The sequence below is a fragment of the Salvelinus namaycush genome, chromosome 6 (assembly GCF_016432855.1).
Source record: "Salvelinus namaycush isolate Seneca chromosome 6, SaNama_1.0, whole genome shotgun sequence".
NCBI classification, from domain to species: Eukaryota; Metazoa; Chordata; class Actinopteri; order Salmoniformes; family Salmonidae; genus Salvelinus; species Salvelinus namaycush.
The window spans coordinates 38,717,074-38,861,252 of NC_052312.1; the positions used below are offsets into that span (position 1 = coordinate 38,717,074).

Consider the following 144,179-nt stretch of genomic DNA (forward strand, 5'->3'; position numbering starts at 1 on the left):
AAGTGGTATTTTGAGTGTATGAATATACTGGATTTACGCTACGGACAAACGTTGCGTGACTAAGGTCACTTGAGTCACTGAACTTATTTACCGGGCTGGACTCTTTTTATGCCCGAGGTACAGGACATTTCTAAATGAACATAAGTGCATTGATTTGTTATATTGTTGTGTGTGGGTGTGTGATCATTTATGTTGTTAATACAACCACGCAAAAGAATACACTTGTTTGAAGTTCTTTCCAATGTTTTAAGGGGTTTATGAAAAGTATATTTCCATCTTGACTTTTACATAAGTCCTTTGTATTGGTGTGACTTGACGGACCAGATGGGACTCATTCCCTCCCAAACTAAAAGGAGAAACCCATGCTTTCTCTGGTAGGCACAACCTACCTGGCACCCCTATAAATAACCTCAAGTCAAAACCGTTACACCATACTATATAATCTAACGACAACACAGTCTACCCATACTGTATGATCTAATGACATTGCTGTCTACCCATACTGTATGATCTAATGACATTGCTGTCTACCCATACTGTATGACCTTATGACATCACTGTTTACCCATACTGTATGATCTAATGACAACACTGTCTACCCATACTGTATGACCTTATGACATCACTGTCTACCCATACTGTATGACCTTATGACATCACTGTCTACCCATACTGTATGACCTTATGACAACACTGTCTACCCATACTGTATGATCTAATGACATCACTGTCTACCCATACTGTATGATCTAATGACATCACTGTCTACCCATACTGTATGATCTAACGACATCACTGTTTACCCATACTGTATGATCTAATGACAACACTGTCTACCCATACTGTATGATCTAATGACAACACAGTCTACCCATACTATATAATCTAACGACAACACAGTCTACCCATACTGTATGATCTAATGACATTGCTGTCTACCCATACTGTATGATCTAATAACAACACTGTCTACCCATACTGTATGATCTAATGACAACACTGTCTACCCATACTGTATGAACTAATGACATCACTATCTACCCATGCTGTATGATCTAATGACAACACAGTCTACCCATACTATATAATCTAACGACAACACAGTCTACCCATACTGTATGATCTAATGACATTGCTGTCTACCCATACTGTATGATCTAATGACAACACTGTCTACCCATACTGTATGAACTAATGACATCACTATCTACCCATACTGTATGAACTAATGACATCACAGTCTACCCATACTGTATGATCTAATGATTACACGGTCTACCCATACTGTATGATCTAATGACATTGCTGTCTACCCATACTGTATGATCTAATGACAACACTGTCTACCCATACTGTATGATCTAATGACATCACTGTCTACCCATACTGTATGATCTAATGACATTACTGTCTACCCATACTGTATGATCTAATGACATCACTGTCTACCCATACTGTATGATCTAATGACAACACTGTCTACCCATACTGTATGATCTAATGACATCACTATCTACCCATACTGTATGATCTAATGACAACACTATCTACCCATACTGTATGATCTAATGACAACACCGTCTACCCATACCGTATGATCTAATGACAACACTGTTTACCCATACTGTATGATCTAACGACAACACTGTCTACCCATACTGTATGATCTAATGACAACACCGTCTACCCATACTGTATGATCTAATGACAACACTGTTTACCCATACTGTATGATCTAATGACAACACTGTTTACCCATACTGTATGATCTAATGACAAAACAGTCTACCCATTGTGACGGCCCTGAATATTTCTGAACCGTCTCAGTGCTTCTCCTTCTAATAGGGCGCTTCCCCTTTAATTCCCCATTAAATAGCCAGCATCAGCTGCGCAAAAGTGAAGTTGTGATTGAGACATGAATGAGGATGTGTACTACCTTCAGTTCATGAAGCTTCGCCATTACGTTTGTTTTGTTGCCTTGCAGTGTGTTTTGTAGCCTTAAAACGAGTTTACCCAGGATTGGATCCACTCTGTGCGTCTGTGGACTACAACTCTCCGTTGGTTTTCGTGGCCTTTTCTCCGCTGGAGATCTGTTGGCGGATTGTCTGACTGACCGACTGACTACAACTTTTTGTACACGGTATTTCATTTGTTTGGGGTGATGTATACTGTGATTTATCTAGTTGTTCAGACATTATTCTTTGATTAATCTTTTGATACGCTTTCTAGTTGTGTTGCAAAATAAGTGGTATTTTGAGTGTATGAATATACTGGATTTACGCTACGGACAAACGTTGCGTGACTAAGGTCACTTGAGTCACTGAACTTATTTACCGGGCTGGACTCTTTTTATGCCCGAGGTACAGGACATTTCTAAATGAACATAAGTGCATTGATTTGTTATATTGTTGTGTGTGGGTGTGTGATCATTTATGTTGTTAATACAACCACGCAAAAGAATACACTTGTTTGAAGTTCTTTCCAATGTTTTAAGGGGTTTATGAAAAGTATATTTCCATCTTGACTTTTACATAAGTCCTTTGTATTGGTGTGACTTGACGGACCAGATGGGACTCATTCCCTCCCAAACTAAAAGGAGAAACCCATGCTTTCTCTGGTAGGCACAACCTACCTGGCACCCCTATAAATAACCTCAAGTCAAAACCGTTATAAAAAAAATGGCACCCCAGATGGGACCTCAACATTGAGAACTAACCAAAGCAAATCTTTTGTGTGGAATTAAAACAATGGATTCACCCCAAGAAAATGTGCTCATCCATATCCTACCTGTCAATGGGAATACACAGGGCCATTCTGACTACCGAGCCAACAATACAAATCATAATGTGAATGGAAATAATGGAGTTGATTTGGGCCAGAGCCCTGGGAATCTGAATGCTCGGTCTGGACCACAGGCCACAGGTCTAACTAGTAACTCACTTATTGACATGGATCTGTGTGGAAGTACTGAGCTAGCCCTCCCTCTGACGCCAAACCTTCCTCCATTGTCTGGTTTATCTCCAGAGGTTGTAGTCTTACAACTTCAAGGTGACATCCTTGATATTCGTCAGACTCAACAACATCTCCAAACTCTAATCCACCATAAATTCAAATGTCTGAGTGAAGAGCAACAACAGAGTGCCATGGAATTCAGAAACTCACTGAGCACTCTAACCCACACTCTGACAGAGCTCAGTGAGAGTGGAAGACAGGAAATTACTGGTGCCATGGACAGGCAGTTTGACTACCAACAAAGCCAACTCACTGCCACTCTCCAGTGGCGCCTGCAACATCATCACACCGAGGTCCTCAAGGACGTCAATTCTGTTTTTTCTCCCCTGGTTAACACTGTAGACCACTTGCAGACAGCGCTCTCTAATTGTGTTAAAATGTTGGATGATGTGTCTGTTGACATGGCCTCCATTAGGCACAACTCCTTGCACAGAGCTTCTCGTGTCCACTTCTGTTCAGACCACTGAGGGCCAAGCGGGCACCTCAGAACAGCCAAGACAAGGCCATGCTGCAGCCACCCCTTGCAGGATGCAATCCACCATGCATCCTGGTTTTCATTTTCATGGTCCGATAACTCCCTCACCCTCTGCTTCCTCAATCCCTCCTAGCTCTTTTGTTCATGGTGATTTGAGTAGACGTCATGTGGGAGCGATGCCCATTAAATTGCAATTTCCCACCTTTGGGAAAAAGGATGACAGTCCTGATCCGCTAATGGATCTGGAAAGATGTGTGGCAGTCTTCTCTGCCATTGCTCCTGTACCACTAACCCTGGGTAATCCTTCTGATGATCTCCTTTTACAGGCTGTAAGAAGAGCTCAGCTGGAACAGCCAGAGGAGTTAAGGCTGGTGGAACAGCTGCAGAATAATGCTGATGTGTGTACTTCAAAGCTAGGACGCACCGGACTCCTGAAGCACAAAATATTCCTTACACAGGAAATGCCGATCAAGCAAAAGCCATATCGTTTGTCCCCAGCGAAGCTTATAATCCAAAAGGGACTCATTAATGATATGTTGACACAAGATATAATAGAACGTTCCTCCTCTCCCTGGGCTGCTCCTGTTGTCCTCATTCCAAAAAAGACCGGTGGTCTTAGATTTTGTGTGGACTATAGGAAGACCAACAATGTTTCCCAGACTGATGCCTATCCTCTTCCCACCATCCACGAGATCCTGGAGTCATTGTCTGGTGCTGTTGTGTTCACTACCCTTGACCTCAATAGTGGCTATTGGCAGGTTGAGATGGACCAGGAAAGCAAGGACAAGACTGCTTTTGTCTGTGCTGAGGGCTTGTTTTCCTTTAAGGTGATGCCTTTTGGATTAAAGAATGCACCTGCCACTTTCCAAAGACTCATGGCGATTGCGTTAGGTGAGCTCAAAGGGAAGATCTGTTTCGTCTACCTGGACGATATAATTATCTACTCCCAGAACAGAGAACAACACTTTCAAGATCTTCAAGCAGTGTTGGACAAGCTAAGAGAAGCTGGTCTGACATTGAATATGAAGAAGAGCAACTTCTGCCAAACCTCCCTGAAGTTCCTTGGCCATATTGTGTCTTTTGACGGCATTCATGTGGATCCTGAAAAGACCAAGGCTGTACAAGACTTCCCTGTGCCAACCACACTCAAGGCCCTTCAACGGTTCCTTGGGATGGCTGGATGGTACCATCGGTTTGTGTGGAACTTCTCCCAGGTGGCAGAACCCCTCAACGCGGTGAAGCGAAAAGGAGCGAAATTCCGATGGACGGCAGAGTGCCAGAACTCCTTTGAAACCCTGAAACGACACCTCGTCACACCTCCCATTTTGGGTCATCCCAACTTTGATTGCCCTTTTGTTGTTTACACTGATGCAAGTGATGTTGGACTTGGTGCTGTCCTAGTCCAACAGACTGGACTTGGTACTGAAGAAGTGCTAGCGTTCGCCAGTCGGACATTGAATGGAGCAGAACGGAACTACTCCACAACCGAGCAAGAGTGCCTTGCAGTTGTCTGGGCTTTGGAAAAGTGGAGGTACTACCTGGAGGGAAGACACTTCACTGTGGTCACTGACCATTCCTCCCTTGTGTGGGTGTTCAAGACCAACAAACCAAGCACCAGGCTCATCAGATGGGCTCTACGGTTGCAAGAGTTCACCTTTGCAGTAGAATACAGGAAAGGAAAATACAACACTGTTCCAGATGCCTTATCCAGAGCTCCTGCTTGTGATAATGGTGGCCCTCATCTTACATGTGCTACTGTCCTGTCTAGCAGTCGAGACTCACCCAAAACTGACTTTCCCATCTCTGATGAGGTAATTTGGAAAGCCCAACAGGATGATCCAGAAGTACAGGCTTTGTACCAGACTATCCTGGAAGATGGAGAAAAGATGGTCAACCCTACCACAAAGCTGACCATCATTGAAGACAAAGTCTACCGAGTTGTACAACTACCTCACAGAACACTCTACCAAATGTACATACCTGAAACTCTACGCCTTCAACTGCTTCAACATTTCCATGAAGTCCCATTAGCTGGTCATTTGGGCAGGTTCAAAACCTACAAACGGTTGCAAGCATTACTGTACTGGCCACATCTGAGCATGGATGTGAAGTCACACATCCGAAACTGCCAGGTTTGTCAAATGTACAAACCAGAAGGTAGAAAACCTGCTGGCAAGTTGCAGCAAACGGTGGTTACCCGACCTTGGGAAATGTTAGGAGTGGATTTGATGGGTCCATTTCCTAGAAGCTCCAATCAGAATGTGTACATGCTTGTTTTTGTTGATTACTATTCCAAGTGGGTGGAGCTCTTTGCCCTGCGTCAGGCCACAGCAAGGACAGTCTCTAACATCCTTACGAAAGAGATCCTGACTCGCTGGGGAGTGCCTGATTACATCCTGTCTGATCGAGGTTCCCAATTTGTCTCTGATCTCTTTGAGGAGACCTGCCAAAGATGGAACCTGAGACAGGCCGTGGTCAACTTCTATCACCCACAGACCAACCTCACTGAGAGAGTAAATCGAACCTGGAAGACAATGGTTGCTTCCTATGTAGGGACCCAGCACAAACACTGGGACAAGCACCTTCACGAGTTTCGATTTGCCCTGAATTCTGCTGTGCAAGAGTCCACTGGAGTCACACCTGCCGAGCTGAACCTAAGTCGTCCCCTCCGAGGACCCTTGGATATGGTGCTACAGCCCCAGCAGCTTACTCCAGACGCTGCTTGCTATGACCAGGTAGTCCATCTCCACGACTTGAGAGCTCTTGTCTCAAGGAACATGATCCAGGCTCGACTCAAGCAGAAGAGAAATTATGATAAGAACAGACGAGACATGCAGTTCCAGCTTCGTGATCGGGTGTGGCTTCGCTCTCATCCTTACTCGAAAGCTGAACACTTCTTCTCGGCCAAGCTCGCTCCTAAATGGCAAGGACCATATAGGATTGTGGAGCAGATGGGCCCTTTGAACTACCGAGTGGTGAAAGAGGACACAGGTGAAGATATGCGCGTTGTCCATGTCTCACGCCTTAAGGCCTGTTACCCCTCGGCTGAGGAATTGGAGGAGATTGAGCGCCGCAAGGTCCTGGAGATCTTTGAAGAGGAAAGTAAGGAGACTTTTCTCGGATTCCCAGACCCAGAAGTCTCACGGCTTAATGCCTGTGACCCCTCAGCTGAGGAGCGTGAGCGCCAAAAAGTAATGAATATTTTTGTAGAGGAAAGTGATGAGGAGACCTTTCTCGGTTTCCCCGACCAAGATCTGCCTTCCCGGGCAATGGTCGGCTTTTTCCAGGGGAGGGGGTGTGTGACGGCCCTGAATATTTCTGAACCGTCTCAGTGCTTCTCCTTCTAATAGGGCGCTTCCCCTTTAATTCCCCATTAAATAGCCAGCATCAGCTGCGCAAAGGAGAAGTTGTGATTGAGACATGAATGAGGATGTGTACTACCTTCAGTTCATGAAGCTTCGCTATTACGTTTGTTTGTTGCCTTACAGTGTGTTTTGTAGCCTTAAAACGAGTTTACCCAGGATTGGATCCACTCTGTGCGTCTGTGGACTACAACTCTCCGTTGGTTTTCGTGGCCTTTTCTCCGCTGGAGATCTGTTGGCGGATTGTCTGACTGACCGACTGACTACAACTTTTTGTACACGGTATTTCATTTGTTTGGGGTGATGTATACTGTGATTTATCTAGTTGTTCAGACATTATTCTTTGATTAATCTTTTGATACGCTTTCTAGTTGTGTTGCAAAATAAGTGGTATTTTGAGTGTATGAATATACTGGATTTACGCTACGGACAAACGTTGCGTGACTAAGGTCACTAGAGTCACTGAACTTATTTACCGGGCTGGACTCTTTTTATGCCCGAGGTACAGGACATTTCTAAATGAACATAAGTGCATTGATTTGTTATATTGTTGTGTGTGGGTGTGTGATCATTTATGTTGTTAATACAACCACGCAAAAGAATACACTTGTTTGAAGTTCTTTCCAATGTTTTAAGGGGTTTATGAAAAGTATATTTCCATCTTGACTTTTACATAAGTCCTTTGTATTGGTGTGACTTGACGGACCAGATGGGACTCATTCCCTCCCAAACTAAAAGGAGAAACCCATGCTTTCTCTGGTAGGCACAACCTACCTGGCACCCCTATAAATAACCTCAAGTCAAAACCGTTACACCATACTATATAATCTAACGACAACACAGTCTACCCATACTGTATGATCTAATGACATTGCTGTCTACCCATACTGTATGATCTAATGACATTGCTGTCTACCCATACTGTATGACCTTATGACATCACTGTTTACCCATACTGTATGATCTAATGACAACACTGTCTACCCATACTGTATGACCTTATGACATCACTGTCTACCCATACTGTATGACCTTATGACATCACTGTTTACCCATTCTGTATGATCTAATGACAACACTGTCTACCCATACTGTATGATCTAATGACATCACTGTCTACCCATACTGTATGATCTAATGACATCACTGTTTACCCATACTGTATGATCTAACGACATCACTGTTTACCCATACTGTATGATCTAATGACAACACTGTCTACCCATACTGTATGATCTAATGACAACACAGTCTACCCATACTATATAATCTAACGACAACACAGTCTACCCATACTATATAATCTAACGACAACACAGTCTACCCATACTGTATGATCTAATGACATTGCTGTCTACCCATACTGTATGATCTAATGACAACACTGTCTACCCATACTGTATGAACTAATGACATCACTATCTACCCATACTGTATGAACTAATGACATCACAGTCTACCCATACTGTATGATCTAATGACAACACAGTCTACCCATACTGTATGATCTAATGATTACACGGTCTACCCATACTGTATGATCTAATGACATTGCTGTCTACCCATACTGTATGATCTAATGACAACACTGTCTACCCATACTGTATGACCTTATGACAACACTGTTTACCCATACTGTATGATCTAATGACAACACTGTTTACCCATACTGTATGATCTAATGACAACACTGTTTACCCATACTGTATGATCTAATGACAACACTGTTTACCCATACTGTATGATCTAATGACAACACTGTTTACCCATACTGTATGATCTAATGACAACACTGTTTACCCATACTGTATGATCTAATGACAACACTGTTTACCCATACTGTATGATCTAATGACAACACCGTCTACCCATACTGTATGATCTAATGACAACACAGTCTACCCATACTGTATGATCTAATGACAACAGTCTACCCATACCGTATGATCTAATGACAACACAGTCTACCCATACCGTATGATCTAATGACATCACTATCTACCCATACTGTATGATCTAATGACATCACTATCTACCCATACTGTATGATCTAATGACAACACAGTCTACCCATACTATATAATCTAACGACAACAGTCTACCCATACTGTATGATCTAATGACATTGCTGTCTACCCATACTGTATGATCTAATGACATTGCTGTCTACCCATACTGTATGATCTAATGACAACACTGTTTACCCATACTGTATGACCTTAAGACATCACTGTTTACCCATACTGTATGATCTAATGACAACACTGTTTACCCATACTGTATGATCTAATGACAACACTGTTTACCCATACTGTATGATCTAATGACAACACTGTTTACCCATACTGTATGATCTAATGACAACACTGTTTACCCATACTGTATGATCTAATGACAACACCGTCTACCCATACTGTATGATCTAATGACAACACCGTCTACCCATACTGTATGATCTAATGACAACACCGTCTACCCATACTGTATGATCTAATGACAACACCGTCTACCCATACTGTATGATCTAATGACAACACAGTCTACCCATACCGTATGATCTAATGACAACACAGTCTACCCATACCGTATGATCTAATGACAACACCGTCTACCCATACCGTATGATCTAATGACAACACCGTCTACCCATACCGTATGATCTAATGACAACACTGTCTACCCATACTGTATGATCTAATGACAACACTGTTTACCCATACCGTATGATCTAATGACAACACTGTTTACCCATACTGTATGATCTAATGACAACACTGTTTACCCATACTGTATGATCTAATGACAACACATTCTACCCATACCGTATGATCTAATGACAACACTGTCTACCCATACTGTATGATCTAATGACAACACCGTCTACCCATACCGTATGATCTAATGACAACACTGTCTACCCATACTGTATGATCTAATGACAACACTGTTTACCCATACTGTATGATCTAATGACAACACTGTTTACCCATACTGTATGATCTAATGACCTCACTGTCTACCCATACTGTATGATCTACTGACAACAATGTCTACCCATACTGTATGATCTAATAACAACACTGTGTACCCATACTGTATGATCTAATGACATTACTGTCTACCCATACTGTATGATCTAATAACAACACTGTTTACCCATACTGTATGATCTAATGACAACACTGTCTACCCATACTGTATGATCTAATGACAACACTGTTTACCCATACTGTATGATCTAATGACATTGCTGTCTACCCATACTGTATGACCTTATGACATCACTGTTTACCCATACTGTATGATCTAACGACAACACTGTCTACCCATACTGTATGATCTAATGACATCACTGTCTACCCATACTGTATGATCTAATGACAACACTGTCTGGCCACACTGTATGATCTAATGATATTACTGTCTACCCATACTGTATGATCTAATGACAACACTGTCTACTCATACTGTATGATCTAATGACATCACTGTCTACCCATACTGTATGATCTAATGACAACACTGTCTGGCCACACTGTATGATCTAATGACATCACTATCTACCCATACCGTATGATCTAATGACATTACTGTCTACCCACACAGTATGATCTAATGACATCACTATCAACCCATACCGTATGATCTAATGACATTACTGTCTACCCATACTGTATGATCTAATGACAACACTGTCTACCCATAATGTATGATCTAATGACAACTGTCTACCCATACTGTATGATCTAATGACAACACTGTTTACCCATACTGTATGATCTAATGACATTGCTGTCTACCCATACTGTATGACCTTATGACATCACTGTTTACCCATACTGTATGATCTAATGACAACACTGTCTACCCATACTGTATGATCTAATGACAACACAGTCTACCCATACGGTATGATCTAATGACAACACAGTCTACCCATACGGTATGATCTAATGACAACACAGTCTACCCATACGGTATGATCTAATGACAACACAGTCTACCCATACGGTATGATCTAATGACAACACTGTTTACCCATACCGTATGATCTAATGACAACACAGTCTACCCATACCGTATGATCTAATGACAACACTGTCTACCCATACCGTATGATCTAATGACATCACTATCTACCCATACCGTATGATCTAATGACATTACTGTTTACCCATACTGTATGATCTAATGACAACACTGTCTACCCATACTGTATGATCTACTGACAACAATGTCTACACATACTGTATGATCTAATGACAACACTGTCTACCCATACTGTATGATCTAATGACAACACTGTTTACCCATACTGTATGATCTAATGACAACACCGTCTACCCATACTGTATGATCTAATGACAACACCGTCTACCCATACTGTATGATCTAATGACAACACTGTTTACCCATACTGTATGATCTAATGACAACACTGTCTACCCATACTGTATGATCTAATGACCTCACTGTCTACCCATACTGTATGATCTAATGACAACACTGTCTATCCATACTGTATGATCTAATGACATTACTGTCTACCCATATTGTATGATCTAATGACATTACTGTCTACCCATACTGTATGATCTAACAACAACACTGTCTACCCATACTGTATGATCTAATGACAACACTGTCTACCCATACTGTATGATCTAATGACAACACTGTCTATCCATACTGTATGATCTAATGACATTACTGTCTACCCATATTGTATGATCTAATGACATTACTGTCTACCCATACTGTATGATCTAACAACAACACTGTCTACCCATACTGTATGATCTAATGACATCACTGTCTACCCATACTGTATGACCTTATGACATCACTGTTTACCCATACTGTATGATCTAATGACAACACTGTTTACCCATACTGTATGATCTAATGACAACACTGTTTACCCATACTGTATGATCTAATGACAACACTGTTTACCCATACTGTATGATCTAATGACAACACTGTTTACCCATACTGTATGATCTAATGACAACACTGTCTACCCATACTGTATGATCTAATGACATCACTATCTACCCATACCGTATGATCTAATGACATTACTGTTTACCCATACTGTATGATCTAATGACAACACTGTCTACCCATACTGTATGATCTAATGACATTACTGTTTACCCATACTGTATGATCTAATGACAACAATGTCTACCTGTACTGTATGATCTAATGACATCACTATCTACCCGTACTGTATGATCTAATGACATCACTATCTACCCGTACTGTATGATCTAATGACAACACAGTCTACCCATACTGTATGATCTAATGACAACACTGTCTACCCATACTGTATGATCTAATGACAACACTGTCTACCCATACTGTATGATCTAATGACAACACTGTCTACCCATACTGTATGATCTAATGACATCACTGTCTACCCATACTGTATGATCTAATGACATCACTGTCTACCCATACTGTATGATCTAATGACAATACTATCTACCCATACTGTATGATCTAATGACAACAGTCTACCCATACTGTATGATCTAATGACAACACAGTCTACCCATACCGTATGATCTAATGACAACACAGTCTACCCATACCGTATGATCTAATGACAACACCGTCTACCCATACCGTATGATCTAATGACAACACAGTCTACCCATACTGTATGATCTAATGACAACACCGTCTACCCATACTGTATGATCTAATGACAACACTGTTTACCCATACTGTATGATCTAATGACAACACTGTTTACCCATACCGTATGATCTAATGACAACACCGTCTACCCATACCGTATGATCTAATGACAACACTGTCTACCCATACTGTATGATCTAATGACAACACTGTTTACCCATACTGTATGATCTAATGACAACACTGTTTACCCATACTGTATGATCTAATGACAACTGTCTACCCATACTGTATGATCTAATGACAACACCGTCTACCCATACTGTATGATCTAATGACAACACTGTTTACCCATACTGTATGATCTAATGACAACACTGTCTACCCATACTGTATGATCTAATGACAACACTGTCTACCCATACTGTATGATCTAATGACAACACAGTCTACCCATACTGTATGATCTAATGACAACAGTCTACCCATACTGTATGATCTAATGACAACAGTCTACCCATACTATATAATCTAACGACAACACAGTCTACCCATACTGTATGATCTAATGACATTGCTGTCTACCCATACTGTATGATCTAATGACATTGCTGTCTACCCATACTGTATGATCTAATAACAACACTGTCTACCCATACTGTATGATCTAATAACAACACTGTTTACCCATACTGTATGATCTAATGACAACACTGTTTACCCATACTGTATGATCTAATGACAACACCGTCTACCCATACTGTATGATCTAATGACAACAGTCTACCCATACCGTATGATCTAATGACAACACATTCTACCCATACCGTATGATCTAATGACAACACTGTCTACCCATACTGTATGATCTAATGACAACACTGTTTACCCACACTGTATTACCTAATAACATCACTGTTTACCCATACTGTATGATCTAATGACAACACTGTTTACCCATACTGTATGATCTAATGACAACACTGTTTACCCATACTGTATGATCTAATGACAACACATTCTACCCATACCGTATGATCTAATGACAACACTGTCTACCCATACTGTATGATCTAATGACAACACTGTTTACCCATACTGTATGATCTAATGACATTGCTGTCTACCCATACTGTATGACCTTATGACATCACTGTTTACCCATACTGTATGATCTAATGACAACACTGTCTACCCATACTGTATGACCTTATGACAACAGTCTACCCATACTGTATTATCTAATAACATTACTGTCTACCCATACTGTATGATCTAATGACATTGCTGTTTACCCATACTGTATGATCTAATGACAACACTGTCTACCCATACTGTATTATCTAATAACATTACTGTCTACCCATACTGTATGATCTAATGACAACACTGTCTACCTATACTGTATGATCTAATGACAACACTGTCTACCCATACTGTATGATCTAATGACAACACTGTTTACCCATACTGTATGATCTAATGACATTGCTGTCTACCCATACTGTATGATCTAATGACAACACTGTTTACCCATACTGTATTACCTAATAACATCACTGTTTACCCATACTGTATGATCTAATGACAACACTGTTTACCCATACTGTATGATCTAATGACAACACTGTTTACCCATACTGTATTATCTAATAACAACACTGTCTACCCATACTGTATGATCTAATAACAACACTGTTTACCCATACTGTATGATCTAATGACAACACTGTTTACCCATACTGTATGATCTAATGACAACACCGTCTACCCATACTGTATGATCTAATGACAACACAGTCTACCCATACCGTATGATCTAATGACAACACATTCTACCCATACCGTATGATCTAATGACAACACTGTCTACCCATACTGTATGATCTAATGACAACACTGTTTACCCATACCGTATGATCTAATGACAACACTGTTTACCCATACTGTATGATCTAATGACAACACTGTTTACCCATACTGTATGATCTAATGACAACACTGTTTACCCATACTGTATGATCTAATGACAACACTGTGTACCCATACTGTATGATCTAATGACAACACAGTCTACCCATACTGTATTATCTAATAACATTACTGTCTACCCATACTGTATGATCTAATGACATTGCTGTTTACCCATACTGTATGATCTAATGACAACACTGTCTACCCATACTGTATGATCTAATGACAACACTGTCTACCCATACTGTATTATCTAATAACATTACTGTCTACCCATACTGTATGATCTAATGACAACACTGTCTACCTATACTGTATGATCTAATGACAACACTGTCTACCCATACTGTATGATCTAATGACAACACTGTTTACCCATACTGTATGATCTAATGACAACACTGTTTACCCATACTGTATGATCTAATGACAACACTGTTTACCCACACTGTATTACCTAATAACATCACTGTTTACCCATACTGTATGATCTAATGACAACACTGTTTACCCATACTGTATGATCTAATGACAACACTGTTTACCCATACTGTATTATCTAATAACAACACAGTCTACCCATACTGTATGATCTAACGACTGTCTCCTTGCTACTCTCACAAGTGCTGTAACAGTACCACTGATGGTGAGGGAGTAATATCATGTTATAGAAAGTTAGTCTTTGTGTGTGTGTGTGTGTGTGTGTGTGTGTCTTCAGAGGTACAGTATCCTAGTCATGTCACCCAAAGAACACAAGCAGAGCCCTGTGCCGTCGAGAGCGGTGAAAGACAAAACAAACTGGATAGGAGAAAAAAAATAAAACAGAGAAGTAATTGTCTTCTCTCTCTCCAGAACAAAACTTAAACCAATATTATACAGAGCGGCCGAACAGAGAGAGGAAAATAAAACATAAAACATTTCTGTGGTTTACAGATTTTGCAGAGCGCACAAAAAAATCCCCCCACCACAACATTTCTCCTGTGTGTGCAGGAACTTGCAGTGCTGGCGTGTGTATAATAAAATTGGACAATTACCTGAAAAAATGAATAAAGCCTGTATTTATTCTTCTTACACTATAGAGTGAAACAAACCCAAGAGAAAAGGAATGAGAAAAGCAGAGAGCGGATAGGCAACTTAATATACTGTATATACTTAATATACTCCTTGACTCTCATTCAAATCTATTCAACTCTAATTCAACTTAGAAATGATCGCTGCAACCCAAGTTATTAACCTTCCTAATAACACCATTCACCATGTTGCTGAACCTGTATCGACACAGAAGTAGCTACTTTAGGGTCTCTCTAGCCCATTGACTAATTCTATTTATTTGGTCTAGCCTACAGGTAATGATAGCAGGAAGCTATCAGCCCAAGACATAATGGAATTGTGCCTTCAGTGAGTCAGACACAGTTTGAAACAGCAGAGCTGTCGCCCCGCAGTTCAATCTCATGTCTCCGTGAACGGGGGAAAGATTGAATCTTTCATTAGAGACGGGCGGTAAACAAAATCCGAGCAGAAGTATAACTGTGTGAGCATGCGGCTAAACAGAGCCCTAGTTCCCCAACCCCCTCCGATGCACTGTGTGTGGGGGAGATGGAATGTCTGATGACGGCACCAGATTATTGCTTCCATATTACAGGGAAATCAGGAAAGCTCAGGTCTTATACAAAGCTCACTACAGCTTCATCAGCAGTTTGTCTGACTCAGTTTTCATTTGGCCAGTATGGATAGAAGGGATAAAGTAGTAGAAACCAACTCAGATTATGCTATGCCTTGGGTGGAATATTGGATGTCAGGAAAGTATTACAAGTCCAGGATTTTTTTCCAGTAGCTACAGTACCTTTTCTTCCAACTGTATATCTCAGTAAGGTGGTTTTCAATAGGAGTCAGTGGCAGCAAGGCAAAGCCTTGGACTGACCAAGTGAGTGCTCACAGAGAGATCCAAAGACAAACTTCTCATTGTGGCTCACCTGTGATCTTTCCGCATTAAAAGGAAGTTCACATGGCGCAACAAGGCAGCCTTTCCATATGTAGTCCGGTTTGGTGACACAGTGACTGTGTCCCTCTCCTCCGCCCCGTCCCTGTCCCCTGCAGTCCCCAGGGAGTGGTGGTGTGGTCTGCATAAACCCATTACTTAACATGTCATCGTAATTAAGGAGAGGGAAAAGCTAGCACTGTCCAGCCTGGCCTACTTTACCCATGAGCTTCCCCTGACACTGATACTCTTTCTATTTAGAATAAAGACAAAGACCCACAAGCTGAACTCTCCCACCTCTCTGGCTGAATTGACCTGTACTGTGCTGTGGCCTTGGCTCTGTCCTACAGCTCTGTAATGTACTGTGGCCGTGGCTCTGTCCTACAGCTCTGTACTGTGCTGTGGCCTTGGCTCTGTCCTACAGCTCTGTACTGTACTGTGGCCGTGGCTCTGTCCTACAGCTCTGTACTGTGCTGTGGCCTTGGCTCTGTCCTACAGCTCTGTACTGTACTGTGGCCTTGGCTCTGTCCTACAGCTCTGTAATGTACTGTGGCCTTGGCTCTGTCCTACAGCTCTGTAATGTACTGTGGCCTTGGCTCTGTCCTACAGCTCTGTACTGTGCAGTATATGTGTAGGGGAGTATATGTGTAGGGGAGTATATGTGTAGGGGAGTATATGTGTAGGGGAGTATATGTGTAGGGGAGTATGTGTGTAGGGGAGTATGTGTGTAGGGGAGTGTGTGTGTGTAGGGGAGTGTGTGTGTGTGTAGGGGAGTGTGTGTGTGTAGGGGAGTGTGTGTGTGTAGGGGAGCGTGTGTGTGTAGGGGAGCGTGTGTGTGTGTGTGTGTGTGTGGGAGCGTGTGTGTGTGTGTGGGAGAGAATGTGTAGGGGAGTATATGTGTGGGAGCATGTGTGTGTGGGAGTAATTGTGGGGGAGTATGTGTGTGTGTGGGAGTATGTGTGTGTGGGAGCATGTTTGTGGGAGTGTGTGTGGGGGTATGGATGTGGGAGTATGGGTGGGAGTATGTGTGGGAGTATGTGGGTGGGAGTATGTGTGGGTGGGAGTATGTGTGTGGGTGGGAGTATGTGTGTGGGTGGGAATATGTGTGTGGGTGGGAATATGTGTGTGGGTGGGAATATGTGTGTGGGGGTATGTGTATGGGAGTATGTGTATGGGAGTATGTGTGTGGGAGTGATTACATGTAGAAGTTGTCTCCATGTCAATGTAAGTGTGACTTCATCTATTCATTTAATCAAAGGAGGTTGAGGGAAAAAATGTAAGTGATAGGCAAGTGAGGGCCTATGAAAGTAGTGTGTGTGTGTGTGTGTGTTTCGTGTGTGCGTGTGCACACGTGTGTGTGTGTGTGATTGTGAATATAGTGTGTGTGATTATAAATATCAGTGTGTGCATTACAGGGTCCAGTGGAGTTAAATAATGGATGTCATGCGTGTTTCTTCCTGAGTGATCGGCTCCTCTCCTCTCTGCGCCTCTGAGGAGTGTGTGTCCGTCCCGCCATCCTCCATCTGTCTGCACTGAAACGCCCCATTCTGACATAATTGCCTGGAACTATGAATATTGACGCTGTAGACCCATGGCTGTGGAGCCATATCTGAACCCAGCCTAACTAGCATCCTCTGGCTATCCTACCTGTGGGGACCAGCGGCTGGGCTGGGGTTCTCATGGGCCTTTTACACGGCAGGGATTTACACCGGTGCTTGAACTAAACCCTAAGACTCAGAGAGACACACAGTGGGACAGGTAGGGAGACCCTGAGGAGAGGTATAAAGAGCTCCACTCACAGGCCTGGTCCTACCAGTGGACTACTATAGCTGCTGTAGCCCCATTAGGTCTCCTTCAGGAGTCAGATCTGAGCAGGGTGACTGCAGTCCACAACCAACTACTCACCTCTGAATCACAGACAGGCCAAGCCCAAAATAACCCCGGCAGTCACACACATAACTAAGAGAGAGAGGAGGGGAATTCTCACACACGTACATGGGAGAATGAAAGCGTACGGACACACACCCCGCAAGGCAAAACTGGTTGAAACGACGTCACACAAACACACAAAAAAACCTTGAAGTCATATCAGATAAAAATCAAACATTCCCTGAAAAACAAGATATGAAATGGGGAACGTACTGTTTTTGCTTTCTACACAGTGAGTGACTTCACAGGGCTGTAATTCGGTAGGGCTCTCCACAGTCGTCCTCTATCTCTGTTGGCAAAACACGTGTTTGTTGATTTTCTCTTTTCTTGTGATGCATCGCCACGTCGTGCCAGGAGGCGAGTCGCGAGTTGATTCGCTGAAAAGCACCCTCGATTCCAATCTGCCTTACGTCAGGGGCGCAAAGGAGGGAGAAAACCACTCTTTAGAGCTTTTGGATAGATAAGCCGTCCTTTTAAAAATGGCCGTGGTACCTTTTGGAGATACGGCTCGTGGGTCGGCTGTCGGAGGCAGTTTCCCATATTGCTGCTCTGTCACCTTGCCAGCTGTGCCAAAATGGATGCCAAACATTTAGGAAGAAGACAGTATTTTAAGTAACACAGGTAGAAGGTTCATTCCTTGGGATTAGCATGTGATTCAAATACACTTTCTGGGAACATCTCGTCTTGATGATGGGGCTGGAACTATAGCTCATCAACTGCCACAAATAAATTGACTGTTACATAAAAGGAGAGTTACATGATGCCAGTCACTGTCCTCACACAGAGAAAGGTAAAGGGGCTCTGTGACATCAGAAATCAGGTGTGTGTATGTGTACATGTGTGTGTTTCTGTATGTGTGTGTGTGTGTGTGTGTGTGTGTGTGTCAGCCTGCCACAGTAGATGATGTGAACGGCAATAGAACATGACTGTCTGAGGGGGCCTCACTGTGAGCACTGTAGGAGGGCTGAGGAGGAGTCAGTCAGCACTGCCTTGTGTCTTAGTCATACAGGTTATCACTGAGGAGGAGCCAGTCAGCACTGCCTTGTGTCTCAGTCATACAGGTTATCACTGAGGAGGAGCCAGTCAGCACTGCCTTGTGTCTTAGTCATACAGGTTATCACTGAGGAGGAGCCAGTCAGCACTGCCTTGTGTCTCAGTCATACAGGTTATCACTGAGGAGGAGCCAGTCAGCACTGCCTTGTGTCTTAGTCATACAGGTTATCACTGAGGAGGAGCCAGTCAGCACTGCCTTGTGTCTTAGTCATACAGGTTATCACTGAGGAGGAGCCAGTCAGCACTGCCTTGTGTCTTAGTCATACAGGTTATCACTGAGGAGGAGTCAGTCAGCACTGCCTTGTGTTTTAGTCATACAGGTTATCACTGAGGAGGAGTCAGTCAGCACTGCCTTGTGTCTTAGTCATACAGGTTATCACTGAGGAGGAGTCAGTCAGCACTGCCTTGTGTCTTAGTCATACAGGTTATCACTGAGGAGGAGGTTGGAATCAATGGAACAGAAATGGAACAGACATTTCCTCCACAAGTAACATTTCAGATATAGAATTCATCATCATAACGATACAGTAAGTCTGGAAAAAGCAACACTTCAGACTCAATATGTCAGGGGTTGAAATCACTGGGGAAAGAGAAGTACTTAGCATGACTCAACCCCACTCTCTTCCCACAACGCCAGAGCATCAGCTCAATATTATCAACCAGTGGGTTGTAGGAACCAGATGGCTCACTGGGAGCTTCATGTCAAGGTGGCCCTAGGCTGAACACATCCAGTATCTGAGAAAGGGAAACATGTGGCAGGGTCTCAGACACACAGATCATGACCATGTTGCGTGTTCTAGGTGTGGGGAGAAATGCACTCTTCTCTCTGGCTCTCTCTGGAGCCACATCTGCAGAAGAGCAATGCTTCACAGCTCATTCTCACTATGGCCTATCAACATCTGTGTCCCGCCCTGTCACTCAAAACCACCGGGCACAGAGCCCAATCCCTTTTCACTTTCACCATGATTGACAGCCCATGTGGCCAATCACATCAGTTTTATGACCTCATACCTGTTATTGTTTGTCCCTGTTTCTGGAGGGCCGTGCCTGTTTTTTCTCCGTTTTGAGAGAGAGAGAGAAAGAGAAAGCGAAGGAGGGAGAGGGAGAGAGAAAAGAAAGAGAGCGCGACATTGAGAAGCGTCACGCCTTCGAAGGAGGCAGGGAGTGGAGACAGTCGTTGCCATGGAAACCGCGGCCGGGCTCTAGTGAGTAAGCTGCTAAAGTGAGCGTGCTGCGCTGTGGCGTATGCGAGGGAGGGCGCCTGCGCCTGGCTTCGACCGATCTAACCTGAGGCTGAGTGAAGGATGAAGGGAGAAGGAGAGGGAGAGAGTCCAGACGGAGAGAAGGAGAACCAGAGAAGAGCCTGAGGCACAATTATAGTGTGAGACAGGGCTGATTGCACAAGCCTTAGATCTATAGAGCAGAGAAACAGGTCTCCTCAGGTCTCTGCTGTGGGTAACACACACACACACACACAAACAAACAAACAAACAAACAAACAAACAAACAAACAAACAAACACACAAACAAACATGCCTGACTAATGGAGACACCTTTATTACGGAGCACACAACTCTTTCGTCTCCACACACAGCCTCAGCTCAGAGCTCCACAATGGGGCCCTTTGTTCCAGCCCCGGAGTGAGGCTCAGTGTCAACCCGACTTTCATTAGGCAGCCTCTGTGCTAATAGAGACAGTGTGAATAATGCATGAAGGAAGGAAGGAGCGCTGAGGAGCCATTATTATTATTATTATTATTCTATTGCTGCCATCAATCATAAACACAAGGATAACAGGAAAGGGACGTGAAAAAGACAGTAAAGGAGGGAGGGATACCTGACAGATACCTGGCAACCCGCCTAACAAACACATGCTCATCAGAGTGTGAGATAGGTAAAGCCCTTTGAATTGAATTGAGAGAGGTAGAGGATGACCTCCTACTGTGGCACACAGCTCTCACCGGTACCAAACAACCATATCATCACACAGCTCTCACCAGTACCAAACAATCAGATCATCACACAGCTCTCACCGGTACCAAACAATCATATCATCACACAGCTCTCACCAGTACCAAACAATCATATCATCACACAGCTCTCACCGGTACCAAACAATCAGATCATCACACAGCTCTCACCGGTACCAAACAATCATATCATCACACAGCTCTCACCGGTACCAAACAATCAGATCATCACACAGCTCTCACTGGTACCAAACAATCATATCATCACACAGCTTTCACCGGTACCAAACAATCATATCATCACACAGCTTTCACCAGTACCAAACAATCAGATCATCACACAGCTCTCACCGGTACCAAACAATCAGATCATCACACAGCTCTCACCGGTACCAAACAATCAGATCATCACACAGCTCTCACCGGTACCAAACAATCATATAATCACACAGCTCTCACCAGTACCAAACAAACATATCATCACACAGCTCTCACCGGTACCAAACAATCATATCATCACACAGCTCTCACCGGTACCAAACAATCAGATCATCACACAGCTCTCACCGGTACCAAACAATCAGATCATCACACAGCTCTCACCGGTACCAAACAATCAGATCATCACACAGCTCTCACCGGTACCAAACAATCATATAATCACACAGCTCTCACCAGTACCAAACAAACATATCATCACACAGCTCTCACCGGTACCAAACAATCATATCATCACACAGCTCTCACCGGTACCAAACAATCATATCATCACACAGCTCTCACCGGTACCAAACAATCATATCATCACACAGCTCTCACCGGTACCAAACAAACATATCATCACACAGCTCTCACCGGTACCAAACAATCAGATCACCACACAGCTCTCACCAGTACAAAACAATCATATCATCACACAGCTCTCACCAGTACCAAAAAATCAGAGCATCACACAGCTCTCACCAGTACCAAACAATCATATCATCACACAGCTCTCACCGGTACCAAACAATCAGAGCATCACACAGCTCTCACCAGTACCAAACAATCAGAGCATCACACAGCTCTCACCAGTACCAAACAATCAGATCATCACACAGCTCTCACCGGTACCAAACAACCATATCATCACACAGCTCTCACCGGTACCAAACAATCATATCATCACACAGCTCTCACCGGTACCAAACAATCATATCATCACACAGCTCTTACCAGTACCAAACAATCAGATCATCACAGACTCACAGCTCTGACAGAAAACAGGTAGTTTGTGGCACATTCCTCTCTCTCTCCCTCTCTCTCCCTCTCTTCGAGCATTACTCTTTAGTAAACACCCCCAGTGGTCTTTCCTCCCTAACCATTAGCATACACTCAATGTCCCTCTGGACAGCAGCCTCACCATTAATCACACAGTCTGGTACACAAACTCTGCCCATTCTAACACAATGCTCCCATTCCACATAGCAGCACATGCATGCACACACACACACACACACACGGCATATATATTCAATCACACCCTCCATAAAACCTAAGTTCCCATTTACTGATGCTCACTGGGTGTTTTGTCCATCAAGGACACATTGGCTGGACGCCCTGCTAGGCGTCCCACCATTAACAACACAAGGTCCTAACTTCACCTGTTGGGGCGCCACCCACCATTAAAACGAACTAACAGGCTGATCATGGGCATTTACATGGACAGAGCACGACGCTGCAATGCCAATCAATGGAATGTCAAAGAGGGGGAAGAGAGGGAGAGACAAAGAGAGAGAAAGAGAGAACTTAATCTCTCTGTCTCTCTCTCACTCTCTCAATTCAAAGGGCTTTATTGGCATGGGAAACATATGTTTACAACAAGTGAAATAAACAATCAAAAATTAACAGTAAACATTACACTCACAAGCTTGAAAGGAATAGACACATCATATTATGGCTATGTACAGTGTTATAATGATGTCTCTCTCTCTCCCCCAACTCCAGACTCAATGATAAGTCCCACTTAACAACTATGTGCTCTTTTCATCCTTTGAATCAGCTGCATTATTCAGAGTTACAGGTAAGCCCATTTCCCACAGAGAGCTTTAATGTGTCCACACATGTAGACTGCCATCACAGGCAGCCAAGAATAGCTACAGTAGATTGCTAGTAGTGCCGGGACGATACCAGCATCGCGATTCTCGTTAGTATCGTGGCAAGAAAACAAAACACGAAGCAGATTTGACTACTTTAGGAAAACAGCCCTGACGAATATCATTATGTTGTCATCCAGAGTCACATTTATTCATTTTCCAAGCTGTAGCACATTTTACATACAGCAGAGAGAGAGAGAAGAGAGAAATAGAGAAAGGGAGAGAAGATCAGAAAAAGAGAGAAAGAGCAATAGAAAGAAACAGTGAGAAAAAGGGAGCAAGCAAGAGTGAGAGAGAAAGGGAGAGAGAGAGAGCGAGAGAGAAAGACCCCATACATTCAGACTGCATACAGTATAGCAAAGGAACGTCCTAGAATCCAGGTGGGGCGGAGCCTATGGGTCATTGTCATCAGAGTGGCACATACTAATGTCACTCAACTGTTGACCCCCCTATCAAATCAGAACTAGGTGGATTACCAGGTGATGGGGCTGAATTCTCACTGTCACATTGGAGTCAGAAGAGGCAATTTGTATAAGAGCTGGAAGCACTGTATTAGCTGGCCACATCTCATCGCTACGCTATCAGGGTAACTTACATGGAATACTATTGGCATGAGCTGCAGTATCTCTGTCCTCAACCCTGAGTCCCCTGTCCCTGGCTCAAGTATCTATCCCCTGTCCCCTGATCCTGGCTCAAGTATCTATCCCCAGTCCCCTGATCCTGGTTCATGTATCTATCCCCTGCCCCCGGATCCTGGCTCAAGTATCTATCTCCTGTCCCTGGCTCAAGTATCTATCCCCAGTCCCCGGATCCTGGCTCAAGTATCTATCCCCAGTCTCTGGTTCATGTATCTATCCCCTGTCCCCTGATCCTGGCTCAAGTATCTATCCCCAGTCCCCTGATCCTCGTTCATGTATCTATCCCCAGTCCCCTGATCCTGGTTCATGTATCTATCCCCAGTCCCCTGATCCTGGTTCAAGTATCTATCCCCAGTCCCCTGATCCTGGTTCAAGTATCTATCCCCAGTCCCCTGTTCCTGGTTCATGTATCTATCCCCTGTTCCTGGTTCATGTATCTATCCCCAGTCCCCTGATCCTGGTTCATGTATCTATCCCCAGTCCCCTGATCCTGGTTCATGTATCTATCCCCAGTCCCCTGATCCTGGTTCATGTATCTATCCCCAGTCCCCTGATCCTGGTTCATGTATCTATCCCCAGTCCCCTGATCCTGGTTCATGTATCTATCCCCAGTCCCCTGATCCTGGTTCATGTATCTATCCCCAGTCCCCTGATCCTGGTTCATGTATCTATCCCCTGCCCCCTGATCCTGGCTCATGTATCTATCCCCAGTCCCCTGATCCTGGCTCATGTATCTATCCCCAGTCCCCTGATCCTGGTTCAAGTATCTATCCCCAGTCCCCTGATCCTGGTTCATGTATCTATCCCCAGTCCCCTGATCCTGGTTCATGTATCTATCCCCAGTCCCCTGATCCTGGTTCAAGTATCTATCCCCAGTCCCCTGATCCTGGTTCAAGTATCTATCCCCAGTCCCCTGATCCTGGTTCAAGTATCTATCCCCAGTCCCCTGATCCTGGTTCAAGTATCTATCCCCAGTCCCCTGTTCCTGGTTCATGTATCTATCCCCAGTCCCCTGTTCCTGGTTCATGTATCTATCCCCAGTCCCCTGATCCTGGTTCATGTATCTATCCCCAGTCCCCTGATCCTGGTTCATGTATCTATCCCCAGTCCCCTGATCCTGGTTCATGTATCTATCCCCAGTCCCCTGATCCTGGTTCATGTATCTATCCCCAGTCCCCTGATCCTGGTTCATGTATCTATCCCCAGTCCCCTGATCCTGGTTCATGTATCTATCCCCTGCCCCCTGATCCTGGCTCATGTATCTATCCCCAGTCCCCTGATCCTGGTTCATGTATCTATCCCCAGTCCCCTGATCCTGGTTCAAGTATCTATCCCCAGTCCCCTGATCCTGGTTCAAGTATCTATCCCCAGTCCCCTGTTCCTGGTTCATGTATCTATCCCCAGTCCCCTGTTCCTGGTTCATGTATCTATCCCCAGTCCCCTGTTCCTGGTTCATGTATCTATCCCCAGTCCCCTGTTCCTGGTTCATGTATCTATCCCCAGTCCCCTGATCCTGGTTCATGTATCTATCCCCAGTCCCCTGATCCTGGTTCATGTATCTATCCCCAGTCCCCTGATCCTGGTTCATGTATCTATCCCCTGCCCCCTGATCCTGGCTCAAGAATATATCCTCTGTCCCCTGATCCTGGCTCAAGTATCTATTCCTACCTTTGCCTCCCTCTCTCATTCCTCTCCCTCTCGCTCTCTCTCTCTGCAGTCTTCTACAGTGGCTTGCGAACGTATTCAACCCCTTGGCATTTTTCCGATTTTGTTGCTTTACAACCTGGAATTAAAATAGATTTTTGGGGGGTTTGTATCATTTGATTTAGACAACATGCCTAACACTTTGAAGATGCAAAATAGGTTTTATTGTGAAACAAACAAGAAATAAGACAACAAAACAGAAAACTTGAGCATGCATAACTATTCACCCTGCAAAGTCAATACTTTGTAGAGCCACCTTTTGCAGCAATTACAGCTGCAAGTCTTTTGGGGTATGTCTCTATAAGTTTGGCATATCTAGCCACTGGGATTTTTGCCCATTCTTCAAGGTAGAACTGCTCCAGCTCCTTCAAGTTGGATTGTTTCTGCTGGTGTAGAGCAATCTTTAAGTCATACCACAGATTCTCAATTGGATTGAGGTCTGGGCTTTGACTAGGCCATTCCAAGTCATTTAAATGTTTCCCCTTAAACCACTCGGGTGTTGCTTTAGTAGTATGCTTAGGGTCATTGTCCTGCTGGAAGGTGAACCTTTGTCCCAGTCTCAAATCTCTGGAAGACTGAAACAGATTTCCTTCAAGAATTTCCCTGTATTTAACCTTTAACGAGTCACCAACCCGGATCCGGGATCACCCCCCACTCCCCCCCCACTGAGTAGCATAGCTAGCATAGCGTCACAAGTAAATTGTAGCATCTAAATATCATTAAATCACAAGTCCAAGACACCAGATGAAAGATACAGATCTTGTGAATAAAGCCACCATTTCAGATTTTTAAAATGTTTTACAGGGAAGACACAATATGTAAATCTATTAGCTAACCACGTTAGCAAAAGACACAATTTTTTTACTCCAACAGTTTTTTCCTGCGTCAGTAGCTATCACTAATTCGACTAAATAAAAATATATATAGCCACTAACCAAGAAACAACTTCATAAGATGACAGTCTGATAACATATTTATGGTATAGCATAGTTTTTTTTGTTGAAAAATGTGCATTTTTCAGGTATAAATCACAGTTCTACATTGCAGCTGCAATCTGAAATAGTGCCGACGCAGCCAGAACAATTACAGAGACCAACGTCATATAACTAATTACTTATCTTAAAACATTTCAGAAAAATACACAGCGTACAGATATTGAAAGCCCAACATCTGGTGAATCCAAACAATATTTCAGATTTATTAAATGTTTTATAGCGAAAACAAAATGTAGCGCTAAATTAGCATAGCCACGCCAGCCAGAACCAGCTGGGCGCCCACGACCAGTTCACATGCACGACAGATATATGAAATAACATCGTAAATTGGGTCTTACTATTGCTGATCTTTCATCAGAATGTTGATCAAGGTGTCCTTAGTCCTGATGAGTCGTTCAATCCATTCATAATGGCAACTTTCCCTCTTCATTTAGCATATGTACTGGTCGACTGGCCAAAGTAAAAAAAGTCACAGAACGGAACACGGCAAAACTCCCGAAAAAATTCAAATAATCTGATTAAACTATATTGAAAAAACATACATTACGATGATATGGTCACATGTATCAAACAAACTTCGAGACGGAGATAGTTTTCATCCGTAACGGCAGCAAAACAGTAGACAATCGCACCTCCAAATCGCGCGATTCAGAGAACCGGAAGTTGTCGGTCACGCCAAAGAAATAGGTCTTATTTCACGTCAGTACAAGATAAACAAAAAATTTCTCCTCTGACGTCCTCTTGACACCCAGAGGAAGACGAATGAAGTGTGTTTCGGGTCATAGGTGGCGTGACCATATATAGGCAGAGCGTTGAAGCGAGCATACACATCTTGCATTCTTCTTCTTGGTCAGGGAAAGTGCTGTCAAATGACTTCTGTTTCACTCAGAGACAAAATTGAAACGGTTTTAGAAACTAGAGATTGTTTTCTATCCAATGGTATTAATTATATGCATATAGTAAGAGCAATAATTGAATAAGAGGCAGTTTAATCTGTAGAGCAAATTATGCTAATGCGAAAACAGCACCCCCTGTATTCTCAAGAAGTTTTAATGCTATCCATCATTCCTTAAATTCTTACCAGTTTCCCAGTCCCTGCCAATGAAAAACATCCCCACAGCATGATGCTGCCACCACCATGCTTCACTGTGGGGATGGTGTTCTCGGGGGGATGAAAGGTGTTGGATTTGCGCCAGATATAATGTTTTCCTTGATGGCCAAAAAGCTCAAATTTAGTCTCATCTGACCAGAGTACATTTTTCCATATGTTTGGGGAGTCTCCCACATGCCTTTTGGCGAACACCAAACGTGTTTGCTTATTTTTTTCTTTAAGGAATGGCTTTTTTCTGGCCGCTCTTCAGTAAAGCCCAGCTCTGTGGAGTGTACGACTTAAAGTGGTCCTATGGATAGATACTCCAATCTCCGCTATAGAGATTGCAGCTCCTTCAGGGTTATCTTTGGTCTCTTTGTTGCCTCTCTGATTAATGCCCTCCTTGCCTGGTCCGTGAGTTTTGGTGGGCGGCCTTCTCGGCAGGTTTGTTATGGTGCCATATTCTTTCCATTTTTTTATTATGGATTTAATGGTGCTCTGTGGGATGTTCAAAGTTTCGGATATTTTTTTAGAACCCAACCATGATCTGTACTTCTCCACAACTTTGTCCGTGACCTGTTTGGAGAGTTCCTTGGTCTTCATGGCTTACTTGGTGGTGCCCATTACTTAGTGGTGTTGCAGACACTGGGGCCTTTCAGAATAGGTGTATATATACTGAGATTATGTGACAGATCATGTGACACTTAAATAAAGTCCACCTGTGTGCAATCTAACTAATTATGTGACTTCTGAAGGTAATTGGTTGCACCAGATCTTATTTAGGGGCTTCATAGCAAAGGGGGTGAATACATATGCACGCATCACTTAATAAAATAAAAAGTCTTTATTTTATTTCACTTCAGCAATTTAGACTATTTTGTGTATATCCATTACATGAATTCCAAATAAAAATCAATTTAAATTCCAGGTTGTAATGCAACAAAATAGGAAAACGCCAAGGGGGATGAATACTTTTGCAAGGCACTGTACGCGTATGGGTGAGGTTGTTTTTTAAAAATATAATTATTTATTACAAAAAAGACAAGGAAGGGGTCAAATGAAAGTATATGAAGGACAAACAATACAGCATCAAGACACTATCAAACATGTATCAGTCTTTCCGCAACAGAGCCATCCTTGTGTGAGGGTGCGTGTGCATGATAGTGATATAAAATATATGTCATAGTTTCCTTTTTCATGATCACAATCTTGTGAAACCCGAACCCTCCAAGATCCCCCCCACAGTTCCCCAATAGCTGTCCCTCAACCATTCGAGACCCCTCCCACAGTCCCTCCCAAGAACCCCCCAATGCACCAACAACCAAGAGAATGAACTAAAGAGAAAAAAGGAAAAGACAGAAGAAAACAACAATTAAAAAATATAATACATTTAAAACAAAGGACATCAAGGACAACTGAAATCATAACAGCAATGCCAACTGTATATGTGTGTGTTCTTGTATGTGTATATTTGAATGAGAGTGTGTGTGTATATGCATGTGTACAAACACCTGCACGGCATCAGCCTCAGGCAAACCGGCATTAGTTGTAAAAACACTGCCACTGTGTCATTCAAATGTACTTTTATTATGTTTTATTTTGACTTTTTTCCCCCTTTATCTTTTGACCATCATTCTCTCTCTCACACAGCAACTCCACTCCCACTTGTCTCCAATTCCACATACCAACCCTCAGCTTCCCTCAGCCCATCCCATCTATCTCTGTTGGCCACCCACTTTGTGTTTCTACGCAACACATATCTTTCAACTATGCTATGATGTTTAACGTACAATTTCAATCTATCTAATCGAATAGAATCTACAGATTGCGTGTTGAAGATAAATTATTTTACTAAGAGTATTAGTAATTGACTGACCCGGTCTCTCCAGATCTCCTAACAGTACTATTTCTAGGGTCAATTTTAGATCAATGCTATGCATTTTCAGCCATTCCTGAACCTGAGACCAGAACCTGAGACCAGAAACAGGCTACCTGAGGGCAATACCAAAATAAATAGTCTATTGATTCTGTATCCTCACAACAAAATCTGCAGAGCTTCGATCATTTTATGCCCTAAATATTCAACATTTTGTTGGTGGCAAGAATTCTATATACTAATTTTAGTCTTGAATCTTGCGTTGTTTTATATATCAACTCATACACCCTGTACCATGGAATCGGTACATCAAAAATCTCTTCAACTATTTTGCAATCTGTATGGCACAGTTGTCAACATCCTGGTCCTCAAATGAAACTGGTATACTTTCCTATTTATGCTATTTTTATTCCTCCGCCAGTTTTGATCCTTTATATTGGGCAGACAGACCAGTTCCCTACCTCCCCCCGCTGCCACCCGCCTCCTCCATTTTTGGGGCAATGCTGTAATCAATTGGTTGTACTATTGGATTGAGCAGACCTTCCTGAACAATTCTGATAACTCCATGAAGGACATAACTCTACCATTACAATTTACAATATCATTTAAGAACAAAATACCCTTTTCAAACATCTTTCCCATAAATACAGGTATTTTATCAACCACCACATTTGAGGTCAGCCATAATATTTGTTGTAATATTTGTTCTATTGTTTCAGGGGGATGAAATTGAAATTGTAGCCAGCTCTGCAATGCTTGTTTGAAAAAGACAGATACTTTGGAAAAAGTATCATTTTCAATTAATCGAAAATGAGACATGGAAATCTGCACAAAGGCAAAAAGGCCATTTTTAAACAATGGATGAGCTTTTCTTAGTAATCTACTTGAGAACCATTTAGGGTTCAAATAACACTTTTGAATGAGTGAAGCTTTTAGAGAGAGGTTTAGGGCTTTTATATTTAATGATCTCAACCCACCCAATTCATATTCATTATATAGATAGGCTCGTTTTATTTTGTCTGGTTTAGCGTCCCAGATAAAGCAAAATATTTTTTGCTCATATGATTTGAAAAACGAATCATCAGGAGTAGGCAGCACCATAAGTAAGTGAGTAAACTGAGATATGACTAAGGAGGTAATTAGAGCAATTTTTCCATAAATAGACAGGTATTTACCTCTCCATGGTTGCAGGATCTTGTCTATTTTTACAAGTTTGGGTGAGGTTGTTAGTAACAGGTCTCTTGGTCTCTCACTCTCATCCCATGAGGTGCGTCATCGCTCTTTTCTCTCCTTTCCCACCCACTTCCACTGGGCCTGTCCCTCCTCTGTCTCTCATATGTCCATCTCTCTCTCCTAGCACCACACGCTTCAGTCAATGGAAGTCCAAGGCCATGCAGCTCCTGTGCTGCGGGAATAATGACTCACACTTCCTCTGATCATCCACTGCCAGCGCTCTCTCTTTCATTCCCCCTCCCTCCCTCCACAAACCCACCTCATGGAGTTATGGGAGAATAACACTGGTGCCCGCCTCTAACAAATAGGCCTTCTTGTACCTCTCATTTCCCTGTCCACAGAGGAGAGTCAAAATGGGCCTAATGAAATCTCCCTGACGTGCCTTGAAGAATGTCTCTCCATTATGGATACAGACAGATGGGCTGGAACGGCATGGCTAGGGTAATACATTATGAACGCACACACGCACAGATGCACCCACACACACAAGCAGACCCACACACACGCAGACCCCCACACACACGCAGACCCCCACACACACGCAGACTCCCACACACACGCAGACTCCCACACACACGCAGACTCCCACACACACGCAGACTCCCACACACACGCAGACTCCCACACACACGCAGACTCCCACACACACGCAGACTCCCACACACACGCAGACTCCCACACACACGCAGACTCCCACACACACGCAGACTCCCACACACACGCAGACTCCCACACACACGCAGACTCCCACACACACGCAGACTCCCACACACACGCAGACTCCCACACACACGCAGACTCCCACACACACGCAGACTCCCACACACACGCAGACTCCCACACACACGCAGACTCCCACACACACGCAGACTCCCACACACACGCAGACTCCCACACACACGCAGACTCCCACACACACGCAGACTCCCACACACACGCAGACTCCCACACACACGCAGACTCCCACACACACGCAGACCCACACACACAAGCAGACCCACACACACAAGCAGACTCCCACACACACGCAGACTCCCACACACACGCAGACTCCCACACACACGCAGACTCCCACACACACGCAGACCCACACACACAAGCAGACCCACACACACAAAAATGCATGAGGATGCACGCACGCACACACAAACACACTTCCAGCTAATATCACCTAAGATGACATTTGAGAGCAAATGTTGTACAGACAAATATCATGAGGACCATTAAACGAGTGAACACACATCACTGACAAACTGAAATGGTCCACCCAACAGTGCCACTTCAACCTCAGGCGACTGAAGAAATTTGGCTTGGCACTTAAAACACTCACAAACTTTTACAGATGCACAATTGAGAGCATCCTGTCGGGCTGTATCACCGCCTGGTACGGTAACTGCAGTGCCCGCAACCGCAGGGCTCTCCAGAGGGTGGTGCGGTTTGCCCAACGCATCACCGGGGGTGCACTACCTGCCCCCCAGGACACCTGCAGCACCCGATGTCACAGGAAGGCCAAAAAGATCATCAAGGACAACAACCACCCGAGCCACTGCCTGTTCACCCCGCTATCATCCAGAAGGCGAGGTCAGTACAGGTGCATCAAAGCTGGTACCGAGAGACTGAAAAACAGCTTCTATTCCAATGCCATCAGACTGTTAAATAGCCATCACTAGCACATTAGAGACTGCTGCCCTATTTACATATACTTGAAATCACTGGCCACTTTAATAATTGGAACACTAGTCACTTTAATAATGTTTACATATTTTGCACTTCTCATCTCATTCAGTATGTATATACAGTATTCTATTCTATTCTACTGTATTTTAGTCTATGGTGCTCCGACATTGCTCGTCAGCTATTTTACTTTAAATGTGTGTGTAGTGTGTGTATTGTTGTGCAATTGTTAGACATTACTTGTTAGATATAACTGCACTGTTGGAACTAGAAACACAAGCATTTCGATACACCCGCAATAACATCTGCTGAACATGTGTATGTGACAAATCAAATTTGATGTTATGGATTAAACATAATCTCCTCCATAACATCATGAGAGACAAGAACCTTGATGAGAAACCTTATGCAGTGTCTACAGAATACTCATCTACAGTTGAAGTCAGAAGTTTACATACTGTCACGCCCTGACCGTAGAGAGCGTTTTATGTCTCTATTTTGGTTTGGTCAGGGTGTGATTTGGGTGGGCAGTCTATGATCTATGTCCTATGATTTTCTATTTCTATGTGTTTGGCCGGGTGTGGTTCTCAATCAGAGGCAGCTGTCTATCGTTGTCTCTGATTGAGAACCATACTTAGGTAGCCTTTTCCCACCTGTGTTTTGTGGGTAATTATTTTCCGTGTCTGTTTGTGTGCACCTCGGTTGCGTCACATTCTTTGCTGTTTACCTGTTTGTTTTTTGATTGTTTCAATTTCACTTTAATTAAAAGATGTGGAACTTGGTCGATTTATGACAGGGAGTTTGAGGATAACGAGCGTGACACATACACCTTAGCCAAATACATCTAAACTCAGTTTTTCACAATTCCTGACATTTAATCCTAGTAAAAATACCCTGTCTTAGGTCAGTTAGAATCACCACTTTATTTTAAGAATGTGAAATGTCAGAATAATAGCAGAGATAAGGATTTATTTCAGCTTTTATTTCTTTCATCACATTCCCAGTGGGTCAGAAGTTTACATACACTCAATTAGTATTTGGTAGCATTGCCTTTAAATTGTTTAACTTGGGTCAAACGTTTTGGGTAGCCTTCCACAAGCTTCCCACAATAAGTTGGGTGAATTTTAGCCCATTCCTCCTGACAGAGCTGGTGTAACTGAGTCAGATTTGTAGGCCTCCTTGCTTGCACACGCTTTTCAGTTCTGCCCATACATTTTCTATAGGATTGAGGTCAGGGCTTTGTGATGGCCACTCCAATACCTTGACTTTGTTGTCCTTAAGCCATTTTGCCACAATTTTGGAAGTATGCTTGGGGTCATTGTCCATTTGGAAGACCCATTTGCGACCAAGCTTTAACTTCCTGACTGATGTCTTGAGATGTTGCTTCAATATATCCACATAATTTCCCTACCTCATGATGCCATCTATTTTGTGAAGTGCACCATTCCCTCCTGCAGCAAAGCACCCCCACAACATGATGCTGTCACCCCCGTGCTTCACGGTTGGGATGGTGTTCTTCGGCTTGCAAGCCTCCCAGTTCTGTTTTTGTTTCATCAGACCAGAGGACATTTCTCCAAAAAGTACAATCTTTGTCCTCATGTCCAGTTGCAAACCGTAGTCTGGCATTTTTTATAGCGGTTTGGGAGCAGTGGCTTCTTCCTTGCTGAGTGCTCTTTCAGATTATGTTGATATAGGGCTCGTTTAACTGTGGATATATATACTTTTGTACCTGTTTTCTCCAGCATCTTCACAAGGTCCTTTGCTGTTGTTCTGGGACTGATTTGCACGTTTCGCACCAAAGTATCTCTAGGAGACAGAACGCGTCTCTTTCCTGAGCGGTATGACGGCTGCGTGGTCCCATGGTGTTTATACTTGCGTACTATTGTTTGTACAGACATTTGGAAATTGCTCCCAAGGATGAACCAGACTTGTGGGGGTCTACAATTTTTTCCTGAGGTCTTGGCTGATTTCTTTTGATTTTCCCATGATGTCAATCAAAGAGGCACTGAGTTTGAAGGTAGGCCTTGAAATACATCCACAGGTACACCTCCAATTGACTCAAATTATGTCAATTAGCCTATCAGAAGCTTCTAAAGCCATGAAATAATTTTCTGGAATTGTCCAAGCTGTTTAAAGGCACAGTCAACTTAGTGTATGTAAACTTCTGACCCACTGGAATTGTGATACAGTGAATTATAAGTGAAATAATCTGTCTGTAAACAATTGTTGGAAAAATTACTTGTGTCATGCACAAAGTAGATGTCCTAACCGACTTGCCAAAACTATAGTTTGTTAACAAGAAATGTATGGAGTGGTTGAAAAACAAGTTTTAATGATTCCAACCGAAGTGTATGTAAACTTCCGACTTCAACTGTATATGCATTGTTGCCAATGAAACATAACAAACATGACTAAGTATTGAATCTCTTTTGACTGTTTCAGTCTAAATGCTATGTAGGAGCACTGCTACACACATACACACATTCCATTAGTAGACCAAAGCTCTCCAAATGCCGTGCTGGAGGGCTAGCTAGATAGTCAACTGAGCTGGGAGACTAAAACTGGCATGGTTTTACAATAAATAGGCCTTAACCATGGTGCCCGCCTGCCTGCTGAAATTCAGGTGCTGATTACAGAACTGCGCTGCCAAGGTTCAATCTGAGTCCACCTTCCGCTGAGACAGGCGGCTGCAGGAGGCCAGGTTCATCCCTCCAGCTAAATCATGAAGCTAGATCATCCATTACTGAACCCAGCCAGACCAACAGAGAGTCAGTAGCTGCTGGAGAAGAAGCAGATTCACATACCAATGTATTTCAACGATTGGAGGGAATCTACATGTTGTGTATCTATTTTACTTATTCCCAAGTTTGGAAAGTGAGATTTGAACCAGATCTGTGGATATCTCACAGCTAGTTTTTACAGGTGGCATGGCCAGGAAACATGGAAGATTCCGTGTGTTATTGGACAGGTAGGCTGGGGTGGATGAAGAATATCTCCCTGTGAGAGGGCGAGAGGGACACCAGGTAAGAGATTGGGGACTGGGTCAGGGGGGGTTACTCACAGGGTATGGTGCGGAGGTAGAGGTTGTCTCTAATGATCTGCTGGAGCTCGTGGTCCACTGAAGCCTTCTGGAAGCGCAGGTTGAGGTAGTGACGCAGGTCCTTGTCTATGACGCCCCCTGGAGGAAAAGACCAATAACAACTCGGTAAGGCCTAAGAGCAGGTGTCATGGTCAGGGCCAGGAGTTTGTCCTGATCACGTGACCAGCCATACATTTTTCCTGTGGTCTGGAAAAACTCAACAGTCAAACCCATGATGTCACAATAGACAATATTTGCATATTATGCAAACAAACACCAAAGCATGGACCAGTGTGAGCTCTATCAATCAATCAATCACATTTATTTATAAAGCCCTTTTTACATCAGCAGTTGTCACAAAATACTTCTACAGAAACCCAGCCTAAACCCCCAGAGAGCAAGCAATACAGATACAGAAGCATGGTTCTATCGGTTCAACATCTGTCAACATAGCCGTTGGATTGGGAGTGAGGGTGTTAATTGGTGAATGAGGCAAACATGTGTTGAGAGAAATGTCTACACATCTAGACATAAATACATAATGAGGTCTCTGGGGGGTCTTTCTCTCCCCCTCCCTCCTTTTCCACACCCCCCCCCATCGCAATTATGAATGGGCTAAAGCTTGCCCACTCTAAATTTGCCTCCTCAGCAGGATGGAGGGAGGCATCGAAGGGGACGAGGGAGGGGTCGAAGGGGAAGGAGAGAGGGAGGCAACGGCAAAGCTCCAGGGAGAGAGAGAGCGAGAGAGAGGGCTGGAATGGACACAAGCCTCACCGATACACCACATTTGTACTACTACCACTCACTGTGTCTGTCTGCCTGTCTCGCTCTGCCTGTCTGTCTGACCCCATATATTCCACTATGGTACCATCACACAATCCCACGTACACCATATACAGTGTTGACATCCACACACTCCACACACATAGCCTGCAACCACAGGAGGTTTAATGGCACCTTAATTGGGGAGGACAGGCTTGTGGTAATGGCTGGAGCGGTATATTTCCATGTGTTTGATGCCATTCCATTCGCTCCGTTCCAGATGTTATTATGAGCCGTCCTACCCTCAACAGCCTCCTGTGCTACAATATCCTCTTGAAATATCCTCCATCTCAAGCCAACCAAGAGGGCACACGTCCTCAAACCAATGGAATTCCCACTGAAACAGGATGACTGAATGGACTCGTCATTTCCCTTGATAACGCTAAGAGGGAACCAGAGAAGAAATGTGCCCCTAACCTTCAGCAGACACTAAAAGACAGGAATTTGGCCCAATGCCTGGCAATGCTTAGGTCCTCTATCTCATCTTTCAGACCCCAAGGCAACGACATTCAAGCGTTCCGTCTGTTGGAGAGCATGCGCACTGACAGACACAACGCAATCTCAATGTGTCAGCCAGAGAGCGTTTTATAATGAGCGTCGAGAAGTCACATGAATTCATGAATAACCTACTTTTGAAGAACAAGTTTATCTGCCGACAACGTCGGAGGAATGTTTTATCTACTGCATTCTCCTTTCTCCCTCTCTCTCGCACCGCACCAACATTGTACAAATGAATAGCCTAAACATGAATTTATAATCAAAGACTACGCCTGAATGGGGTCAGAAATAAAATCCTGTTCTGCCAAGGAAACAAAACAACCCAACCAGCCAATTGACATCAGCATGAGAAAGAGGCTATGCCATGTTAACCCACACAGTAAAAAACAGACTGATACATACATCATTCAATGCAAAAAAAAACACACACACACACACACACACACACACACACACACACACACACACACACACACGATACCTCTTCCCCCCCACACACATACCTAAATTCACCAACGACACACAGTAAAATGCACCTCTTGCACGGCGGCTCTCACAGTTGAGTGTTATTGGCAGCCAGCTGTGTCAGTGTCCGTTCTCCACAGGTACGTATATCTCCACAAAGAGCCCAGCCAGCAGCAGCCTCTTCCAGGCTCACAGTCAGTACAGCAGTGAAGAAACCCCTCTCCTCCAGTCCCACTCACTGTGTCTATCTGTCTGATCCACACCACCTCTCCTGGTCCTACTCATTTCATCCACGGATGGGAGAGGAAGGGGAGATGAGGCAGGAGAAAGAACGAGAGAGCGAAAGAGAGAGTGTGTGTGTGAGTGAGAGAGAGGAGGAGAGAGGGAAGGGGGGGTGCGACAGTTGGGAGGCAACAAAGGAAGCAGGCTCCGGCGGTGTGGACCTATCACAATAAGATCCCTCTTTCCAATAGATTGTGGGATTCTAAAGTCCACCGGCTCCCCCTGTCTGTGGCTGCCGGTAGCGCAGGGCAGAATATTTTTTTCCTCCATGCCATCCTGTGTGCTCTGTACTTTGACAGCCCAGTGAATAATAATCTGCCCTCCTCCCAGAGCAGATGCCCCTCACTGGCACCACGTGACCCGTCTGTGACCCTGCGTCATTGCTCGTGACACATGAAGAAAAAAGAAGCTGTCTGGCCCACAACATGGGCTAAATGTGATGGTGCCAACAGCTGTCATCTGATTGAATTAAAACAATATGAGCTGTGGCCAGTAATTACTGTGTATTTACACTGCGCTGTTGCATGATGGGACAAACAAACAGAATGCAAGCAGAACACTGGTGTCAGCACTTTCTCTGAACTCATTTGTCCAATCTCCCTCTTTCTATTTCTCTCCCTCGCTCTATCCGGCACTTTTTCACTCTCTTTCTCACTCTCTCACACACAAACGCACACTCACACACACACCAGATAAGGAGAATAATCTGCCACGTACTTCAGTAGATAGACATGGAGGGCAGGTGGATTCACTTACAATGTCACTGAACATTCACCTAACATTAAAACAGCATTCCTTACTACGAGCAGCACACAGATATGATCTTCGTTCAGTGTGATTCCTGATGGAAACTTGAACGGGGACAAGATACCAGGGCTGACCCTTGGGGACTGGAGGACTGTGTAAGGACACTTAAAGACTGAAGAGTCTGCATCCTATAAACTTCACCTCTACATGTTGGGCTGTTCAGTGTGTGACCTTCATATAACCCACTTCCAGGAGGAGGATGGTAAAGTAGGTCTTCAGTTAGGTGCACTACAATAGCAGGTGAGTGTCCTCTCTATGGCCCAGGGCTGGTGAAGGATGACACAGCCGTGTGTGTGTGTATGTGTGTGTGTGTGTGTGTGTGTGTTTGTGTGTGAGTGTGTGTGAATCAATGCGGTGTATGAGGAGGTCACTACAGCGTTCAGTCCTCTAGTGATGAGATCAGTGTGGAGTATCTCTCTCTAGTGGGATGAGGCCATTTCTCATCCCACTCACTCTGCGCTATCATGACACGCCTGACAAGTGAGGAGGACGGGGGGGATGGGCGGAAGAGAGGAGAAGGAGAAAGGGAGGACAGGAGATATGGACAGAGAGTGACAGTCAGTGCTGCAGTAGTAGTGAGGTAACACAGCAGCAGTAGTAGTGAGGTAACACAGCAGCAGTAGTACTGAGGTAACACAGCAGCAGTAGTACTGAGGTAACACAGCAGTAGTAGTACTGAGGTAACACAGCAGTAGTAGTACTGAGGTAACACAGCAGCAGTAGTACTGAGGTAACACAGCAGCAGTAGTACTGAGGTAACACAGCAGCAGTAGTACTGAGGTAACACAGCAGCGGTAGTACTGAGGTAACACAGCAGTGGTAGTACTGAGGTAACACAGCAGTAGTAGTACTGAGGTAACACAGCAGTAGTAGTACTGAGGTAACACAGCAGTAGTAGTACTGAGGTAACAGCAGCAGTAGTAGTACTGAGGTAACAGCAGCAGCAGTAGTACTGAGATAACAGCAGCAGCAGTAGTACTGAGGTAACAAAGTAGCAGTACTGAGGTAACAGCAGCAGTAGTACTGAGGTAACAAAGTAGCAGTAGTACTGAGGTAACAAAGAGCAGTACTGAGGTAACAGCAGCAGTAGTACTGAGGTAACACAGAAGCAGTAGTACTGAGGTAACACAGTAGCAGTAGTACTGAGGTAACACAGCAGCAGTAGTACTGAGGTAACACAGTAGCAGTAGTACTGAGATAACAGCAGCAGTAATAGTACTGAGGTAACAGCAGCAGTAGTAGTACTGAGGTAACAAAGTAGCAGAAGTACTGATGTAGCAGTAGTACTGAGGTAACACAGCAGCAGTGGTACTGAGGTAACAGCAGCAGCAGTAGTACTGAGGTAACAGCAGCAGCAGTGCTGAGGTAACACAGCAGCAGTAGTGCTGAGGTAACAGCAGCAGTAGTGCTGAGGTAACAGCAGCAGTAGTACTGAGGTAACAGCAGCAGTAGTACTGAGGTAACAGCAGCAGCAGTAGTACTGAGGTAACAGCAGCAGCGGTACTGAGGTAACAGCAGCAGCGGTACTGAGGTAACAGCAGCAGTAGTACTGAGGTAACAGCAGCAGCAGTAGTACTGAGGTAACAGCAGCAGCAGTAGTACTGAGGTAACAGCAGCAGCAGTAGTACTGAGGTAACAGCAGCAGCAGTAGTACTGAGGTAACAGCAGCAGCAGTAGTACTGAGGTAACAGCAGCAGCAGTAGTACTGAGGTAACAGCAGCAGCAGTAGTACTGAGGTAACAGCAGCAGCAGTAGTACTGAGGTAACAGCAGCAGCAGTGGTACTGAGGTAACAGCAGCAGCAGTAGTACTGAGGTAACAGCACCAGCAGTAGTACTGAGGTAACAGCAGCAGCAGTAGTAGTACTGAGGTAACAGTAGCAGTAGTACTGAGGTAACAGCAGCAGTAGTAGTACTGAGGTCACACCAGCAGTAGTAGTACTGAGGTCACACCAGCAGCAGTGGTACTGAGGTAACAGCAGCAGCAGTAGTACTGAGGTAACAGCAGCAGGAGTAGTAGTACTGAGGTCACACCAGCAGCAGTGGTACTGAGGTAACAGCAGTAGCAGTAGTAGTACTGAGGTAACAGCAGCAGCAGTAGCAGCAGTAGTAGTACTGAGGTAACAGAAGCAGTAGTAGTACTGAGGTAACAGCAGCAGCAGTAGTACTGAGGTAACAGCAGCAGCAGTAGTACTGAGGTAACACAGAAGCAGTAGTACTGAGGTAACAGCAGCAGCAGTAGTACTGAGGTAACAGCAGCAGCAGTAGTACTGAGGTAACAGCAGTAGCAGTAGTAGTACTGAGGTAACAGCAGCAGCAGTAGCAGCAGTAGTAGTACTGAGGTAACAGAAGCAGTAGTAGTACTGAGGTAACAGCAGCAGCAGTAGTACTGAGGTAACAGCAGCAGCAGTAGTACTGAGGTAACCGCAGCAGTAGTAGTACTGAGGTAACAGCAGCAGTAGTAGTACTGAGGTAACAGCAGCAGTAGTAGTACTGAGGTAACAGCAGCAGCAGTAGTACTGAGGTAACAGCAGCAGCAGTAGTACTGAGGTAACAAAGTAGTAGTACTGAGGTAACAAAGTAGCAGTAGTACTGAGGTAACAAAGTAGCAGTAGTACTGAGGTAACAGCAGCAGTAGTGATACTGAGGTAACAGCAGCAGTAGTACTGAGGTAACACAGAAGCAGTAGTACTGAGGTAACACAGTAGCAGTAGTACTGAGGTAACAGCAGCAGCAGTGGTACTGAGGTAACACAGCAGCAGTAGTACTGAGGTAACACAGTAGCAGTAGTACTGAGATAACAGCAGCAGCAGTAGTAGTACTGAGGTAACATCAGCAGCAGTAGTACTGAGATAACAGCAGCAGTATTACTGAGGTAACAGCAGCAGTAGTAGTACTGAGGTAACAAAGTAGCAGAAGTACTGATGTAGCAGTAGTACTGAGGTAACAGCAGCAGCAGTAGTACTGACGTAAAAGCAGCAGCAGGTATACTGAGGTAACAGCAGCAGCAGTACTGAGGTAACACAGCAGCAGTGGTACTGAGGTAACAGCAGCAGTGGTACTGAGGTAACAGCAGCAGCAGCGCTACTGAGGTAACAGCAGCAGTGGTACAGAGGTAACACAGCAGCAGCAGGAGTACTGAGGTAACAGCAGCAGCAGTACTGAGGTAACAGCAGCAGCAGTACTGAGGTAACAGCAGCAGCAGTAGTGCTGAGGTAACAGCAGCAGCAGTACTGAGGTAACACAGCAGCAGCAGTACTGAGGTAACACAGCAGCAGTAGTGCTGAGGTAACAGCAGCAGCAGTAGTACTGAGGTAACAGCAGCAGCGGTACTGAGGTAACACAGCAGCAGCGGTACTGAGGTAACACAGCAGCAGTAGTACTGAGGTAACACAGCAGCAGTAGTACTGAGGTAACAGCAGCAGTAGTAGTACTGAGGTAACAAAGTAGCAGAAGTACTGATGTAGCAGTAGTACTGAGGTAACAGCAGCAGTAGTACTGAGGTAACACAGTAGCACTCAGGTAACACAGCAGCAGCAGTACTGAGGGAACACAGAAGCAGCAGATATACTGAGGTAACAGCAGCAGCAGATATACTGAGGTAACAGCAGCAGCAGATATACTGAGGTAACACAGCAGCAGCAGTACTGAGGTAACACAGCAGCAGAGGTACTGAGGTAACACAGCAGCAGCGGTACTGAGGTAATACAGCAGCAGCGGTAGTACAGAGGTAATACAGCAGCAGCGGTAGTACAGAGGTAACAGAAGCAGCAGATATACTGAGGTAACACAGCAGCAGCGGTACTGAGGTAGGTAACACAGCAGCAGAGGTACTGAGGTAACACAGCAGCAGCGGTACTGAGGTAACACAGCAGCAGAGGTACTGAGGTAACACAGCAGCAGCGGTACTGAGGTAACACAGCAGCAGCGGTACTGAGGTAATACAGCAGCAGAAGTACTGCGGTAACACAGCAGCAGTAGTGCTGAGGCAACAGCAGCAGCAGAAATACTGAGGTAACAGCAGTAGTAGTAGTACTGAGGTAACACAGCAGCAGTGGCACTGAGATAACAGCAGCAGTAGTACTGAGATAACAGCAGCAGCAGTGGTACTGAGGGAACACAGTAGCAGTAGTACTGAGGTAACAGCAGCAGCAGTGGTACTGAGGTAACACAGCAGCAGTAGTACTGAGGTAACACAGCAGCAGTAGTACTGAGGTAACACAGTAGCAGTAGTACTGAGATAACAGCAGCAGCAGTAGTAGTACTGAGGTAACAGCAGCAGTATTACTGAGGTAACAGCAGCAGCAGTAGTAGTACTGAGGTAACAGTAGCAGTAGTACTGAGGTAACAGCAGCAGTAGTAGTACTGAGGTCACACCAGCAGTAGTAGTACTGAGGTCACACCAGCAGCAGTGGTACTGAGGTAACAGCAGCAGCAGTAGTACTGAGGTAACAGCAGCAGGAGTAGTAGTACTGAGGTCACACCAGCAGCAGTGGTACTGAGGTAACAGCAGCAGCAGTAGTACTGAGGTAACAGCAGTAGCAGTAGTAGTACTGAGGTAACAGCAGCAGCAGTAGCAGCAGTAGTAGTACTGAGGTAACAGAAGCAGTAGTAGTACTGAGGTAACAGCAGCAGCAGTGGTACTGAGGTAACAGCAGCAGCAGTAGTACTGAGGTAACAGCAGCAGCAGTAGTACTGAGGTAACCGCAGCAGTAGTAGTACTGAGGTAACAGCAGCAGTAGTAGTACTGAGGTAACAGCAGCAGCAGTAGTACTGAGGTAACAGCAGCAGCAGTAGTACTGAGGTAACAAAGTAGTAGTACTGAGGTAACAAAGTAGCAGTAGTACTGAGGTAACAAAGTAGCAGTAGTACTGAGGTAACAGCAGCAGTAGTGATACTGAGGTAACAGCAGCAGTAGTACTGAGGTAACACAGAAGCAGTAGTACTGAGGTAACACAGCAGCAGTGGTACTGAGGTAACAGCAGCAGCAGTGGTACTGAGGTAACACAGCAGCAGTAGTACTGAGGTAACACAGTAGCAGTAGTACTGAGATAACAGCAGCAGCAGTAGTAGTACTGAGGTAACATCAGCAGCAGTAGTACTGAGATAACAGCAGCAGTATTACTACTGAGGTAACAGCAGCAGCAGTAGTACTGAGGTAACAGCAGCAGCAGTAGTACTGAGGTAACCGCAGCAGTAGTAGTACTGAGGTAACAGCAGCAGTAGTAGTACTGAGGTAACAGCAGCAGCAGTAGTACTGAGGTAACAGCAGCAGCAGTAGTACTGAGGTAACAGCAGCAGCAGTAGTACTGAGGTAACAAAGTAGTAGTACTGAGGTAACAAAGTAGCAGTAGTACTGAGGTAACAAAGTAGCAGTAGTACTGAGGTAACAGCAGCAGTAGTGATACTGAGGTAACAGCAGCAGTAGTACTGAGGTAACACAGAAGCAGTAGTACTGAGGTAACACAGCAGCAGTGGTACTGAGGTAACAGCAGCAGCAGTGGTACTGAGGTAACACAGCAGCAGTAGTACTGAGGTAACACAGTAGCAGTAGTACTGAGATAACAGCAGCAGCAGTAGTAGTACTGAGGTAACATCAGCAGCAGTAGTACTGAGATAACAGCAGCAGTATTACTGAGGTAACAGCAGCAGTATTACTGAGGTAACAGCAGCAGTAGTAGTACTGAGGTAACAAAGTAGCAGAAGTACTGATGTAGCAGTAGTACTGAGGTAACAGCAGCAGCAGTAGTACTGACGTAAAAGCAGCAGCAGGTATACTGAGGTAACAGCAGCAGCAGTACTGAGGTAACACAGCAGCAGTGGTACTGAGGTAACAGCAGCAGCAGTGCTACTGAGGTAACAGCAGCAGTGGTACTGAGGTAACACAGCAGCAGCAGTAGTACTGAGGTAACACAGCAGCAGTAGTGCTGAGGTAACAGCAGCAGCAGTACTGAGGTAACACAGCAGCAGTAGTGCTGAGGTAACAGCAGCAGTAGTGCTGAGGTAACAGCAGCAGTAGTACTGAGGTAACAGCAGCAGCAGTAGTACTGAGGTAACAGCAGCAGCGGTACTGAGGTAACACAGCAGCAGCGGTACTGAGGTAACACAGCAGCAGAGGTACTGAGGTAACACAGCAGCAGTAGTACTGAGGTAACACAGCAGCAGTAGTAGTACTGAGGTAACAGCAGCAGTAGTAGTACTGAGGTAACAAAGTAGCAGAAGTACTGATGTAGCAGTAGTACTGAGGTAACAGCAGCAGTAGTACTGAGGTAACACAGTAGCACTCAGGTAACACAGCAGCAGCAGTACTGAGGGAACACAGAAGCAGCAGATATACTGAGGTAACAGCAGCAGCAGATATACTGAGGTAACAGCAGCAGCAGATATACTGAGGTAACACAGCAGCAGCAGTACTGAGGTAACACAGCAGCAGAGGTACTGAGGTAACACAGCAGCAGCGGTACTGAGGTAATACAGCAGCAGCGGTAGTACAGAGGTAATACAGCAGCAGCGGTAGTACAGAGGTAACAGAAGCAGCAGATATACTGAGGTAACAGAAGCAGCAGATATACTGAGGTAACAGAAGCAGCAGATATACTGAGGTAACACAGCAGCAGCGGTACTGAGGTAATACAGCAGCAGAAGTACTGCGGTAACACAGCAGCAGTAGTGCTGAGGCAACAGCAGCAGCAGAAATACTGAGGTAACAGCAGTAGTAGTAGTACTGAGGTAACACAGCAGCAGTGGCACTGAGATAACAGCAGCAGTAGTACTGAGATAACAGCAGCAGCAGTGGTACTGAGGGAACACAGTAGCAGTAGTACTGAGGTAACAGCAGCAGCAGTGGTACTGAGGTAACACAGCAGCAGTAGTACTGAGGTAACACAGTAGCAGTAGTACTGAGATAACAGCAGCAGCAGTAGTAGTACTGAGGTAACAGCAGCAGTATTACTGAGGTAACAGCAGCAGTAGTAGTACTGAGGTAACAAAGTAGCAGAAGTACTGATGTAGCAGTAGTACTGAGGTAACAGCAGCAGCAGTACTGAGGTAACACAGCAGCAGTGGTACTGAGGTAACAGCAGCAGTGGTACTGAGGTAACACAGCAGCAGCAGTAGTACTGAGGTAACAGCAGCAGCAGTACTGAGGTAACACAGCAGCAGTAGTGCTGAGGTAACACAGCAGCAGTAGTGCTGAGGTAACAGCAGCAGCAGTATGAGGTAACACAGCAGCAGTAGTGCTGAGGTAACAGCAGCAGTAGTACTGAGGTAACAGAGCAGCAGTAGTACTGAGGTAACACAGCAGCAGCAGTATGAGGTAACACAGCAGCAGTAGTACTGAGGTAACACAGCAGCAGTATGAGGTAACACAGCAGCAGTAGTGCTGAGGTAACACAGCAGCAGTAGTACTGAGGTAACACAGCAGCAGCAGTATGAGGTAACACAGCAGCAGTAGTACTGAGGTAACACAGCAGCAGTAGTGCTGAGGTAACAGCAGCAGTAGTACTGAGGTAACAGCAGCAGTAGTGCTGAGGTAACACAGCAGCAGTAGTGCTGAGGTAACAGCAGCAGCAGTATGAGGTAACACAGCAGCAGTAGTGCTGAGGTAACAGCAGCAGTAGTACTGAGGTAACAGCAGCAGTAGTACTGAGGTAACAGCAGCAGCAGTAGTACTGAGGTAACAGCAGCAGCAGTAGTACTGAGGTAACAGCAGCAGTAGTACTGAGGTAACAGCAGCAGCAGTAGTACTGAGGTAACAGCAGCAGCGGTACTGAGGTAACACAGCAGCAGCGGTACTGAGGTAACACAGCAGCAGCGGTACTGAGGTAACACAGCAGCAGCGGTACTGAGGTAACACAGCAGCAGAGGTACTGAGGTAACACAGCAGCAGTAGTGCTGAGGTAACACAGTAGCAGTAGTACTGAGGTAACAGCAGCAGTAGTAGTACTGAGGTAACAAAGTAGCAGAAGTACTGATGTAGCAGTAGTACTGAGGTAACAGCAGCAGTAGTACTGAGGTAACACAGCAGCAGCAGTACTGAGGTAACACAGAAGCAGCAGATATACTGAGGTAACAGCAGCAGCAGATATACTGAGGTAACAGCAGCAGCAGATATACTGAGGTAACACAGCAGCAGCAGTACTGAGGTAACACAGCAGCAGAGGTACTGAGGTAACACAGCAGCAGCGGTACTGAGGTAATACAGCAGCAGCGGTAGTACAGAGGTAACAGAAGCAGCAGATATACTGAGGTAACACAGCAGCAGCGGTACTGAGGTAACACAGCAGCAGAGGTACTGAGGTAACACAGCAGCAGCGGTACTGAGGTAACACAGCAGCAGCGGTACTGAGGTAATACAGCAGCAGAAGTACTGCGGTAACAGCAGTAGTAGTAGTACTGAGGTAACACAGCAGCAGTGGCACTGAGATAACAGCAGCAGTAGTACTGAGATAACAGCAGCAGCAGTGGTACTGTGGTAACACAGCAGTAGTGATACTGTGGTAACACAGCAGTAGTGATACTGAGGTAACACAGAAGCAGTAGTACTGAGGTAACACAGCAGCAGTAGTACTGAGGTAACACAGTAGCAGTAGTACTGAGGTAACAGCAGCAGTATTACTGAGGTAACAGCAGCAGTAGTAGTACTGAGGTAACAAAGTAGCAGAAGTACTGATGTAGCAGTAGTACTGAGGTAACAGCAGCAGCAGTACTGAGGTAACACAGCAGCAGTGGTACTGAGGTAACAGCAGCAGCAGCGCTACTGAGGTAACAGCAGCAGTGGTACTGAGGTAACACAGCAGCAGCAGTAGTACTGAGGTAACAGCAGCAGCAGTACTGAGGTAACACAGCAGCAGTAGTGCTGAGGTAACAGCAGCAGCAGTACTGAGGTAACACAGCAGCAGTAGTGCTGAGGTAACAGCAGCAGTAGTGCTGAGGTAACAGCAGCAGTAGTGCTGAGGTAACAGCAGCAGTAGTACTGAGGTAACAGCAGCAGCAGTAGTACTGAGGTAACAGCAGCAGTGGCACTGAGATAACAGCAGCAGCAGTGGTACTGTGGTAACACAGCAGCAGCGGTACTGAGGTAACACAGCAGCAGTGGCACTGAGCTAACAGCAGTAGTAGTACTGAGGTCACACAGCAGCAGTAGTACTGAGGTAACAGCAGCAGCAGCAGTACTGAGGTACCAGCAGCAGCAGCAGTACTGAGGTACCAGCAGCAGCAGCAGTACTGAGGTACCAGCAGCAGCAGTAGTACTGAGGTAACAGCAGCAGCAGCAGTACTGAGGTACCAGCAGCAGCAGTAGTACTGAGGTAACAGCAGCAGTAGTACTGAGGTAACAGAAGCAGTAGTAGTACTGAGGTCACAGCAGCAGCAGTAGTACTGAGGTAACAGAAGCAGTAGTAGTACTGAGGCCACAGCAGCAGTAGTAGTACTGAGGTAACAGAAGCAGTAGTAGTACTGAGGTAACAGCAGCAGCAGTAGTACTGAGGTAACAGCAGCAGCAGTAGTACTGAGGTAACAGCAGCAGCAGCAGTAGTACTGTAGCAGAGAGACAACCTGGACTTAGACAAATGCATGCAAATAAACATGCTGAAGCAAAGGCAGACACACACTGTCCATAGTATCAGAGAAATACAGAACATGCATGAACATTACAATATGTGCAAGTGAACCTGTAGGCATATCTACATACATCACAAAATGTCTCTTAAGTGTGACCTTGACAGAAAACACTCGCTATTCATTTCTCTGTAGGCTATCTAGAGGCAGTAGTGTTTTAGACACAGACAGAAAAGGTCACCAGTCGCCTTCAGTGGACCAAACACCTCTAGAAACCAATATATGTGGGAAATGACTGTTCTCCTTCCACAGCAGAGTAAAGTATGGAGTCTGAGCCTGCGGTAAGCAGGTGTCATGGAAGCCCCAGGAGAAGGAACAGGCTGTGGAGTCTAAAAGTGAGGAGGGAGACAGCTGTTCCCCTCTGGGAGTTGTGAGCTCAGAGAGGTGCCTCGTATGCTACATCATTTAGACTAGCCTAGCGTTACCAGCCTGAGAGGTGCCTTTTTACCACGGCTAGCGTAGCCTATCCTAGCGCTGACTATTTACCAGCCTGTTGTGTTCAGCTCAGGTGAAACCACTCAATAGTCCTCCAAAGTAGCTCTGACTGAATCCTGCAGCGATCACTGCGGGCACCCTTTCATCCTGGCATCTATTAAATGCAATGCTGAACACGGTGAATAACAGATACAGGCTTCTATAAAGAGCCTTGATGAGACAGTACTTCTCTTAAAATCACTGGGAAATGAACAAGGCCCTCTACGGTGTGCATACTAAAGCGCAATCATACAAAATACAATCTCTCTCTCATTCACACACGTGCGCACAAACACATGCATTCATACACACACAGCAGAAGAAAGGTGGATCTACACATTGGTGCATAGATCATTTGCATGGCTTGTCAGTGAGACGTGAGAAGACTACCATAAAGATGTCAGTGCCATGTGCCAAGCACCCTGCTCCTCACGCAGCCTGAACAGCTTCTGTTCTTAACAACACCATTCAGTCTCATGTCAATGTGTATGATGCACTGGAAATTACCTCAGTGTGTGTGTTTCTTTGTGTAATAAAGAGAGGGGTGTTAGCAGACAGCTGTTTATATAATTAGCCTGTAATTAGAGGGCTGCGGTCATCTGAAACCACAGCAGTTCCACCAGGCACACTCATTTAGCTGTCTAAAGAGCACACTGTCAACAACATGACATCAACACTTTATGTGGGTTGATACCAGTGGCGATTTTAACATGTACATCTTGGTTGGGCAAACCCCCCAAAATGTGTTTTGATGCATGCCAGCAAAGCAACTACACAACATAACACTAAACAATATATTAATTGCACTATAACGGTGACAAACGGTGCCCACAAACTGTTAGGGCCTACATAAAGCTGTCACAACAGCAGAGTCCCAACAGCAGTCCCAACACCTTACCACTGCTACACCTGGCTATCAGCGGAGCCTTGTCTGGCAGCAAAACAGTTCATTTAGCCTCATTTACCGCCTTTAAAAAAAACAAGGCTGATATGGCTGACTTGCTTAAACAAATGTGGTTTCTACTGACAATTGAGATGTACAAACTATGGCATAAGGGGACGACGAGCGTATATGTGTCCAGATCCCTCCGGTACTGATGCTCTGTCACGCCCTGACCTGAGATATCTCTGTTTTCTTTATATTTTGGTCAGGTGTGAATAAAAGTAAAACTAAGTGTATGTTGTGTAGTAAGCTGTTAGTAGCCCATGTGCCTTTCCCTAATCATTTGGTCCCTTTTCCCCTCATAATTTAGCCTACTGTTCTGACTTGGTGGTGCACATGTAGTCTATAGCTTGTTTTAGAGAAATATCATCATCGGAAATTGTAAGAGCTTTCATTGTCTGCTTTTTCTACGGTTCTGACTTGGTGTACAGGGAGAATACTGTAAGAACGGCCCATGTTCTGAATTCTGGCGCTGTACATTTCAGAAGTGCTGAACAAATAGTTATATTGACTACGTCCGTGCTAGCTCGCTCATTAATGTATTAATTGAAATTACAAATTGCCTCATATTGTCACGCTGTTATAAAGGATTTTGGAGACAGGCGCAGGAATACACAATAGGGGTTTTTAATACACCCAAAACAAACACGTATACAAATCAATGGGCTGTACCCAAACAAAAGAGCGAGGGTAAACCTTGTTGAACGACCCGGGACGATACCCGTAATACACAATATATATATAGCACGCAGCATAACAGCTGCACCAACGCATAGGTACTCACACAGCCAACGGACATGGGAACAATAACCGACAAAGACAGAGGGAACAGAAGGCACATATATAACATACTAATCAGGGGACATGGGAATCAGGTGTGTGTAATCAGACAAGACAGTCCGGGGTTGATGATAATGAATCCCGTTCAGTGAAGCCTAGAAAGCCGGTGACTTGGACTTCCGGAACTGGTGAACAGAATGAGCATGTCACGTTCGTCGTATGAATCGGACCAAGGTGCAGCGTGGTATGCGTACATTCTTCTTCATTAAAGAAAGAACACTGAACAAACTAACAAAACAACAAAACATGAAGCTATATGAAATAGTACAGACAGGCAACTAAACATAGAATAAGAACCCACAAACACCAAAGGGAAATGGCTACCTAAATATGATCCCCAATCAAAGACAACGACAAACAGCTGCCTCTGATTGGGAACCATATCAGGCCACCATAAACATACAAATACCTAGACCTACAAAACCCTAGACAATACAAAACCCCTAGACAATACAAAAACTAGCGTATCCACCCTAGTCACACCCTGACCTAACCAAAATATAAAGAAAACAGAGATATCTCAGGTCAGGGCGTGACCGTATCCCCCCCCCAAAGGTGCGGACTCCGGCCGCAAACCTGAACCTATAGGGGAGGGTCTGGGTGGGCATCTACCCTTGGTGGCGGCTCTGGTTCTGGACGACGCCCCCCCTCTTTACGCTGATCCCTCCGCCTTTGTAGAACCGGACCGTGGATCATCGCCGGAAGCTCTGGACTGCAGATCATCGGCGGAGGCCCCGGACTGGGAACCGTCTCTGGAGACCCCGGACTGGGGACCGTCGCTGGAGACCCCGGACTGGGGACCGTCGCCGGAACTGGTGGTACCGGGCTGAGGACACGCACCTCAGGGCGAGTGCGGGGATGAGGCACAGGCCGTACTGGACTGTGGAAGCGCACTGGAGGCCTGATGCGTGGTGCCGGAACTGGTGGTACCGGGCTGAGGACACGCACCTCAGGGCGAGTGTGGGGAAGAGGCACAGGCTGTACTGGACTGTGGAAGCGCACTGGAGGCCTGATGCGTGGTGCCGGAACTGGTGGTACCGGGCTGATGACACGCATCTCAGGGCGAGTGCGGAGAGGAGGCACAGGACGTACTGGACTGTGGAAGCGCACTGGAGGCCTGATGCGTGGTGCCGGCACTGGTGGTACCGGGCTGAGGACACGCAACTCAGGGCGAGTGCAAGGAGCAGGAACAGCACGTACTGGACTGTGGAGGCCCTCTGGAGGTCTGATGCATGGTGCCAGCACTGGTGGTACCGGGCTGGGGACACGCACCTCAGGGCGAGTGCGGAGAGGAGGCACAGGATGTACTGGACTGTGGAGGCGCACTGGAGATCTGTAGCGTAGAGCTGGCACAATGCGTCCTGGCTGGATGCTCACTTAAGCCCGGCAAGTGCGAAGAGCTGGAATAGAGCGCACCGGGCTATGAATGCGAACTGGAGACACCGTGCGCATCACTGCGTAACACGGTGTCTGACCAGTCACACGCTCCCCAGCACGCCCGCTCTGCAGCGCTCTCAATGCTAGCACCTCTCTCCGGAATCGTGCGTCGAACTCCTCATCCGACTCCCTGACTGGCTCTGGTTCGCTCCTCGGCTCCGCCGACTGCTCCATGTGCCCCCCCCCCCCCAATTTTTTTTGGGGGGGTTCCTGTGGCCTACCTCGTTGGTATAACTCCTCGTAATATCGCCGTTCCGCTTTTGCTGCCTCTATTTCCTCCTTCGGAAGGCGATACTCCCGAGCCTGCGTCCAGGGTCCTGCTCCATCCAAAATCTCCTCCCAGGTCCATTCCTCCTGAACACGCTGCTTGGTCCATTTATGGTGGGTTCTTCTGTCACGTTCGTCGTATGAATCGGACCAAGGTGCAGCGTGGTATGCGTACATTCTTCTTCATTAAAGAAAGAACACTGAACAAACAAACAAAACAACAAAACGAACGAAACGTGAAGCTATATGAAATAGTGCAGACAGGCAACTAAACATAGAATAAGAACCCACAAACACCAAAGGGAAATGGCTACCTAAATATGATCCCCAATCAGAGACAACGACAAACAGCTGCCTCTGATTGGGAACCATATCAGGCCACCATAAACATACAAAACCCTAGACAATACAAAACCCCTAGACAATACAAAACCCCTAGACAATACAAAAACTAGCGTATCCACCCTATTCACATCTAAAACAAAAATCCAGAAAATCACATTGTATGATTTTTAAGTAATTAATTTGCATTTTATTGCATGACATAAGTATATATGACATAAAATTGTAGACCTGCACAAGGCTGGGATGGGCTACAGGACAATAGGCAAGCAGCTTGGTGAGAAGGCAACAACTGTTGGCGCAATTATTAGAAAATGGAAGAAGTTCAAGATGACGGTCAATCACCCTCGGTCTGGGGCTCCATGCATGATCTCACCTCGTGGGGCATCAATGATCATGAGGAAGGTGAGGGATCAGCCCAGAACTACACGGCAGGACCTGGTCAATGACCTGAAGAGAGCTGGGACCACAGTCTCAAAGAAAACCATTAGTAACACACTACACCGTCATGGATTAAAATCCTGCAGCGCACGCAAGGTCCCCCTGCTCAAGCCAGCGCATGTCCAGGCCCGTCTGAAGTTTGCCAATGACCATCTGGATGATCCAGAGGAGGAATGGGAGAAGGTCATGTGGTCTGATGAGACAAAAATAGAGCTTTTTGGTCTAAACTCCACTCGCCGTGTTTGGAGGAAGAAGAAGGATGAGTACAACCCCAAGAACACCATCCCAACCGTGAAGTATGGAGGTGGAAACATCATTCTTTGGGGATGCTTTTCTGCAACCCCAACCTCCTTCCCTCAGTAAGAGCATTGAAGATGGGTCGTGGCTGGGTCTTCCAGCATGACAACGACCCGAAACACACAGCCAGGGCAACTAAGGAGTGGCTCCGTAAGAAGCATCTCAAGGTCCTGGAGTGGCCTAGCCAGTCTCCAGACCTGAACCCAATAGAAAATCTTTGGAGGGAGCTGAAAGTCCGTATTGCCCAGCGACAGCCCCGAAACCTGAAGGATCTGGAGAAGGTCTGTATGGAGGAGTGGGCCAAAATCCCTGCTGCAGTGTGTGCAAACCTGGTCAAGAACTACAGGAAACGTATGATCTCTGTAATTGCAAACAAAGGTTTCTGTACCAAATATTAAGTTCTGTTTTTCTGATGTATCAAATACTTATGTCATGCAATAAAATGCAAATTAATTACTTAAAAATCATACAATGTGATTTTCTGGATTTTTGTTTTAGATTCCGTCTCTCACAGTTGAAGTGTACCTATGATAAAAATGACAGACCTCTACATGCTTTGTAAGTAGGAAAACCTACAAAATCGGCAGTGTATCAAATACTTTTTCTCCCCACTGTACATCCACACACACATAATTATATATAAACTACCAATATATATACAGTCCATTCAGAAAGTATTCAGAACCCTTGACTTTTAGACTTAAATATATTGCCACTGGTTGATACCATTAGGCTACATTCAGTGGTAGTACTGCTGATGTGATTCGTCAGATTTGTACATCCCTTTACATCTACCTGTTTCTCCACCTCTCTACCCGTTTCTCCCTCTCTCTTTCTCTCTACCTGTTTCTCCACCTCTCTACCTGTTTCTCCACCTCTCTACCTGTTTCTCCACCTCTCTACCCGTTTCTCCCTCTCTCTTTCTCTCTACCTGTTTCTCCACCTCTCTACCTGTTTCTCCATCTCTCTACCCATTTCTCCATCTCTATTTCTCTCTACCTGTTTCTCCACCTCTCTACCTATTTCTCCACCTCTCTACCCGTTTCTCCCTTTCTCTCTACCTGTTTCTCCACCTCTACCTGTTTCGCCACCTCTCTACCCATTTCTCCACCTCTCTACCCATTTCTCCACCTCTCTTTCTCTCTGTTACACATGTTTTATCTCTTACTCACATGCAGACACACAAAGAGGCACGGACGTACACACACACACATACACACGTGCACATACACACAGTTTATCTCACATTCCCTCTCAAACACACAATCTATCCCTTTCTCTCTCTTCCTCTCTGTCTCTTCTGTTAACTGTACTCCCACAGGTGACTGTTCTGTCGTACCTGCTGGTTACACCGTGCTGACCAACTTCGCTAGCAGAAATTGCCATAGAAATTGGCCTCTCCGATGCATTTGTCTCCTGGCAGGGAGGCCCCACTTTAGGTGGTGGAACAAGACAGGCTCCGTGCTGATAGTGCTGCTGGAGCAGGAAATGGAATGTGTCCGTCATAAAGACGGCTGGGCTGTTGGAATGGATTGGCCGCGCTGTTCGTCTGCATACGCCTGCTACCTTCCACTGTGCCTCGGCGCACACCGGCGACACGGCAATTGGCGAAACATTATTACCTGACCACTGTATCAAAAGTAGCACGTCAGACATATGATTGGGCTCTACTGGAGTGGCAGGAATAAAGATGGGTGTTTATGGGTAAAGCTGTTGATGTCTTGGTAGCCCCTATACATGTGAAATGGACATGACGAGCAGAGAGTGAAACTACCACTGGTAGTGAGCCCTCATCTCCAAGCTCTCTACCCAGGAGGACATGCTATTTGGTGTGACTTTGGCATCAACTACAACAAAAATGTCAATAAATAAATCACAGGCCGACCTCAGTTGGGAAACGTGTGTTCGCCAAATAATACATCAAGTGGAATTAAACTTCAAAAGACAGCCAGTGTGTTGTCCAACTGAGCACTGTAATGACTGCAACCCCAGCAACCCCTCTCTGCCTCTCTATGCCTCTCTCTGACTCTCTCTCCATTCTGAACAGGGTTAAGAAAAGAGCAGCGATATATTATCCACAAATCTATCTGTCTGTATTTCTGTATTCATTGGGAGCTTCAACAGATCAAAGGGGCTGTGTGAGGATCTGTGTGTGTAAAACCGTTGGTGAGATGCGAGAGCAGGGCTACCTGTCTTGAAGGAGATCGGTAGACAGCAGATGGGCCTATCAAAGAGCTGCCACCTCACACAATGCATGTCATGCACCAGGCGTTCATCTCATCTGATGCTAGGGGAGAGGCGGGGGAGACGGGGGAGACAGATGGACAGGGAAGGGAGAGGAAGCAGGTATTGTATGGGTAGTTCTAGATTTTGATTTATTAGGATCCCCTATTAGTCGACGCCACTGGGGACAGCTAGTCTTACTGGTGTCTGACACGTAACGAAAAAGACATTACAGACAAAATACTTTACAATTTACATACGTTTAAAAACATGAACATGTAGCGCCGTGTGTGTGTGTTTGTGTGTGCATCTATCAATTCCACATACATGTCAGTAGAGTGGAAGGGGGAGACATAAGAGAGTATGAAACAGTTTTACCACTTGTTGGGATGGGAGCAGTCAATTCACACTATGAATAGGTTGTGGCAGGTAGCCTAGCGGTTAACAGCATTGGGCCGGTAACTAAAAAGGTTGCTGGTTCAAATCCCTGAGCTGGCAAGGTGGGAAAATCTGCTGTTCTGCCCTTGAGCAAGGCCCCCAACAACAACTGCGCTGTGGACGTTGATTAAGGCAGCCCTCCGCACCTCTCTGGTTCAGAAGGGTTGGGTTAAATGCAGTCAGTTGTGCAACTGACTCGGTATCCCCTCCCCAGTGGCGTACTCAAAAGAATAACTTCACTGGTTAGCCGAATGTTATGATGAAAAGCCTCTTTTACTTTTGTGTTTGACACAAAAAGCCCATCTTTATTTCTGGTATACACATCATCAGAATACGCAGACAAATGTAGAAATGTGGTATTGGCTATATGCTTCAGGACAGGCATATTTAGATGTTTATACTGAGACCAGACAATAACTCTGTGGCAATCACCCAGTTTCCCTGATAACAAAATAGCTTCCATCCCACAATGAAGGTGTAGCCCGTCTTATACAGAGAGAGAGAGAGAGAGAGAGAGAGAGAGAGAGAGAGCTACAGTTGTGAGCCATTCTCACAGGCTTCAACACCCAAATAATTGCCAAAGACTCCAGCCACCCGAGGCATGGACTGTTGAAACTCAAAAACTTGAAACCTTTTCATCCAGAAATGGCCGTATTGTTTGGCGTGTCACAGATGCTGAGCTAACCACAACCCCCAGGTCTAATGACTGTCGTGGTACTGTGGTGTGGGTGGAATGCCACTGGAGGTCATCTGAACAGCCGTGATGTCACTAAATGGTCTGCAGTCAAGTCTGGTCTGCATGGGAATCCATAAAGCCATGTGACCTAACCATGAAATACTCTGTCTCTTAGCCTGGCGACCACTGTGTTTTTCCAGATCTGGGGCTTTATGTGCTGTATCAAGCGTTTCAGAGTAGGAGTGCTGATCTGGGATCAGAATCAGATCCCCCCTTCTCCATGTAATTTATTGTGAGCTAAAAGGCCAAACTGATCCGAAATCGGCAATCCTGCTTTGAGACGCTACATGTGGTCAGAAGTTGGAAAAGTGTTGCACTACTCAACATGTGCTGAGGCTGAGCAGCAGTGGTTGGACCACCCGGTGGAGTGGTAGTGTTGTCAACACAGCATGGGTCTGGCTTTAGTTCTGACATGGTTTACCATAGGCCCGGCTGTGCTTTAGCCCCCGCTCCTCTCTGTAAGCAGAGATGAAAAACTTGACTAACTGACAGTCTGCGCAAAATAGAAGGGAGGGAGGGAGGGTGATGGCATAGCCAGGGAAGAGCTCAGACTTGATCAATTTCTCTGCCTGAGAGAAGATGAAGAGGGGGAGGAGGAAGGAGAGGAGGGGATGGATCAATAGTTTACTTCTTAATTGACCTTTCATTAAGAGGTTGGTTCTGGGCTCAGTAATCACAGACGTCCCGTGATGGAGCCATTTAGGGATATCGAGCTGCTAAAATCTATACAGGCTCAGAGTGGAGCAGCACAGCCCAGACCCCCCTCTGATGAACACTGTTACAGCTACACACAAGACTACACAGCTCATCCCCACCACTGATTACCACAGGATTTACGAGCCTTGCCTGCCCTCCCGCTTGGGTTCCTGCACTGCTAACAGGCACACACACACACACGCAACAAACAAACACTTCAATACAAACGCAGGCTAAAATGTACACACAGACACACACATGCTTGTGCATCCAACTACCCTCCACACACATGCAACACTGAGGCAAGCACCTTGTTAAAATTATAGGAGACAACTACATTAGAATCCAATGCAATTACAACATTATAAACACACGTGCACATATTCCATACGAGAAGACAAACAACCAAACAGGAGTGTGTGCTAAGCCAACTCTGACCTGGGCTGCCATTGTGGCTCTAATGATGCAGCCTGAGCCTGGTTCCTCACGGGTCGCCCTAGGGCTCCATGCTGGACTATGGAGTGAAGGTGTCACCAGGGTGATGAATGGGCTCAGTGTGGTGCGCTTGTGCAGCAGGATGCAGGAAGCCAGGCCTCATTGATATTAATGGCTGACTTCACCTGGAGGCTGGGGACCAGCTAATGGCTGCTGCTGGGCCGCTCCTGATGCCTGTCACTGATACAGCGAGTGGTCTTATTACAGCGAGTGGTCTTATTACAGGGCTCGCTGGGCCAAGGTAATTGCACTAACCCAACACGAGGCCCGGGCGAAGCTTGGCATGTGAGCCTGCCTGTAATGGAGGCTGATGGGCGAGAGATTCAAAAACGCTGCCGTCGAATCGCGCACCAGACATCTCACCGTCCCCTCTGGAATATTTATTTTCAGTGGCGGAGATGGTAATAATTATGAAAGGATGTCAGCGACGGTGTACGAGGCATGTACAGTACCTTCATGAGAGCAAATGTAATGTACTCGGGAGCTGAAGCAATGGTCTCTGTCAATGTGTCTTCAGTCAGGGACTGGATGCAGTGTCAGTGAGTACATTATTACTGTGCTGTATGAGGCGACTTATAGAATATTCTCATTCAATTATGTTGTAATGAACTGTGACACTGTCTGGGAGAATCAGAAGGGAAATGTCAATTTAAATATTTGTATTAAATTGAATCGCAGACAGAGGAAGCCATAGGAAGGACCATTACGCATGCACGCACACACACACACACACACACACACACACACACACACACACACACACACACACACACAGACACAGACACAGACACAGACACAGACACAGACAGAGGAAGGGTTGGAATGCAACCCAGTGTAAAGCTCATTCACCGTGCTGTTATACCGTAGCTCATCTAAGGTAATAAAACTCCACCAGGGATCCCTGTCTGTCAGGTCAGATTCCAACAAGACTCTGGACTAAAGCTCACTGTGGTTGTTAAGGGATTACCCAACTCAAGGTGATGTCCTGGCCTACCATGAACGTTTGGATGAGAAATATTCATTCATCATGTGCTTTTGTGAGTCTGGAATGCAAATTAAAAGGTCATATGCAAAAAATGCCTTTTACCAGCCGCTTTATCTTATGAAGACACATCATGCAATCTACATAACATTAGCAAACAAATCTGCATAGAAATTAAGGCATTTTCATTATTTACGTATTCTTTCCATTCAAATCCACAGCTGGAACGTGGAACGCAGACCACAGAGGGAGAAGAAAACTACAGCAAACACAAAGATCAGTCCCCGGAGTGTCAATCAAACAGGCCGTCGCTGTGGCGCGGCGTCGCTGTGGCGCTGTGGCGCGGCTTCGCGGACTGTTGTTGTCCATTAATGATTCAACAAAGCGCCACATTGATTTTGGGCGAGTGTGAACTGAGAGGTTAATTAGAAATGCAGCAGCCGTCAGGACCCTCCGTTTGTCTGAAGGTAATTACTGATGACATAGACACTCTCTGTGGAGGAGAAGAACAAAAAGAGGGGAAGGCAGGGGAGAGAAAAGACAACAGCAAAACAGATTGCTACCAAGTTTCCACTCCACAAAGTTGGCAGTAACGGTCTCAGTCGTCTCGCATCCCACTTTGTGGAGGGAAATGGACCCCATTGGGGGATTTCAGTGATGCGGTTGACATGAAGAGAAACATTGGTGTTTTCTATCACGGTGATCGATACTGGCCATTTACTCTCTACGACTCTCAAAGGGCCTAGGCAAGGGCTTAAACACCTAGGAGAGTGTGTCGGAGGATAAACACACCTAACATGGCCCGACCGCTCTGTCCTCGATTAAAACAAAGAGAGCGAGAGAGAGAGAGAGACCTTTATTGGCCCAATAGTTACATAACTAAAAGCACAAACTTTCCTTCATTTTAACAGACCTAGAAAGTTAGAACCAAGCCCCCTTCCTCGTCCACTGTACATAGAACGCCACACACCCCTCAAAGTGAGTGAGTGAGTGAGTGAGTGAGTGAGTGAGTGAGTGAGTGAGTGAGTGAGTGAGTGAGTGAGTGAGTGAGTGAGTGAGTGAGTGAGTGAGTGAGTGAGAGAGAGAGAGAGAGAGAGAGGCTGATCTACTGATCCTAGACCTTATTCCCTCTCTGCCTATTGAGCCAGACAACTCTGGCCTACTTAGAGAACACAAACCGAAGGTCTATGTGTTTCCGTATCTGTGTGTAGCCTCAGTGTGCACAATTTGGGAGCACATATGAGTAAGCCTACACAACTAGAGATGGTGAATGTTTGTATTTGTCACGTCCCATCACTGTTTTACATCAGTAGTAGCTGTGGGCCAGAGCCGAGCCAAACTCTCCCAGACAGCTCAGAACACTGGGCCCACTTCTGCAGAGCACTTTGAGATGAAGTTTTCCCTTCCAGACTTCAGATGGAGATATGTGCACATTTCCAGTGTGGCCCCATACTGGGGATGAGTGTGGCTCAGTTGGCCTGAGCGCTGGGGGAGATAGGCGGCATGGCATGCGACTGAGTCTCCTGCCTAGAGCGCCTGACAGCCGCGACCTCTGACCCTACACTCCATCAGCATCAATGTCAAAGCAGCCAGACCAGAGCTAGCAGGGGTTACCCTCCAACCCCCTCGTACACAGGCTACGTGATCATATTCACATACATGTCATGTACATGCTGTGGTAGTTCTATGGGGGATCAATAGTTTGTCTTTCAACGCTGCTTTAGATGAAGCTTTCCCACAAACAATGTTAAAAATGCAGGCATTCAAAATCAGGGGTTATGAAAGCACAAACTTTTCAAATACATGCGCCTGTGAATCTTCTAGTTAAGCTGATGTTCATATTAACCAGCACCAGGCACAAACACCAAGGCATGTTAGATAGAGCGCCATAAGTCAAAACTCATTTTACTTCAGCCGCTCAGGTATAAACACCTCTGGCCCTAAAGGTTCTTTCTCATATCACTCTCCTCCCCTCCTCCTCTCATAACACCAGGGCTCCTGATAGGGGGTTGATGATCGCTGAGGGAGAGATGGAGGGAGAGAGCGGGAAGGAAGGAAGGTTCATCAGACAGTAAATGCCTCCCTGAAAGCCAATCTCATCTATATGCAGATGACATAAATATTGATGTGTTGCGGCGCTCTCAGCTCGTTCTGCTTAATTGACGCGTGCGGCTTCCATATCACTGTGAGGACGTTTCCTCTCCAACATAGTCGTCTGTCTCAGGTACAGCAGACTCAGAAACAACGCGCTGGTAAGTAAGCCTTAATAAGCCTTAACGAGAACGGCAGACAGACGCCTTGACCTCGGTGGCCCACAAACAACATTACACAAACAAGCCCTCAGACAGAAAAAGGAGAGAGAGACAGAGTTGATTAGGAATGGAATAGATTCTAGCTTATTTGTTGAATAGAATAGATGTGAAGCTATAGTAGCTAAACATGCCATTTCACACTAGAGAATGAATGAAGCTATAACAGAAGTCTATGAGAGGCTGCCACAATGATATAGACTGGAGGAGATGGTTCTGTAGCACGAATTATAGCTCAGAAATAGGGCGATAGAGAGAAAGAAAGAGAGATAGAGATATTCCCTGTTGCTCTGTGTCTGTGCGGCCTATTCCAGGCATGCTCAGAGTCCAGTGTGCTGCTGTGATCCCCGACAGCGTGCAGAGAGAGAGAGCCTGCAGCCCCAGCCCTATTTTCAGCTCCAGTGGACAGACGCAACAACCTGCGCTCTCTACCTCCCTTTTCTCCCCCTACCATTCTCTCTCCCCCTACCATTCTCTCTCCCCAGCCACAGAAGATCAGTCCCACTCAGTTTAACCCTACACACACCAACTTACCCAAGGGAGCTGACATGAGCATCGACACACAAACCAGCCACAGCAGAATTCATTCACAGCATTACTCAACACAGCATCAGTCAACATAGCATTACTCAACACAGCATCAGTCAACACAGAATTACTCAACACAGCATTAGTCAACATAGCATTACTCAACACAGCATCAGTCAACACAGAATTACTCAACACAGCATTAGTCAACATAGCATTACTCAACACAGCATCAGTCAACACAGAATTACTCAACACAGCATTACTCAACACAGAATTACTCAACACAGCATTACTCAACACAGCATCAGTCAACATAGCATTACTCAACACAGAATTAGTCAACATAGCATTAGTCAACACAGCATTAGTCAACATAGCATTACTCAACACAGCATCAGTCAACACAGAATTACTCAACACAGCATTAGTCATCACAGAATTACTCAACACAGCATCAGTCAACATAGCATTACTCAACACAGAATTACTCAACACAGAATTACTCAACACAGCATTAGTCAACACAGCATTAGTCAACATAGCATTACTCAACACAGAATTACTCAACACAGCATTGCATGTAACTGTTACTTCACATTTTCTAACACAGAATGACATCAAGTGAGGAAATTAAGAGAACATTGGTGTTTCGGGACAAAGGGAGAACATCTCAAATGGCAGCCAACCCAGAAATGTAAAAACTGATCCTAGATCAGCAGTCCTACTATGAATACCGGCACTGGACACTATACTGCCTATAGCACAGTAAAGTCTGTGCTATAGGCAGTATTGTGTCCAGTGCCTGTATTCACAGTAGAACTGCTGATCTAGGATCAGTTTTTTCATTTAGATCATAATGAAGAAGATTATATGGACAGATCCTAGATCAGCCGTGTTGGTGATGATCATAATAATATAACATCTCCATCCAGAGCCATATGGATTCATGGACTAACAGAGAGAACGAGACGCTACATTGACTGCTGATTGATTGTGAGATAGAATGTCATGCTGCTCTGCTCTCACTAGCAGGAACCAGCTACAGTGGATTATCCACTATTCAATTGACATATAACTTCAATTAAATGTAATTATGTTTGGATGGGAGGGATAGGACCATGGGATCCTGAGGGACAGTGCCACTACGTTCCAACTAGAGAGAGGGACAATCAGCTGGCTACCATTTATACTGCAGGGTGGTTAAGGTCTTTAGTGTCTGCATTCATATTCCCATTAAGATATTCCAAGAACAGCACTTTTAATTCAAGCGATTGTCTCTCTCAAGCGATCTCATTCTCTCTCTCTCTCTAGCTCTCTCGTCCTCTCCCTCTTTCTCTGGTCCCTTTTTATTAAATCAGGTTGACATTAGAAATACAATTCAGCATAATGTATAGTCTTCCCTTCCATAAATGCGTAGCAGTCTCGTAGCAGTCTATTCATCACAATGAATAAAGTGACCAATTGAAGTAAACACATTTTTATACAGAGCCAACTCTGCAAAGTAAAGGTCAAGAAAGCTCCAAAACTGCAGAGTTGAACCTTTTCAGGGGAAAATACACGAAGACTCCTGACTCCATAACTCCTTTCCATTACCCTCTTTACTATCACAGCAGAGAAGTTCAGCTTTCCTGTCCGCGCTGTCCATCATGACAGGGTCCACTAAAACTGTCTTACACAACCATGTAGAGCCATCCGTCAAAATGACAATTGTCTTTATTGTCACTATACGTCCCACTTCTACGGCGATCAATCAAACTAGGTAGAGATTGGAGCGTTTCAACCTGTAACATTACCATAAAGAGGCTCTCATATGATGTTGACCAATCAGGATGCGGAATGACTCTTAGGCTCCTCCCCCACATGCCCCGCCCCTATAATATGGACCAATCAATGTGCTTCAGGTTTCGAAAACTCCTCCCTATAGGCAGTTGTTCAATTTCTCCAAGGAGCAAGTGCCTCATTCATCCAGCCTCACTATGCCAGAGTGACTGACAGTCAGAGGGAGTAGCTGCTATCTGTGAGCAGTTCAATCAACAATATGAAAGATTCATGGAGTCCTATCAGTCTGCTTGGGACCCAGCACACAAACTCCTCATCTCTCATCACACCTCTGGCCACAGACACACATACAGACAGACGCCTCTGCTGCCTCTTCTCCCTCGCTCCTCAACACTCGTCTCCATCAGCTCTGTGTTGGCTGTGCGTGTGTGTTTGTGTGTGTGTGTTTATGTGTTTGTATGTGTGTTTGCGTGTGTGTTTACTGCAGGGCTGTCTGTCTGGAACTGTTTGCAGCTCAAGACTGCCCTCTATGGGAGAGTGACAGACTAACTGTTATCAGAGGTAATCTAGAAAGCAAACAGCAATCATGGTCAGTAACAACTTTCTCCTGAGACTGCCCCTGACTTTGACATCCACACCTACACCAAAAACAAAGAGAAGGGATGCTACTGGCTGACAGGCACAGAGAACCAATGGAAAGAGTGTCTGTGTTCCTGGGCCTGTCCCTTTCCCCATGCAGAGTCCCCAGCTGTGGGTTTGGACCGTGGCACTCTGCTTATCATCCAATCCTGTCTGACGCACACACCAGACGGAAACAGGAGCGGAAAACGGAGAGATAGGGAACGAGAGAGAGAGAGAGAGATGGAGAGAGAGAGAGATATGTAGAGATGGAGAGAGAGAGCGAGAGAGATGTAGAGATGGAGAGAGAGAGAGAGCCAGAGAGAGAGAGGAATGTTTCACAAACTACCTGTTCTCTGTCAGAGCTGCCTGCAGTCTCTCTTGGTATCAGTGATCTTGTCATGGAACATTTTCAGCCCAGCTCCATTCCAACTCACATCAGTCAAATCAGAAGGCTCCACGTTTTCTAGATCCCCATTTTGTTGGGACTGCAACCAAGGACGTGATGTGAGGTAATACTGCCCCATTCTTTCCATGTGAGGTGAAAGGGGTTTGGCTCCTCTCAACCACACACACAGAAATAGTTTGCCTTGCCTACGGCCAATATTGTTAAAAGCTTTCTTACATTACACAATGTGGGGTATTAAAAGATCATTTTAAGGTCGTTTACCTTCAAATGTTTAACTGTTATTAGCAAATGTAGCCATTATTGTGCAGAGAGCAAAGTTATGATGTTGTTTAGTACTTGAGTTCTTGACAACTGCGATAGCATTATGAGCCAAATAAAGCAACAGAGTCAAACTGTTTTCTCCAAAGTGAACATCTGTGAAGGTCAACAGAACCAGGCTCACAGTGTAATGATAAGATACGGGACGACCAGTCTAAAGAAACCGCTGCTTCTCTTCAAACTGCACTAATTCACATTCTCAACTGTGATCTCCCATTTTGATTGAAGTTTGTTCCAACCCAGTTGCCATGAGCAGACGAAACAAAGATTATGTTTCTACATAATAATCAAGAATGTTGTCGAGGGAGGCCATTTTAATTTCAGCTGTCCTTCTTGTCCTTTTCTCATTTCCACTGGATTATCTCGGAGGCCTTTCCAATATCCACAGCACTGTCATCATAATCACCGCCTGGAGAAAAAGGAAAAACATCTCCACTCTTTTGTCCTCTCTTCTGTGGACTGTTGTACAACATCCTACTGAAACATTATTAGACTTTCCTATTGTAATATTGTAATATTGTAATATTTTGTTGAAGGTAGGAGAGATAGCATTTAAAGAGCTGGGGGTGTCCTTCCTCCTCTTCTAGCCCCTCTCCTCTGTCTGCCTTGACCTCATGCTGAGTAATAACAAGCTATGTCGGCCATTACTCCACTGTGAATACTTTAGGGCGCTAGGCTCTCTTAGATTGAGTTAATAATTCAGCAGCTCAGAACAGAGTGTCTTTTAAGAGTAAAAACAGAGCGGACGTGATTAGCCACCACCACATACTTTGATATCATTTTTCTGTCGCTTCTTTCTTCTTTTCTCCATCACCACCATGCTCCTTTTTTTTGCCCGACAGCAAGACAAACCATCCACTTCCAACATACACGCTACGTGTGGGAAAAAAGAACATTGAATTTCAAATCAAGAAAGAATCATTTCCCCCGCCCATAAAAATAGTAATATCCCCATCCGGTCGTTGGCCTTCAAATGGCTTCTCTCATCGTTTTATCTGCGGTTTCTTTCCACCACGCTAATTTTTCTACGCCACATCAAACCAAGCATGTGTGAAGCAGCAGCTTATTTTCTGATTCACTCTACCAGCCATCTCTATGTAGCACAGCCCTATGGGTCCAGGTAATAGGGAGGTAGATACCAGTCATCTCTATGTAGTACAGCCCTATGGGTCCAGGTAATAGGACTGTAGATACCAGTCATCTCTATGTAGCACAGCCCTATGGGTCCAGGTAATAGGGAGGTAGATACCGGTCATCTCTACGTAGTACAGCCCTATGGATCCAGGTAATAGGGAGGTAGATACCGGTCATCTCTACGTAGTACAGCCCTATGGATCCAGGTAATAGGGAGGTAGATACCGGTCATCTCTACGTAGTACAGCCCTATGGATCCAGGTAATAGGGAGGTAGATACCGGTCATCTCTACGTAGTACAGCCCTATGGATCCAGGTAATAGGGAGGTAGATACCGGTCATCTCTACGTAGTACAGCCCTATGGATCCAGGTAATAGGGAGGTAGATACCAGTCATCTCTATGTAGTACAGCCCTATGGGTCCAGGTAATAGGGAGGTAGATACCAGTCATCTCTATGTAGCACAGCCCTATGGGTCCAGGTAATAGGATGGTAGATACCAGTCATCTCTATGTAGCACAGCCCTATGGGTCCAGGTAATAGGGAGGTAGATACCGGTCATCTCTACGTAGTACAGCCCTATGGATCCAGGTAATAGGGAGGTAGATACCGGTCATCTCTACGTAGTACAGCCCTATGGATCCAGGTAATAGGGAGGTAGATACCAGTCATCTCTATGTAGTACAGCCCTATGGGTCCAGGTAATAGGGAGGTAGATACCAGTCATCTCTACGTAGTACAGCCCTATGGGTCCAGGTAATAGGACTGTAGATACCAGTCATCTCTACGTAGTACAGCCCTATGGGTCCAGGTAATAGGGAGGTAGATACCAGTCATCTCTATGTAGTACAGCCCTATGGGTCCAGGTAATAGGGAGGTAGATACCAGTCATCTCTATGTAGCACAGCCCTATGGGTCCAGGTAATAGGGAGGTAGATACCAGTCATCTCTATGTAGTACAGCCCTATGGGTCCAGGTAATAGGATGGTAGATACCAGTCATCTCTACGTAGTACAGCCCTATGGATCCAGGTAATAGGGAGGTAGATACCAGTCATCTCTATGTAGTACAGCCCTATGGGTCCAGGTAATAGGATGGTAGATACCAGTCATCTCTATGTAGTACAGCCCTATGGGTCCAGGTAATAGGATGGTAGATACCAGTCATCTCTACGTAGTACAGCCCTATGGGTCCAGGTAATAGGACGGTAGATACCAGTCATCTCTACGTAGTACAGCCCTATGGGTCCAGGTAATAGGACGGTAGATACCAGTCATCTCTACGTAGTACAGCCCTATGGGTCCAGGTAATAGGGAGGTAGATACCAGTCATCTCTACGTAGTACAGCCCTATGGGTCCAGGTAATAGGACGGTAGATACCAGTCATCTCTACGTAGTACAGCTCTATGGGTCCAGGTAATAGGACAGTAGATACCAGTCATCTCTATGTAGTACAGCCCTATGGGTCCAGGTAATAGGATGGTAGATACCAGTCATCTCTATGTAGCACAGCCCTATGGGTCCAGGTAATAGGATGGTAGATACCAGTCATCTCTATGTAGCACAGCCCTATGGATCCAGGTAATAGGACGGTAGATACCAGTCATCTATATGTAGTACAGCTCTATGGGTCCAGGTAATAGGATGGTAGATACCAGTCATCTCTATGTAGCACAGCCCTATGGGTCCAGGTAATAGGATGGTAGATACCAGTCATCTATGTAGTACAGCTCTATGGGTCCAGGTAATAGGATGGTAGATACCAGTCATCTCTATGTAGCACAGCCCTATGGGTCCAGGTAATAGGATGGTAGATACCAGTCATCTCTACGTAGTACAGCCCTATGGGTCCAGGTAATAGGACTGTAGATACCAGTCATCTATGTAGTACAGCTCTATGGGTCCAGGTAATAGGATGGTAGATACCAGTCATCTCTACGTAGTACAGCCCTATGGGTCCAGGTAATAGGACTGTAGATACCAGTCATCTCTATGTAGCACAGCCCTATGGGTCCAGGTAATAGGGAGGTAGATACCAGTCATCTATATGTAGTACAGCCCTATGGATCCAGGTAATAGGGAGGTAGATACCGGTCATCTCTATGTAGCACAGCCCTATGGGTCCAGGTAATAGGGAGGTAGATACCGGTCATCTCTATGTAGCACAGCCCTATGGGTCCAGGTAATAGGGAGGTAGATACCAGTCATCTCTATGTAGTACAGCCCTATGGGTCCAGGTAATAGGGAGGTAGATACCAGTCATCTCTATGTAGCACAGCCCTATGGGTCCAGGTAATAGGGAGGTAGATACCGGTCATCTCTATGTAGCACAGCCCTATGGGTCCAGGTAATAGGGAGGTAGATACCAGTCATCTCTATGTAGTACAGCCCTATGGGTCCAGGTAATAGGATGGTAGATACCAGTCATCTCTATGTAGTACAGCCCTATGGGTCCAGGTAATAGGATGGTAGATACCAGTCATCTCTACGTAGTACAGCCCTATGGGTCCAGGTAATAGGGAGGTAGATACCAGTCATCTCTATGTAGTACAGCCCTATGGGTCCAGGTAATAGGACGGTAGATACCAGTCATCTCTATGTAGTACAGCCCTATGGGTCCAGGTAATAGGATGGTAGATACCAGTCATCTCTATGTAGTACAGCCCTATGGGTCCAGGTAATAGGGAGGTAGATACCAGTCATCTCTATGTAGCACAGCCCTATGGGTCCAGGTAATAGGGAGGTAGATACCAGTCATCTCTATGTAGTACAGCCCTATGGGTCCAGGTAATAGGATGGTAGATACCAGTCATCTCTATGTAGTACAGCCCTATGGGTCCAGGTAATAGGATGGTAGATACCAGTCATCTCTACGTAGTACAGCCCTATGGGTCCAGGTAATAGGGAGGTAGATACCAGTCATCTCTATGTAGTACAGCCCTATGGGTCCAGGTAATAGGGAGGTAGATACCAGTCATCTCTATGTAGTACAGCCCTATGGGTCCAGGTAATAGGATGGTAGATACCAGTCATCTCTACGTAGTACAGCCCTATGGGTCCAGGTAATAGGGAGGTAGATACCAGTCATCTCTATGTAGTACAGCCCTATGGGTCCAGGTAATAGGGAGGTAGATACCAGTCATCTCTATGTAGTACAGCCCTATGGGTCCAGGTAATAGGATGGTAGATACCAGTCATCTCTACGTAGTACAGCCCTATGGGTCCAGGTAATAGGACTGTAGATACCAGTCATCTCTATGTAGCACAGCCCTATGGGTCCAGGTAATAGGGAGGTAGATACCAGTCATCTCTATGTAGTACAGCCCTATGGGTCCAGGTAATAGGGAGGTAGATACCAGTCATCTCTACGTAGTACAGCCCTATGGGTCCAGGTAATAGGGAGGTAGATACCAGTCATCTCTATGTAGTACAGCCCTATGGGTCCAGGTAATAGGATGGTAGATACCAGTCATCTCTATGTAGCACAGCCCTATGGGTCCAGGTAATAGGATGGTAGATACCAGTCATCTCTATGTAGTACAGCCCTATGGATCCAGGTAATAGGGAGGTAGATACCAGTCATCTCTATGTAGCACAGCCCTATGGGTCCAGGTAATAGGATGGTAGATACCAGTCATCTCTATGTAGTACAGCCCTATGGATCCAGGTAATAGGGAGGTAGATACCAGTCATCTCTATGTAGCACAGCCCTATGGGTCCAGGTAATAGGATGGTAGATACCAGTCATCTCTACGTAGTACAGCCCTATGGGTCCAGGTAATAGGGAGGTAGATACCAGTCATCTCTATGTAGTACAGCCCTATGAGTCCAGGTAATAGGGAGGTAGATACCAGTCATCTCTATGTAGTACAGCCCTATGGGTCCAGGTAATAGGGAGGTAGATACCAGTCATCTCTATGTAGTACAGCCCTATGGGTCCAGGTAATAGGATGGTAGATACCAGTCATCTCTATGTAGTACAGCCCTATGGGTCCAGGTAATAGGACGGTAGATACCAGTCATCTCTATGTAGTACAGCTCTATGGGTCCAGGTAATAGGACGGTAGATACCAGTCATCTCTATGTAGTACAGCTCTATGGGTCCAGGTAATAGGGAGGTAGATACCAGTCATCTCTATGTAGCACAGCCCTATGGGTCCAGGTAATAGGGAGGTAGATACCAGTCATCTCTATGTAGCACAGCCCTATGGGTCCAGGTAATAGGATGGTAGATACCAGTCATCTCTATGTAGTACAGCTCTATGGGTCCAGGTAATAGGGAGGTAGATACCAGTCATCTCTATGTAGTACAGCCCTATGGGTCCAGGTAATAGGATGGTAGATACCAGTCATCTCTACGTAGTACAGCCCTATGGGTCCAGGTAATTGGAATCCCTCGTGATAAGACCGTATAACCAGGGTCTCCGTATATATCCGCCTTCATAGTGGGTGGTCCGCGTAATATAACGTAATATATGATAATGTAATATATGCCATAAAATCTCTCAACTGCAAAATGATAGGCAATCTTTCAACTGTCCAACAGACGTTATAGGACCTACGTGAGTGGCATGTCAACATGACCACTGACTGGAAGGAATATTCATCCTAATTTCTTTGGCGTCGAAGTCGTCTGCTCAAATTATCTCAAGCAGGTGTTCTTTCTATGTTGTTCTACATCTACACCCTAATTGGCTCTAAACCAGTCAGGTCCAATCAGATTGAGGCTTGTAGTGGTGGTGAGAGGCCCAGTTAGCTCAGCATGGAACAGCCTAGACCCCTTCACCTGGCTCTATCCTCCCAACAATCTCCATTGACAGCACCACAGACACTAGCAGAGTAGCAGAGCTAGACACTTACTCAGCTCCTCCCATCTCCTCCAAGCCCCAGCACAGAAGCTGTTTCCATGATCCTGTTAAAATGATAGGCCTATTTCTGGCAGACACACACACACACACACACACACACACACACACACACACACACACACACACACACACACACACACACACACACACACGTACTGTATGTGCGCATACACACATGTATACACACACATACATATGTATGAGGGTCTTGCTGTATGCATAGTGCCAGCTCTGCTGTTTCAGCCACATAAACCTGTCTGGTCCAAGACTCAGCTGTAATGCCTCCCACAGCAGGCCGTCTGTCTGTCCCTCAGGTCACCTTCACCACTGATGGAGACAAACTCCTTACAAAGTCATGGAGCCCAGCTGGGCCCGCCTTAGATTGATTGATGCACATATGACCACATATATGCACGAGCACATACCTCCCCACGCACACACACACACACACACTGGAGAGGAGTCAGGGAAATAACAAATAAAACTACTGTTTACATTTCAACCATTTGTTTATCTCTAGAAAGGGATTCAACTCGCTGAGAACACAATGATATGCATGTCTGGTCCTCATAACAAGCCAATTCTCTATCGTTCCCACCGTCTTCGGCGGCGCTTAATGACTCCTATTTTTCCATTTAGATGTACCAAGAGGAAAATAGGAGGGTTATTATATTCTCTGAAATAATTATGTGCATGAATGAAACCATTGCCGTGATACATTACGTGCTACAGGAGACGAGTTGGATCTGATGTGGACAGGGCCCCTGATACACCACACAGTAGGCTGAGAGATCACAATACAAATATGATACTGAATACAATAGCTTTGTGTGTGTGTGTGTGTGTGGACGTGTTTAACTATTCTTGTGGGGACCAGAAGTCCCTACAAGAATATTAAACGAACAAAAAGTTGACCAGCTGGGGACATTTTGTTAGTCCCCACAAGGTCAAATGCTATTTCTAGGGGGTTTAGGGTGTTAGAATTAGTGTTAGGGTTAGAATTAAGTTAAATATTAAGGTTAGGAGCTAGGGTTAGTTGTAGGGTTAGGGTTAGGAGCTAGGGTTAGGTTTAGGGTTAGGATAAAGTTTAGGTTTTTGGGTTAGGGTTAGGGTTAAGGTTAGGGTTAGGGTAAGAGTACGGGTTAGGATTAGGGTTAGGTTTAGGGTTAGGGAAAATAGGATTTTGAATGGGACTGAATTGTATGTCCCCACAAGGTTAGCTGTACAAGACTGTGTGTGTGTGTGTGTGTGTGTGTGTGTGTGTGTGTGTGTGTGTGTGTGTGTGTGTGTGTGTGTGTGTGTGATTGTTAGCAAACTGTTAATCCTACACTGCTTCTGAGAAAGTGTTGGCAGTGATAAAGACAGCAATCACATTTTCACAGACCAATGACAGCCCAAAACACTCAGCACCAAACCCACACACAGGTGAGATGAACTCTGCATACATCCCAAACAAACCAGGAAATAACCACTGAGTCGCCACCAGATAGAAGTTCGAATGTCGAGAGGCTTAAAATATGCATTGAAATAGTGAACTACATGAATGCTGAGTGCCTATCTAGCAGCTCCAGACTATTTCTGTCTAGAGAGTGGGTGGCTTGCCCTGTTGCCGTGCTCCTTCACATAGTGGGATCAGTGTGTTGCTGGGTTGCCTGGTATGCATGCCAACACACACACACATATACAGGCATGCAAAGGCATGCGTACACACACACACACACACAGTCACGCGCGCGCGCACACACACACACACACACACACACACACACACACACACACACACACACACACACACACACACACACACACACACACACACACACACACACACACACACACACACACACACACACACACACAGTCACACGCGCGCACACACACACCAACACAAAAACACACACACAAACAAAAAACACAAACACATAAAAGCATACAGACGCACACAGACACACACACACACACACACACACACACACACACACACACACGAAAGCACATAGACACACACAGCCATTATGACTGTGGAGGGTAGCGCTCGCCGTGGCCCCGGCTCCTTTGTGCAGTAATTGTTAGTGGCGTTGCAAACACAGCAGAGCTCATTCACAGAGCCAGTGCCGCGCTAAAGTGCTGATTAAACACCAGCAAGAGTCAAACTGTTACACTCTTTCAACTGTACTCTCTGTATACACCCACCACTCTGTCAGCTGTCACATGGAGAGAGAGAGAAAAGAAAGAAAGAGAGACAGAGAGAGAGAGAGAGACAGAGAGAGAGGAGAGAGAGAGAGAGAGAGAGGGAGAGGAGAGAGAGAGGAGACAGAAAGAGAGAGAGAGGGGGGGAGAGAGAGTGTGGGAAAGAGAGAATGGTATTAAATAGGAGAAGAAGTGTGAAAGATGGGAACAGAGAGAGGAAATTATAGAGTGAGAAAGAGAGAGTATGAAACAGCCAGAGACATCAGGCTGAGAATAAACTCATTTCAGTGAGTTACCCAGCGAGCAGTACTTTTCAGGAACACTGCCCTGCTGCTGCTGGAAAGAACGAGTTCAGGTGGGCCGTCACGCTTCAACTAACAAAGGAAAGGAGGGGTGCTCAACAACAAAAATGATCATTATTATTTTCTACCGTTGTTGTGTCTCAATGAACCACTAGGCTAGAAATAAGAGCTGTGTGCGACGGTCAGGTCACTGAGGAAGACCTCAGCTTGACGTCAACACGGCAGTCACCTGTTCGCATCCTGTACAATGGATTCAAGAGAGCTAAAAGAAATCAATCTGCTTCTTACTTTTTTATTAACCCCCCCCCCCCCCATTCAGAGGACACAAATCATTTTTGCTTTTTACAGCTTTTCTGTCTACATATACACTGCTCAAAAAAATAAAGGGAACACTAAAATAACACATCCTAGATCTGAATGAATGAAATATTCTTATTAAATACTTTTTTCTTTATATAGTTGAATGTGCTGACAACAAAATCACACAAAAATTATCAATGGAAATCAAATTTATCAACCCATGGAGGTCTGGATTTGGAGTCACACTCAAAATTAAAGTGGAAAACCACACTACAGGCTGATCCAACTTTGATGTAATGTCCTTAAAACAAGTCAGAATGAGGCTCAGTAGTGTGTGTGGCCTCCACGTGCCTGTATGACCTCCCTACAACGCCTGGGCATGCTCCTGATGAGGTGGCGGATGGTCTCCTGAGGGATCTCCTCCCAGACCTGGACTAAAGCATCCGCCAACTCCTGGACAGTCTGTGGTGCAACGTGGCGTTGGTGGATGGAGCGAGACATGATGTCCCAGATGTGCTCAATTGGATTCAGGTCTGGGGAACGGGCGGGCCAGTCCATAGCATCAATGCCTTCCTCTTGCAGGAACTGGTGACACACTCCAGCCACATAAGGTCTAGCATTGTCTTGCATTAGGAGGAACCCAGGGCCAACCGCACCAGCATATGGTCTCAAAAGGGGTCTGAGGATCTCATCTCGGTACCTAATGGCAGTCAGGCTACCTCTGGCGAGCACATGGAGGGCTGTGCGGCCCCCCAAAGAAATGCCACCCCACACCATGACTGACCCACCGCCAAACCGGTCATGCTGGAGGATGTTGCAGGCAGCAGAACGTTCTCCACGGCGTCTCCAGACTCTGTCACGTCTGTCACATGTGCTCATGTGCTCAGTGTGAACCTGCTTTCATCTGTGAAGAGCACAGGGCGCCAGTTGCGAATTTGCCAATCTTGGTGTTCTCTGGCAAATGCCAAACGTCCTGCACGGTGTTGGGCTGTAAGCACAACCCCCACCTGTGGACGTCGGGCCCTCATACCACCCTCATGGAGTCTGTTTCTGACCGTTTGAGCAGACACATGCACATTTGTGGCCTGCTGGAGGTCATTTTGCAGGGCTCTGGCAGTGCTCCTCCTTGCACAAAGGCGGAGGTAGCGGTCCTGCTGCTGGGTTGTTGCTCTCCTACGGCCTCCTCCACGTCTCCTGATGTACTGGCCTGTCTCCTGGTAGCGCCTCCATGCTCTGGACACTACGCTGACAGACACAGCAAACCTTCTTGCCACAGCTCGCATTGATGTGCCATCCTGGATGAGCTGCACTACCTGAGCCACTTGTGTGGGTTGTAGACTCCGTCTCATGCTACCACTAGAGTGAAAGCACCGCCAGCATTCAAAAGTGACCAAAACATCAGCCAGGAAGCATAGGAACTGAGAAGTGTCTGTGGTCACCACCTGCAGAACCACTCCTTTATTGGGGGTGTCTTGCTAATTGCCTATAATTTCCACCTGTTGTCTATTCCATTTGCACAACAGCATGTGAAATTTATTGTCAATCAGTGTTGCTTCCTAAGTGGACAGTTTGATTTCACAGAAGTGTGATTGACTTGGAGTTACATTGTGTTGTTTAAGTGTTCCCTTTATTTTTTTGAGCAGTGTACATACATTTTACATACACATTTTACATACATGGTACTTTTATATAAAGCAACCGCATAACAATAATACATCAATCTGCTTTTTTTGTTGAGTGCTCCGACAACACTACCTCACACTAGTCGTTTTGGTCGTTTTTCTTGGTAAGCCATTCTCACAGAGAAAGAGAGATTGAGAGAAAGATTAAAATATAGCCATGCAGTTCAAAAATAAGGTAATATAGGGTAAGGCAGTAATAATGTGGTGTGTTGGCTGTGAGGTAGAGACAGATTTGTCCTGATGGGCCCTAGTCAGCCCTCCCAGACATTACTGCTGCACAATTTCACCCTAATTAGATGACCAGGATTTATCCTTATATGTGATTAATGCTCTCGGTGCCACGGCCCCCTGGGAGGTAACCATGGTAATGAGGCCGACGGAAGCAATCACCTGCCCTGAGAGCAGAGGCTGCAGATAGGTAGCTAACCAGTGGGCAAACACTCACACCAGAATGTGCACACACACACACACACACACACACACACACACACACACACACACACACACACACACACACACACACACACACACACACACACACACACACATATATATCGCAGGTAGTCTGTTCAAACGTGTGTATACAGCAGGGAAAACATGTCTGCACAAAATATATGTGTACAAACTCATACAGCCCAGCCACAACCCCAGGGAAAGATGTTAACACAAGAAGAGACAGCCCTGTCCCACAACACACAGAAGATACATACCCACATACCACTTCAGTGCAGACACAAATTAAGTATTCGCCATAGTTCCTCGGAGACAATGTATTCAGCACCAGACAGTGCCTGTGTGTGCCTGTGTGTGTGTCTGTATATATATATATATATATATATATATATATATATATATATATATATATATATATATATATATATATATATATACACACACACGCTGTCACTGACACTGTCACTCTGCGCATCGGCAGAGTCTAAAAGTGTCTAAAAGACCAATTGAAACGCCAAACAGGCCATTAGCGACAACGCCAACGCCAACCCCTGGTCTCTGTCAGCATCTGTCACAGACACCATCAAGACAGAAATGCATGACATCTAACGACCCTCTCAAGATGAGACCGGGACCACCTGCTTGCAGTGTGTGTGTGTATGTGTGTGTGTGTGTGTGTGTGTTTGGGGCGTGCACCAGTGCGTGTGTGCCTGCCTGCGTGTGTTTACACAGCAATAAAACAGCTGATTCATCAGGGGAAGTAGAATGCTCCTCCTCCACCAGTCAGAGTTAAAAGGATCTGCCATGCCTGTGAGACGTAACTGTACCAGCTGTCCAATGACAAGAGGACACGTCTACAGCTGCTCACTAAACACCTCCATACATTACAGTAAAACACAGACACAGTGTCACACACATCTTGTGTTAAGGTGTAAAGCTATCAGTCAACAACAAAAAATGCTTTCAGTCTCCTCTGAAACATATTGTATAAGCACAGCAGTGGAGGCTGCTGAGGGGAGGACGGCTCATAATGGCTGAAATGGAGCAAATGGAATGGCATCAAACCATGTGTTTGATGTATTTGATACCATTCCACTGATTCCGCTCCAGTCATTACAACGAGTCTGCTCCCCAATTAAGGTGTCACCAACCTCCTGTGAAGAACAGTGTCAGCTATTCAGGTAGGTATACTGTGTGTGTGTGTGTGTGTGTGTGTGTGTGTGTGTGTGTGTGTGTGTGTGTGTGTGTGTGTGTGTGTGTGTGTGTGTGTGTGTGTGTGTGTGTGTGTGTGTGCGTGTGTGTGTGTGTGTGTGTAGCATATATCCTCATATCTCAATGAGCCAGAGTGTTGCTGTTGTAATGTGTTAAAGAACGGTCGTCACTGGGGAGAGCTGCCTGCGCTGCCAATACTTAATTCCACAACCACTCCAAAACGGATGCCTCCAGAAATGAAAATGGCAAACGGGTGGAGGAAACCTTGAAATCTGCCTAGTTGTGCCAAGTCACCCACAGTGGAAGAGAGAGAGAAAGAAATACAGGAGAGAGCGAGATAAAGGCGAGAGAGAGAGAGAGACAGGAGACGGGGTGTCTCGAGGCAAACTCTACTCATACTAGGGTATTGCTCAATGCTCATGTCTCTCATACTGTAGCCGAGCAGGTCATACTGTAGCCTAGCAGGTCATATTGTAGCTTAGCAGGTCATACTGTAACCTAGCAGGTCATACTGTAGCCTAGCAGATCATACTGTAGCCGAGCAGGTCATACTGTAACCTAGCAGGTCATACTGTAGTCCAGCAAGTCATACTGTAACTTAGCAGGTCATACTGTAGTCTAGCAGGTCATACTGTAGCATATCAGGTTATACTGTAGTTCAGCAGGTCATACTGTAGCCTAGCATGTCATTCTGTAGCCTAGCAGGTCATACTTCTCTTATCCTACTTCATTTGCACATGCTGTATATAGATTTTTCTACTGTATTATTGAGTGTATGTTTGTTTATTCCATGTGTAACTCTGTGCTGTTGTATGTGTCAAACTGCTTTATTTTATCTTGGCCAGGTCGCAGTTGCAAATGAGAACTTGTTCTCAACTAGCCTACCTGATTAAATAAAGGTGAAATAAAAAACATTTAAAAATACTGTAGTCCAGCAGGTCATACTGTAGCCTAGCAGGTCATACTGTAGTCCAGCAGGTCATACTGTAGCCTAGCAGGTCATACTGTAGTCCAGCAGGTCATACTGTAGCCTAGCAGGTCATACTGTAGTCCAGCAGGTCATACTGTAGCCTAGCAGGTCATACTGTAGTCCAGCAGGTCATACTGTAGCCTAGCAGGTCATACTGTAGCCTAGCAGGTCATACTGTAGCCTAGCAGGTCATACTGTAACTTAGCAGGTCATACTGTAGTCTAGCAGGTCATACTGTAGCCTAGCAGGTCATACTGTAGTCCAGCAGGTCATACTGTAGCCTAGCAGGTCATACTGTAGTCCAGCAGGTCATACTGTAGTCTAGCAGGTCATACTGTAGTCCAGCAGGTCATACTGTAGTCTAGCAGGTCATACTGTAGTCCAGCAGGTCATACTGTAGTCTAGCAGGTCATACTGTAGCCTAGCAGGTCATACTGTAGCCTAGCAGGTCATACTGTAGTCCAGCAGGTCATACTGTAGCCTAGCAGGTCATACTGTAGCCTAGCAGGTCATACTGTAGTCCAGCAGGTCATACTGTAGCCTAGCAGGTCATACTGTAGCCTAGCAGGTCATACTGTAGCCTAGCAGGTCAAACTGTAGTCCGGCAGGTCATACTGTAGTCCAGCAGGTCCAAGATGGCAGCATGTCAAGTCGTTTGTCTGTGACTAGTACATTTTAACCTACTAATAACCTATTTATTTATGGTTGAGTAACTTCCTTGTTGTGTAGTGCAAACTATTTTGTTTTTGCTGGTGTAAAGATCACGGGTCCTCCTCAACTCGGCACTTCATTACTTGAAGTTTACCAAAGTAACCCTATCTCTGGCTGGCCTGAGTTCCTTCTTCATCCGCGGAGTGTCTCGTCCAAGCTGCTCCTTTTTGCTCTTCGCCTGGCTGTCAGTTGCAGCTCAACAATCCCCAACCCGTTCTCTCAATCGACCTCAACACCCAATCTACTCACACGCGCAAATACTCACATTCAGACTCATACATACACGCTGTCCCTCTCTCCCCTTACCTTCGTTGGCCTCTATTTTTTTAATTTGTCAGAGAAAATGACAATTTTCGTGGTATTGCTTTGTGCACTGACTCTGGAGAAAGGGAACATTGTTGCAGGGTGAGTACATCTGACAATGTGCTCTCCCATCCATTAGACATTTTGTCTGCAGGAACTCGATCTTTTTCACTCGGTCCACTCGTCCAAGTGCCGATGCATTTGTGGCAAGATGTGAACAGTACGAATGTGTCACTACCAAAGTCTAATGGTTTTAAATGACTGTTTTGTATTGTCTGGAAACTCACTTGTAGAATTCGCTTGCAGTAGGTCTCTTAAAAAAGAGAAGCCGTGCAAGGTTATTAAACAGAGGTGCCTAGTTATTCTTCTGTTGTTGATATCAGGTAACGTGCAACCTAACCCTGGCCCTAATATGCAATGTCTCCAAACCCCCTCGGATTTTAAATCAAGATCTGGTTTTGGTATTTTTCATTTAAATGTCAAAAATGGATGGGGTTAGGATTTGGGCTAAATCAACTGATGCTGATGTAATTGTGTTTTCTGAAACCTGGCTCAGCAAGTCTGTTTTTGATAAGGATATTTGTATAAGTGGTTACAATGTTAAATCGCACTGATCGAGTTAAGAAAGGTGGGGGTGTGGCTATACATGTAAAATCTAAATTCCATGTAAGTGTGGCAAAGTCTGAAACTATTTGTAAACAGTTGGAATTTCTTGCTTTGAATATTGAGGTTTCAAAGGGTCCCTCTATAACTGTGATTGGCTGTTATAGACCCCCCTCTGCTCTCGGTGATGCATTTTCTTCTTTGACGCACCTTATGTCTAAACTTCTTTACAGTGAAATGATCTTGATTGGTGATCTCAACTGGTGTTGGTTAAAGCCGGTGTCTGATGATTTAAAAATGTTTTGTAATTCTATGAATCTTACCCAGTTGATTAACTCACCCACTCGCCCAAATCTTAAATGCCCAGATAAATCTACCCTGATTGATTTGATATTGACAAATGTTCCACATAAATATTCTGCGGTTGGTGTTTTTTGTAATGATTTAAGTGACCATTGTGCTGTTGTTGCTGTTAGAAATACTAAGGTTCCAAAGACAAACCCACGTTTTATTAGTTGGATAAATGTTAAGTGTTTTAATGAGCAGGCTTTCTTTCATGATTTGTTTTATTTTGACTGGAGCAGATTGAGCTTATTCCTGATGTGGAAACTGCCTGGAAATTCTTTCATAATGTTTTTTTCCAAATAGTAAACAAACATGCCCCCTTCCGCAGGTTTTGGGTTAAAGGGCGGGATAATCCATGGTTTTCTTCTGAGCGGTCTTGTATTATTCACGACCGTAATCTAGCCTGGGCTAAAGCAAGGAAATCATGGTCTGATGCTGATTGGCTTATTTTTAGTCAGTTACGAAACAAGTGTTCTTTTCTTCTCAGGAAGGCCAAGTCTGAATATTTTATGTCTGTTACCACTGATAACCTGAATGACCCTAGAAAGTTTTGGAAGGCTATTAAGTCTATGTCTGGTAACAGTAATGTTAATTATTTACCGTCATGTGTTTTGAAGGACTCTGTTGCTGTATATGACAAAACTGAAATGCTGAATTGTTTCAATGAGCACTTTGTGTCATCTGGTAGGCTGTTTGATTCAGTGTCCTGTGTCTCTGTACAACCCTGTGTGGATGAACCAGTGAGAGCTGGTCAAACTTTTAGCCATTCTCAGTGCAGGTGGTACATAAAGCCCTGAAATCCTTAGATCAGAGAAAGCCTACAGGTCCTGATCTTTTGGATCCCTGCTTTTTAAATCTGGCAGCTGATTTCATAGCTGAACCACTTACATATCTGTTCAATCTAACCCTGGAATGTAATGAAATTCTAAAGATCTGGAAATCAGCATTTGTCCTACCACTTTTAAAAAGGGGGAGATCCAACTCTTTTAAATAATTATAGGCCAATCTCAAAGCTGTCACTCCTGGTGAAAATACTTGAAACCCTTGTGAGTGAACAGCTAAAATAGTTTTTATTTACTAACTCTATTTTATCAATGTACCAATCGGGCTTCAGGAAGAAGCATAGCACAATTACAGCAGCCATGAAGGTTTTAAATTATATCACTGAAGCTCTTGACAAAAAAACAGCGCTGTGTCTCACTTTTTATTGATCTCTCTAAGGCTTTTGATACAGTTGATCATGTTATACTAAGGCAGAGATTGTCGAGTGTAGGTTTTTCAGAGCATGCAGTTGCATGGTTTGCTAACTATCTGTCTGATAGAACTCAGTGCACTCAATTTGATGGGCTTATGTCTGTTAAATTGTCTGTCTTTAATGGTGTGCCCCAAGGCTCTGTACTTGGTCCTCTCTTATTCACTATTTATATAAATGATTTAGACAAAAATGTCCAAAATGCGCAACTTCATTTTTATGCTGATGATACTGTTATTTGCTGTTGTGCCTCGTCTCTTACAAAAACTTTCCAGAACTTGCAAACTGCTTTTTATACTGTTTAACATACCTTGTGTCAATTGAAGCTTATCCTCAATACTGACAAAACTATTTCTTTTCTAAAGCAAGAAATAGACCTCTGAACCTTTCACCTATTACTACCTGTCAGGGCAAGGAGATTGAGGTTGTAACCTCATATAAATATATTGGAATTTTAATTGATGACGGCCTCTCTTTTAAATTGCATATTCAACAACTTACAAAAAAATTGAAGCTGAAATTGGGATTTTATTTTAGGAATAAGGCCTGTTTTTCTTTTGAAGCCAGAAGGAGGCTAGTATCAGCTACATTTATGCCTTTACTAGACTATGGGGATATTTTATAAATGAATGCTTCCACTCAGTGTTTGAGATCAATTGACACCCTTTACCATGGCACTTTGAGATTTATTTTAAACTGCAAAACCCTTACGCACCACTGCACTTTATATACCAGGGTTGGCTGGCCTTCTCTAGTCACTCGTAGGCTCAGTCACTGGTATACTTTTATTTACAAAGCCATTTTGAGTTTACTACCTTTTTATTTGGGCATTTTTATTGTTCAGAAATGTGGTGGGTACTCTCTTCGTTCGCTGGACTTTATCCTGCTAACTGTTCCAAATGTCCAAACTGAATTTGGTAAAAGGGCTTTTATGTACTCTGCGCCATTGTCTTGGAACGCCTTACAAAATACTTTTATTTTGGTATTTGGTATTTTTAAATCACTGATGAATGATCTTGAGACTGATTCCCTGACCTGTCAATGTTTTTAATTTGCTGTTTTTGATTTTGTTATACTCTTGTGAATTCTATGGTTTTTACTAGATTACTTGAAGTTTTTCATGTTGTTTGTCTGTAATTTTTGTAATGACTTGGTGCTGCCTATCTTGGCCAGGACACTCTTGAAAAAGAGATTTTAAATCTCAATGAGCCCTTTCTGGTTAAATAAAGGTAAAAAAAAATAAACTGTTGCCCAGCACGTCATACTGTAGTCTAGCACGTCATACTGTGGCCTAGCAGGTCATACTGCAGTCCAGTACGTCATACTGTAGCTTAGCAAGTCATACTATAACTTAGCAGGTCACACTGTAGTCTAGCAGGTCATACTGTAGTCTAGCAGGTCATACTGTAGCCTAGCAGGTCATACTGTAGTCCAGCAGGTCATACTGTAGCCTAGCAGGACATACAGGTCATACTGTAACTTAGCAGGTCACACTGTAGTCTAGCAGGTCATACTGTAGTCTAGCAGGTCCTACTGTAGCCTAGCATGACATACTGTAACCTAGCACATCATACTGTAGCTTATCTACAGGTCATAGCAGGTCATACTGTAGCCTAGCAGGTCATAATGTAGCCTAGCAGGTCATACAGTAGCCTAGTAGTTCATACTGTAGTCTAACACATCATACTGTAGCTTAGCAGGTCATACTGTAGTCCATCAGGTCATACTGTAGCCCAGCACATCATACTGTAGCTCAGCAGGTCATACTGTAGTCCAGCAGGTCATACTGTAGCTCAGCACGTCATAATATAGTCCAGCATCTCATACTGTGGCCTAGCAGGTTATACTGTAGCTTAGCAAGTCATACTGTATCTTAGCAGGTCATAATGTAGCCTAGCAGGTCATACAGTAGCCTAGTAGGTCATACTGTAGCTTAGCAGGTCATACTGTAGCCCAGCACATCATACTGTAGCCTAGCAGGTCATACTGTAGCCCAGCAAATCATATTGTAGCTTAGCAGCTTATACTGTAGCCTTGCAGGTCATACTATAGCCTAGCAGATCATACTGTAGTCCAGCAGGTCACACTGTAGCCCAGCACATCATACTGTAGCTTAGCATGTCATACTGTAGCTTAGCAAGTCATACTGTAGTCCAGCAGATCATACTGTAGTCCATCAGGTCATACTGTAGTCCAGCAGGTCATAATGTAGTCTAGCAGGTCATACTGTAGCCTAGCAGGTCATACTGTAGCCTAGCAGGTCATACTGTAGTCCAGCAGGTCATACTGTAGCCTAGCAGGTCATACTGTAGCCTAGCATGTCATACTGTAGCCTAGCATGTCATACTGTAGCCTAGCATGTCATACTGTAGTCCAGCAGGTCATACTGTAGCTTAGCAGGTCACACTGTAGCCTAGCAGGTCATACTGTAGCCTAGCAGGTCATACTGTAGTCCAGCAGGCCATACTGTAGTCCAGCAGGTCATACTGTAGTCCAGCAGGTCATACTGTAGCTTAGCAGGTCACACTGTAGCTTAGCAGGTCATACTGTAGCCTAGCAGGTCATACTGTAGTCCAGCAGGCCATACTATAGCCTAGCAGGTCATACTGTAGCATAGCAGGTCATACTGTGGCCTAGCAGGTCATACTGCAGACCAGCAAGTCATACTGTAGCTTAGCAAGTCATACTGTAATTTAGCAGGTCATACTGTAGTCTAGCAGGTAATTTCCCTTCAGATTTTTTCTAGCTGCCTGTTCTACTGCTACCTCTGGTGAAGGCCAGTGGGCCAGATGGAAAGGTTAGCCCTTTATCTATCACATCACAGGTCAACTGAATGTAGTGGAAAAATTAACAAAAAATAAGAGAAGAGAGAGAGAGAGAGAGAGAGAGATGAAAACAGAGAGATAGATAGAGTGAGAGAGCAAGCTAGGCAGAGATGTAGATAACAGAGAGAAAGATCCGATCTCCCCCAGAGAGAGGGAGTGCTAATACAGTAACAGTGGTCCAAGCTCTGTGGAGGTCCGAGCTCTGTGGAGGTCTGAGCTCTGTGGAGGTAGAGTGTATAATGTCATTATGAAGCGTGTGGTGTGTCATTGGCAAGCAGGCTGCCTCTTCCAGTGCATCCATGCGCCCAGCGTATCCATGCTTACACACAGTCTCTCTTCATCTGACCCTCCCTGCATTCACAGCTACACTGGCTCAGCAACACAGCAGTACCAAGCCAGACAAAAGGTTACAGAGATGCACAGTTCAGACTGACAACAGCTCCATTTCTAGAACATTCAGAGCTTATTTTGTCTCCTAGTTAGACCTCAGAGATGTCTCACTCTACTACTAACTAGGGTGACAGTCTCTCTCTTTCTCTCTACACTGATGGAATATAGGAAGCACTTCTATGACTAAATCCAATCTGCTGAGTACAGCGATATCTGATTGAATTCCAACACCTACTTCAGCTCCAACAGAGAGAAACTGGGGCACACACACACACACACACACACACACACACACACACACACACACACACACACACACACACACACACACACACACACACACACACACACACACACACACACACACAGGAAAGTGAGTCTACTTGCCACAGTTTCCTGGGTTTGCAAACAACCCTATTAATACCATAGCACTTCCATCCAGCTGGTTTCTCTATTCTTTTACATTATTCATGCATACCTTTATCACATCTCACAATTCCAAACTCCAATCCACAACAATTTATTCACACTTCTAATAAAAGGTCAGGGGAAAATGACTCTCCTCCAGCAGTACCGGCAGCTTCCACTAGAGTTCCACAGTGCCTTTCCACCGACAGAGGGAAAGTATGTCATAACTTAATCAATGCAAAACCCCAAACTTTCGTCCCTGACTCCGTGACACTTGTCCTTATTAACTGGGAGAGTAATTAATCCCTGTTCATAAAGCAGGCTGGCAGTCCTTCACTATTCTCCCCAGAGAGAGCGCTCCCTGACAAGCCCCCAGAAACCAAGCCACCTCCCCGGAGATTTTAATTGCTTTAAGCCAATAAGAAAACAAAGACAAGGAAGGGGATGGCTTATGAGCTTAGCTCACAAATAACACATCAACACCGCCAAAACTAACGCTCCGGTCCACACTGTTTTCCTGGTGGATAATCCCAAAGACAATCTCCATTGGTTTTCCCTAACTGAGGAGATGGGGAGCAAAGTATAGGGGAGTCACAGTGAAGGCGAGGTGACTGAGCAGTATTGAAGCACAGAGAGAGAAGTCCCCAGCCGACCAGCTCGCCATTCCTCAACAGTAATCACGATTCCCAGCTAGAGCAAAGTCGATATTGGAAAATAATATAGAAATAAATCAATAAAAAAAAGGGAGGGCAGGTGATAAATAAAGTGCGGGGCCCTCCCTTGTCATTTTCCACAGCTCATCCCAGCTGGGTATTTCATGAGTTTATGGCACATAACTCCTCTGCTGTGGGCCGGTCTGATGAATCGGCTACAACCCAGGGACTAGAAGGCAGAATGGATTATCTATCTTCCAGAGTCCGGTCTAGACGGGCCCGGCATCGCTGGAGCCAAGGAGATCCGTCATACCAGACGATGCTCCGGCAAATCATTCAGGATTGTTCCCACTCGCCCTTCCTTCATATTTCTGTTAGCCCAGGCCAAGGTAGCGCGAGGCTCCAACTCTCTGTCCATCGCTCATGGGGCCTGAGACGGCCTTAGACGAGGCCGATACAGATTGAGACGGGCCAGCTCGCTCCCCTCTTATTCTGGGTTCCTTCCTGAGGTCAGACGCTCACGTCTCGGAGGTTCTGGCTCACGTCTCAACTGTGGCCCACCCACTGGGCTTGATCTCAATTCAGATATAGGCTACACACATCCCTGCGAGGTTCTGCTGATTCCAACCAAGTTAAATCCTGGGCATGGCAGAAGTTAGTTCAGCCCAGTCTGTGGGTATGTGTTAGAGTTGATAACATCTGGACAGGTGGGTACAAGAGGTAAAGTAACTCTGATTGCCGTTTCATTTCCAAGAGGGAGATGAGATTTGCTCTGGGGCATTTGCTTGTGTTCCTTGGCACAAAGCAATTGCAGATTAACCTCCAATATCATTAATGCGTCACGCAACTTTGCTGCAGGCTCCGATTGTATTACTGTTGTCATGTAAATTCTCAATTGCTGTGTTACTGAATAGGACGAGGAACAATATCTGCCTGGATGATTTCTAAAGCTGAGATGAAGTTCCACATCTGTCATAGCAGCCAAACATCTATGTCTGTTCCAGTTGCATAGTTTACATTCCAAAGACTTCCTGTGGCAGGGAGGGCTAGCGCACAAACTGTAGCTAAACAACAGCCCATGATATCCTATGACTCTTAACCATAATGCCATGGATAAGAGCAAATCTGACTTTCTCCAACTGTATTTCATTGGGGATGCTCTCCAATCTCTCCATGCCTTGAGGCAGTCCTCTTGTGATTCGCATGGTGCTGCATGAGCTGGAATGTATTGGACAGATATGTTTAAAGGCCTCCATCTATCGGTTCGGCCTCATTAGTGGCGGGGAGCAGTGCACTGTGGGCCGCGGCACGCTGCAACTACTTGACACACATCACATCCCTGCCTGGCCGCTGAAGCCCGTTTACTCCTCACCAACACAGTTTCTGCCCTACTTTCTGCTCCCTGGCAAAGAGAAAGAGGCAGAGAAAGAGAGGCGAGTACAATTATTCCAAGATTGTATCGCTTTCACACACATGCACGCACAAACACACACACACACAAACACTCTTCTCATCGTTGCTAAACACCTCTGTGCATGCGAGTGTCAGGATGCAGTAAAGAAACGACGGTGTGAGACCAGGAGTTGTATTCTTCAGTGAGGCACTTAAATACAGAGAGGCATTCACACAGGAAGGAAAAGGAAGAGAATGTTCCATCTCAGAGTGTTTAATGCTGTCTCTGTGCCTCACTGCAGCAGAAAGCCTTGTATAGCCTAAATAGATAGGGCACATTCATTGTTTACCAGTCTGGTGTGTGTAGAAGAGACGGCGGCCATATTGCATGTGACATTTCATTAGAGATATAGGAATCAGTGCCCATAAACAGCGAATGTAATTCTAGGCCTACGATATCAGTAAATACGGCTCTAGTATCACCTTGCCTTACAGAATGACACCCTTGGTCAGTATAACAGTAGCTCATATTAATACAACGTCATTACTCCAGAGCAAAAGAAAGCGGGGCATAATAACACAGGCCTGGAGTATCGTATTGTGTCAGCTTCAATGTGTGTGATAAACAGAAGAGTGTTGTGTTATATGGTTAGTGAATGTCTAACCTGATGACCCTCTAATACAACAAAGGCCCCTCTATGATGTCTATGATATGGCACCCTGCTTCCTCTCGAGCCAGGCGCAGGGCTATAGAATGGGTAATGGTCGTCTGATAGCTCCTGCGATTTGTTTACGTTATGAACGGGTCGCCAACCTCTCCACACAGAAGGATCCAATTAAACTTTGTGACCTAGATAAGTCAGTGGCTTTAAAATGTGGACGCTGCCCCACCGTGGTTCAGAACACGCCGTTCATCTCACATGGAAACCAAAACACACAGGCATTCACGGACACGATGCCACAGACACAGACACCACACACACACACACACACACACACACACACACACACAGCTTGTGATAGAAAATAGAGTGATCTCCAAACCAGGCAAGTGGAAGCAGACAGAATTGAGACTCTCAAACACCCATCATTAGGAATTCCTTAGTATCACAGCAGCTTCATCAGATTCACTAAGAAAGTTGTTTACATTGAAAACTCAACTCAATCTAGTTTAGAATTCCGTTTTATTTGGAGATCAAAGAGGATTCTGAGTGAGAGATATCATTCTGGTCGATGTAGGTCAGTGAACAGTGGGCCAGATACATACAGGTATGTCTACTCTGAAGTCCACTACGTGGCCCTCTCCGGTTGTCCTTCACACACACAGACCCCCTAGCTCACAAGGCTCTCTCTCCTCATTGTCCTCTACACCACAGAGTCTGTCATGAACCTAGGTTGCTATGACAAGGAGCAGCCTCTTCCATTCATGAGGAGACAGGTGACGGAGGTGAGACCTGAGTGGGCTTCAAGAGGATCTCCATAAGTAAACGCTGTCAATATAAAAGGTACAGTGAATAAAGAGGACCTCTATCAGTTACCACAGTCTATATAGAGGAACAGTGAATAAAGAGGACATTATCAGTTACCACAGTCTATATAGAGGAACAGTGAATAAAGAGGACCTCTATCAGTTACCACAGTCTATATAGAGGAACAGTGAATAAAGAGGACATTATCAGTTAACACAGTCTATATAGAGGAACAGTGAATAAAGAGGACATTATCAGTTAACACAGTCTATATAGAGGAACAGTGAATAAAGAGGACATTATCAGTTATCACAGTCTATATAGAGGGACAGTGAATAAAGAGGACCTCTATCAGTTACCACAGTCTATATAGCGGGACAGTGAATAAAGAGGACCTCTATCAGTTACCACAGTCTATATAGAGGGACAGTGAATAAAGAGGACCTCTATCAGTTACCACAGTCTATATAGAGGAACAGTGAATAAAGAGGACATTATCAGTTAACACAGTGTATATAGAGGAACAATGAATAAAGAGGACATTATCAGTTAACACAGTCTATATAGAGGAACAGTGAATAAAGAGGACATTATCAGTTAACACAGTCTATATAGAGGAACAGTGAATAAAGAGGACATTATCAGTTAACACAGTCTATATAGAGGAACAGTGAATAAAGAGGACCTCTATCAGTTAACAGACTGTCTATATAGAGGGACAGTGAATAAAGAGGACATTATCAGTTAACACAGTCTATATAGAGGAACAGTGAATAAAGAGGACATTATCAGTTAACACAGTCTATATAGAGGAACAGTGAATAAAGAGGACATTATCAGTTAACACAGTCTATATAGAGGAACAGTGAATAAAGAGGACATTATCAGTTAACACAGTCTATATAGAGGAACAGTGAATAAAGAGGACATTATCAGTTAACACAGTCTATATAGAGGAACAGTGAATAAAGAGGACCTCTATCAGTTAACACAGTCTATATAGAGGAACAGTGACTAAAGAGGACCTCTATCAGTTAACACAGTCTATATAGAGGGACAGTGAATAAAGAGGACATTATCAGTTAACACAGTCTATATAGAGGAACAGTGAATAAAGAGGACATTATCAGTTAACACAGTCTATATAGAGGAACAGTGAATAAAGAGGACCTCTATCAGTTACCACAGTCTATATAGAGGAACAGTGAATAAAGAGGACATTATCAGTTAACACAGCCCTGTGTCAACTGCATCACTCACTCACATCTCCCAAGGCTGTCACCAAAAACAACAACACACTGTCCTATTTACAGTACCTTGAGTCTAATAAGAGACAGCAATTTGCACGAGTTTGCACACACACAAAAAGGATTCCTAATGTGTTCCTAGTGTAGACCATTCTGGGACTATGCGCTGCGAATTAAAACACATATGTTTTTGTTGGGGTTTTAACACTGAATGGCAACTTGGTGTTATTTAGCTAACCAATTAGAGGAGTGTAATATTGTTAGTAGTGCAGTGCACTCTGGGATAGCTGTCCCTGCCAAGGTTTGCTCATCACAGAAAAGCACCATAGTCATCCCTCCACATGTGGTCTCTGTGTGCAGAGAGGATGACAACAATCAGAGAGGACTGGCAAAGAAAAAGAGAGGGTGGAGAGAGAGAGGGAGAGAGAGAGGGGAAAGTGAAAGAGAGAGAGAGAAAAATAAAAGAGAGGAGAGGAAGCTTAGCAATGTGGCCTTTTCCCACGGCTCATCAGAATAACTGTGGATCCTTTCAAGTTAGAACAATGGAGGCCCATCACTCATGGTAATGTATGCAGGAGCCAGCCCAGCGTAGCAGCGTCAGGCTCAGGAGGCTTAGGACCCCAGTGTTTCTCCTCTATTGGATCACATGCTGCTAATAGAGACTACATGCCCGTATTCATTAGGGCACACCGTAGCAAAACGGTTTGCAACGGAAAACACAAACAAGCGTTTCTCATTGGAAAAGTGACGGTAGTCCCTCGTGCCAAATCTAGGCCACTGTCATACAAAGCATTGAGAAGTCCAATAAAACAGAGCGCTACGGCACTTTGAGACACTACACTGACAAAGCCATCACTACCAGGGCTATTGCTCAGGCCAAGGTGCTCTGCCAAGACTGGGAAATAAATACAGACATGCAGCGGGGTCCAAAGTGAAAGCAGCAATCTGGACTAGATATAGCCGCATAGAACAATGTAGCGCAAACCCAGATAAGATAAACATAGATAAGAATAAATAAAAGCCTTGTGTACATTCAGCCCCCTGAGAAAAGCACACCGTGTTATAGCGCCACACCGTTCGCTAGCAACCAACAGGACTGCAAAACCCTAAACTTATCTCAGCAAGCAGTGCTGTTCGAACAAAGACTCCTCAAACAAAGAAGAAGGGGAAATGATCGTTTCCTCACTAAATAATGGAGTGTGGGTTTGTCATTAAGTACATGACTGCAGAGAGTGAGAAGTCATTTGCAGCAGTTCCATGTGTGTCTAATGCAGGGTCTGGGTATGAATAGAGAGATAGCAGTAATTACAGTCCTGGCTGTGGAACGGACTCTCATCAACAGTACTGGCCTTTCTCTTCTGTTCAGAACGACCAGGGGAGGGAGGCATTCCATAGTTATGAGAGAACAGTGGGCTTTAACTCAGAGAAAGTGAGAGAGCGAAAGAGAGAAAGAAGGAGAGAAATCGGGAAAGAGAAAGAGAGAGGGTAAAGGGAAGAGAGAGATGCCAGAAAGAGAGTAAAGGTGGGTGGGAGGGTTATTATAGAGAGCGAGAAAGAGAGTGAGGGAGGAGAGTAAACAGTGAATGGAGGTGGAGATACAGGAGGGAGTGATTGGGCGATTTTAATTGTAAGAAAACAAGGCGATACTTAGTTGCCGTCCTTCTGAGAGATGTATGTAGACGGGAGAGAAAGGTCACACTCCCTTAACCTCTGTCTAATTACTGCATACCTTCTGTTGAACAACACTGAGCCTGAGCACAGCACAGCCACCTCTAAAGGGAATAAGAATAGACAACGTCAACACCTGCTGACTGTAACAGACATGAGCTATATGGCCTCTTCCTTATTGTCTTCCTCTTTCTCAGCCTCTTCCTCCTTCATCACAGTGTGCGAGGCTGCAATGCACAGAGCAGATCAGCCCACCGCCACTCCACCTACTACCCATTTTGACGCACGCACACACACACACACACACACACACACACACACACACACACACACACACACACACACACACACACAACCCGTTATCTCTGGCTGCAAACGCTTGCCGTACAATCTCTCCATCCACAAAGTTAAACTTTTATAATTCAATAGAAAATCTGTCGGCTTTTCACAATGATCTTTTCAAAGGCCCAGAGTGCAGAAGGATTTTCATAATAGCAGAGAGCCAAGTCTGGCTTTTCAGTCTCAATGACTATTTCAAGCTCCAGTGCAACCTGCCAGACATTTTAAAGGTGTTTGATTCCTTTAAGCTACTTTGTGGCTGACTTCATGACATGAAATACCTTTATTTACAGCATAGAAACTGAATCACATGTAATCAAAGCTAGATTCATTTCTGTTGGGTTTCCACAGTAATCCATCTTTAGAAAAAGTCCAGTTCAGGGCATTAGCTATCAGAGTATCCAGAATCTGAGGGAAAGGACAAAACAGCAGCATAACAGAAACAAGCAGACATGGGCATTGGCAGAGACAACAGAAAGCTTGCCTGCCATTCTGCAGCTGTACCAGGGTGACAACTTTCCTTTGACTAATCACATGGGATGTTCAGCAGCTCACTGTGTTTGCTTTGACGACCACTATCCACAGAGATCAGACGCACAGGAGGACGCTGGGACGTGTGAGCCCAAGCCACAAACACACGCAAAGAATGTAAACAGTGCCAGAGACAAAAGAGAACGCTGCCTCCAAGAGAGGTATTCAGCCAGACTCTTGGCAGCAGAGGAGAATAGAAGTTGGAATAACAACACGTTTCTTTATTAGCATTCCAAACCGACAGTATTAAAGTCCTCAGGGTTCTATCCAAACAGACAATATTAAAGCCCTCAGGGTTCTATCCAAACAGACAGTATTAAAGCCCTCAGGGTTCTATCCAAACGGACAGTATTAAAGCCCTCAGGGTTCTATCCAAACGGACAGTATTAAAGCCCTCAGGGTTCTATCCAAACGGACAGTATTAAAGCCCTCAGGGTTCTATCCAAACGGACAGTATTAAAGCCCTCAGGGTTCTATCCAAACAGACAGTATTAAAGCCCTCAGGGTTCTATCCAAACAGACAATATTAAAGCCCTCAGGGTTCTATCCAAACAGACAATATTAAAGCCCTCAGGGTTCTATCCAAACAGACAGTATTAAAGCCCTCAGGGTTCTATCCAAACAGACAGTATTAAAGCCCTCAGGGTTCTATCCAAACCGACAGTATTAAAGCCCTCAGGGTTCTATCCAAACCGACAATATTAAAGCCCTCAGGGTTCTATCCAAACCGACAGTAATAAAGCCCTCAGGGTTCTATCCAAACCGACAGTAATAAAGCCCTCAGGGTTCTATCCAAACCGACAGTATTAAAGTCCTCAGGGTTCTATCCAAACCGACAGTATTAAAGCCCTCAGGGTTCTATCCAAACAGACAATATTAAAGCCCCCAGGGTTCTATCCAAACCGACAATATTAAAGTCCTCAGGGTTCTATCCAAACCGACAGTATTAAAGCCCTCAGGGTTCTATCCAAACAGACAATATTAAAGCCCTCAGGGTTCTATCCAAAACAGACAGTATTAAAGCCCTCAGGGTTCTATCCAAACAGACAGTATTAAAGCCCTCAGGGTTCTATCCAAACAGACAGTATTAAAGCCCTCAGGGTTCTATCCAAACGGACAGTATTAAAGCCCTCAGGTTTCTATCCAAACCGACAGTATTAAAGCCCTCAGGGTTCTATCCAAACAGACAGTATTAAAGCCCTCAGGGTTCTATCCAAACAGACAATATTAAAGCCCCCAGGGTTCTATCCAAACCGACAATATTAAAGCCCCCAGGGTTCTATCCAAACCGACAATATTAAAGTCCTCAGGGTTCTATCCAAACCGACAGTATTAAAGCCCTCAGGGTTCTATCCAAACAGACAGTATTAAAGCCCTCAGGACTCTATCCAAACAGACAGTATTAAAGCCCTCAGGGTTCTATTCAAACCGACAGTATTAAAGTCCTCAGGGTTCTATCTAAACCGACAGTATTAAAGTCCTCAGGACTCTATCCAAACAGACAGTATTAAAGTCCTCAGGGTTCTATCCAAACCGACAGTATTAAAGCCCTCAGGGTTCTATCCAAACAGACAGTATTAAAGCCCTCAGGGTTCTATCCAAACAGACAGTATTAAAGCCCTCAGGGTTCTATCCAAACCGACAGTATTAAAGCCCTCAGGGTTCTATCCAAACCGACAATATTAAAGCCCTCAGGGTTCTATCCAAACCGACAGTAATAAAGCCCTCAGGGTTCTATCCAAACCGACAGTAATAAAGCCCTCAGGGTTCTATCCAAACCGACAGTATTAAAGTCCTCAGGGTTCTATCCAAACCGACAGTATTAAAGCCCTCAGGGTTCTATCCAAACAGACAATATTAAAGCCCCCAGGGTTCTATCCAAACCGACAATATTAAAGTCCTCAGGGTTCTATCCAAACCGACAGTATTAAAGCCCTCAGGGTTCTATCCAAACAGACAATATTAAAGCCCTCAGGGTTCTATCCAAAACAGACAGTATTAAAGCCCTCAGGGTTCTATCCAAACAGACAGTATTAAAGCCCTCAGGGTTCTATCCAAACAGACAGTATTAAAGCCCTCAGGGTTCTATCCAAACGGACAGTATTAAAGCCCTCAGGTTTCTATCCAAACCGACAGTATTAAAGCCCTCAGGGTTCTATCCAAACAGACAGTATTAAAGCCCTCAGGGTTCTATCCAAACAGACAATATTAAAGCCCCCAGGGTTCTATCCAAACCGACAATATTAAAGCCCCCAGGGTTCTATCCAAACCGACAATATTAAAGTCCTCAGGGTTCTATCCAAACCGACAGTATTAAAGCCCTCAGGGTTCTATCCAAACAGACAGTATTAAAGCCCTCAGGACTCTATCCAAACAGACAGTATTAAAGCCCTCAGGGTTCTATTCAAACCGACAGTATTAAAGTCCTCAGGGTTCTATCTAAACCGACAGTATTAAAGTCCTCAGGACTCTATCCAAACAGACAGTATTAAAGTCCTCAGGGTTCTATCCAAACCGACAGTATTAAAGCCCTCAGGGTTCTATCTAAACCGACAGTATTAAAGCCCTCAGGGTTCTATCCAAACCGACAATATTAAAGCCCTCAGGGTTCTATCCAAACCGACAGTAATAAAGCCCTCAGGGTTCTATCCAAACCGACAGTAATAAAGCCCTCAGGGTTCTATCCAAACAGACAATATTAAAGCCCTCAGGGTTCTATCCAAACAGACAATATTAAAGCCCTCAGGGTTCTATCCAAACAGACAGTATTAAAGCCCTCAGGGTTCTATCTAAACCGACAGTATTAAAGCCCTCAGGGTTCTATCCAAACAGACAATATTAAAGCCCTCAGGGTTCTATCCAAACAGACAATATTAAAGCCCTCAGGGTTCTATACAAACCGACAGTAATAAAGCCCTCAGGGTTCTATCCAAACCGACAGTATTAAAGCCCTCAGGGTTCTATCCAAACAGACAATATTAAAGCCCTCAGGGTTCTATCCAAACCGACAGTATTAAAGCCCTCAGGGTTCTATCTAAACCGACAGTATTAAAGCCCTCAGGGTTCTATCCAAACAGACAATATTAAAGCCCTCAGGGTTCTATCCAAACAGACAATATTAAAGCCCTCAGGGTTCTATCCAAACCGACAGTAATAAAGCCCTCAGGGTTCTATCCAAACCGACAGTATTAAAGCCCTCAGGGTTCTATCCAAACAGACAATATTAAAGCCCTCAGGGTTCTATCCAAACCGACAGTGTCACGATCGTGTGGAGGAGAGACGGACCAAGACGCAGCATGTGGAAAATAAGCCATCTTCTTTTAATATTGAAGAAGGCAAAACAAAACACTTACAAACTACCAAAACAATAAACGACCGTGAAGCTAATAAACGTAGTGCACACACACAGGCTACAAACGTTCAGACATAGACAATTCCCCACAACAAACTAAAGCCTATGGCTACCCTAAATATGGCTCCCAATCAGAGACAACAGAAACCAGCTGTCTCTAATTGGGAACCCATTCAGGCAACCATAGACTTTCCTAGACAACTACACCCAACATAGACACAGCTAGACAACTATCCTAAACATAAACCCAACTACTCTAAATAAACCCCCTAAACCATACAATCACCCTGGACACACAAAAACCCACATAAATACCCATGTCACACCCTGACCTAACTAAAATAATAAAGAAAACAAAGAATACTAAGGCCAGGGCGTGACAGACAGTAATAAAGCCCTCAGGGTTCTATCCAAACCGACAGTATTAAAGTCCTCAGGGTTCTATCCAAACCGACAGTATTAAAGCCCTCAGGGTTCTATCCAAACAGACAATATTAAAGCCCCCAGGGTTCTATCCAAACAGACAATATTAAAGCCCTCAGGGTTCTATCCAAACCGACAGTATTAAAGTCCTCAGGGTTCTATCCAAACAGACAGTATTAAAGCCCTCAGGGTTCTATCCAAACGGACAGTATTAAAGCCCTCAGGGTTCTATCCAAACGGACAGTATTAAAGCCCTCAGGGTTCTATCTAAACCGACAGTATTAAAGCCCTCAGGTTTCTATCCAAACCGACAGTATTAAAGCCCTCAGGGTTCTATCTAAACCGACAGTATTAAAGTCCTCAGGACTCTATCCAAACAGACAGTATTAAAGCCCTCAGGGTTCTATTCAAACCGACAGTATTAAAGTCCTCAGGGTTCTATCCAAAGGGAGGATGTTTCTTAGAGGCACCTGATATAGCAGCCGGTCGTTGGAAAGGGCCTAGGCCCCATCTCTCTCTCTCATCTCTCGATGGAGGATTAGGACTGGCCTGTGTCTCAGTCAGTGCCACTGGCTTTATTTCAGGAGCTCTCTCTCCCACGGACTCTTAGAAAGCATGAATAATGTCTGTGTCTATGGGTCCAGGATGGCAGTCAGTCCCCCCTCCTCCCTGTCCACCTTCCCTTCTGGACTGATTTAAGACACCATTACCTGCTGCCTCTTCTCAGAAAATGGGATGAAATATGAAAAGGGGAGAAAGAGGAAGGGAGAGAGAGTGAGAGAGGGAGGGAGAGAAAGAAGCAAAGTTGCAAGAAGCTCTTTTCCAAGGAGTTGAAACGACTGGGCTTAACTATGGGCTGTGGTGAGGTCTTAGGATGACCTCTCTTTGCGGGGGAGAAAACGGAAAGAAGGAGAGATGAGACATGTAAAGATCGAGAGAGGAGGGGACAGAGAAAGCTAGAGAGATACTGTACTACTAGCAAGTTTAAATTGAATTGAGTTGTAGGGCTAGACGTAACTATCCTTCGCATGAGCCTTGTGGGATCTATACTGGGCAGCAGTAAATCAATGTTCCCCCGCATCTTCATAGAACAGATCTGCCTCTACCTGAAAAAAGCAACTCTGTCTGTTCCGCACTCTCTTTGAGTTTGCCAGCTTGCTCGATCTATGAAGCACACACACTGTTCCTCACTCTATTGATGTTTCCCTTCTCGCACTCTCTGAAACACACACACCACACACACACACACACACACACACACACACACACACACACACACACACACACACACACAGAGAGAGAGGTGAAGGTAAGCTTCTGTTTGCTGTAGCAGCCAGTGGCCAGTCCATCCTAGTTCTCAGATACACAGCAGCTCCCCAGCCTCTCTGAATACTGGGGCTTCAACAGTTCACTTCAATATTGATTGTTCCCTTTCCCAGTGATTCAGCATGAACCGGTGCAGGCTGTGGGGTTTGCAGAATATTCTCTACAGTCTCTTTCTCTCTGTTTTATAAGTAAGCTTCTCTCTCTCTCAACCCCCAATGCTTTTCTCCAAGATTCCAAAGGCCTGTGTTTTCAGTATGCACGTTTTGTCACTGCATTTTACACTATACTGTATAAATGTTCGGTTGCCAACCATTCAGAGCATCTGCAGATGGTTAAAGAGATGCAGTGTAAAATCCTCCACCTCTTTATGATTCATGATTCCTCGACAGCGCTGGGTTGTACGCGAGCTACTCTCCTACTCTATAATCACATTGACAGAGTGCCAACACTGTTTCTGTAGGCAACTTTGATTGGCATCGATAGCGAGCCAGCGCTTTGCCAGCCCCCGAAGAAACCATGCATTTACGGCAGGCAAATCCCCGCCTCGGCCCGACACTTTGATTTGTGTAGAAAAGATGAGAATCTCCTTATCCATGGGAGGGAAGGAGGGAAGGATGGAGGGAGCCTTCATCATCACTAGATGACAAACATCACACGGGGACATATTTACGGCTAATCTACTGTTAGTGTGCTGCCTCACGTCTCCACACTCGACCAGACTCTGTATCAACATCAGCTCATGAAGAACACAACACATTGGGGCTTTCAATGCATAGCGGGTATAAGTAGATGTGTTTAGGATTTCTAAAGAGGTATGCTTTACATTTCAGAGGCTTCTGCTTGTATGGCTGCACATATGAAATACAGCCCTTATGAAATGTTGCTCCCAATAGTGAAAACAACTGGTCCAGTCTAGACCTGTTCAAGTTCTGCTTAAAAGGATGTTTAGATACAGTACAGCGTTTCCCCTGCACTCTTAGAAAAAAGGTGCTATCTAGAACCAAAAAGGGTTCTTCGGCTGTCCCCATAGGAGAACCCTTTGAAGAACCTGGAACCAAAAAGAGTTCTACCTGGAACCAAAAAGGGTTCTCCTATTGGGACAGTCGCAGAACCCTTTTGGAACCCTTTAAAAAAAAAATCCCATTAAAAACCAGCCTAGCTAATCTACAGGAAACACTGCTAGCTCCAGTCTGGTGGTTCTGAAATATCTTTATGGTGGAGGCCATGTCCTTGATCAAGGATACCTTCACAGCCCTGCAGTCAGATGCTCAGCAGGTGGAATTGATACTGCCAGGCACACCCACACACCAGTCGGCCAGGCCTTCACACTCACTGGAGAGAAACTACTGCAGCTCATCCACTGCCTGGCTGGTATGCCTGGCTGGTATGCCTGGCTGGTAAAGCTGAGCGATTAGTGCATTTTGAGATCAATTCGGCTTTGGTACGATGATAAAAAAAAGAATCACGACTTTTGATTTCATTTATTTCTTTTTTTAAATGAAATGCACTATGCATTATGTTGGTTGAAGGCTGTAACAACACAGAATAAAACAATACAAGTCCCATGATGGTAGTGACTGTTCATTTCTTCTTATCACTTATTAACCATCATTTATTCACATTACTTTACTTTAATAAAATATATGATGACTTTATTATTTCATTCCAAGTCATCATCTCATCTCTATGGGGCTGCTGCCTATGCTGTCTGACAAAATCACTATTTTAGTAGTTCTTCAAAGTAAATAAGGCATACTTTTATGACTGCTGAATACCAACTATCAATCACTTAGATCATGTATTTTCAGGCTCCCAAAGCAACTGGTTTCTAGCCCTCTCGATCGCAAATTCTCTCTTCTCTCAGTCTCCGTGTCTGCTCCGCACAGACTGGACAAGTTTAAGCGGGCTCGCAATGGATTATGGTAGTTGTAGTTAATTACCACGTTTTCTGTGCTAAACTATGTAGAATATTGGCCTATTGGAAACTACAACTCCCTACTACATCGCACAGTTCAAGCTTCATCTGATTTATGTCTACAGAAACTGCATTGAGATCACAGAAAAAAAACGAATGAAATGGAATTCAAATAATTAAACCGATGTCGGTCAATAACTTGTTTAAAAACCAAAAATAACAAAAATGTTGGTTTATCGCTCAGCACTACTGTCTGGGTCGGCTTTGGATCTACACTTCAAGAGACTTCTGATTGGATAATGATATACACTGAGTGTACAAAACATTATGAACACCTGCTCTTGCCATGACACAGCCTGACCAGGTGAAAGCTATTATCCCTTATTGATGTCCCTTGTTAAATCCACTTCAATCAGTGTAGATGAAGGGGAGGAGACAGGTTAAAGAAGGATTTTTAAGCCTTGAGACAACTGAGACACAGATTGTGTATGTGTGCCATTCAGAGGGTGAATGGGCAAGACAAAATATTTAAGTGTCTTTGAACGGGGTATGGTAGTAGGTGCCAGGTGCACCGGCATGAGTGTGTCAGAAACTGCAACGCTGCTGGATTTGTCACGCTCAACAGTTTCCAATGTGTATCAAGAATGGTACATCACCCAAAGGACATCCAGCCAACTTGACACAACTATGGGAAACATTGGAGTCAACAATGGCCAGCATCCCTGTGGAATGCTTTCGACACTTTTAGAGTCCATGCCCGACGAATTGAGGCTGTTCTGAGGGCAAAAAAGGGATTCAACTCAATATTAGGAAGATGTTCTTAATTTTTTGTACACTCAGTGTATGTCAATTATACTCTGTCTTTCAAACATCATCAGAGTCTGATCCCATATTCACTACTTAGAGAGAGTTTTAAAATATCCCCTTCAACTGTGAAACAGAGATGGCTTGCGGTTTCAGTTGTGGTTTGGATATAAATGGTTTGCTTTGAATGTAGTATAAATGTTTGTCCGGATGTGATTGTGAGCGCTCATATCTGATATAAGAGTTATTGCTTAAAGTGTGTCCATTTGATTTGATTTATTAGGATCCCCTATTAGCCAATGGGGACAGCTAGTCTTACTGGGGTCTGACATGTAACGAAAAAGACATTACAGACAAAAGACTTTACAATTTACATACATTTAAAAACATGAACATGTAGCATGTGTGTGTGTGTGTGTGCATCATTGTAATCATGAATGAGTAAATAGTATTTGAGTGTGACATTCTATGGCATTAACAATCCAATACATCCAAATTGCCACAATGTATATCTTGAGATTGTAATACCAGGGATTAATGTGAGCATATACAGCATATGTTGGACCCTCTGGAAAACATACTTCCTGAATATAATACACCATGCCGTATCATTTCAATCATTCACTTATAGATCTACGTGTATCTAAACCTACACATCTGACAGAAGCCCAGAGATTCAAAATAAATAACTTCAGCTGAAATCCAATAAGCTATAGGCGAACCAGGGATGACCCTAATATAATATATCACACAAGTACAGATAAGTGGTTTCATGATAGCACTGGTAACAACACATTCTGGTTTGTTCTCTGTGGAGCTTTAAAAAGCCCATTTCCTTTAGCATCTGAGTGGATTCAAAATAAAATGTAAAAACATCTCATAGAGACACTTCACAGAGGGTGGTTATGTCAAATAGAGTATGATAATGACATCCGGTGTCTCTGCTTAGCTTCCTTGGTAATGGACGCTGGTCAGCCACTATGTGTGGAGAACAGATAGATTGAATCTGGCTTGCAGCAGTATCTGTGTCAAATGCCAAATATCTAGTACCGGTAAATACTGTAGGTACAGATGCATTTTATTGAAATCAAATCAAATGCTATTCGTCAGATGCTTCATAAATAACAGTTGAAGACTAACAGTGAAACACTTACTTACAGGCCCTTCCCAACAATGCAGAGAGAAAGAAAATAAAGAAATAATAGAAAAGTTATTTATCATCTAGGTCTGTCTGGATGAAGTACATGCTTAGGTTAGGTTATATGTTATGTCTCTTGGCAGTCAGAGAGATACTTTCAAACTGCTACTAACTGCAGTGTCTTGCAGAGTATTTTGCTCTTTTACTACAGGCTACTTCACTATAGTCTCCAATGCTGTGACACAGACGACATGATAATACTGTCTTTTAACGCAGACATCTCAAAGCTGATTTCTACCATCTCTGGTGAAACATCTAACACAGACCCAACTTTTGTATTCACAAGATACACAACAGAAAAACTCCCCACAATATCATGGACACCAGTCCCCGGTGAAGAGAACGCAGTGGAGCTCCTCCATACAGTTCATGGAACCCCCTTGAGTGGAGGTTGATGGAGAGAGTTGGCCAGCTCGATAGGATGAATAAGACAGACAGGTCTGCTGTGCTGTGGGAGTGTCTGGTCTGATGTATCACTACCTAGCTGTCCCCAGAGGTCAGGCTGGGAGTCAGACAGTGTAAAAACAGCACACAGTAGCAGGATGTCTCCACCTCTATCCAGCCTCGCTGCTTCACAGGTATGCTGACAACCTAAGGGGTTTGTGAGTGAGCGCACACAGGGCACGTTAGGACGCATGACTGAAGAGAAACAGCAGCAGAATAGTCCCAACGGCAGGTAGTGTGTGTGTGTGTGTGTGTCTGTGTGCTACTTACACACTCTCAGAGGTGAACTGACATAGTGATGATGAATTGGTCTGGTTCCAGAGTGACCGAATGGACAACATGGTACCCTAGACATCAAATCAAACTTTATTTGTCACATACGCCGAATACAACAAGTGTAGACTTTACCGTGAAATGCTTACTTACAAGCCCTTAACCAACAGTGCAGTTCAAGAAGAGTTAAGAAAATATTTACCAAGTAGGCTAAAATAAAAAGTAACAATAAAAAGTAACACAATAAGAACAACGAGGCTATATTCAGGGGACTCCGGTACCTAGTCAGTGTGCAGGGGTACAGGTTAGTTTAGGTAATTTGTACATGTAGGTGGGGGTGAAGTGACTATGCATAGATAATAAACAGCAAGTAGCAGCAGTGTACAAAAGGGAGGGGGGGGGTTAATGTAAATTGTCCAGTGGGTTTTTTAAATTGTTCAGCAGTCTTATTGCTTGGGGGTAGAAGCTGTTGAGGAGCATTTTGGTCCTAAACTTGGCGCTCCGGTACTGCTTGCCGTGCGGTAGCAAGGAAAACAGTCTATAACTTGGGTGACTGGAGTCTCTGACAATTCTATGAGCCTTCCTCTGACACCGACTATTGTATAAGTCCTGGATGGCAGGAAGCTTGGCCCCAGTGATGTACTGGGCTGTACGCACTACCCTCTGTAGCGCCTTACGGTCAGATGACGAGCAGTTGCCATATCAGGTGGTGATGCAACCGGTCAGGACGCTCTTGATGGTGCAGCTGTAGAACCTTTTGAGGATCTGGGGACCCATGCCAAATCTTTTCAGTCTCCTGAGGGGGAAAAGGTTTTGTGGTGCCCTCTTCACGACTGTCTTGGTATGTTTGGACCATGATAGTTTGTTGGTGATGTGGACACCACGTAACTTGAAACTCTCGACCCGCTCCACTACACCCCGTCGATGTTAATGGGGGCCTGTTAGTATTAGTACTTGGTAGCATTGCCTTTAAATTGTTTAACTTGGGTCAAACGTTTTGGGTAGCCTTCCACAAACTTCCCACAATAAGTTGGGTGAATTTTGGCCCATTCCTCCTGACAGAGCTGGTGTAACTGAGTCAGGTTTGTAAGCCTCCTTGCTCACACACGCTTTTTCAGTTCTGCCCACACATTTTCTATAGGCTTGAGGTCAGGGCTTTGTGATGGCCACTCCAATACCTTGACTTTGTTGTCCTTAAGCCATTTTGCCACAACTTTGGAAGTATGCTTGGGGTCATTGTCTATTTGGAAGACCCATTCGTGACCAAGCTTTAACTTCCTGACTGATGTCTTGAGTTGTTGCTTCAATATATCCACATAATGCCATCTATTTTGTGAAGTGCACCAGTCCCTCCTGCAGCAAAGCACTCCTACAACATGATGCTGCCACCCCCGTGCTTCACGGTTGGGATGGTGTACTTCGGCTTGCAAGCCTCCCCCTTTTTCCTCCAAACATAACGATGGTCATTATGGCCAAACAGTTCTGTTTTTGTTTCATCAGACCAGAAAAGTACAATCTTTGTCCCCATGTGCAGTTGCAAACTGTAGTCTGGCATTTTTTATGGCGGTTTTGGAGTGGTGGCTTCTTCCTTGCTGAGCGGCCTTTCAGGTTATGTCAATATAGGACTCGTTTTACTGTGGATATAGATACTTTTGTACCGGTTTCCTCCAGCATCTTCACAAGGTCCTTTGCTGTTGTTCTGGGATTGATGTGTACTTTTCGCACCAAAGTACATTCATCTCTAGGAGACAGAACGCGTCTCCTTCCTGAGCGGTATGACAGCTGCGTGGTCCCATGGTGTTTACACTTGCGTACTATCGTTTGTACAGATGAACGTGGTACCTTCAGGCGTTTGGAAATTGCTCCCAAGGATGAACCAGACTTGTGGAGGTCTATAATTTGTTTTCTGAGATTTTGGCTGGTTTCTTTTGATTTTCCCATGATGTCAAGCAAAGAGGCACTGAGTTTGAAGGTAGGCCTTGAAATACATGCACAGGTACACCTCCAATTGACTCAAATTATGTCAATTAGCCTATCAGAAACCTCTAAAGCCATGACATAATTTTCTGGAATTTTCTAAGCTGTTTAAAGGCTCAGTCAACTTAGTGTATGTTAACTTCTGACCCACAGGAATTGTGATACAGTGAATTATAAGTGAAATAATCTGTCTGTAAACAATTGTTGGAAAAATTACTTGTGTCATGCACAAAGTAGATGTCCCAACCGACTTGCCAAAAATATAGTTTGTTAACAAGACATTTGTGGAGTGGTTTAAAAATGAGTTTTAATGACTCCAACCTAAGTGTATGTAAACTTCCGACTTCAACTGTATCCAAAGTGATTATACCAGTAATTCTGACCAACTGTGCAACATATGAGTGCTTAACAGACAGGCTGAGCTGCAACACAATTCAACGTCCTGGAGCTCAGACAGGCTGTGCATTCCTGTCTGTGGATGTTGTTACTAGTGAGGGAAAAATGTACCCCCCTGTGTGGGGTGCGCATGCTGGAGAGGGTGTTGCTGAGTCAGGTCCTCCTCCCTATCCTCCTCTCTCCTTCAGATAACATGCTCTTGACTGGTCGGCGCGCTCGAGGAGAAAAAGACAGAGTGGTTTTAAAATGAAGCCAGCAAAGTTTATAGATGCCTTCTCCTTGCTCGGAGGGTAGTCATGGACATGGTTGCCTGTTGCTGTGCAGAGTACCAACGCTCCAGGAGTCCACAGAGTCTAGAGCCCATGCCACTCAGACTTAACTCATTTTTCTAGCCAGGGTGTCTAGTGGGCCATGGATGAGGACCACTAACGCCTCGAGCTGACCTGGAAATGGCTCCTCATACCTGCGCCACCACCTCTCTGGGAGGCCAAGTCTGCATCTTGGGCACTCAGCCAGTCTCTCACTAGTCTCAGAACCAAATCTCATGTTCACGCTGGCCTGGCCAGCTACTCAATGTTTCGTCTGTCACGAGAAACTGGTGTCTCACTATGGTGCCATACAGTCCCACTTCCGTACCCACTCTCTGACTAAGACTGGCTGAGAAGCAGAGCCTGGCTGTGAGGGAAAGCAGACTGGTTTGCAGAACCATAGCTTAGCCTCTGGAAAACAGAGCAGGAGTTGATGGGTTTAGTGACAAACACACAATCACCTTTACATAAGAGTACACCGCTAGTGTCAGTCCACTGACTGAGGCTATACCAGAAAACAGAGCAGGAGTTGATGGGTTTAGTGACAAACACACAATCACCTTTACATAAGAGTACACCGCTAGTGTCAGTCCACTGACTGAGGCTATACCAGAAAACAGAGCAGGAGTTGATGGGTTTAGTGACAAACACACAATCACCTTTACATAAGAGTACACCGCTAGTGTCAGTCCACTGACTGAGGCTATACCAGAAAACAGAGCAGGAGTTGATGGGTTTAGTGACAAACACACAATCACCTTTACATAAGAGTACACCGCTAGTGTCTGTCCACTGACTGAGGCTATACCAGAATACAGAGCAGGAGTTGATGGGTTTAGTGACAAACACACAATCACCTTTACATAAGAGTACACCGCTAGTGTCTGTCCACTGACTGAGGCTATACCAGAATACAGAGCTGGTTCTGCTGCCTGCCAGTCATACCTCTTTTGTGTCCTTCGCATAGTGAAGATTCATTAGACCGCAGTTGTCTGAGTCTATCCATTCAATTTCAGGGTGTAACTGTCCTATGTTGGGTCCTATCTTGGGTAATGTCCCAATCAGCTGTGGTTGAGATATTCTAAATACATCCTGAGCACAGAGTTGATTGCTGCTGGCAATCTCATCTAATCCTCTCCTAGAGGACCAATGAAGACCTCCGATTCTCACATTTAGTTGCAGTGTGTGTGTGTGTGTGTGTGTGTGTGTGTGTGTGTGTGTGGAACAATGTCTCTGGAAAACTTCCACATTATTTCCAGGATTATCCGCTTCGATAACCGAGACACCAGACCAGCTTGTTGGCAGAGAGACACGTTAGCTGTAATCAGGTCAGTGTGGGACAAGTGAGTGGACCGCCTTCCCCTGTTTTACAACCCTGGGCCCAACGTTACTGTTGATGAGCAGCTTATGCCATTTAGGGGCCGCTGCCCCTTCAGGCAGTACCTACTGTTTAAACCTGCAAAATATGGAATCAAGATCTGGGCTGCCTGTGATGCTGCTTCATCATATGCGTGGAATATGCAAGTGCATACAGGGAAGCCAGATGGAGAAGCCCCTGAGAAGAACCAAGGGGTGTGGGTTGTCCTGGACGTGACACAGGGACTCCGTGGCCACAACGTCACTTATTTTTTACTTCGCTCAAGCTGGGACAGGAGCTCCTCAAGAGGAAGCTGACGATGGTTGGAACAGTACGAAAAAACAAGCCAGAGCTCCCACCTCAGCTGTTGAATACACGGAACAGGCATATCCATTCCTCGAGGTTCGTGTTCACAGCCGACATGTCCCTAGTGTCTTACGTGCCAAAGAAAGGCAAAAATGTGGTACTCATGAGTACGCTGCATAGGAATGGAAGAATCTGTGGCCAGGAACATCAAAAACAAGAAATCGTAATGGATGACAATGCCACAAAAGGAAGGGTGGACAATTTAGACAAGCTGGTGACTGGCTACAGCTGCAAAAGAAGAACCCTACGCTGGCCACTTGTGATATTCTTCAACAACTTGGACATCTCGGCATATAGCGCATTTGTCAACTGGATGGTGTTGAACCCAGATTGGAACAGAGGGAAGCTCCAGAGGAGACGGTTCTTTCTCGAGGAGCTGTGCAAGGCATTGGTAAGACCTCAAATCCAGAGGAGGCAACATATCCCAAGAACCCCAGCTTCTGCAGCCATCGTGAGGAGGATTCAGGAGGAAGATGCTGGTGCCCCATCCGCCCGACCCAAAAAACGAACAACTCCAATACCGGAAGTAAGTGTGAGTGATGATGTTGTGTGTGTGTGTGTCTGACTCTCCTACCTTGGCCTGCTGTAACTACACTACCGTTCAAAGGTTTGGGGTCACGTAGAAATGTCCTTGTTTTTGGAAGAAAAGCACAAAGTCACACCAAATTGATCACAACTACAGTGTAGACATTGTTAATGTTGTAAATGACTATTGTAGCTGGAAACAGCAGATGTTTTTATGGAATATCTACAGAGGCCCATTATCAACAACCATCACTCCTGTGTTCCAATGGCACATTGTGTTAGCTAATCCTTTTGCAATTATGTTAGCAAAGCTGAAAACTGTTGTGCTGATTAAAGCAGCAATAAAACTGGTCTTCTTTAGACTAGTTGAGTATCTGGAGCATCAGCATTTGTGGGTTTGATTACAGGCTCAAAATGGCCAGAAACATAGAACTTTCTTCTGAAACTAGTCAGTCTATTCTTGTTCTGAGAAGTGAAGGCTATTCCATGCGAGAAATTGCCAAGAAACTGAAGATCTCGTATAACACTGTGTACTACTCCCTTCACAGAACAGCGCAAACTGGCTGCAACCAGAATAGCCAGAGTCCACCAGACCCGCGAACATTGGGTGAATAACAAAAACATGAACACCACACAAGGGTTAAAGCGCAACGGAAATTGAGCGCTCCAGCACGGCTAATCACATAACTGCAAAACAGAGATGCAGGGCTGTAAACCCATTAAACTAGGATCTAGAACTATTCAATGGCATCAAAGACCAGAATGAAGGAGGAAGGAATGTGTCAAGCAATAGTCTGAGGGGGAGGATGTGTTCAAGTTATGACCTTATTGAAGCATCACACCGTTCAACATGAGATCTATTATTTAAAACACCCTGATCAACCATTGGAGGTTAACCAAGCGTGTAAACTTGTCAGCGATACTGCCCTTCAACTGGAAGGTAGAAGAAGAGGAAGAGTGACACTTTGGCTTCCTTGAGCTATCTAGGACAGGCAAGCCATTGGTTTATTGTGCTAAAATAGGACTAGGAGAAATGTATCTTTGCTTATAACCCTGTCATGGCTGAGAATGATGAGCACTTTGGCTACGTTCAGCGGCGTCCCCAGTTCTCTTGATAAGAGGACTGGCATGTGGCATCAAAACATTCAAGGTCACTATCCGACTTGTGCCACTGTGCTGTATATATTACTGTGTAATCTATTCTGAATGGGCAAGACAGTAGCAGTCGGGATAAACTGTCTACCCTGCCAATCTGCATGGGGAATCTCCATATCATGTCATATCAGACCTGACACGCACCGTCTCTCTGGCATACCAAAGCTCTTTGGACTGGAAAGATCTAAATGGAACAGATCTGAGCCATCTGAATCATCTTCACTGAAAGATACCAAGAGCTTCTAAATGGAACAGATCTGAGCCATCTGAATCATCTTCACTGAAAGATACAAAGAGCTTCTAAATGGAACAGATCTGAGCCATCTGAATCATCTTCACTGAAAGATACAAAGAGCTTCTAAATGGAACAGATCTGAGCCATCTGAATCATCTTCACTGAAAGATACAAAGAGCTTCTAAATGGAACAGATCTGAGCCATCTGAATCATCTTCACTGAAAAATACAAAGAGCTTCTAAATGGAACAGATCTGAGCCATCAATCATCTTCACTGAAAGATACAAAGAGCTTCTAAATGGAACAGATCTGAGCCATCTGAATCACCTTCACTGAAAGATACAAAGAGCTTCTAAATGGAACAGATCTGAGCCATCTGAATCATCTTCACTGAAAGATACAAAGAGCTTCTAAATGGAACAGATCTGAGCCATCTGAATAATCTTCACTGAAAGATACAAAGAGCTTCTAAATGGAACAGATCTGAGCCATCTGAATCATCTTCACTGAAAGATACAAAAGCAATTGAATTAAACTCATTAGTATGGGATAATTTAAAAAGGAGCATATTACTGTCCAATCAAAGTATGTCCACATCTGTAATTAAAATATAAAAACTTTGGCACAAGCAAGACCTGCTTGATAAACAACTATATCAAGAGAGAGTAATTAAAGTGATCCAAACAAAGCCATGACAAAACTTCCACAGCTTGAGCAATCCGATGGGGACGTGTCTAACAGAGGAAGTGTGAAAATTAGGTTCATATATCTTTCATTTGAGATAATCCCCTGGGTATGACGTGGAACGGCCTCCCAATCACACAAAGCACACAGCCAAAGACATTGATCCAAAGCTCCTTACAGGGTTTTGCTTATTTTTTTACCCCAAAGAGGATAGACGACAGATCTCTCACCCAGCCTGAAATGCAAAACATCCCATGTTATTATCTCAGAGGAGATGAAAAAAATCTGTAGGGAAGGGCATAGGATAGTCACTATGTACAATGGAAATATAGGTTTTCCTGCAAGTGTTATATCTCTATAGGCTCTCTATCATAACTACTGTGTGTGTTTAAAGCTGCCCACAATCAGAAAGTAGGCCTATATTCAGTAAAACCCCATAGCCTATGCAATTGAAAGGTTCATAGCAGCATGTTATTTATATGGAGCTGTCTACTGCTCACATTCATGGAGCTAAAGAAGACACTTTGAACCAACGGCGTCTTGCAGCTGAAACACTTTGTGTTGCTTTGAGCTTCTTTTGTTTCTTTTTTGATCCATGTACTGTATGTTCATTTCATTTGATCCCTTAGGTTCTCGGGTGAGGTGGGATTGGGATGGGGTGGGAGGTGAAACTTCATTTTGTATGCATGTCTTCATGTTTGTTGAAAATGATTATTAAATAAAAAAACATTTGATCACAAACAACGGTTCATAGCTGTCACCTTCACTACAACCATAATGAGTCCAGTTTCCCCCACAAAGGAACTCCCATAGGCTATATTCTCCATGCATACTGAGCATGTATGTTTTCTATAAGAGTCCCTTCCAGAAGACTGTTGACCTTAAGGTGCCCAAAACAATACAAGGCTAATCAATGAATGTTATTGTTCAATAGCCTTGTCTCCTGATATGGTTTACAAATAATACATGGACGAGTAGTCTACACATTGTAACTCCAAACAAACCATCTAGAGTTGAAGAATCTCACAACAATAAGGGATACATATTTCATGTCACTATGTTTCCAAACCTTGAAGCCTTCTTCTGACTTCAGGCGCGAGCCTGCATGGGCACATGGGCATCTAATGTAACCCAATCAGCACGTGAAGCAATTACTCGCGGAATGCATAACTGAATACTGTATCCATAAAAATTACAAAAATTCGCCCATGGCATGGGTGACTTATTTCTCAAACTTCAGTACCTTTTCCCGCTAAATTAATTAAAGAAATGTGATACTTATGTAGTAGAATATATGTCCCTGAAAATAAATTATAACATTTAAATGTGCCAACATCAGAACTCACATTACTAAATCATTATGCAAAATGCCACACCCACACGCCTGACAATAACATTCCAGAGTAACATTCCACCCTGTCTGACAGCCGGGCCAACGACATAAATCCCAAAACATGACTCAATGCAGAAAATGTACAAACCATTAAAAATGTACAGCATATTTTACAAGATCATCGATAGCTGCCGACGGCCTCCGGGATATGCAAACTGAATCCGATTACACCTCCTCAAACATAACACACCCCCATTCCAGTCATGACACCAATTCTGCTACTTAGCAACATGAACTGTATAATAGAGAAATTCAAGGAGCTGTGCTACAAAATAACCATAATTTGAATGTAACTTTGTTGCACGTCCGCCCTTTGAACACAATAGATCAGGAAGCAAAAAGAAAAGTTTGCGCTCCCTAGCCGCGTCTTCTTTCAACTTAAAAGATTCATTATTTCAATATTTTTTGGGGAACAATAGAAATACGTGTCAAAGCATTTTTTGTATCAACAGCTGACAAAAGAGTGCATAACAGAGTCGCGCAAACAGTTCACTCACCTTGTTTGACACACTTAAGGCGGACAGGGTCTTTGCTGTGTCTGACCACTGCATGTACGTCCCTGATGGTTAGTCCGGCCACTGGCGTTTCATTGACCTCAAGGAGTAGTTCATCTTGGGACAGTCTGCCGCTCTGGCAGGCCACCTTGCCTTGCCTAACCTCCCCAAGATAAGGGAACTGTCCATTCTCCGCGCCTCCCTTCAACTCGAACCCAAGCTCCCCTTCCTTATTCCTGCAAAGGACACTCTCATAGACTTTGTTGGTCCAGTGGTTTTTCTTCTTCAGGCTTTTGGACATGGCTGAATAGTGGCTATCCCTTGAGGGCACCCATGCAATAAATGATCGGTCCTGTCCGCGGGCGTCCCTGGTTTTAGCTTCCCAGATTGATGTTATGGTGAACAGTTTCAACAAACGCCAGTGGTAGTATCCATGTCAGCACAGGATACACAGCAGCTGTCTCAGCCTGCGTTGCTGTACTGAGCTCGCTATACACACAGTTGCAGCCAACTGACCCGGATGTGATGTCTGTAGGAGGAGAGAAGGCAAGGCTCCCGAATCCGAAGCATCCCGCAGAAAGGAAAAAATTAAGGAGAGAAATTAACGGTATTTTCCACTGGCATAGCCACACGCATCAGATCAGACTGAACTGGGAAGAAGCAGAAAGCAGCTGCCTCGCCTCCATCTTTCACAGACACATTTTCCGAGTTCTTATAGACATGGATACTTTGTTGCCGAAATTCCACAGTTGTAGGATGCAGAGTTGCCTATAGTGAAGGTGGCATTTAAAAAATAAAAACGGATATTTTCTGTATGTCCATTGTTCTCGTGTTCGATTTTGAAACCTATTTTATGCTGCTACACTTACATATAGCCTACTTGTGTATTCACGATCATATCTACAACCAAAAATCACTGTAGGCTATTCAGTTCCACAATATGTATGTATTTCATGGTAATTACATTGGTATACGTTTAACAAGTTGAACAGTTGAAATTGTATGCTGTAACAACATTGACCTGCACTGCAATGACACTAACGTAGTTGTTATGTAAATACCTATTTATTTGCGCTTGAATAAAACAAAATGTAATTGCAAACACTTATTGTGGCACAATGGTCCTCCTGCCAGACACTCCTACTGTATGTCAACTAATCACATGGGACTAGTCCTCTAGTATGGCCATAAATGTTTGAATGAGTGGAGGCCTTTTAGTTGATATTACAATTTAAAGGGTAGGCTACACAGCTACCGTACAGTACAAAGTTTGTTTTATACAATATTCAATACTGTTGTGACAGATTTTTCCCTAGGCTCCACTCTGTTTATTTAGGTTTTTGGCTTGTAAAAGTTTTATTCACTTGTTTACTTTGATTTGTTTCCCCTAGTTCAACATGCATTATGGTCAGGTGACTCTTATTGTCACGACTTCGACCGAGGCAGGCTCTCCTTCCCGTTCGGGTGGCGTTCGGCGGTCGTTGTCACCGGCCTATTAGCTGCCACTGATCCTTTTCTCCCCCTCCCTATGTGTTTATTGGGTTCACCTGTTTTGTATTAGGGTTAATTAGTTGGGCTTATTAGTCAGCCGGCCCGCACGTTTCTTTGTGCGGGATTGTTTGTTTGTAAGTAGTGGTGTTGGTTTTGTGCTACGTATTTACTGGACTGTGTTCGTTTCCCCCCGTGTCTGGGGTTGGTTAAGAAGTACACCCAGTGTGTTAGTAGGGTGGCCTAGTTTGTCCGTGTTCATTAAAGAACATTTGTATTTGCACCTGCTGTTTCCTGCGCTTTGACTTCACACTCCGACACCCAGGCCTTACACTTATGCAAACAGTCTCTGATTGCAGTCCAGGATGCTAGCCTACAAGTCCCTGCCACATATCCACACACAACCCTCACTTCACAGCACACCTTGGCCTGAATGTTACTGTATATGCTAGGGTTGATATCTGGCAAGACAGAACACATTTATATACATTTACATACTGGATTCAGATATCAAAATCTGAATCCATGCACTGGAATCTGATGCACCGGCACTGGAAGTGTATCATCATCATTTAGGGTCTCTGTGATACTCTTTTTCTTGAATACATGAATTCCTTTGTTTACCCTGAGCATTGATGCAGGGAAAAGACAAATGAAAGACAATCTGAAGCCTTTAAGTGAGACTGCTGCCACCCTCGGTTTCTATTTCTCTCCAAATGAGAACAGATTAACTGTAATTAAATAATGCAGATTATACAGGACTATCCCACGGCCATTGTAGATTAGAGTGAATATGACAGGAAAGTGGATCGAAGTGTAATCTGTGTACATCTGGATGAATTAGGAGATAATCCGATGATGGTGTACATGGCCTGTAGTGGCCACAGAGCCTCATGTCCCTGCTCAGTAAGACAACATGCTCTTCAATAGACACAGAGAGAAGAGCACAATTAAAATGCTGTGGTCTAGTATACTTAAATAGATTTGCCCAAAAGTGCAGTCATATCTTCCTGTCTCTCCACATCCTGACAATCACAAGACAATTAAATATTTATTGCTCTTTTTTGCCCAGATTTCCAATGAGATTTCCTTCAAATGAAGCAATATTCCCATTCCTCTAAAATTAATCTAAAAGGGAGCCAAATTAGTTTAAAAGTTATTATTTCTCCCAGTATAATCCATCTTCAAACAGGAACGTAAGTATTTCATTTAGGAACCACCTTCTCCCAGGAGACATACAGTTTTTAGTTCTATAAGCAGTGTAGTATCTTCAACTCTGTGGGCAATCCTCTTTCAACTTTCTCCCTCAAAGCGGCTCAATCTCTCTGATGATAAGTAGGCCAACGCAGTATGCCACTCCGTCTTCATTCAGAATATCCCAATTATTATGTCATAATTATCAAGTCCTTCCTATGGAGGGTCTTTTAGTTCTTTTTACTCAGTAGTTGAATATGCCTTGTAGCACAGAAAAATTCATTTAGATAGAGATTTGATTTCTACAGCTTTCTCTAACTCCATTATAATTATGTTTTCTAAGAGTCACTTTTGGTATCCTTGATAAGTGATGGAAACAATGGCCAGTGGATATAGACTCCTCCCAAGCAACCAGAGAAGCGGCCCTCTGCATTCCAGAGGTGGGAGTACCACTGACTCCGGTCAAACTGAAAAAGAGGAGTATTTTGAAGGCTGGAATTCCGTGGAAGAAGTGTTTGACCAAGGAGAGGAATTCTCAGAGAGTGGCAGAATACTGATGCTGGGGAGGAGTTCAGGCCATCGTCTACACAAGGGGTTAGATGAATGGGACTAGAATAACAGACTGTGATTAAACTGAGTCAGGGTGACATGTAGGGTGTGCTCTGGTATGGCACATCCAGGACTGGTGGATTTATTTTGTATTTTTTTATTTCACCTTTATTTAACCAGGTAGGCTAGTTGAGAACAAGTTCTCATTTGCAACTGCGACCTGGCCAAGATTGTCACGCCCTGACCTTAGAGAGCTTTTTATGTCTCTATTTTGGGTTTGGTCAGGGTGTGATTTGGGTGGGCATTCTATGTTCTATTTTCTATGTTTTTGTATTTCTTAGTTTTGGCCGGGTATGGTTCTCAATCAGGGACAGCTGTCTATCGTTGTCTCTGATTGGGAACCATACTTAGGTAGCCCTTTTCCCTCCTTTCTGTGTGGGAAGTTGTCTTTGCTTGTGGCACTATTGCCCTTAAGCTTCACGGTCGTTTTTGTATTGTTTATGTCGGCGTCATCTTAATAAAAGGAATATATACGCTCACCACGCTGCGCTTTGGTCCAGTTCTTTCGGCGGCCGTGACAAAGATAAAGCAAAGCAGTTCGACACATACAACAACACAGCGTTACACATAGAATTAACAAACATACAATCAATAATACAGTAGAAAAAGTCTATATACAGTATGTGCAAATGAGGTAGGATAAGGGAGGTAAGGCAATAAATAAGCTATGGTGGTGAAGTAATTAAAATATAGCAATTATACACTGGAATGATAGATGTGCAGGAAAAATATATATATATATATGAATGTGCAAGTAGAGATATTGGGGTGCAAAGGAGCAAGATAAATAAATAAATACAGTATGGGGATGAGGTAGTTGGATGGGCTATTTACAGATGGGCTACGTACAGGTGCAGTGATCTGTGAGCTGCTCTGACAGCTGGGGCTTAAAGCTAGTGAGGGAGATATGAGTCTCCAGCTTCAGTGATTTTTGCAGTTCGTTCCAGTCATTGGCAGCAGAGAACTGGAAGGAAAGGCGGCCAAAGGAAGAATTGGCTTTGGGGGTGACCAGTGAGATATACCTGCTGGAGCGCGTGCTTTGGGTGGGTGCTGCTATAGTGACCAGTGAGCTGAGATAAGGTGGGGCTTTACCTAGCAGAGACTTGTAGATGACCTGAAGCCAGTGGGTTTGGCGACGAGTATGAAGCGAGGGCCAGCCAACGAGAGCGTACAGGTCGCAGTGGTGGGTAGTATATGGGGCTTTGGTGACAAAACGGATGGCACTGTGATAGACTGCATCCAATTTGTTGAGTAGAGTGTTGGAGGCTATTTTGTAAATGACATCGCCGAAGTCGAGGATCGGTAGGATGGTCAGTTTTACGAGGGTATGTTTGGCAGCATGAGTGAAGGATGCTTTGTTGCGAAATAGGAAGCCGATTCTAGATTTAATTTTCTATTGGAGATGCTTAATGTGGGTCTGGAAGGAGAGTTTACAGTCTAACCAGACACCTAGGTATTTGTAGTTGTCCACATATTCTAAGTCAGAACCGTCCAGAGTAGTGATGCTGGACAGGCGGGCAGGTGCAGGCAGCGATCGGTTGAAGAGCATGCATTTAGTTTTACTTGCATTTAAGAGCAGTTGGAGGCCATGGAAGGAGAGTAGTATGGCATTGAAGCTCCTCTGGAGGTTAGTTAACACAGTGTCCAAAGGAGGGCCAGATGTATACAGAATGGTGTCGTCTGCATAGAGGTGGATCAGAGAATCACCAGCAGCAAGAGCGACATCATTGATGTATACAGAGAAGAGAGTCGGCCCGAGAATTGAACCCTGTGGCACCCCCATAGAGACTGCCAGAGGTCCGGACAACAGGCCCTCCGATTTGACACACTGAACTCTATCAGAGAAGTAGTTGGTGAACCAGGCGAGGCAATCATTTGAGAAACCAAGGCTGTTGAGTCTGCCGATAAGAATGTGGTGATTGACAGAGTCAAAAGCCTTGGCCAGGTCGATGAATACGGCTGCACAGTAATGTCTCTTATCGATGGCGGTTATGATATCGTTTAGGACCTTGAGCGTGGCTGTGGTGCACCCATGACCAGCTCTGAAACCAGATTGCATAGCGGAGAAGGTACGGTGGGATTCGAAATGGTCGGTAATCTGTTTGTTAACTTGGCTTTTGAAGACCTTAGAAAGGCAGAGTAGGATAGATAATCATGTATGCTAATGTTTAAGTGTGAAAGATTGTGCATTAGCCATATCAGAATGTGAAAACATTATAGCCCTTGCAGTATCTTCAGGAACTTTTTAAGCACATACCCATCGCTCTGTTTCGTCAACTGAGTGGTTCACAGTAGGAGGGACAGCAGGTGTGATACTGGTATGGGAGTTGGCACAATGGGCTTTGGAGCTGTGAAGGACTGCTGTGGGAACTGTCCACTCTTCCATAATGCACTGCTCCAGATGGGAGCTGCCAATTGGCTCTAACGGTGATGCTGCCTGCAGGACCTCTGTATGCTACGCTGCTACGTAATGTAATGATTATGACAGGGGTAATTTCAAGGCAATTAAAGTTGGTCCAGGAATAAAGCAATGTAGGCTAATGGCTCCAATTGTGTTGCTACACAGCATAAAGAGAGAGGTGTGATTGGAGAGGACAATGGCCGCTTTGTGCTATCCCTTACAGTGATGCTCATTGTCGAAGTGTGTAAGTCTTGTTGACGGTGATTTGGCAGCTTGAGTTTCCATCTCTCAATATAAAAAGCGATGGATTAATTGAACGGGGCCTGTTTGTTCCAGGCCGTCGGCAGGGCAAGGAGATAATAAACGGGCCTTCTGCGATCCTGCGTTTGCTTTATTTGACGTGTTTTTTTGCGCCGCCATCTGTTCGACCTAGCTAGCTGCCTAATAAAGGGTTTTCTCTCTCTTATGCGCGCCCAAAGGAATTGAATATGCCAAGAGAAGTAGGGTGGCCGAACCGATACAGCTGCCGCATCCTCTGGTTTTCCTCGGGCACAGAATGGCTGTGAAAGAGAAGGGAGAAGGAGATTCAAATCTCTCGCCATGTTGACAATTAGCCAGTCCTTGTGTTTGAAATGCATCAAGGACATGTCACAATGAGTGTATTACTGTTTACTGAGGGGGAAATGGAAGAGGCCTGAAAAACTGAGCTGCATGTTCAGTTCACCAATGAATCAGTCGATACAACACCGCCTCACAATGCTCTCAGATAAGGTATTATTCATACCTTTCAATGGGGGAACTAGCTAGTAGAACACTGTTTTGATTGATTTCCACAGACTCTAAAAATGAACTGATTGAGGAGTTCCACATTATGTACTGGTGACTGCTTCATATACGAAGCTCTGGTCTTCATAAACTCTTTTGTTCCTTCATTGGAGTCCCTTGCCACACTACCATGTATTTTTTAGTTGTCTCACAGTATTCAGTGTGTGAATAAGAAACACCACTACTTGTTGTATGGCAAGGACATGAATCAGTCTACCAGCTCTGACAAGCTGCTCCTCTTTAAAACAATGAACGGCAGATGACCTCCCTCCCTCCACCCCCCCCTCTCCTCTTCCCTCATTCCCCAGCGCTGGGCTAGCGGTGACTGGAGGATATATTTAGAGCTTTTACAGCGAGTGATTGAGGCGGAATCACAGCGTAGCAATAGCGAGGGGCAGTCACTCTGGAGAGTCCCAGTGAGAAGCACAGACTGCTTCAGGACATAAATGAGGACAAGTGTCTCCTCCCTATCGGCTCAGAGATAAGTTCCCCTTCCTTCTCCCAACACTCCAGGCTTTTAACCACTCTTAGTTACACACACGGGTCAGGTCATCTGAAAACAGAGCCTCCCACTGCTGTATCTTGTGTAGTCCTCTGCTGATTCTATGGTGTGATGAGAGGGAAAGTTCCAGTCATACGGTGTAATCTGTCATGGACTGACGTCCCAGGGCCCCTCATCCATCAACGCGGAACGTTGTCATTATTGCACAGTCAACGCCACCACGACGGTTTGATGGACTTAACCGGAACTGGCTTTAACATCATGTCACAAAGCATGTTTGACAAACACGTAGAGACAGATCGAACTGTGACACCTTTCTGCTCTTCTGACATCTCACCGACCATACTCCTTTCACTGATATTATTACCACCCAAAGCTGCTGCTGAAGATGAATTAAAACAACGCTACATGAACAGTGTCAAAGGTCATATCTGAAGCATAGCAACCTCTTTTTTGGCCTTTAGAAGAATGCATGTAGGTTAAACTTATTACACAGTTTCAACATAGGATCTCTCTGTGGCGCTCTGTGATCCATGACTCATAGGTAAAGCCTGCAACTTCTAACCCTGACATTTCCCCATTGCCTCTATCAGATGTAATTCTAAAGACATGGGAGGATTAGCCCTGTTACAGCAGCCACCTTTAGCTGTTGGCTGTGGGTGTTTCATCTCGACCTGGCATAACCCTGTGATGAGGCACAGGCAGATGACAGTCTTGAATCATGCCGTTGAGGGCCGTGTGGTGCAGTGGCAGATGACAGTCTTTAATCATGCCGTTCAGGGCCGTGTGGTGCAGTGGCAGAGGCAGAGAGGGAAAGGAATTAAAGCACTTCACCAACGGTGACAGGGAATGATCCAAAGGGCGTCCTTGTTGTGAGGTCGTTAGTTAGTGCCGAGCCCGGGGCGGTGACAGCATCGGCTGGCATTGTCAGCGAGCCCACACTATGAGAGGGAAGGCGGGACCGGCTGAGAAAGGAGGAAACACAACAGGCCTAGAACTGGGTTCACATAATATTTGAGCGTTTGCTTGAACCTTTCTGGAGTTCCAGATGGACGGAGTTTGCACGTTTGGGACTATACAAGTGGGTCCAATGCGTCAGGCAAGTTCGAACAAGTACAGCTAAAGTATTTGAAATATTTCATTGACTATTTGAACCCAGGTCTACTGAGGGCTGAAAAGGAAGGAGGTTGAGAGGTTAGGAGGGCCGCTAATAGGACCTTGCAGGCAGTAGTGCTCATTGTCTGGGTCTGGTTCAAAGGCAGATCTCTCACTTACAGCCCATGGACTGAGCTGAGCCGGCATCAGTCTGGCTGCTGGTGAATGTCAGTCAGGTCTCCCAGAGTCCTCCTCTCTGTGTTCCTCTCATACAGCCTAGCCCGCCTAAAGGCTTCCATTGGTCTATTTTCTTCCTGTGATCCACTCTCTAGGCCCACAGTACAGTATTACATCACTGTCATACACTATATCTAGGGCCCTGTGTTTTGGACTATCATGTCCAAAACACAGGGCCTAGATTTGAACCTTTATTTAAAGCCTTTTCCAAAAAGGAGAATTACACCAAAAATGAAAGGAATTGTCTGAGGATGGTGCTGGAGGATGGTGCTGGAGGATTGGTTCTGGACCATCTGATATCAAAAGAAAAGGGCGCAGTTTGATGAAAAAATACAGTTCGTGTGACATGATTATCCAAAACATAGGGCCCTAACTATATAGTATCATATTTAGAAACAAGTAGACATTAATATTACTGGTGGTAGGCCCATGTTTCTTCTCTCCACCACCTAGTCCTAGAATGAATAACAGACAGAGCACTGAACAAATGACAAGACAACTTGATCCTTCAAAATGTGTGAGACTATGATACGCATGTTTCACAATAAAAGTATGTTTGTTTTTCTTTGGCAACAGTTGAACAGGCTCATGGTTTTGACAGGTATGAAGCTCTTTGACATTCATGATCACAGTAAAATGGATTAAAGTGGCAATATGTCATTTGTTGGGCGACCAGACCAAATTCACATAGAAATGTGAGTTATAGATCTATCATTCTACTTAAAAGCCTAAGAAGCGATAGATCTGTTATATGTGCTCTATTTCTATGCTTCCCGTTCAGTACCATTATTGTTTAATTGTGCTATACTTTACACAGGTGTGTGTTTGTCTAGTACCTTGCTGAGGCACTTAACCAGTGACATGATCAACTGAAAGGAAACTAAGCATAGTGGTGTGTGTTTAGCCATTAATAATGAGCTTATTGGAGGGAGAAACGATTAAGAGAACTATCAGACAGAGATAAGACACTCTCACTCTCCTACTTTGCATGAAGCAAAAATCAGACTAACATCAAACCTATTCTTTAAAAATTCCCTCTTCTTCTTCGGATCCTCTCTAATTAATGAGACTCAGGCCTGATTTTCTCTTCTGCTTCCCCCTTTCCTCCCACAGGTCTTTTGAAGAGGTGATGTGGGCTATGACAGGGGTGACACCTCGCCCCCTTCACCATCTTATCTGTTTTGAGGATGCTTCCCACCACAACTCTATAATTCATCCCTGAGTTCTGATTTATAACAGCTCGCAGCAGTGCATGTCGCTCACTGCTGGTCAATAAATATTTTCTTTGCCGAGATTAGATTGTTTCTGATGACCCAGATATTAAATCATGTTTCTTCTCCCAACCTCGTTTATGGTAGATTTTCTCAGAGAGAGAGGAGTCGAGAAGGAATGCTCTAGTTCAACAGTGACCCCTGCTGTAGAGACCCTCTTATTCCAGTGCTGAGATTGCAAGTTGACGTTTATTGTCATGAATCTTCCCCTGGAGGCAGAACTGAGCGATTTCTGCTAGATGGGCCAGCCGCAATGTCAAAATTGGTTATATTGTAAAAAATCATGAAAACAAAGATGTAAGGTTATGGTTAAGCATTGGGTTAGCAGTGTGGTTAAGGTTAGGGTTAAGGTTGGGTTCAAAATCTGATTTGATGACTTTGTGGCTGTGCCAGCTAGTGACCACTTTGCAGAGCTGCCTCCAGGGCAAGATTCATGACAACATTTAACACCAACCTGCATTGAGATTCCTACCAGGATGTATTACATCAGGTGACAGGATGTGCTGAAGGACAAAAGGCTATTCTGAAGTCGGAGACAATCCTCCCCAAAAGGAGATGTACTTATTTACTTGCTACTGAATTGGCTCCAGTATGACATTGTGTGACTTTGTCCATCCATGTTTTTGTCACTGACTGCAGTGTAGGGCAGAGTGGGGACAACAACTCATTCTTGTAGCTGTGTGGGCTAATATAGTCTAAATGTTTGCCTTGCGGTACGTTGAGCAAATGGCAAGTTGAGCAAATTGAAGTGTTTTCTTCCCAGGCTTAATGCAAGGCATTCACCAGGGTCGGGGGCCACCGTCACCGTCACATTTCTACCCGGTGGTGACAGTATGATATTCTTTGTGACTTTACTGATCCTGTCCTGCATGTGTGACCGCTCCATGTGTTTTATGTGGCTGGCCAGAGGTAAAGAATAATCACAGATTCCTGACGCCAGGGAAGATTTAAGGCTCTCGCCGTCAGCCCTGACCGCCAGACACTCAGAGAGGAGCAGCTGCCCTGGGCTTCCAACGAATTTATACTGAACATCATCCGCCTGTCATAGGCCTCCTCCTGTCCCACACAGTTGTTGCCCACCCACATGCACTACGAGTCAGCCTGTCAACCTCATTTATTCATGAATGCAATGAAAATAACTAACTTCTACACAGCCAAAACACTAGGCTTGATCAGATTACCATCACTACTAATATTTATCATCGAGGTATTGGAAGATCAAAGGCTTTTTCAGTGTAAGGCAGAACACTTACAGAGCCTTACTTACAAGCTGCGAGATACACTGGAGTGTGTGTTCAGTAGTTGTGAGTTTATGTTCATTAAATGATGTTGATTTAGACAGGCACCAGGGGGTTGTGGGTAGCCCAGAGCAGGAAGGCTTGAGTGCTGGTGTAAGAGGAGGTGCTTATCAGATCTCTCTAGCTCCCTAAAAGCTCCCAAAGAAATTGGGAGGCATTTCTAACAACGAAGGAAAATGCTCCTGTGTTTGAATAGGATGAAAATATGGGGGAAACCTTGGGTCCATTTCAAGTATTTCACTGAAGAGATATGTGACATGGGTTGCTACGCTACAGCACACCTAAAGCATAACTGACAGCTCAGCGAGGCAGACTGCTCGTTTACATTCAGGTCAAATCATACCATCAGCTTTCAGACTGAATGAGCTCTAAAAGCCTCTAGCGTTGTCTGAGCCACTGATGTCAACCACTTAAGATTCTGCTCAGACAATAAGGTAAAGATGAAACTTTCTCTACAGGGCCAGATAAAACTAAGCAAACGAATGTCAGACAAGGACATAGGAAAGTGGTCGATACCGTGCCGGTGCCCACAAGCGAGCAAGTTTGAGGATGACTTTCCATGTCACATGCAGCCAGGGGAATGGGATGGAGGGATAAAAAGGGGGGAGGAGGAAAGAGAGAGGGATGACATGGACAGTCATTACTTTAGTCCCTTCTCCTTCCTCTCAGGTAACCATCGGCTTTCTTATCTGGACAGGCTGATGTGAGGGCCCAGATACCCTCCTCTACCCTCGCTACATAGCCAAAACACACTTCTTGTCTACCAATGAGCTCACAGGATGGGAGACGGAAGGATGGCGTCATTCAGGGTGACAGGTAAGGTGATGGCGTCAGGGAGGTTGGCGCCATTCAGGGTGACAGGTAAGGTGATGGCGTCATTCAGGGTGACAGGTAAGGTGATGGCGTCAGGACTGTCAGTCTATGTCCTGACTTCGCCCTCTCCTCTGAAACTTTTATCACTCTCTATAAACTCAGAAACGAAGCTGAGGATCCCAAGAGGGAGAGACAGGCTGGCACAACTGTTGAATAAAATGGCCACCTCAAAAGGTTCATAAACTCACTAGGTTATTAAAGACGAATATCCAGACTATTCATCAATATACAAGTATTGCATTTTCACTGTGGAAATGTTAAAATTCACTGTAACACAAATCATATTGCCATTTGGGGAGTCTATTACTGGGGTGAGCTAGAGATGTAGGATCTTAATTTGAACAAGTTTTCTACAGCAGGAAAATAATCCTGCAGCAACAGTAAACCTGAATTATTATGTGGATTATAATTAATGGACATTTACAGTATGTAGGGGTTGATACATTTTTCGTAAGGAAAAATCTAATGGAAATGACAAACTTCATAAGCCTTTTTAAACCTAAAATAAAATGTTCTGCATTGCAGGAAGGTTCTCCTGCAACAGGGTGATCAAATTAAGATCCTACATCTGGGATGGACTGTAATGACCCACAAGTAATGAAACTATAGGACCACTGCTAACAAACCATTTACAGGGTCAGTACACTTTCTAGATCCGGTCACCTGAGCTGACCATAGACAATGTTGCAGTGTGAACCTTTGGGGACATTTCCCCAAAGGAGAGACAAATTGTTTGGGGAAATAAAACAAGGAATTATGGGTCTGAATGCAGAAGACCCAATCTCTTATCAGAGTAGCCCAGGGCAGTAGGCTTACCTCGGAGACACAGTGTGGGCTGAGGCTGGCCTGGCACTAACTATGCCTAGTTAAAAGTGGCAACCTGGCACTGGAAGAGAGACAGACATTCAGCTCAATAGTAACGTCTTGTCAGCGCTTTGATTCTACATTCACTACAGGAGATAAGACAGTGATAAGATAGTGTTGTGAAAATCACATGATTGCTTGTCTTTGAGGCCAGGCTGGATTGCTGCAAGCTAGAGACTGACTGAATAAGCATCTCTGTATAGCTCTCTTCCTCTGTCATTCTGTCTCTTTTTTCCCCCTCTCTCTTTCCCTCCATTTGCTGTGACTGTTTTTTCATGTAGGCGTACCCAGTGCACTCCGATCTCTGCTATGGGAGAAATATCCGTCCCTAATACCATGCTGACAGATTGCTTTCTGCTCGGAGAACGATAGCCCTCAAAGCGCCATTGCTAATTCCCCTGACATCACACACGCTCGGGGAAGAACTGCTCCACTTGATTCCCTATATCCTCAAAGAGACAACAACTTTAATAGTAGAGGTAAACCCCCAAAGGCTAGTAGCAACGTCCGCATCCCAACAACCAGCCTCGTCCAACAGCAGAGAGGAGACCCACATGAAAGACACACATGCGGAACAGAGAGGATGGAGATTATGATGGAGACACACATCAGAATGAGGAAGTCGTGTGAGATTACAGTTGTTGACTGTTATACTAACCACACATACCGCCAGCAGTACTGAGTAGACTAACATCTATCATTTGTTGATGGATATGTAGTGTGTAAGTTTAGTGCTCATAGCGAGTGCCCACTGGGCACAGACGTCAGTTCAACCTCTAGTTTTGATTTACATTTGGTTCAGTTGTCAACGAACGTGATTTCAACTTGAAATCAACAAAACATTTCACCATGTCATTGGATTTAGGTTAAACGTTGGCTAAAAAAAGACTAAATTACCTTATGTTGATGACTTTTTGCAAATCCAATCAGTTTTCCGCATTGATTCAACGTCATCGCATAGATTTTTTTCACTGAAATGACATAGAAACAACTTTGATTCAACCAGTGGGTGTGTTCTCCTCTATGGTGCTGTGTGTGAGAGGCTGAACAGGGAGAATAGACATGAGCAGCTCTCCCCCTATGGGCTTCATTAGATGGTTGGATATATCATTAGGAAAGTGCTGTTGGTTGTCTCTCTGCATCTTCTATTGAATAACAGGTAGAATGTAATCACGACAATGAAGAGACGCAGCGACAGAGAGACAGAGGAAGATCCTTTACATATTGCACTGTAATGATGTGCAGCGCTAGCCTGGTAATACACATACGCTCACGCTCACGCTCACGCTCACACTCACACTCACACTCACACTCACACTCACACACACACACACACACACACACACACACACACACACACACACACACACACTCAAGGACGCGTTCTTAACTCCGTCTCTTCCACTCCGTTCAGCTCATGCTGTCATTTTGTAATGAAGGGGGAGAAATGTGTCAGGGAATGATAGAACTGTGCTTGGCTTATTACAGACCTATTTGAAGTGGCCTATTTCGAGAGAACGCTGTCAGGGAAAGTGTTTTATTTTATTTTTATGGGTGTCGATGGGTAAATGGCATCTGCTATCTGTGCCAACCCTTGTCATGCCTTTGGGGATGGGATGGGACAGGGTCAATGATACGCCCTATGGCTATCAGTGGCGTGTATTCATGGATGCCATGGGAAGCCAAGCTTCCCCAAATATTTGACCAACAAAATAAATTAAGATTTCTATTTCGTCTCTCTCTGTGTTTCCATAATCTCCCGTCAATTTGCTTATTGGCTGTATTTCATCATTAAGGACTGCACTGCTATCAGATTAGTTTGTGTGGCCCATTCCAAATCAGCATCACAGCCCATGGGCTTTGGAGGAGTTCATGTGAAGAATTTGCTTCAAAGTGAAGATCAAAGTGAAGGTCAATGAATATGTGCACAAACGTACAGGGACACACACTGATGATACGCACTACAGAGCAGACGTTCATGGGTGCTTCTTGAATTACGGTGGCATTTGGGTATAGCATTTGGGAAAACATTTGCTGAATTTTTCTAGATTGTTTTTATTTAAATGAATTTGGGTATTGTACGTCTTACCATTCTAAATAAACTAATATGGTATCTACATGACTTTAAATAATTGTTACCCTTATGATAACATTGTGTCACCAGTAGGAATAGTAACACCAATGCTGGTAACATCAATGAGATATTTGAGGTAAATTAGGATTTTCGAAAATGGCGGCCACAAATGCTCAAATCTAAGGTCATCCAGCCTTTCCAAATAATGTAGTTTAAAGTTATGCCAGGCCATACTTGCGAACATTAGAATAAGATTAAGTGAAATCTTTTTCTGTCTCAAAATGCACATCAGCCAATTAAAATCGTTGATGTAGTTGCACGTGATCAAACGCTACACGTTAACTGTTTCCATTAGATAAAATGCACATTTAGCCCTATGCTAACCTGCACCGCTGGCCGTGGTTATATGTAGTTACAAATTCTGTATCAGCCAATTATATTTGTGAAAATAGTTGAACGTGATCCAACACTTGTTCATGAAAGCGTCCTCAACAGAAGTCCAACGGCACATTCAAATAGCTAGGATTGGAATCCCACATGAGTTTCCCCCCTATGAAATGTATAATTACATTTACTGTGTTAGTATGTTGAGAAAGGAGATGCAGCGAACATCTTGAAAGTGAAGATGAACAATACATTTAATGAGGAGCTGCATAATTCTTATGAACAAAGAAAGATGCGTCGTGGCACACGCCTTCCATGTCGTACATTATTTTCCATATAACGCATAGCCCCTCGTTGATTATCCTTCACATATATTACATAGAACCTTGTGACATATGCATTATTTGAATCGAGCATTGAGGACCAGCAGTGTACAGTGTTTTCCTTAAAACCTGTTGAGGACAGAGGGCGCTGTTTTCACTTTGGGGGAAAATCTTGCCCAATTTAAACGGCCTCGTACTCAATTCTTGCTCGTACAATATGCATATTATTATTACTATTGGATAGAAAACACTCTCTAGTTTCTAAAACCGTTTGAATTATATCTGTGAGTAAAACAGAACTCCTTTTGCAGCAAACTTCCTGACAGGAAGTGGAAAATCTGAAATCGATGCACTGTTCTAGGGCCTGCCTATTAAAGTCCTTGATATTTATTAGTTTAGATGCACTTCATACGTCTTCCACTAGATGTCGACAAGCAGTGAGAGAAGAAATTGAGTGTGTAACTTGATCTGGGCTCGAATAATAGCTCTTGGCATGACGTGTCACCAGTTTCCTGTTTTCTGGAGAGCGCGAGAAGGGACCTGGATTTGCCTTCTGATAAGCTGTCGTTATGGACGACTAATATCTCCGGCTTTGATTTTATTTGATACATGTGACAATATCATCGTAAAGTATGTTTTTTCAATATAGTTTAATCAGATTATTGAAATTTTTTCGGGAGTTTTGCCGTGTTCCGTTCTTTTAGTTTGTTGACGATGGAGAGATTCGCGCCACTTGGCAAGTGTGCTTGCTAAATCGAGAGGGAAAAAGGCCGTTCTAAAACCAAACAACGATTGTTCTGGACAAAGGACCCCTTGTACAACATTCTGATGGAAGATCAGCAAAAGTAGGACCCATTTTATGATGCTATTTCATATATCTGTCGAACATGTTGTACTAGTCGTTTGCGCCCAGATTTTGGGTACTTTCTCGCTATACCTAAGCTGGATGTCGTAATGAAGTTATTTTTAGAATTCTAACACGGTGATTGCATTAAGAACTAGTGTATCTATCATTTCCTATACAACATGTATTTTTTAGTTATGTTTATGAATAGTTATTTGGTCAGAATATGTGTGTCAGAAAAAGTGTCAGAAAAATATCCGGACGTTGTGGGAAAAATATGCTACGTTAGCACAATGTATAACCACTGATTTCAGCTCTAAATATGCACATTTTCGAACAAAACATAAGTGTATGTATAACCTGATGTTATAGGACTGTCATCTGATGAAGCTTATCAAGGTTAGTCAAAAAGTATATATCTTTTGCTGGTTTATTCGCTATCGCTAACGTGCCTATTGCTATCGCTAACGTGCCTTGATGAATGAATGCGGTAGTGTGGTAGGCTATTGTAGTAAGCTAATATAATGCTATATTGTGTTTTCGCTGTAAAACACTTAAAAAATCGGAAATATTGGCTGGATTCACAAGATGTTTGTCTTTAATTTGCTGTACACCATCGATTTTTCAGAAATGTTTTATGATGAGTATTTAGGTATTTGACGTTGGTGTCTGTAATTACTCTGGCTGCTTCGGTCCTATTTGTGACGGTAGCTGTGATGGTAGCTGCAATGTAAAACTGATTTATACCTCAAATATGCACATTTTTCGAACAAAACATAGATTTATTGTATAACATGTTATAAGACTGTCATCTGATGAAGTTGTTTCTTGGTTAGTTTGGTTGGTTCTTGGTTAGTTAGGTTGGCTTTGTGCATGCTACCTGTGCTGTGAAAAATGTCTGTCCTTTTTTGTATTTGGTGGTGAGCTAACATAAATATATGTGGTGTTTTCGCTGTAAAACATTTCAAAAATCGGACATGTTGACTGGATTCACAAGATGTGTATCTTTCATTTGCTGTATTGGACTTGTTAATGTGTGAAAGTTAAATATTTCTAAAAAATATCTTTTGAATTTCGCGCTCTGCCTTTTCAGTGGAATGTGGGAGGAGTTCCGCTAGCGGAACGCCAGAGCCAGACAGGTTAACAAAATTGTTTAACTCAAGGGGGGCTCGTACCCACGGTTAATTTGCACTATAATTTTAGAGTCAACAGCTTCAGCAGTGTGTGCCACCTGGAAGCAGTGACATAAATTATACATGGTTATTTGGTCCATAAGGCTCTTCGACATTTTACAATGTATGATGAACTTAAATGTTGTTATAGACCTCCGTTCTTTTTTTCTCGTAAAAGCACATGGATGTGTGTGAAATTAGCAAAACGTTGGATTTTGTCATACATGCGAAAATGTGCCTTTTTACTTTTGTCTAACGTTAGCAGCTAATAGCGTAATCAAGGACGCATCATGCAATATTGGCACTCTACACATGAGACAGACCAATTGGAACAAAAGTAAACATTCGAAGGTTTAAAATATCCCTCTGGTGGCCAAGTTGACCTATTTTAAGAAATGCCATTGGTTGATGGATATAAAGTCTAACATCTTTGATAGGCTGATGCAGAATTTGCTACTGATAATAATCAATGCCACCTGGTCGGGTTAGCGTAGGGATACATGTGCCAGTGTAACGGATGTGAAATGGCTAGCTAGTTAGCGGGTACGCGCTAATAGCGTTTCAATCAGTTACGTCACTTGCTCTGAAACCTAGAAGTAGTGTTTCCCCTTGCTCTGCAAGGGCCGCGGCTTTTGTGGAGCGATGGGTAACGACGCTTCGTGGGTGTCAGTTGTTGATGTGTGCAGAGGGTCCCTGGTTCGCGCCCGGGTCGGGGCGAGGGGACGTACTAAAGTTATACTGTTACACCAGGTTATGTAATGGGAACGAGGTGTTTGATCACGTACGTCAACGATTTGAATTAGCTGCATTTTGAGACCGAGAGAAAGTTTTAACTTTTTCTAATGTTTGCAAGTACAGCTCCATAGTATCCACGACTTGTACTCACCACGGATTGTTTGTTTGTGGACTGATTCTTAGAGTGTGCTCACTGGTCCGTTGTGCATAGTCATCCAGCAGATGCGCCCGCTCAGTAATTAGAATCTTCTGTTGAGGGTTAATTTTTATTAGTTGAATGTTTATGTGATATTATGTCCTGAGATATTGAAATGTATTGGGCATTAACATTTAAAATATTGATAAGTGGGTATTTACTTTGGAGTGACATGTTAATTGATTAAATACCTGTTTAGGTACATTTTGGATTAGTTGCTACTGTTAGGGGCTGGATCCACTATTTTACACACACACACACACACACACACACACACACACACACACACACACACACACACACACACACACACACACACACACACACACACACAATCTTGCATATTCTCACTATTTGATATACAGTGATATACAGTGCATAACGGAAAGTATTCAGACCCATTGACTTTTTCCACATATTGTTACGTTACAGCCTTATTCTAAAAATGATTAAATGATGTTTTCCCCTCATCAATCTACACACAATACACCATAATGACAAAGCAATAATAGGTTTTTAGAAATTTTTGCAAATTTATAAAAAATAAAAAACAGATAGGTTATTTACATGCAGTTGAAGTCGGAAGTTTACATACACTTCGGTTGGAGTCATTAAAACTCGTTTTTCAACCACTCCACAAATGTCTTGTTAACAAACTATAGTTTCGGCAAGTCGGTTAGGACATCTACTTTGTGTATGACACAAGTAATTTTTCCAACAATTGTTACAGACAGATTATTTCACTGTATCACAATTCCAGTGGGTCAGAAGTTTACATACACTAAGTTGACTGTGCCTTTAAACAGCTTGGAAAATTCCAGAAAATGATGTCATGGCTTTAGAAGCTTCTGATAGGCTAATTGACATCATTTGAGTCAATTGGAGGTGTACCTGTGCATGTATTTCAAGGCCTACCTTCAAACGCAGTGCCTCTTTGCTTGACATCATGGGAAAATCAAAAGAAATCAGCCAAGACCTTTTGGGTGCCTTTGGCCAAAGAGTTCAATCTTGGTTTCATCAGACCAGAGAATCTTGTTTCTCATGATCTGAGAGTTTTGGGTGCCTTTGGCAAACTCCAAGCAGGCTATCATGTGCCATTTACTGAGGAGTGGCTTCTGTCTGGCCACTACCATAAAGGCCTGATTGGTGGAGTGCTGCAGAGATTGTTGTCCTTCTGGAAGTTTCTCCCATCTCCACAGAGGACCTCTGGAGCTCTGTCAGAGTGACCATCGGGATCTTGGTCACCTCTCTGACCAAGGCCCTTTTCCCCCAATTGATCAGTTTGACCCGGCGGCCAGCTCTAGTGGCCTCCATCATTTAAGAATGATGGAGGCCACTGTGTTCTTGTGGACCTTCAATGCTGCAGACATTTTTTGGTACCCTTCCCCAGATCTGTGCTTCAACCCAATCCTGTCTCAGAGCTCTACGGACAATTCCTTATGAGTGGTATACAGTGCATTCGGAAAGCATTCAGACCCCTTGACTTTTGTTATGTTACAGCCTTATTCTAAAATTTATTAAATCATTTTTCCCCTCATCAATCTACACACAATTCAGCATAATGACAAAGCAATAACAGGTTTTTAGACATTTTTGCTAATTTATTTTTTTAAATGAACTGAAATACATTATATGTATTCAGACCTTTTGTTATGAGACTCGAAATTGAGCTCAGCTGCATCCTGTTTCCATTCATCATCCTCTTGTCTCATGGCGTCGTTTTTTACTCTGTCAACTCTGGGACCTTACATAGACAGATGTGTGCTTTTCCAAATAATATCCAATCAATTGGATTTACCACAGGTGGACTCCAAAACAAGTTGTAGAAACATCTCAAGGATGATTAATGGAAACAGGATGCAGCTGAGCTCAATTTCAAGTTTCATAACAGAAAGTCTGAATCCTTGCATTTGAAGTCGGAGGTTTACATACACCTTAGCCAAATACATTTAAACTCAGTTTTTCACAATTCCTGACATTTAATCCTAGTAAAAATTCCCTGTCTTAGGTCAGTTAGGATCACCACTTTATTTTAAGAATGTGAAATGTCAGAATAATAGTAGAGAGTGATTTATTTCAGCTTTTATTTCTTTCATCACATTCCCAGTGGGTCAGAAGTTTACATACACTCAATTAGTATTTGGTAGCATTGCCTTTAAATTGTTTAACTTGGGTAAAACGTTTTGGGTAGCCTTCCACAAGCTTCCCACAATGAGTTGGGTGAATTTTGTCCCATTCCTCCTGACAGAGCTGGTGTAACTGAGTCAGGTTTGTTTGCCTCCTTGCTCACACATGCTTTTTCAGTTCTGCCCACAAATTTTCTATAGGCTTGAGGTCAGGGCTTTGTGATGGCCACTCCAATACCTTGACTTTGTTGTCTTTAAGCCATTTTTCCACAACTTTGGAAGTATGCTTGGGGTCATTGTCCATTTGGAAGACCCTTTAACTTCCTGACTTATGTCTTGAGATGTTGCTTCAATATATCCACATTATTTTCCTACGTCATGATGCCATCTATTTGTGAAGTGCACCAGTCCCTCCTGCAGCAAAGCACCCCCACAACATGATGCTGCCACCCCCTTGCTTCACGGTTGGGATGGTGTTCTTCGGCTTGCAAGCCTCCCCCTTTTTCCTCCAATTATCACAATGGTCAGTATGGCCAAACAGTTCTATTTTTGTTTCATCAGACCAGAGGACATTTCTCCAAAAAGTACAATCTTTGTCCCCATGTGCAGTTGCAAACCTTAGTCTGGCTTTTTTATGGCAGTTTTGGAGCAGTGGCTTCTTCCTTGCTGAGCGGCCTTTCAGGTTATGTCAATATAGGACTCGTTTTACTGTGGATATAGATACTTTGTACCTTTATCCTCAAGCATCTTCACAATGTCCTTTGCTGTTGTTCTGGGATTGTTTTGCACTTTTCCCACCAAAGTACGTTCATCTCTAGGAGACAGAACGCGTCTCCTTCCTGAGCGGTATGACGGCTGCGTGGTCCCATGGTGCGTACTATTTGGTCCCACTTGCGTACTATTGTTTGTACAGATGAACGTGGTACCTTCAGGCGTTTGGAAATTGCTCCCAAGGATGAACCAGACTTGTGGAGGTCTACAATTTTTTTTTTGAGGTCTTGGCTGATTTCTTTAGATTTTCCCATGATGTCAAGCAAAGAGGCACGGAGTTTGAAGGGTAGGCCTTGAAATACACCCACAGGTACACCTCCAATTGACTCAAATGATGTCAATTAGCCTATCAGAATCTTCTAAAGCTATGACATAATTTTCTGGAATTTTCCGAGCCGTTTAAAGGCTCAGTCAACTTAGTGTATGTACATTTCTGTCCCACTGGAATTGTGATTAAGTGAAATAGTCTGTCTGTAAACAATTTTGAAAAATTACTTGTGTCATGCACAAAGTAGATGTCCTAACCAACTTGCCAAAACTATAGTTTGTTAACAAGAAATTTGTGGAGTGGTTGAAAAATTAGTTTTAATGACTCCAATTTGATTTGATTAGTCTGGTCAGTCTATCATGGCAAGAGCATGTTTTGTACACTCGGTGCACATATACATTGCTCATTCTGATATTTCTTAATTTCTTTCTTTATATTTTGTGGATTTTGTTTGTATTGCTAGTTATTACTGCACTTTTGGAGCTAGAAACACAAAACATTTCACTGCACATGTGATAACATGTGCAAATCTGTGTACGCGACCAATATTTTGATTTGATTTGTAATATTTCATCATGTGGTCTAGTAGGCAAACAGATCTGTAGACAGTTCCACCCCATCATCCATTTTGCATCTTAAATAATAAACTAACTATTCAATTGCTGGAGACACGTTGAAAAGCAAACACACTGGATAATTGAAATAGCTTCTGACAAACCCTACAATCTTTAATTAATTACACACTGTGATAACGTTAACAAAGAGGTAAACACTAATCAACACACACAGACTAATGAGGAGATGGACATGTAATTGGAGGCAAAAAGCAGCAGACCTCGGTTCAAATACTGTTTGAAATGCTCCAAATACTTTGAGCATTTGCTGAAGCCTGCGTGGAGCGCCAGATGGGCGTGGTTTACACTTATGAGACCATGTTTTCGTGGTTCCATTTCGCCAGGCAAGTTCAATCAACGAGAGCTTATGTTTTTGAAATGATTTCAAATACTATTTGAACCCAGCTCTGAACAGCAGAGACTTCCAAGAGACCTCCCTCATTTGAGCTACGAAGAGAATTTAAGTATATGTAACAAAGCAGTGGCTTGAGGTAATAGGGAGAGCCCCCCACTGTTTGTTTGCCAGAATATAGGAGAGGCAGGCACTCTGTGGGGAAATGGTTCTCTCTTCAGTCAACAACAACAACTGCAGAGAAGGAATACCAATGAGAAATTCATAACTAGGAATGCTGCCAAAAAAAAGAGCTCTCAAATTGTTGTCTAAATGGGTTCTGAAGTCCTCTCTCTATGTGTTGTCTAAAAGAAGCCAGAATTAAGTGTCGAGCTATGTGGTATTCATTTTCAATGAAGAATCCTCTGTTGTTTTTTACCATATACGTCTGGATGTGAGGGTTGAGTACACATTAGTCTGGGATCAAAAGGGAAGATGAGGCTGTGAAGTTACTCTAAATGCTAGCTAGCTGTAGATATGTACGACACTTCTTGTAAATCCAGATGATAGAGTCTGGCTTCTGCAGCAGGGTAGTACAAAACACAGGACATCCAATATCAAGATCAGTGTTCCAATGCATTAAACTGGCCATGCAAGTTCCCTGTCATCTTGTAATCCACAGATGAGTCATACTGCCAAGGGGCCTAGTTGAAAAGATGATGGTGTGTATGATGCAGGTGACCCCAGCTGCAGTGAGTCTTCCCACCCTGTGGAGGGCAGTGTCTACGCGACAGGCTGTTTTCACCACCATCAGTGTAACCTTACAATCATGAATCTGTCACAGCCCCTGAGTTCTGTTATTTTTCCTTATTTGTCACATAAGCATTATGTTGTGGTGTGTTGTCTGTCACAAAGCCAGACATGTTAGGAGAGTTTTTTAACGTGGAGAACAGCAGCACTTTGCAGGTGTGTCCAGTCGAGCCAGTGAGTATGTGTTAGCTCCAGCTCCAGACGAACAGCACTCAGACAGGCCGTAACTGGTATTTCAGAAGGATAAAGAGAGCGTGAGGGAGAGAGAGAGGGGGAGGAGAGGGAAAGCAGGGTATGGGGTCCTGAGCACTCAACTGGCTGCTTCTTAATTGAGTGGAGTTTCATGGCCCCCTCTCTAAGTACCACCTCTCTCTCACCTGAGTTCATGCCACACTTCTCACATTTTCTCTCCCTCTCTCACCTCTCTCTAGCTTGCTGTGTTCATCCCCACCATTTATCACATCTCTCTTCTTCTGTTTCTTCCTCCTATTCATTGTGTAGGGGTATTTATCAGAGAGAGGATAAGATAAGAACTGACCAGCATGAATGTTTTGGGTTGTTGTTGGTCCTGAGGTATGCTCTCAAAATACGGTTGATGTTTCAGTCCCTGATGAACTCACTCACCATCATCTGAGTTTATCCCCCTGAACTATTGACAGGAAGAGAGAGGGAGAGAGAGAGACAGGGAGATTAAGAGCACGTCAAGGGGTTCTGAGCAGTGCACTCACCTCACCTGCCTCTCACTTGAGTGGCCTTTCATAGGCTCCTCTGAGTGCCACCTCTCGCCCACCTGCTTCCGTGCCGCAATCTCTCTCTCTATTTCACTCTCTTCAGAGCTTGTTGTGTTTATCCCTACCATTGATCACGTCTCTCCGCCTCCTCTGTTTCTCCATGAAGAGGGGTAGGAGCGGAGCAGAATGAGTTTTGTGGGTTGTTGTCCGCGCTTTCAGAATAGTACTGATGTTTCTATCTGTGATTAACTTTGTCTCTCTCATCTCAGCTGCTATGGATGTAGTTTATATCAATATCCCTAACCTCAGTGAAAGTGACAGCTCCAAATTGCTCAAAAAGAGCTACAACTATCAGACTTTCTATCGGAAGTGGTTCTTTCAAACGGGCCCCTCGCGAGGCGGCTGCTGCTGCTGCTGCTGATGATCTAGCCCCGGCAGAAGGTCAGACTAACAATTTCAGCTCGATGGGTGGAAATGTCATGATATTACCCACACAGCCTGCAAAGGTCACATGGATCTGTGACTCTAAAACACAGCTGGGAAACACAGAGAGAGGAGAGGAGAGGTTGGTCGGTAGGCCGTCTGCCTGAGTGTCTGTCGCCACTTCAGTCCACTTCTAAAGAGCTCTCTTAGAGCAAAGTGTGCCATCGCCATAACTTCTCCCTCCTCTGCCCTCATTCAGAGCCATTTCACTCTCATAAACAACAAGGGGCGAGAGTGATGGTCGAGACTAGCCTAGCGCCATGCATAAAAGATGAGGCTGTAACACAGAGAATGATAGAGGCCTCTAGTGGCCAGAAGGCTGTATCAATATGAGCAGTGCCATTGAGGGCTTCCACCATTTCAATGTAGTCAACTGGGTGGGACTTTCAACTTCATTGACTGATCCCTCCTGCTGACCCTGTTGGAGTCAAGTCCAACCAGGTCATCAGGAGGGATCAGCCAATCATGAAGAAGAACATTTACTACCTCTGTTGTGGAAAATATTGAGTCAAATATTTGCACAGATACCGGAACTTGTAGATTCAGTTTAGACTTTACTACAGAGTAACAGAGCCGAGCCATTCCATGGAAAAAGCTAAATTCTCTAATCACAGAGTCCTGCCTTTATGGTATTCTGTCTTTGCATAACGTATAGAATCCCCTCCCTCTATACAAAAATAACTCCTCTTGACCTTTCTCCACCATTATCTTTCCGTCTCAGTTCTTGCTTGTTAACGTCCACATCTGACAGCTGTCTAGGTTATAATGGTAGCGGGCCCTGGTCATATATGTTCCATTCCCCATATAGCCACTCTGTCTCAGCACCTCAAAGTGAACAGTCCAAATACTGCCTGCTTCTATTGGAAATGTAGTCAAAGTCATGCGTTTTCTCCCACACTTCAAAATAGAGATTGCCTCAACTTTGTGTCTGAGAGAGAAGAGAGGACAGCATGGACTGGTGACTGGTGTCTCAGGAGTTTCTGAAGGAAATGGAAGGTAAAGTACAGACAAGGTGAGGAGAAACGAGGGAAAGTAAACTCTGCAGAATGTGGGACCAAAGGCACTCTCACACACAAGGATGACTGTGTGTGTGTGTGTGTGTGTGTGCGTGAATGATTATGCATTCCCCGCCCAGCCACAATCCCCATCTCTCAGGCCCACACAGGAGGAGGGAGAGAGAGAGAGGGAGGGAGGGATGACAGATCTCTCTCCCCTTGAGTGTCAGGGCCCTGGTCCCTGTGTGTGCAGATAACACACGCCGGGCTAATTAATTACCCACCGCCGCATACATCGTCCAGCACAAACATTCATAACAGTCACAGAGGCCTTCAGTACTGGGAGAGCCCCACACACGCTGCAGTTGCCTCTCAAGACAAAGTCAACTCACTCCTCCCCTCTGCAACTGGCGGCCTATGTCCCCAAAATGGAGAGGTGCTGAGGGTGACATTTCTCTGTTCAATCCTGTCATTTATCAATAGAACGAGCCATATTAATTTACTATCTATTTTTCACAAGGCTAGTGCTTCACCTGGGCGGAATTCTCTCTCCATCCAGACAAGAAAGCCTAGGAATGTATAGCTTCAACGTGTGAATACATTTTTGCGGCTACACTTGTTATTTACCAAGGCTGCTTGGTTGCTATCCTGTATCAGTTGAATCTTTCTGTGTGATTGTGTTGGCTCACCATCTCCTCCTCTTCCCACTCGTCTAGCAGTGAATCTTCACCATTATATACCTACTGATGGCTGAATTGAGATGAATCCTTACAGACCTGCTGTCCGAGGCTCTAGACTAAATTTTCCCTTTTCATTATCCAGAAAAATAAATAATCAGTTGCTTCCCATTTGTTATTTATGAAATACTTCGTCCTGTAGATCTTCACAGAATGAGAGAGGCAGATAAGAGGGTGTGTGTGTGTTATCTTCTTGATGCAAAAACAGACATAATGACCTGAAATTGATGGTTTATCAAGTTCTACAGTATAGGGAGATCAAACAGTGTGGAAAACACACATGTAAATGGTTACAGAATGAAAAACACGCTACATTGCTGCCCTGTCCTTGGATATTCAACTTGTCCTCATCAGCTCCACTATATCCTAAAGAACACAGGGTCTCTTGCTAAGCATGGACTCTGACAGCCAGGGCCCTGTTTGGACTGTTCCAGGCCCTTAGCTGTGACATGGCTTTATTCAAGTGCAGGAGTGGGGATCTCTGGGCCACAAAGCCCCGAGGCTCAGTAGTGGGGAAAAGACAGTGCCTTCAGTCAAAGTCTGATTTAAGAGAGAGCCCTGTCAAGGTTGCTCCCTCTCAGGGATGTCTGTCTGCTTCTCTCCCCTGTGTAGCCTCCCTCACAGAGGTAGATAGACAGGGTCCATGACATGCATCCATAACAACATGAGGTGCAGAGAGGCAGAGTTGTCTCAAAGGTGTGTGTGTATGTGTGTGTGTGTGTGTGTGTGTGTGTGTGTGTGTGTGGGTGTGTGTGTGTGTGTGTCCACTTGCTACTGGCTTTGCATAGTGATGTGTTATTCAAGTCCTTATTCCCCTCCTGATGCCTGTCTGCTTCGATCCTTGACTTTCCTCCAGAGAGAGAGAGAGAGAGAGAGAGAGAGAGAGAGAGAGAGAGAGAGAGAGAGAGAGAGAGAGAGAGAGGGCTGCCAGTCTGAGTCTCAGTGCACTAATCCATTGAGATTAGAAGTGACATAGGGGATCATTAACAGTACAGCCGTACACTGATCCCAGAACAGCAGTCACACGGCAGCTCCATTTTAATCCCCACCAACAGGACGAAACGGTGCCAGAGTTTTCACTGGCATCCATTTTCTTTTCACCTTCCTCCCTCTTAAATCTCTGCCTTTCCTCCAGAACTCTCATTACAGATCTGCATCTGCCTTGTCTGTGCCGCTGCCAACTAACGGATTCTCACTCCACTGAGTTCTGCACTGGCAGGCTCTAAGGACTCTCTCTCCCAGACCCACACACACTGCTGTCTCTGTCAAGGAGCTGTGAGGGGTACAGCTGAGGTGTATGTGGGGGTATGCTGGATAGGTTAATCTAGACCTGATTGGTTGAGAGATGGATCGTGCACTGGGATGATTCGATCTAAAGGGACCAATCTATCTAGGGAGAGATGAAGGAGAAAAGAGGGAGGTGGGACAGAGAGAAGAATTGAGTGTGTGGAAGAGAGTGAGCGAAAGAGGCAAAAAGAGAAGAGCAGAGAGAGAGGCTAGAGAGTAGAGAGAGAGGCGAGAGAGTAGAGGCGAGAGAGAAGCGAGAGAGGCAAGAGAGAGAGGAAGAGAGTAGAGTAGAGGCGAGAGAGAGAGAGACACCATTAGATCTTATTGCATACTTGGAGGTACAAAGGCTGTTTCACTGCTGCATACTATGCAAATTGCTTTCAGGGAGTAATCCATACTGTTAACACAAGCTGCTCATATTTAACACCATGTCATTACACCCCGAGGGAGATGATTAGAAAATGAAGCACTACACAGAAGTAACAGTCAACCACATACAGACATAAAGTCCATACACACAACCATATCGATATCAACAAGCCTGCCCTTGTCCCTGTAAGTGTGTCAGGCATGGTGTGGGCTCTACTGCTCTTATCCTCTCTCTGTGTGTGTGTGTGCTCACTACTGAACACAACGCATGTTCCCCTCGCGCGCCACTGATCCATGAAACACATTGGCCACTAGCAGCCAGACTCCTGGCTAAATCAACAGATGCAGCTCTCTCTCGCGCTCTCTTTGCAGGCAGTGTTTAACCTTTTCCTTCTCAGAGACGACCTATGAGAACAGAAAACTCAAACGAAAATCCATTCTCTCCTCCTCTGAAGGACCTCGGGTCTGTGGTGAAATCTCTCTGAATGGGTGGGTGGAGCACCGATTCATAAAGGAAGGCTGCAGTGTAACATTCAAAATATAAAGCAAAGGTAGGCTATCAGTTGGGACATCTGAATCATATTCAACCAATGCCTGCTGTTTGTTTGTTTACCTGTATTTGAGCCATGAACACTTACCTATTGCTCAACAAGTAATCTCATCATGTATATTTGATGATGTGACGGAAGGTATCTATTACAAGCCCTCTCAGTGAGAGGCCAACCACACACTAGGTGTTGACTGATGCCCAAGCATCACCTTCCACATTCAGTCTCTCTCGGGCTGTCACACAGGAAATGTTAGTAGCAAAGCAAATCAGAGCAATTTTCAAGGGATTAGGTTTTCAACTTCTAAAATGTCAATGGAAATTCAAATAGACTTGGCTGAGGGAGTGAAGGTGGCTGAAATAAGCAGGTAGGCTATGAAATGCATGCGCTATGCTGTGTGTGTAATCCTGAGAACAGAATATAATAGGGGAATATATGTTACACACATCTATGTAAACACTGTGACACACCCACGTGCACACGCAAAAAAAACACACACTTGTAAACACGGTATGACACTGAGCGTTCCCCGTACTCCCCGAGGCAGTGGATGAGTGTATCATCGATTCAGCAGCATCTCCACACCGCCATTACCAAAACAGACTAGAACGTCTCCTATTGATCTGTGTCCCCTGTACAGCCCCAGCCATGTGATTGGCTTATCACCTTGTGATTAAAGATACATTTCATAGCCATAATAAGATATTATCACCGCCTAGAGCCAGCCACTGCTTAATCCATTTAATATGCTTTTCTAATTACTAAAATGCAGGCAGAGAACAGATTGCATCAGAATGCAATTTATTTTCAAAATGTGGCCAGCTCACAGGCTGTCCCAAATAGCACCTTACAGTATATCCCTATGGGTCTTGGTCCAAAATAGTGCAGTATACAGGGAATAGGGTACCATTTGTCCTGCACCCTAAAACAATACATCGTCCATTTCATTCTCAGCCCTGTGTTGCACCTGTGACAGGGTTTTCAATGAGTGTCTGACAGACCGAGGAGGATTTCTCAGAAATGGGAGGCTGGTGTGGATTGATTGATAAACAGTAAGACATGATCGCCTTTGTGGGAAACAAGTGGGTATTGTGGAGCTGTAATCAGATCGATAAGGAGGGCTGTGGGAGACAAATACAACACTCCACATACGGATCAATGGCTGTTTACACCGACTGACCGCACGCACACACACACTCGATGGGATCAACAGTACACAATAGTCACTTGTTGAAACTACAGGTAAGATGAGAACCAGTGATAAATAATTTATTTGAAAATATTGAGCGTTTTTTTTTTTCAATTTGCTTAACTGGTGCTGCTGATGCAAACTGGAGCAAAGCTTCTGTTGGTTGGGATTGTAGGCTACCACACAATCCATCAAATCAGAGTCTATAGTTGGCATAACATTTTTGCCTTGCAGACATAAACAGATTTTTCTAAGGGTCTGACATAACCTGTCAAGTGTTCTTGTAAGCTTGATGTGTAAACTGGTTTACATGACAACCACTGAAATGTTGTTCCTTATTTAATGGACATCTGTTCAGTTTCTCAACCACTTTCCACCAGAATAAACAACCTTGTGAAGAATTCCACTTCAGACCTGTAGCTGGAACACATCTACTGTGATGAAATGAAATGATACTGCAGCAAATGGGTACATGCATTAGTGCACTCTGTAGCGAACCATAGCAAACTGTTTCGAAACTAAAACGAGTTTCTATTGGCGAATTCAGGTAGGTCCCGCCCCGTTTGTTTCCATTTGGTTCCAAGCGAATACACTCCTGTTCCCACAGAGAGGCTGTGGTGTCCAGTGGAGCAGAGTTTCCCTCTCCCCGTGCACATTTTGGTTTTTGCCCTATCGCTACACAGCTGATTAAAGTAATCAAAGCTTGATAGTTGGTTATTTGAATCAGCTGTGTCAAATCAAAAACATGCTCCCAAGTGGGGGCACATCCTTGGTTGATGTGCCGTTTCCACGGGCAACCAGTGTCCTTATCACATGGAGAGAGGGTTGCTATGCCAGAAAGCCAGAGCGGGCTCAGATAGCCTTCCTCTGCATTATATTTTGAATGTAACTATAAATTGGGTACTCTGGATCATATTCAACCAATGCTTCCTGTTTGTTGACATGTATGAGCCATGAACATGTGTCTATTGCTCAACAGGTACAGTAATCTCATCATGTGTGTGTGTGTATATATATATATATATTTTATTTATTTAACTAGGCAAGTCAGAACAAATACTTATTTACAATGACGGCCTAGAAACAATGGTCAGTAGCAGAACGACAGATTTTTACCTTGTCAGCTCGGGGATTTGATCTAGCAACCTTTCGGTTACTAGTCCAACGCTCGAACCACTATGTTACCTGCTGCCCCAAATGTATATTTGATGATGTGAAGGAGGGCATCTATTACATGCCCAAGCATCACCTTCCACATTCAGTCTCTCTCAGACTGGCACACAGGAAATGTTAGAAGCAAGGCAAATCAGAGCACATTTCAAGGGATATGTCTTCGATTTTTAAAATGGAAATTCAAATAGACTTGGCTGAGGGAGTGAAGAGCCCATACTGCCATCTAGTGGCTAAGATATAAGCAGATTGTACTCTATATTTCATGGACTAACATTAAGAACACCTTACTAATATTGAGTTGCACTCCCCTTATGCCCTCAGAACAACCTCAACTTGCCAGGGCCTGGACTCTACAAAAGGTGTTGAAAGCGTTGCACAGGGATGCTGGCCCATGGTGACTCCAATGCTTCCCACAGTTGTGTCAAGTTGGGTGGTGGACAATTGTTATTTTTATTTTTTTTAAATGTAATCCCTTTTTCTCCCCAATTTTATGATTTCGATCTTGTTTCATCGCTGCAACTCCCCAACGGGCTCGGGAGAGGTGAAGGTCGAGTCATGCATCCTCCAAAACATGACCCGCAAAACCACGCTTCTTAACACCCGCCCACACCAATGTGTCGGAGGAAACAGTTCACCTGACGAACGGAAGTCAGCCTGCAAGCGCCCGCCACGCCACAAGGAGTCACTAGAGCACGATGAGCCAAGTAAAGCCCCCCCTCCGGCCAAACTAACCCTAACCCTAACCCGGACAACGTTGGGCTAATTGTGCGCCGCCCTATGGGATCGAACCCCAGGCTGTAGTGATGCCGCAATACTGTGATGCAGTGTCTTAGACCACTGCACTACTGGGGAGGCTTGGTGGACCATTCTTGATACACACGGGAAACAGTTGGGCGCAAAAATCCCAGGAGCTTAGCAGTTCTTGACACAAACCGGTGCCCCTGGCACCTACTACCATACCCTGTTCAAATGCACTTAAATATTTTATCTTGCCCATTCACCCTCTGAATGGCACACATACACCATCTATGTGTCAATGCTTAAACATCCTTCTTTAACCTGTCTCCTCCCCTTCATCTACTCTCATTGAAGTAGATTTAACAGGTGTCATCAATAAGGGATCATAGCATTCACCTGGTCAGACTATGTCATGGAAAGAGCAGGTGTTCCTAATGTTTGTACACTGTAGATATATTATGCTGTGCGTGTAATCCCGTGAACAGAATATAATAGGGGAATATATGTTGATTGATAAACAGTAAGACATGATTCCCTTTGTGGGAAACAAGTGGGTATTGTGGAGCTGTAATCGATAAGGAGGGTTGCGTGAGACAAATACAACATTCCACATGCTTCCCATCTGGAGCAAGCAAAGCTTCTGTTGGTTGGGATTGTAGGCTACCACACAATCAACCAAATCCAAGTCGATAGTTGGCGTACCATTTTGCTGTGCAGAGATACACAGATCTTTTTATTTTTTCTAAGGGTCTGACATGAAGCGGGACATGTAAACATGAAGTGTTAACTGGTGTACATGACAACCACTGAAACTGTTCCTTATCAAGTGAAAGGACATCTGTTCATTTTCTCAACCACTTTTCACCACAAACAATCCTGTGAAGAATTCCACTTCAGACCTTCAGCTGGAACACATGAGGAATTTAAATGATACTGTGGCAAACGGGTGTATGCATTCATGCACACTGTAGCAAACCGTAGTAAAGCGTTGAAAAACAAGTTTCTATTGGTGAATGAAGGTAGGTTCCACCCTGTTTCGTCCCATTTACTTACATTTGGTTCCCAGTAAATACACCCCTGTTCTCACAGAGAGGCTGTGGTGTCCAGTGTTTGTTGGCTCCCATGCACGTCCTTGCTTGATGTGCCGTTTCCACTGGCAACAGGGTCCTTATGACATGGAGAGGGCTGCTATGCCATAGAGCCAGAGCGGGCTCAGATAGGGGGCTTTAAATAGCCATCTGTAGATTACTACTCCGATCTGGCTGGCCAAGACAAGTGTTAACTGCCTAGGGCGATGTGAGCACCCTCCAAACAAATATCCCTGCCCTGTCTGGCCTAAATAACTCCCTGAAATAACCCTGACTTACACACCTCTAGCCCTCTCATTCATGCCCAGTTAGGGCCAGAATGGTACACACATTTCAGTAGCCTGATGGTCTGTTTAGCAGAATGGGCTGAATGTGTTTATTGCCTGTTGACATGGTTTGATTCTGATGAGATATCTTTTGATTTTTTTTTTTTTTTACACTTGCTTCAATAAGATAGTGACAAGATATTGTTGTGAAGGCGTAGATCATAGTTCTTCTGACTAACTGCAGTTCTATTTGCAACAGGCCACCATAGCTTGTCTGACTGACTTTGGCTTGGTTTCAATTGACTTCTTTAAGCTATGTTTAAAACAAGCGTTTTAGTCGTTTCCATGAATTGCATGGAGTCCTTTCCACTCACCACACTGCAGCCCTAGAGACCAATTAATGGTTAGAAGACCCACAGGGTGGACCATTAGTAGATGCTTACCAAGCATTAGCATCTCCTTCTCAATTCCCCCTAAAAGGCTGTTATGTTGTTTGAAGGT

The 144,179-nt window shown here is 44.4% G+C and overlaps 1 protein-coding gene across 1 annotated transcript; it reads right to left on the minus strand.

Moving 5' to 3' along the window:
* Window positions 1-35,805: 35,805 nt before the first annotated feature.
* Window positions 35,806-111,124, minus strand: LOC120049382 (membrane-associated guanylate kinase, WW and PDZ domain-containing protein 2-like). Its single transcript, XM_038995652.1, has 2 exons — window positions 110,773-111,124; window positions 35,806-35,930 (listed from the first exon to the last, which is right to left on the minus strand). The coding sequence occupies exons 1-2, from the start codon at window positions 111,068-111,070 to the stop codon at window positions 35,806-35,808; spliced, it is 423 nt and encodes a 140-aa protein (XP_038851580.1). The 5' UTR covers window positions 111,071-111,124.
* Window positions 111,125-144,179: the final 33,055 nt, after the last annotated feature.

Coding starts and splice junctions, on each gene's coding strand:
- LOC120049382 (XM_038995652.1), bottom strand. CDS start 111,070: ATGTCCAAAAGCCTGAAGAAGAAAAACCACTGGACCAACAAAGTCTAT. Junction 35,931..110,772: donor CCTTAAGTGTGTCAAACAAG/GTGAGTGAACTG, acceptor CTTTTCCTCCAG/GGGGCGTCATAGACAAGGAC.